This window comes from Oncorhynchus masou, chromosome 32, assembly GCF_036934945.1.
Source record: "Oncorhynchus masou masou isolate Uvic2021 chromosome 32, UVic_Omas_1.1, whole genome shotgun sequence".
Lineage (NCBI taxonomy): Eukaryota > Metazoa > Chordata > Actinopteri > Salmoniformes > Salmonidae > Oncorhynchus > Oncorhynchus masou.
Genome location: NC_088243.1, coordinates 68,787,385 through 68,931,563, shown reverse-complemented (window position 1 = coordinate 68,931,563; position 144,179 = coordinate 68,787,385). Strand labels below are relative to the sequence as shown.

Here is a 144,179-nt window from a genome sequence, read left to right as displayed (position 1 = left end):
ATATGTTCCGGGTAGCCTCAGACAATAACAATTGACGTATTCGCTGACTCGGTGAGCGAGTTTATAAGGAAGAGTATAGGATATGTTGTAACCACTGTGACAATTAAAACTTTCCCGAACCAGGAAACCGTGGATTGATGCCAGCATGCGCGCAAAACTGAATGCACGTACCACCGCATTTAATCATGGCAAGGCGACTGGAAACATGGCCGAATACAAACAGTGTAGTTATTCTCTCCGTAAGGCAAACAAGCAAAGCGTCAGTATAGAGTCAAAGTGGAGTCGCAATACAAAGGCTCAAACATGAGACGAATGTGGTAGGGTCTACAAACAATCCCGGATTACAAAAAGAAAACCAGCCCCGTCGCGGACATCGACGTCTTGCTTCTTTGTGCTCTTTGAGGACAATACAGTGCCACTGACGCGGCCCGCTACCAAAGACTGTGGGCTTTCCTTCTCCATGGCTGACGTGAGTAAAACATTTAAACGTGTTAACGCTCGCAAGGCTGCCTGCCCATGCAGCATCCCTAGCCGCGTCCCCGGAACATGCGCAGACCAGCTGGCTGGTGTGATTATGGACATAATTAATCAATCCCTATCCCAGACTGCTGTCCCCACATGCTTCAAGACGCTTCAACCATTGTTCCTGTTCCCAAGAAAGCTAATGTAACTAAATGACTATCGTCCTGTAGCACTCACTGTCATCATGAAGTGCTTTGAGAGACGAGTCAATGATCATATCACATTCACCGTACCTGTCACCCTAAACCCACTTCAATTTGCTTACCACTGATGCAATCGCATCACACTGCACACTGCCCAATCCCATCAGCTCAACATTCAACACCATAGTACCCTCCAAACTCATCATTAAGCTTGAGACCTTGGGACTCGACCCCGCCCTGTGCAACTGGGTCCTGGACTTCCTGACTGGCCGCCCCCAAGTGGTGAAGGTAGGATTCAACACTGGGGCCCCACAAGGGTGCGTTCTCAGCCCCCTCCTGTACTCCCTGTTCACCCACAACTGCGTGGCCATGCACGCATCCAATTCAATCATTAAGTTTGCAGACTACAGTACAGTGGTAGGCTTGATTACCAACAACGATGAGACAGCCTACAGGGAGGAGGTGAGGGCCCTCGGAGTGTGGTGTCAGGAAAATAACCTCTCATTCAATGTCAGCAAAACAAAAGAGATGATTGTGGACTTCTGGAAACAGCAATGGGAGCACCCCACTATCCACATCGACAGGACAGCAGTGGAGAAGGTGGAAAGTTTTCACCACACAGACAGTGTGGTGAAGAAGGTGCAACAGCGCCTCTTCAACCTCAGGATGCTGAAAAAATGTGGCTTGTCACTGAAAACCTTCACTAACCTTTACAGGTGCACAATTGAGAGAATCCTGTTGGGCTGTTTCACCGCTTGGCACGGCAACTACACCACCCACAACCGCAAGACTGTCCAGAGGGTGGTGTGGTCTGCACAACACATCACCAGCGGCAAACTACCTGCTCTCCAGGACACCTACAACACCCGGTGTCACAGGAAGGCAAAAAAATATCATCAAGGACAATAAACACCCAAGCCGTTGCCTGTTCACCCCGCTTCTATTCTGAAGGGGAGGTCAGTACAGGTGCATCAAAGGTGGGACAGAGAGATTGAAAAACAGCGTCTATCTCAAGGCCATGAGATTGTTAAACAGCCACCACTAACACAGAGAGGTGACTGCCTACCTACAGATTTGATATCATTGGCCACTTTAATAAATGGAACACTAGTCACTTTAATAATGCCACTTTAATAATGTTTACATATCTCACATTACTCATCTCATATGTATATACTGTATACTGTATCCTTCACTATCTATTCTTTACTATCTATTGCATCTTAGCCGTTCTGTCACTGCTCATCCATATATTTTATACTTATATATTATTATCCCATTCCTTTACTAGATTGTGTGTATTAGGTTTTGTTGTGGAATTCATTAGATAATAGGTTTTGTTGTGGAACTGTTAGATATTACCTGTTAGACACTGTCGGATCTAGAAGCATAAGCATTTCGCTACACTCGCAATGGCATCTGCTAACCATGTGTATGTGACCAATAAAATGTGATTTTAATTTGAATGCAATATGGCCACCGGTTCCACATATTGTGGAACCTTGCTTTGAATCTGAATGTCTGTTTGTTGCGCTCATTCGTATTCTAGATGTTTCTCTCGCTGGGCTATGAGAGCAGTCTGATACCTTGCTTCAAACCAATAGCATTGAAGGATGAAGGAAAGTTATATGGCCTTGGTCTAGGATAGACAGGATTACCATGCATTGTTGACCACCAATGTAACCCAATGGTAGTTCTGTGCTCACCCCTGACTAGTTTCATACATTTGTTCACTCTGAACTATGCCTCTTAATTTAGAGCTGTACAATCAAACATTCTTCCCGCAGGGCATCCCGTCAAAATGTGTTCACCTCACTGCAGATCAACCCCTAGAACTTAAAATAAACACTATATCAACTGCATCAAGTACCCAGTCTATTTTCAAGAGTACGTTCCTAGTCCTGCATCTTCAGCCAATAGACACAGCAACGGTCTAGCACAACAGCCTGGTCCCAGATCTGTTTGTGCTGCCTCCTATGGTCATTGTCACGCCATTGTCACAACACAAACAGATTTGAACCAGGCTAATGGCACAATAGGCCAAGGATTAGAGCCACCCTGGCCATCTGAGATGGACACCGGGAAGGCGGATCCATCCGTTACCCAGCTAATCAAATCTCCCTGGCGGAGACCTTCAGCTAAACAGAGCACGTTCAATCTGGGTCGATTGCTGCCATTAGCAACCATTGTCAGATATAAGTGTAAACAATTTTCTGCCTTTCCCTTCTCCCTCTTCTCGTCTTTCTCAGAGTGCGGTGGGAAGCTGGAGAAAGATATCACCGGTGACACCTCGGGCAACTTCCAAAAGCTTCTAATAATGCTTCTGCAGGTAAACGAAGAGAGAAGGAGGGATAAGATAGATACAGTATTCCCTTTCTGATAATGGGAGTGCTTTGGTGATGTCCTTATAAAGTCATGGGTGGTTCACGAAAGGTGAGGATGGAGTGAGAAGGAATGAGGAGGGAAGGGTACGTACAGTAAGAATATCATTGTCCTCTGGGTCTTGGTAACTTAACCCACCAGGTTGCCAGGTTGAGAGGGACTCAGCAAAGATTAGGTCATGAAGGGTAGACATCACTCTACTCCCATGATGCACTAACCTTTTCCCCTCTGTTCTTTTTCTTCCCCTTTGCTCCTCTGTTCTTTTGTGTAGAGGAGTAATGATGAAGGGGTGGATGACAACAGGATTGAGAAAGACGCAATGGTAACAGAACCCAATGAGTGGGTGGATGATCGCTAAGTGCTACGCTATAGGGCATAAGACATAATTACATTTTGTCTTCAGTGCTCAAATGTTAACATGCTCAGGATATGGCTCCAAACCATTACCATACAGTAGGCCTAAAGGACAAAGCAAGCTTCAAGTGTATCATAGTGCTCGCTGATAAATGATTGATATTAAAAATGGATTTAGTACATTTTCTTCCTGGAATGGAAAATCCCATGGACTTAAAAGCTAAAAAAATGTTGTTTGTTTTTTCTTTTCTTACTTGGATCAACATTGTAGGCAACAGTACATTTAATGATTATACACATGCATATATAATACAGTTCCACTGAAGGGTCCCTTGCCTTTGACATCCACTTCATTGAGCATGGCCTTATCATATTCAGTGAAACCAGTGACTAAACTAAAATATTTGCATTTCTTCATAGATCATTGATAAAGCTATGTTATACTGCAACTAGTGAAGGTTGTGTTAAACAGTTGATAGTATAAGACATTCTGAACACCAAAGACAGGATTTGAGGCAAACACCCGCATACCACAATTGTAATAACATTGCTCAGTGTGCTATAATAAACTGTTATCAGTGGGGTACTCGTGTGTGTTTCAGGAACTGATTGCTGCTGGCAAGGGGAAGGTTGGCACAGACGAAGAGAAATTCATCAACATCCTGGGCAATAGGAGCCATGAACACCTTCGACTAGGTGTGTGTGTGCCATTTCGTTCAATCATTAAAACAGAATTGCTTTCTGCACTTTTATTATAACATCAAATTACATCAAATTCTCATATGTATCTTGTTTTTCATTGCAAGTGTTTGACGCCTACAAGAAGGTGTCTGGCAATGATATTGAGGACAGCATTGAGGGCGCGACTACTGGAAACCTGGAGAACTTAATGCTGGCAGTTGGTAAGACTCTACAATGATGACAAGTAACAACAGTAAAGAAAAAAAATAGAAAAAAAATATACAAAACTAAAATGTAACACAATTAAAGAATGACATTTCTGTATTGCATTTTGACAAGTCAGACTTAAACCACCTATCAGTCAATACATCTTGTACATATTCCATAAATGCTTTAAATTGAAACATGAATTAATCATTTGGGAATGTCATATTTCCTTTCCATAGTGAAGTGTGCTAAGAGTGTCCCAGCCTACTTTGCAGAGTCCCTCTACAGGTCTATGAGGGTATGGTCTTTGTGATGTCATCTATCATCCCATGGAGGATTTACCAGAAAGTTTCAATTACCAACGCATGTCTCCAAAAAGGCTTTAAGAGGTTAGATTTAGGTATTTGTAATTGTGATGTCTATTGTTTCTTTGTTAGCGTGCTGGCACTGATGACCAGACTCTGATGAGAATCATGGTGTCCAGGGGTGAGACAGACATGCTGGACATCAGAGCCTGCTTTAAGAAGATGTATGGGGCCTCTCTTTACACCACCATCCAGGTACAGTGGGCTAGTCTCTTCTCTATCCAGTCTGGTACAATAGGCTAGTCTCCCTTTTAACTATTCGGGCACAATGGTCTAGTCTCTCCCCTAACTGGTTGCATATAGATTAGTTTTCAGGTACAGTGGACTAGTCTCTCCTCTAACCAGGTACAGTGCACTAGTCTCATCTTCAACCCTAACAACTAACCCTAATAATCTACTTCTATACTCAGCTACCACCTATCAAATGACACTAGAGAGTAGTGGAGGCTTCTGAGGGGACTACGCTCATAATAATTGCTGAAGTGGAGTCAATGGAGTGGGATCAACCACATTAAAGACATGGTGTCCATGTGAGCCGTCCTCCCCTCAGCAGCCTCCACTGATAGAGAGTCATTAGATAGATTTGTGTCGCAGCCAATACACTGGGAAATCACCTGAGTGACAAGTCTATTATTCCAGCTGCCTCAATATTCCAATATTCCTCAATTATTCCAGCTGCTCCCTACATATTCTAGCAAGTGGGCCATTGTGACAAGCTGTTACTCTCCTGAGTCTCCTACTACGTTTTTAGCTCATCGGTATCTGGATAGGAAGAATAAAATACCTGGTTTCAGCCCTGTTAACATGGGAGATGACGATTCCGCACTATAGGCAGAATGATGAGGGCGTACTAGAGACTGGTGTAGTGCCAAATGGATAGGACCAGTACAAACATGCAACCTCCTGTCATGCATCCTTATTTCTAACCCCGCCATCTACAGCATACATCATCCATTACTAACACTGTATTATTCATGACTCAGCATAACATGCTGTCTGACTTGGTAGTAATGAGCAGCCTTCCTCTCTGACTTGGTAGTAATGAGCTGCCTTCCTCTCTGACTTGGTAGTAATGAGCAGCCTTCCTCTCTGACTTGGTAGTAATGAGCAGCCTTCCTCTCTGACTTGGTAGTAATGAGCAGCCTTCCTCTCTGACTTGGTAGTAATGAGCTGCCTTCCTCTCTGACTTGGTAGTAATGAGCAGCCTTCCTCTCTGACTTGGTAGTAATGAGCAGCCTTCCTCTCTGACTTGGTAGTAATGAGCAGCCTTCCTCTCTGACTTGGTAGTAATGAGCAGCCTTCCTCTCTGACTTGGTAGTAATGAGCAGCCTTCCTCTCTGACTTGGTAGTAATGAGCAGCCTTCCTCTCTGACTTGCGTCAGGTTGACAATGTGCGGTGTGGCGATCCATTTGTACAACTGATGTAGATATTTGTTTACACCGCCATTGTGAAGACACTGCGCAATGGTTTTGTAAACCTTTTTTTTTGCAGACGAACTCTCTGTTGTATCACACAAATATCTGTCAGATGTGTTGTACATCAGCTGTACAACCTGAGTAATACAAGACCTATGTAATCCATAGTCTGAGTATCTGCTTGGTAGTGCTGACAACACCTTTAATGCCAGTTTGTGTTTATTGGTTTCCTTCTTCCCAGGAGGACACCACAGGGGACTACGGAAAGGCCCTGCTCTATCTTTGTGGAGGAAATGACTGAGGACTTTTTGATGATGTGGTACTGTATGATGATGCGTGATGGTGCCACAATGAGCTACACCTGATACTCTGTCCGTCAATTATAGTTAATTAACGTTAGATTTGATCTTCTGTTCGACGATTGGCTTAAGTTACCACTTCATTGTACTGGCTATGTATCTTGATTGTCCACATTCAACAGATACTGAACTCAACACTGTGTGCCCTCTTTTCTCCCATATTGTTCAGATATTCCTTTATTTGACTCTTATGGTCATGTGAAGCAAACTATGTTTTGTTTTGGTAAACATGTCTAATTTCAAAGAATAATGTGAGTAATATTGCTATATCCATTTGTTTTTGTTATTTTCTTTGTTACCTAAATCAACACGCTATCTTATTCTATCTTGATTAATGCCTTTATGTGTCTGTGAGTTCGAAGTATAAAGTTGCTGTTCAATTATTAAAAGGTTCATGTCTACTATTATGTTTCACTCATTAATAACATATGAAGTTGTGAATTGCAATAGGAGTGGGCTGATAAAGGTATCAGTCACCTCTAAGATGAGTAGATCTACATGACATAGTAACTCATGTCATATCTAATAGGACAAGTTTAGTCTGTAGTTTACAGGTCATCCAATCGAATGGCCGTGGAGTCTTTAGTGATGTTGATATTCTAACACTAGATGGGAGAAACAGCCAAAACAAGCAGGGAGTTCATATCTAGTGGACTTCCCTATTGACACCACAGTAGTTGTAGCATGTACTGTTGTTAGGTTGTAACATGTAGTGTAGTTATGTTGTAACATGTACTATAGTTAGGTTGTAACATCTACTGAAGTTAGGTTGTAACATGTACTGTAGGTAGGTTGTAACATTTAGGTCTGTTGTAAAATGTACAGTACTTATATTGTAACATGTAGTTAGGTTGTAACATCTATTGTAGTTATGTTGTTGTAACATGTACTGTAGTTAGTTTGTAACATGCAGTTAGGTTGTAACATCTATTGTAGTTATGTTGTTGTAACATGTACTGTAGTTAGGTTGTAACATGTACTGTAGTTAGTTTGTAACATGCAGTTAGGTTGTAACATCTATTGTAGTTATGTTGTTGTACCATGTACTGTAGTTAGGTTGTAACATGTACTGTAGTCAGGTTGTAACATGTACTGTAGTTAGGTTGTAACATGTACTGTAGTCAGGTTGTAACATGTAGGTCTGTTGTAAAGTGTACTGTACTTATATTATAAACATGTAGTTAGGTTGTAACATGTACTGAGGTTGTAACATACTATAGTTAGGTTGTAACATGTACTGAGGTTGTAACGTATACTGTAGTTAGGTTGTAACATGAAGTTAGGTTGTAATGTATACTATAGTTAGGTTGTAACATGTACTGAGGTTGTAACGTATACTGTAGTTAGGTTGTAACATGAAGTTAGGTTGTAATGTATACTGTAGTTAGGTTGTAATGTATACTGTAGTTAGGTTGTAATGTATACTGTAGTTAGGTTGTAACATGAAGTTAGGTTGTAATGTATACTGTAGTTAGGTTGTAATGTATACTGTAGTTAGGTTGTAATGTATACTGTAGTTAGGTTGTAACATGTACTGAGGTTGTAATGTATACTGTAGTTAGGTTGTAATGTATACTGTAGTTAGGTTGTAACATGAAGTTAGGTTGTAATGTATACTGTAGTTAGGTTGTAATGTATACTGTAGTTAGGTTGTAACATGTACTGAGGTTGTAATGTATACTGTAGTTAGGTTGTAATGTATACTGTGGTTAGGTTGTAATGTATACTGTAGTTAGGTTGTAACATGTACTGAGGTTGTAATGTATACTGTAGTTAGGTTGTAATGTATACTGTAGTTAGGTTGTAACATGTACTGAGGTTGTAATGTATACTGTAGTTAGGTTGTAACATGAAGTTGGGTTGTAATGTATACTGTAGTTTGGTTGTAATGTATACTGTAGTTTGGTTGTAATGTATACTGTGGTGAGGTTGTAATGTATACTGTAGTTAGGTTGTAATGTATACTGTAGTTTGGTTGTAATGTATACTGTGGTTAGGTTGTAATGTATACTGTAGTTAGGTTGTAACATGTACTGAGGTTGTAATGTATACTGTAGTTAGGTTGTAACATGAAGTTAGGTTGTAATGTATACTGTAGTTAGGTTGTAATGTATACTGTAGTTTGGTTGTAATGTATACTGTGGTTAGGTTGTAATGTATACTGTAGTTAGGTTGTAACATGTACTGAGGTTGTAATGTATACTGTAGTTAGGTTGTAACATGAAGTTAGGTTGTAATGTATACTGTAGTTAGGTTGTAATGTATACTGTAGTTAGGTTGTAATGTATACTGTAGTTAGGTTGTAACATGTACTGAGGTTGTAATGTATACTGTAGTTAGGTTGTAACATGAAGTTAGGTTGTAATGTATACTGTAGTTAGGTTGTAACATGAAGTTGGGTTGTAATGTATACTGTAGTTAGGTTGTAACATGAAGTTAGGTTGTAATGTATACTGTAGTTAGGTTGTAACATGAAGTTGGGTTGTAATGTATACTGTAGTTAGGTTGTAACATGAAGTTAGGTTGTAATGTATACTGTAGTTAGGTTGTAATGTATACTGTAGTTAGGTTGTAACATGTACTGAGGTTGTAATGTATACTGTAGTTAGGTTGTAACATGAAGTTAGGTTGTAATGTATACTGTAGTTAGGTTGTAACATGAAGTTGGGTTGTAATGTATACTGTAGTTAGGTTGTAACATGAAGTTAGGTTGTAATGTATACTGTAGTTAGGTTGTAACATGAAGTTGGGTTGTAATGTATACTGTAGTTAGGTTGTAACATGAAGTTAGGTTGTAATGTATACTGTAGTTAGGTTGTAATGTATACTGTAGTTAGGTTGTAACATGTACTGAGGTTGTAATGTATACTGTAGTTAGGTTGTAACATGAAGTTAGGTTGTAATGTATACTGTAGTTAGGTTGTAACATGAAGTTAGGTTGTAATGTATACTGTAGTTAGGTTGTAACATGTACGGTAGTTAGGTTGTAACATGTACTGTAGTTAGGTTGTAACATGTTGTTAGGTTGTAACATGTCGTTACATTGTAGCATGTATTGTAGTTAGGTTGAAATATGTAGTAAGCTTGTAACATGTAGTTACATTGTAGCATGTACTGTAGTTAGTACCATGTAGTTACGTTGTAGCATTACTGTAGTTAGGTTGTAACATGTAGTTCTGGTTGTAACATGTACTGAGGTTGTAACATATACTGTAGTTAGGTTTTAAAATGTAGTTACATCGTAACATGTACTGTAGTTACATTGTAACATGCACTGTAGTTACATTGTAACATGTAATTTTGTTATGTTGTAACATTTAGTTAGATTGTAACATGTACTGGGGCTGTAACATGTAGTTAGGTTGCAACACATACTGTAGTTAGGTTGCAACACATACTGTAGTTAGGTTGCAATGCATACTATAGTTAGGTTGTAACATCTAATTGTTAGTTGTAACATGTAATGTAGTTAGGTTGCAACACATACTGTAGTTAGGTTGCAACACATACTATAGTTCGGTTGTAACATCTAATTGTTAGGTTGTAATGTAATGTAGTTAGGTTGCAACACATACTGTAGTTAGGTTGCAACATATACTATAGTTAGGTTGCAACATGTGGTGTGGTATTTGTATTTATTAAGGGTCCAATTTGCCAGCTCCTCTTCCTGGGGTCCAGCAACATTAAGGCAGTTATATACAATTTAAAATATTACATGCCATTATATTTCATGACACTTTTCACAACACATTAAGTGTGTGCTCTCAGGCCACTACTCTACTATGACATTTACAATACAAAATCTGCGTGTGTGTGTGTGTTTATTTTCATGGTCCCTGCTGTTCCATAAGGTGTATTTGTATCTGTTTTTAAATCTGATTCTATTGCTTGCATCAGTTACCTGATGTGGAGTAGAGTTCCATGTGGCCTTGCATAGTCTGTTCTTGACTTGGGGATTGTGAAGAGACCTGAATCCCCACATCGTAGTTCCTCTCCATGGTGTTGAGGCGATGGGAGAAGGTGGTGCAGGGATGCAGCTTAATATCCAGGGCAGAACATTGGGACAGGACAGCCCCCACTCCGACATCCAAAGCATCAGCCTCCACCACGAACTGACGGGAAGGGTCAGGATGAACCAGGATAGGAGCAGTGGTGAAGCTGTGTTTAAGGTCCTGGAACGCCCAGTCAGCGGCAGAGGACCACGTGAACGGCACCTTGGTAGAGGTGAGTGCAGACAGGGGGAGGCCAGGGTGCTGTAACCCAGGATAAAGTGGTGATAAAAGTTGGCGAACCCCAGGAAGCGTTGCAGCTGTACCTTGGATGTAGGCTGAGGCCAATCCACCACCGCTCTCACCTTCTCTGGATCCATCTGGACACTCCCAGTAAAAATGATGTAGCCCAGAAAGGGAATGGTGGTACGATGGAACTTGCACTTTTCCGCTTAACAAACACCTGGTTCTCCAGAAGGCGCTGTTGGATGTGGATCACGTGTTCTTTGGGGGAGCGGGAGAAGACGAGGATGTCATCAAGGTAGACGAAGACGAACCGGTTCAGCATGTCGCGGAGAACATCATTCACCAATGCCTGGAACAGGGTTGGGGCGTTGGTGAGGACAAAGGCCATGACCAGATATTCGTAGTGGCTGATGGCCGTGTTGAAGGTGGTCTTCCACTTGTCTGCCTCTTGTATACGCACCAGGTTGTAGGCGTTCAGTAGATCTAGCTTGGAGAAAACAGTGGCCCCTTGAAGCAGCTCGAAGGCCGAGGAAATGAGTGGTAGCAGGTAACGGTTCTTCACAGTAATGTCATTGAGTCCTCGGTAGTCAATGCATGGGCGCAGGGTCATGTCCTTTATCATGTCCTTTATGTCCTATGTCCTTGTTCTATGCACTTTTAACGGACCTCTGAGACTATCACAGTGCAGGTGCATTTATACGGAGACTTGATTACACACAGGTGGATTGTATTTATCATCATTAGTCATTTAGGTCAACATTGGATCATTCAGAGATCCTCACTGAACTTCTGGAGAGAGTTTGCTGCACTGAAAGTAAAGGGGCTGAATAATTTTGCACGCCCAATTTTTCAGTTTTTGATTTGTTAAAAAAGTTTGAAATATCCAATAAATGTCGTTCCACTTCATGATTGTGTCCCACTTGTTGTTGATTCTTCACAAAAAAATACAGTTTTATATCTTTATGTTTGAAGCCTGAAATGTGGCAAAAGGTCGCAAAGTTCAAGGGGGCCGAATACTTTCACAAGGCACTGTACATGTTACAATCTGACTACATGTTACAACCTAACTACAGTACATGCTACAGCCTAACTAGATGCTACAACCTAACTACATGCTTCAACGTAACTACGTTAGAGTGTAGCTACATGCTACAACCTAACTACAGTACATGCTACAACCTAACTGCATGTTAGAACCTAACTACACATTACAACCTAACTGCACATTACAGTCTAACTGCACATTACAGCCTAAATGCACGTTACAACCTAACTGCACGTTACAACCTAACTGCACGTTACAGCCTAACTGCACGTTACAGCCTAAATGCACGTTACATCCTAACTGCACGTTACATCCTAACTGCACGTTACATCCTAACTGCACGTTACAGCCTAACTGCACAACGCTATCGGTCCGCGTCATTTCCGGTCACAATTTGCAGACCTGTTTTCGAGTTGCTGTGCTGTGCGTTTTGTTGCCAACCTATTTTGCTACCTGACAACTTTACGGTTTTTACTTTTTAATTACTGTTATATATATACATATATATATATATTTTCTTTTTTTCTTCCCCCCCCCCAACTTTTTCACTCCGGACGCTTTATCTGGACACAATTCACAATTCGTCAGGACCTCCAACAGCCGAAGCTAAGTAGTAACATTAACATGATGCCTTCTAATTGCAGCCGCTGTACTCGCCTTACAGCGAGGATAGCTGTGCTACAAGCCCGGCTTCAGACGCAATCGTTAGGCAAGGGTAATTTCAGTGTAGGAAAGGATGAAACAGCGTCTGTGCCACCAGTAAGTACAGATAGTAGTATAAATCCCCTGGCACAGTCCCCGCAGCCGGACAACTTTCTCACAGTTTCTGGAAGGAAATGCTGTAGGAACGCTCAACCGGTGTCACTCATTCAGCCGACAGAAACTTTCAACCGGTTTTCCCCATTAAGCAGCGAGTCGGAGTCAGAGGCCGAGCCTTCTCTGGTCTCTACTCCTCCTGTTACGGGGTCTGAGACGCCGAAGCTTCCCACCATTAGCTCTGACAAATTGAAAACTCTAGTCATTGGCGACTCCATTACCCGCAGTATTAGACTTAAAACGAATCATCCAGCGATCATACACTGTTCACCGGGGGGCAGGGCTACCGACGTTAAGGCTAATCTGAAAATGGTGCTGGCTAAAGCTAAAACTGGCGAGTATAGAGATATTGTTATCCACGTCGGCACCAACGATGTTAGGATGAAACAGTCAGAGATCACCAAGCGCAACATAGCTTCTGCGTGTAAATCAGTTAGAAAGATGTGTCGGCATCGAGTAATTGTCTCTGGCCCCCTCCCAGTTAGAGGGAGTGATGAGCTCTACAGCAGAGTCTCACAACTCAATCGCTGGTTGAAAACTGTTTTTTGCCCCTCCCAAAAGTTAGAATTTGTAGATAATTGGCCCTCTTTCTGGGACTCACCCACAAACAGGACCAAGCCTGACCTGCTGAGGAGTGACGGACTCCATCCAAGCTGGAGGGGTGCTCTCATCTTATCTACCAACATAGACAGGGCTCTAGCTCCTCTAGCTCTACAATGAAATAGGGTGCAGGCCAGGCAGCAGGCTGTTAGCCAGCCTGCCAGCATAGTGGAGTCTGCCACTAGCACAGTCAGTGTAGTCAGCTCAGCTATCACCATTAAGACCGTGTCTGTGCCTCGACCTAGGTTGGGCAAAACTAAACATGGTGGTGTTCGCCTTAGCAATCTCACTAGGATAAAGACCACCTTCATTCCTGTCATTATTGAAAGAGATCATGATACCTCACATCTCAAAATAGGGCTACTTAATGTTAGATCCCTTACTTCAAAGGCAATTATAGTCAATGAACTAATCACTGATCATAATCTTGATGTGATTGGCCTGACTGAAACATGGCTTAAGCCTGATGAATTTACTGTGTTAAATGAGGCCTCACCTCCTGGCTACACAAGTGACCATATCCCCCGCGCATCCCGCAAAGGCGGAGGTGTTGCTAACATTTACGATAGCAAATTTCAATTTACAAAAAAAAAATTCACATGGTAAAGTCCACAGACCCATTCCAAAAGGCTTTCGGAGCCATCATCGACTCAGTGGGTTTTGTCCAACATGTCTCTGGACCCACTCACTGTCACAGTCATACGCTGGACCTAGTTTTGTCCCATGGAATAAATGTTGTGGATCTTAATGTTTTTCCTCATAATCCTGGACTATCGGACCACCATTTTATTACGTTTGCAATTGCAACAAATAATCTGCTCAGACCCCAACGATGGAACATCAAAAGTCGTGCTATAAATTCACAGACAACACAAAGATTCCTTGATGTCCTTCCAGATTCCCTCTGTCTACCCAATGACACCAGAGGACAAAAATCAGTTAACCACCTAACTGAGGAACTCAATTTAACCTTGCGCAATACCCTAGATGCAGTTGCACCCCTAAAAACTAAAAACATTTATCATAAGAAACTAGCTCCCAGGTACACAGAAAATACCCGAGCTCTGAAGCAAGCTTCCAGAAAATTGGAACGGAAATGGCGCCACACCAAACTGGAAGTCTTCCGTCTAGCTTGGAAAGACAGTACCGTGCAGTACCGAAGAGCCCTTACTGCTGCTCGATCATCCTATTTTTCTAACTTAATTGAGAAAAATAAGAACAATGCGAAATTCCTTTTTGATAGTGTCGCAAAGCTAACTAAAAAGCAGCATTCCCCAAGAAAGGATGACTTTCACTTTAGCAGTGATAAATTCATGAACTTCTTTGAGGAAAAAATTATGATTATTAGAAAGCAAATTACAGACTCCTCTTTAAATCTGCGTATTCCTTCAAAGCTCAGTTGTCCTGAGTCTGCACAACTCTGCCTGGACCTAGGATCAAGAGAGACGCTCAAGTGTTTTAGTACTATATCTCTTGACACAATGATGAAAATAATCATGGCCTCTAAACCTTCAAGCTGCATACTGGACCTTATTCCAACTAAACTACTGAAAGAGCTGCTTCCTGTGCTTGGCCCTCCTATGTTGAACATAATAAACGGCTCTCTATCCACCGGATGTGTACCAAACTCACTAAAAGTGGCAGTAATAAAGCCTCTCTTGAAAAAGCCAAACCTTGACCCAGAAAATATAAAAAACTATCGGCCTATATCGAATCTTATCGATATATCGGCCTATATCGAATTAAAATTTAAAATATATATAATTTTTAATCTGACAGCTCCAGCCGCGAACTCAGGCTCTGTGTGTAGTTAACCAACCCTCTCTGCCCAGTCAATGCCATTTTACCTGTTGTTGTTTTAGCTCATTAGCTGTTGTTGTCTCACCCGTTGTTGTCTTAGTTGGCTCTCCAAATCAACACCTGTGATTACTTTATGCCTCTCTCTCACATGTCAATATGCCTTGTATACTGCTGTTTAGGTTAGTTATCATTGTTTTAGTTTACTGCGGAGCCCCTAGTTCCACTCATTATACCTCTACCTCACACATGCGGTGACCTCCCCCATTATAACCAGCTTATCCAGAGATGCAACCTCTCTTATCGTCACTCAGTGCCTGGGCTTACCTCCGGTGTACCCGCACCGCCCAATACCCCTGTCTGCACATTATGCCCTGAATCTATTCTACCACGCCCAGAAATCTGCTCCTTTTATTCTTTGTCCACAACGCTCCAGGCAACCAATTTTGATAGCCTTTAGCCGTACCCTCATCTAACTCCTCCTCTGTTCCTCGGGTGATGTGGAGGTAAACCCAGGCCCTGCGTGTCCCCAGGCACCCTCATTTGTTGACTTCTGTGATCGAAAAAGCCTTGGTTTCATGCATGTCAACATCAGAAGCCTCCTCCCTAAGTTTGTTTTACTGCTTTAGCTTTAGCGCACTCCGCCAACCCTGATGTCCTTGCCGTGTCTGAATCCTGGCTTAGGAAGGCCACCAACAATTCTGAGATTTCCATACCCAGCTACATCATTTTCCGTCAAGATAGAACTGCCAAAGGGGGAGGAGTTGCAATCTACTGCAGAGATAGCCTGCAAAGTTCTGTCATACTTTCCAGGTCTATACCCAAACAGTTTGAACTTCTAATTTTAAAAATTAACCTCTCCAGAAATAAGTCTCTCACTGTTGCCGCCTGCTATCGACCCCCCTCCGCTCCCAGCTGTGCCCTGGACATCATTTGTGAATTGATCGCCCCCCCATCTAGCTTCAGAGTTCGTTCCGTTAGGTGACCTAAACTTGGATATGCTTAACACCCCGAAGTCCTACAATCTAAGCTAGATGCCCTCAATCTCACACAAATTATCAAGGAACCCACCAGGTACAACCCTAAATCCGTAAACATGGGCACAATTATAGACATTATCCTGACCAACTTGCCCTCCAAATACACTTCCCCTGTTTTCAATCTCAGTGATCACTGCCTCACTGCCTGTATCCGCTATGGGTCCGCGGTCAAACGACCACCCCTTATCACTGTCAAGCGCTCCCTAAAACACTTCTGCGAGCAGGCCTTTCTAATCGACCTGGCCCAGGTATCCTGGAAGGATATTGACCTCATCCTGTCAGTCGGGGATGCCTAGTCATTCTTTAAAAGTAATTTCCTCACCATCTTAGATAAGCATGCCCCGTTCAAAAAATGCAGAACGAAGAACAGATATAGCCCTTGGTACACTCCAGACCTGACTGCACTTGACCAGCACAAAAAACATCCTGTGGCGGACTGCAATAGCATCGAACAGTCGCGGTGATATGCAACTGTTCAGAGAAGTCAGGAACAAATACACGCAGTCAGTCAGGAAAGCAAAGGCTAGCTTTATCAAGCAGAAATTTGCATCCTGTAGCTCTAACTCCAAAAAGTTTTGGGAAACTGTAGTCCAAGTCCATGGAGAACAAGAACACCTCCTCCCAGCTGCCCACTGCACTGAGGCTTGGTATCAAGGTCACCAATGATAAATCCATGATAATCGAAAATTTCAATAAACATTTCTCAACGGCTGGCCATGCCTTCCTCCTGGCTACTCCAACCCCGGCCAACAGCTCCACCCCAAGCCTCCCCAGCTTCTCCTTCACCCAAATCCAGACAGCAGATGTTCTGAAAGAGCTGCAAAACCTGGACCCGTACATATCAGCTGGGCTAGACAATCTGTACCCTCTCTTTCTAAAACTATCTGCCGCCATTGTTGCAACCCCTATTACCAGCCTGTTCAACCTCTCTTTCGTATCATCCGAGATCCCTAAAGATTGGAAAGCTGCAGCGGTCATCCTCCTCTTCAAGGGGGTGTCACCCTAGACCCAAACTGTTACAGACCTATATCCATCCTGCCCTGCCTATCTAAAGTCCAAGTTAATAAACAGAACAATGACCATTTCGAATGCTGTGCAATCCGGCTTCTGAGCCGGTCACGGGTGCACCTCAGCCACGCTCAAGGTACTAAACAATATCATAACCGCCATCGATAAAAGACAGTACTGTGCAGCCATCTTCATCGACCTGGCCAAGGCTTTCGACTCTGTCAATCACCGTATTCTTATCAGCGGATTCAATAATAACCTCACACTCAACGTCAACAAAATTAAGGAGATGATTGTGGACTTCAGGAAACAGCAGAGGGAACACCCCCCTATCCACATAGATGGAACAGTAGTGGAGAGGGTAGTAAGTTTTAAGTTCCTCGGCATACACATCACAGACAAACTAAATTGGTCCACTCACACAGACAGCATCGTGAAGAAGGCGCAGCAGCAACTTCTACAGATGCACAATCGAGAGCATCCTGGAGGGCTGTATCACCGCCTGGTATGGCAACTGCTCTGCCCACAACCGTAAGGCTCTCCAGAGGGTAGTGAGGTCTGCACAACGTATCACCGGGGGCAAACTACCTGCCCTCCAGGACACCTACACCACCCGATGTTACAGGAAGGCCATAAAGATCATCAAGGTCAACACCCACCCGAGCCACTGCCTGTTCACCCCGCTATCATCCAGAAGGCGAGGTCAGTACAGGTGCATCAAAGCTGGGACCGAGAGACTGAAAAACAGCTTCTATCTCAAGGCCATCAGACTGTTAAACAGCAACCACTAACATTGAGTGGCTGCTGCCAACACACTGACTCAACTCCAGCCACTTCAATAATGGGAATTGATGGGAAAGGATGTAAAATATATCACTAGCCACTTTAAACAATGCTACCTAATATAATGTTTACATACCCTACATTATTCATCTCATATGTATACGTATATACTGTACTCTATATCATCTACTGCATCCTTATGTAATACATGTATCACTAGCCACTTTAACTATGCCACTTTGTTTACATACTCATCTCATATGTATATACTGTACTCGATACCATCTACTGTATCTTGCCTATGCTGCTCTGCACCATCACTCATTCATATCTTTATGTACATATTCTTTATCCCCTTACACTGTGTATAAGATATTAGTTTTGGAATTGTTAGTTAGATTACTTGTTGGTTATTACTGCATTGTCGGAACTGAAAGCACAAGCATTTCGCTACACTCGCATTAACATCTGCTAACCATGTGTATGTGACAAATAAAATTTGATTTGATTTGAATTGCCTTGGTTTTTCTAATGACTGCCTCGCCTGGTTTACCAACTACTTTGCAGACAGAGTTCAGCGTGTCAAATTGGAGGGCATGTTGTCCGGACCTCTGGCAGTCTCTATGGGGGTACCACAGGTGTCACGTTCTGATGTTCTGTTTGTTTTAGTATGGTCAGGGCGTGAGTTGGGTGGGTTGTCTATGTTAGTTTTTCTATGATTTTCTATTTCTGTGTTTGGCTTGGTATGGTTCTCAATCAGAGGCAGCTGTCAATCGTTGTCCCTGATTGAGAACCATATTTAGATGTTTTCAATTGTGTTTTGTGGGTGGTTGTTTTCAGTCTTTGTGTGTTTGCACCAGACAGAACTGTTTCGGTTGTTTCTTTGTTGATTTTGTTATTCAGTGTTCAGTTTTGAGTATTATTAAAAACCATGAACACTTAGAACGCTGCACCTTGGTCCTCACCTTCTTCCACCGACGACAGCCGTTACAACAGGGTTCAATTCTCGGGCCGACTCTTTTCTCTGTATATATATCAATGATATCGCTCTTGCTGCGGGCGATTCCCTGATCCACCTCTACGCAGACGACACCATTCTGTATACTTCTAGCCCTTCCTTGGACACTGTGCTAACTAACCTCCAATCGAGCTTCAATGCCATACAACACTCCTTCTGTGGCCTCCAACTGCTCTTAAACGCTAGTAAAACCAAATCCATGCTTTTCAACCGTTCGCTGCCCACACCCGCCCACCAGACTAGCATCACCACCCTGGACGGTTCCGACCTAGAATATGTGGACAACTATAAATACCTAGGTGCCTGGCTAGACTGTAAACTCTCCTTCCAGACTCATATTAAACATCTCCAATCAAAAATCAAATCTAGAATCGGCTTTCTATTTCGCAACAAAGCCTCCTTCACTTACGCCGCCAAACTTACCCTAGTAAAACTGACTATCCTACCGATCCTCGACTTCATCGATGTCATCTACAAAATAGCTTCCAACACTCTACTCAGCAAACTGGATGCAGTCTATCACAGTGCCATCCGTTTTGTTACCAAATCACCTTATACCACCCACCACTGTGACCTGTATGCTCTAGTCGGCTGGCCCTCGCTACATATTTGTCGCCAGACCCACTGGCTCTAGGTCATCTATAAGTCTATGCTAGGTAAAGCTCTGCCTTATCTCAGTTCACTGCTCACGATAACAACACCCACCCGTAGCAAACGTTCCAGCAGGTATATCTCACTGATCATCACCAAAGCCAACACCTCATTTGGCCACCTTTCCTTCCAGTTCTCTGCTGCCAGTGACTGGAACGAATTGCAAAAATCTCTGAAGTTGGAGACTTTTATTTCCCTCGCCAACTTTAAACATCTATCTGAGCATCTAACGGATCGCTGCAGCTGTACATAGCCCATCTGTAAATAGCCCACCCAATCTATCTACCTCAGCCCCATACTGTTTTTATTTATTTACTTTTCTGCTCTTTTGCACACCAGTATCTCTACTTGCACATCATCATCTTCTCATTTATCACTCCAGTGTTAATCTGCTAAATTGTAACTATTCACTCCTATGGCCTATTTATTGCCTTACTTCCTCATGCCTTTTGCACACACTGTATATAGACTTTCTTTTTTCAACTGTGTCATTGATTGGTTTGTGTTATTGGCTTGTTTATTGTTTATTCCATGTGTAACTCTGTGTTGTCTGTGTCACACTGCTTTGCTTTATCTTCGCCAGGTCGTAGTTGCAAATGAGAACTTGTTCTCAACTAGCCAACCTGGTTAAATAAAGGTGAAATAAAAAATAAATAAAAATAAATAAATAAACAAAAGGTTGTAGAATTTACTGTAGTTAGGTTGTTGCATGTACTATAGTTAGGTTGTAACATGTAGATAGGTTGTAACATGTGCTTAGGTTGTAAGATGTACTATAGTTAGGTTGTAAGATATACTGTGGTTAGGTTGCACTGTGTAGTTAGGTTGTAACCTTTACTGTAGTTATGCTGTAACCTACTGCAGTTAGGTCCTTTATCATCAGCGTCGTCCATGTTATGGTTTGGCCGGGGTAAGCCGTCATTGTAAATAAGAATTTGTTCTGGCCTCCTGAGTGGTGCAGTGGTCTAAGGCACTGCATTGCAGTGCTAGCTGTGCCACTAGAGATTCTGGGTTCAAGTCCAGGCTCTGTCGCACCCGGCCTTGACCGGGAGACACATGGGCGGCGCACAATTGGCACAGAGCCGTCCGGGTTAGGGGAGGGTTGACCGGCAGGGATGTCCTTGTCCCATCGCGCACTAGAGACTCCTGTGGTGGGCCGGGTGCAGTGCACGCTGAAACGTTCGCCAGGTGTACGGTGTTTCCTCTGACACATTGGTGCGGCCAGCTTCCGGGTTAAGTGGGCATTGTGTCAAGAAGCAGTGTGGCTTGGTTGGGTTGTGTTTCGGAGGACGAACGGCTCTCATCCTCTCTCTCGAGTCCGTACGGAAGTTGCAGTGTTGACACAAGACTGTAACTACCAATTGGATATCATGAAATTGGGGAGAAAAACTGACTTGTCTAGTTAAAATAAAAGAAATAGAAATACATTAAAAAAATGGCTAATAACAAAACTACTAATTGTACTAATACAGATACACATCACAGGTAGCAAAAATATTCTCAGTTTCCTAGTGTTTGGTTGTCTATAGCCTGGGGGTAAATGCATTGTGGTGAATAAAGAAACATTACCAGGCTACTAGATACCTATACCATGTCAAATTACTTTAGTGTTTTACAGGTTGCTAGACACTTTCATAGTATGACACCAGCACACTCAATCATTCACTTATTCCTGCAAGGTTCAAGATGTGAACATTCATTCATGTTTTGGCAGGGTTTTGCTGCAAGGCTCCCAAAAATGGGTCTGATACAGTCGTTTCTTGTCATGGGTTGAGCAAGTGGGAGAGGGAGGCCAGCGACATCTGCAGTATTATATATAGCTCTGTATGTACGAATACGGCTCTGTCAACAAATTAGCACTATCTATAACCATATACCAAATGCCATTTGAGATCGGGTGATAGTTGTCCCCTTTCCTGACACCATTATTACGTAGGAGAGACTAGGGTCAGTGGTCCTAGCAGTGGCTCGGGGAAGGGGACTTGGGTAACGGATCAGGAGTCCAACTGGAGAAAGGTCCAACTTGAGAAAGGTCCAACTGGAGAAAGGTTGGCCTGACTTTGAGAAGTCTACTGTCTGGATTATGACCACTGTGGAATTCATAGGTTTAGCACAGTGGTGGTCAATCCTAGTCCTGGAGGACCGCCTTGTGTACAGGCTTTTGTTTCAGCCCTGCACTAATACATCGGATTAGAAAAATAATAAGTATTCCATTTAGACCATCCTTGAGCTAGCATTTTGTAGTTTGCCATTTGAATTGTATTATGAATAATTGATAGGCCTATGTCATTATTGAAATGATCAATTTAGGATTGCATGATTAGTTTACGTTTCATTATCTGTTTACTTGTTCAACTGATTCAATCATTCAAGACGTCACCACATGCCTAATGCCCTTCAACAGATACCCTCTCTAATCCACATTGTATTGTACTACCCTACTCTGGTATGAACACATTGCATTGTACACCTTACACACCAACAATGAATTGTTTGTAGGCTGTAATAATTCCTGGTAGTCATGAGTACAGCGGCCCCAGCCCTAAACCTATTTATTAACTAACCAACCTCCTGGCTGGCAAATGCACGCACACAGACCATATTCCAAATCTCCTGCTTAGGGTGTGTTCTTTATATTTGGGGTTGTTTGAGGCCTCATTTTTCAGCCAATCAGGGACCAGGGGGAATCAGGCCACCTCGGTCCAAACCAATTATGTATATAATCCCACACAGGAACAATACAATATGCTCCGGCACACCAACAAGCACAGCAGGAAGTGGACATGTCCTGGGTTGGTGGGCAGCACGTGAGATTTGGCAGGCGGTGGGTAATGTTCCCAAATTTCAAGATGTGGGACCGACACTAAAAGGGAGGGAAGGAAAGTGTTTCTTAATCTCATTCTGGTAAATTGTGTTATGTGGAAGTATTTAAATGTTTCCATAGTAGTTCAGCGTGAAATAAACAATATAGAAATATATCATTCTGTGAATATATGCCAATGCCGTTTGGGTATAGGACTAATCTCCTTTATTTTAAAGAGAACGAGTAGTCCTGCACAAACACTTGTTGAATGAAGAGGCTGTGAAATGATTTGTTGAGCAATGGCAGCATGCATTGACAGTGAATAATGTCACCTTTTCATGTTATCAGTTATGAGAGAAATGTGAATACACTGTGATACACCATACAGCCAGGAATGTGAACCCACCTGTAGAGATTTCTCTATATGCATGAATCTCTAATCTGTGCTTTAGAACAGCCTGTCAAGACATTGTTTTGATGACTAACTACATGTACTGTACAATGTACAGAATCAAAGCACTGCATGACTGAGGCAGCAGACACTGTAAATAAACAGCTGTGCCAGGATAAAAGAGTTGGGTGGGACAGTCATAGTACCGCATCCATATGTATATTTTTTTTATATAGCCTATGGCTCTGGTGGTTAGAGCAGGCATGTGAGGTTCTTACGGTAGATCAAAGGCATGAGGAAGGATTCATGTGTAGCACTATAGATCTGAGGAGAGGAGAAAGGGATGTTAATGTTAGGTGAAGCCATGGATGAAGTAAATGTCTACTTAACTTGCGTACTGTGAAACAGGTGGGATATGGACTCTATGGAAGGCATGGCATTGCGGTCACATCATGTCTCACAACATTCTGTTCCTCAGAAAACATTGTTCACTGGCTGCTATTGAGTTTCTAGATGCATTATGGTGCCCTGTGAGGCATAACAATGACAAAATGTAACGTTGACTCCCGGTAAATGAACCGGCTTGGGACTCTGAGAGATCACAGGGAAGGATTTATATCCAAATCTATTCAATTTCATCTGTATCCATAGTGAGGGATTATCCTCACGGATCTGCCTTACAGTTAGGTGTGCCAGCTGTGTTTCAACTACTGAGGGAATGTGCTTCCTGTGTTGTGTCATTCATCAAATCGAATTCACTGGAACATCCTCCTCAGTCTTTCTTTCTATAAAGCATTGACAGGTCAAACAAACTTTACAAGACCAGACAACATTCAAAGGCACTTGGGTGCACTGGTGATATTCTACCACGTTACTGTGGCATACATATATCTTTTTTAATCTGATTTCCGCTATGTCACGGTGACTTTTTTTCTGCAATCCTGAAAAGGAAACTATGTCTCATCGTAAAACAACGTTATTTGTTTGGTTAATCACTAACCTAAAGGCTTTATTTTTTTATTTCACCTTTATTTAACCAGGTAGGCTAGTTGAGAACAAGTTCTCGTTTGCAACTGCGACCTGGCCAAGATAAAGCATAGCAATTTGACACATACAACAACACAGAGTTACACATGGAATAAACAAAACATACAGTCAATAATACAGTAGAACAAAAGAAAACAAAAAGTCTATATGCAGTGAGTGCAAATGAGGTAAGGTGGTTTCAAAGCAAAGACTAACATTGATTTAATTGACTATCAAGATGGATGAATCATATTGCAAATAGCACGGTGATAAAGAAATCACACTTGAGGAATCTCCTTTAAAGAGATGGGATCTTAAGCACTTACAAATTCATAACATATCATCCGAATTGCAGGAAAACAAAATTTTTGGGCAGGACGTAACATATCATACAAAATGGATGACGTTGTACAATTGTGTAACATTTTCAGGGACCTGTTTTGGCTCATACATTCAAAACTACCGGCTGAAATGATCCAAAACCTTTAAGGTATATTTATCATTTTTCCATCCTCTGAGCAGCTGATGAGAGCCTGCTGTTTGAAATCATGTGGCACACACCTTCTGCTTTTCAACAAAATTGGTATTTATCTGGTGACAAATGGTACGTAACTGTGTTTATTTTGATTAATCATTAATAAATATAGTAATTACTTAATTATTACGTAAATACCCTTTTATGATTTAATATCTGGATAAATACCAGATTATAAGTAAAACAATAAATAACAGAGTTGTGTCCTACTCTTCTTTTTTGCATATCTGATTCCAATCAAATATTTTTCCTACAGTCTGAACAGCCAAAAAGCACATGGAATCGTATATTCTCCAATCAGATTCAAACCACATTTATAGGTGGTTTGAAATCAGATACCAATCCGATTCCTGGCCATGCGACTTGTATTTGAATGGACTAATCGGATTTATTTGCCCTTAAGTGTTCTGTAGACTGCTATTTGGCATATCTTGTTGCATGCTAGCTGCTCTATTGACAGTTTGACAAGAACATGTGGCAACTAAATAGCTTGTTTACAAACAAAGTACTGAGTTTCTCATGCTATCAAACTAAACAGCTACCTTGCTTGTTGACTGCTGAGGCTAGCCAAAAAGTACTTGTTTTGAAAGTTGGATCATCTTATCCTTATCCTTATCCATGTACAACCCCAAATCCGTAAACACGGGCACCCTCATAGATATCATCCTAACCAACCTGCCCTCCAAATACACCTCTGCTGTTTTCAACCAAGATCTCAGTGATCACTGCCTCATTGCCTGCATCCGCTATGGGTCCGCGGTCAAACGACCACCCCTCATCACTGTCAAACGCTCCCTGAAACACTTCAGCGAGCAGGCCTTTCTAATCGATCTGGCCCTGGTATCCTGGAAGGATATTGACCTCCTCCTGTCAGTAGAGGATGCCTGGTCATTCTTTAAAAATGCCTTCCTCACCATCTTAAATTAAGCATGCCCTTTCAAAAAATGTTGAACCAGGAACAGATATAGCCCTTGGTTCTCTCCAGACCTGACTGCCCTCGACCAGCACAAAAACATCCTGTGGCGTTCTGCATTAGCATCGAATCGCCCCTGTGATATGCAACTTTTCAGGGAAGTTAGGAACCAATATACGCAGGCAGTTAGGAAAGCTAAGGCTAGCTTTTTCAAGCAGAAATTTGCATCCTGTAGCACATACTGAAAAAGGTTCTGGGACACTGTAAAGTCCATGGAGAATAAGAGCACCTCCTCCCGGCTGCCCACTGCACTGTGGCTAGGAAACACTGTCACCAGCGATAAATCCATTAGAATTGAGAATTTCAATAAGCATTTTTCCACGGCTGGCCATGCTTTCCACCTGGCTACCCCTACCCCGGTCAACAGCCCTGCACTCCCCACAGCAACTCGCCCAAGCCTCCCCATTTCTCCTTCACCCAAATCCAGAAAGCTGATGTTCTGAAAGAGCTGCAAAATCAAAACACTACAAATCAGCCGGGCTAGACAATCTGGACCCTCTCTTTCTAAAATGATCTGCTGAAATTGTTCCAAGCCATATCACTAGCCTGCTCAACATCTCTTTCATATCGTCTGATATTCCCAAAGATTGGAAAGCTGCCAAAGGGGGAGACATTCTAGACCCAAACTGCTACAGACCTATATCTATCCTACCCTGCCTTTCTAAGGTCTTCGAAAGCCAAGTTAACAAACAGATTACCGACCATTTAGAATCCCACCGTACCTTCTCCGCTATGCAATCTGGTTGCAAATGAGAACTTGTTCTCAACTAGCCTTGTACTCAACTATCCTACCTGGTTAAATAAATGTGAAATTAAATTAAATAAAAAAATGTAAATAAATAAAAATCCTCCAAAGCAACTGGGAAACTTCCATGGCAGCCATTGTTGTCACCTTACAGTAGCTTGCTACACAACCACTTCTGAGTGAAAGGAAGCACTACCCCCAATCGTCCTACAGTACACCACCGTGCACACACTTGTCATTACTATGACAACTAGCTTAGCCTTGTTAGCAAATGGCTGATGTCTGAACACACACATCTGATTTGGCCACTTGTAACTTGCTAGTTGGACAGTCAGTATTCCAAAAGGGATTTGAAAAACAAAACTGCAGTTTGAACAAAGCTTTACTCCTACTATCCTAATCCTCTTCAGATTGTATTGTATAATCACAAAAACAAATGCCCCCAACAAATACCCCCATATTTTATTCCATTTGACATTTTGTCATATGATCCCATGCTATAAATAATTATTCCAAGAAACCCATTTGAACCAAATCTAGAATTGTTGTAAAAATGTGACCGATTTTCACTCAACGGAACACATTTTCCCAGTGACAGAATTAAACATTCAGTTTTGATAGTTCATTTAGCACGTTTGATCATGATGCTAGTTACTCTGTCAAAAGAGTCAACAGAGACTTTCCACCCGCTGACCTGATGCACGTTGAGTATTAGCTATGTGTTGTGATTGACTTCTGTTTATTGCTCCTTTGGGTGCTACACAGTAATATCGCCTTGAATGACTGATATGTTGCTAGATAAATAAAGGCTTGGCATGTTCCTATCTACATGTACCATTTACCATGTGTCCTTCCAACATTTTTGATACGTTTTGGGTGGGTCAAACATGAATGATCTATTTTAGTAAAGGGTGGCTGGGTACTCCTTCATGAAATGACATAATTCACATCCAAAGTATATTATTTGAATGCAGGAATCGGTTATTTCCTGAAGAACATAAGCTTTTTTATAGATTTGTGAAGTACAGTTCAAGCTCAGGTCAGCCTGATAAACAATAAACAACGAAATAAGATTATTCCGTTAATAGCTAGTAGCCGGTAAATAGCTAATTATAGGTGTGGCCTATGGCCTACATGGCTTGGCCAGTTAACATAGTGCCATGGTAAGTACACCAACACCCCTTCCCCATTGATCCAGGTATGACCATCTTAAAACAATTCCATATGTTAGCTTAGTAGGAACCCCCCCCCCCCCCCAAAGACTTTGACTTTTAGAGGTTTAAAGCAAAATCGAGCTATGGAACCAGAACTGCGTTATTATTAAACTATCTGGTGTGCCTACTACTTGAGGATGGCCACAATGTCAGCAGTGACTGAGAACATGTACTGTAAGGGCATTGTAGAGCTTTCAGACTAAGAGACAACTTACAGTTTAATTTAAAGTAAAAAAATTGATCAGGCACATCACTTGATAGATCTTGGTGTCAAGTATAATATTCCTCAGCCTTGGCAACAGTTACCCATGTGGCAATACCATGCCCTAAAGCACTGCAAGTAATGCAGCAAGTAGCCTTGTAGTTTTAGAATTTTGTTAGGCTTTTTGATGGGTCTCAATGGCCCTCTTACTCAGATCTTATACGAGAGACTACCTTCTATGGGTTTCTAGTCCTACTATCAGTCTTTTACTATCTGGCTTTTTATTTTATTACCCATGGTTTGTCTTTTGACAAATGAGTCTGGACACATGGACACCATTTCACCAACTATTTTGGGGATCAATTCAACACAACTTTCTCTGCACCCCTGTATAATTCTACATTTGTTGGCTCATTTCCATGTATACTAAATAGTGTACCTACCATTCCTCTCCCATCTAATGAGCCCAACATGCTGCGAGAGGAAATGTGGACAAATATCCGAATCTCCTATAGTTTACTCATGCCTCCGGTCCCAGACATGCCCATTAAAAGTTTGTTGAAGATTGCCAAAGGTTTTACAATATAAAAAGGCACAATCTGTAAGATGTTGTGCTGATCATTTAAACAAGGTATGTTTATCATGTTGATCTCACAGACCTTGCATCCATAGCTCCTTCTAAGAATTTGAGAGTGGTTATATTTCCCCCGTTTCCGTTTCTCTGCTTACCAAACAAAGTGACTGGGTAAGGCTGCTGAAATTGCAGATTGGGCCTTTAACAAATTACAGAAATCTGGAGGGCTAATTTGAACCACATCCTAAGGTACACATGTATTATATACTCATGTCTAGATGAAGCACTATACTAGATTCACTTTTGTACCTTCTCTGTTTTTCCAGGGAGCATGACGAGGGATTGTCAAGTGCTGGTTGTGGGTCATGTAGGTGCTTGTCTGAGTGTGTGGTGCAGTGTGGGAGTATCTGTAGTGACAGAAAAGTCTTAGAGATAATGACTCCTAAAGAGAGAAAGGGTCTCTGCTTCACCTCTGTTTTTTTTCTGACCACATTTTTTGGGGTTTTGTTATTTTTTGTAGGGTGGGAGGGGTTGCAGATACATTATACATTTCAAATAAGTTCAGAAAACCTCTACCCATAGGCTGACACTCAAAAAACAGATAAAACCCTCCCCTAACAACCCTTCCCCATGGGCCCAAAAGCAAAGAAAGTAAAAAAGATTCAAATACAGTATGGATGGATAGATAGATGCTGTATGCACACATTTGTTCACATCCCTATTAGTGAGCATTTCTCCTTTGCCAAGATAATCCATCCACCTGACAGGTGGCATATCAAGAAGCGGATTAAACAGCAGGTGCACCATTTGCTGGGGACAAAAGGCCACTCTAAAATGTGCAGTTTTGTCACAACACAATGCCACAGATGTTCCAAGTTTTGAAGGAGTGTGATATTGGCACGCTGACTGCATGAATATCCACCAGAGCTGTTGCCAGAGAATGTAATGTTCATTTATCTACCATAAGCCGTCTCCAATGTCGTTTTAGAGAATTTGACAGTGCGTCCATCCGGCTCTACATCCGCAGACTATGTGTAACGACGCCAGCCCAGGACCTCCACATCCAGATTCTTCACTTGCGGGATTGTTTGAGACCATGCACCCGGGCAGCTGATGAAACTGAGGAGTATTTCTGTCTGTAATAAAATGTATTTATTTCACCTTTATTTAACCAGGTAGGCTAGATGAGAACTTGTTCTCAACTAGCCTACCTGGTTAAATAAAGGTGAAATAAACTGCGACCTGGCCAAGATAAAGTATAGCAATTTGACACATACAACAACACAGTTACACATGGAATAAACAAAACATAGTCAATAATACAGCAGAACAAAATAAAACAAAAAGTCTGTGTACAGTGAGTGCAAATGAGGTAAGATAAGGGAGTTAAGGCAATAAATAGGCCATGGTGGCGAAGTAATTACAATATAGTAACTTAAACACTGGAATGGTAGATGTGCAGAAGATGAATGTGCAAGTAGAGATACTGGGGTGCAAAGGAGCAAGAAAAATAAATAAATAAAGTATGGGGATGAGGTAGGTAGATAGATTGGCTGTTTACAGATGGGTTATGTACAGGTGCAGTGATCTGTGAGCTGCTCTGACAGCTGGTGCTTAAAGCTAGTGAGGGAGATATGAGTCTCCAGCTTCAGGGGATTTTTGCAGTTCGTTCCAGTCATTGGAAGCAGAGAACTGGAAGGAAAGACGACCAAAGGAGGACTTGGCTTTGGGGGTGACCAGTGAGATATACCTGCTGGAGTGCATGCTACGAGTGGGTGCTGCTATGGTGACCAGTGAGCTGAGATAAGGCGGGGCTTTACCTAGCAGAGACTTGTAGATAACCTGTAGCCAGTGGGTTTGGCAACGAGTATGAAGTGAGGGCCAACCAACGAGAGCGTACAGGTCACAATGGTGGGTAGTGTATGGGGCTTTGGTGACAAAATGGATGTCACTGTGATAGACTGCATCCAGTTTGTTGAGTAGAGTGTTGGAGGCTATTTTATTGATGACATCACCGAAGTTGAGGATTGGTAGGATGGTCAGTTTTACGAGGGTCTGTTTGGCAGCATGAGTGAAGGATGCTTTGTTGCGATATAGGAAGCCGATTCTAGATTTCACTTTGGATTGGAGATGCTTAATGTGAGTCTGGAAGGAGAGTTTACAGTCTAACCAGATAATAAAAGCTCTTTTATGGGGAAAAACTTCCAAGTGGCCTATGCCCTCCCAGGCCAACGCATGGCTGCGCTCCTGCCCAGTCATGTGAGATGCATTAGTGTCACATCCTGATCTGTTTCACCTGTCTTTGTGATTGTCTCCACCCCCCCCCCTCCAGGTGTCATCCATCTTCCCCATTATCCCCTGTGTATTTATACTGTGTTCTCTGTCTGTCTGTTGCCAGTTTGTCTTGTTTGTTTGAGTCAACTAGCTTTTTGTGTCTCAGCTCCTGCTTTTTCTAGTCTCTCTTTTCCTGCCCTCCCGGATTTGACCCTTGCCTGTCCTGACTCTGCGCCCATCTGCCTGACCACTCTGCCTGACCACTCTGCCTGAGCCTGCCTGCCTGCCGACCTGTACCTCTGCCTCCCTCTGGATTACCGACCTCTTCCTGCCTTGACCTGTCTACTGCTTGCCTCTGTTGGAACATGAAACCATTGTTTATTCAACGTGGTCTGCATCTGGGTCTTCCCTTCATACCTGATACATTAGAGCCTAATGAATTTATTTTAATTTTATTTAAATTGACTAATTTCCTTATTTGAAATGCATTTTGTGTGTGTGTGTGTGTGTGTGTGTGTGTGTGTGTGTGTGTGTGTGTGTGTGTGTGTGTGTGTGTGTGTGTGTGTGTGTGTGTGTGTGTGTGTGTGTGTGTGTGTGTGTGTGTGTACACACGTTTGTATATATGTGTTGGGCTTTAGCCGAACTTTGCGACCTTTTGCCATATTTCAGGCTTCAAACATAAAGATATAAAACTGTATTTTTTTGTGAAGAATCAACAACAAGTGGGACACAATCATGAAGTGGAACGACATTTATTGGATATTTCAAACTTTTTTAACAAATCAAAAACGGAAAAATTGGGCGTGCAAAATTATTCAGCCCCCTTAAGTTAATACGCCACCTTTTGCTGCGATTACAGCTGTAAGTCGCTTGGGGTATGTCTCTATCAGTTTTGCACATCGAGAGACTGACATTTTTTCCCATTCCTCCTTGCAAAACAGCTCGAGCTCAGTGAGGTTGGATGGAGAGCATTTGTGATCAGCAGTTTTCAGTTCTTTCCACAGATTCTCGATTGGATTCAGGTCTGGACTTTGACTTGGCCATTCTAATACCTGGATGTGTTTATTTTTGAACCATTCCATTGTAGATGTAGATTTTGCTTTATGTTTTGGATCATTGTCTTGTTGGAAGACAAATCTCCGTCCCAGTCTCAGGTCTTTTGCAGACTCCATCAGGTTTTCTGCCAGAATGTTCCTGTATCTTCCCATCAATTTTAACCATCTTCCCTGTCCCTGCTGAAGAAAAGCAGGCCCAAACCATGATGCTGCCACCACCATGTTTGACAGTGGGGATGGTGTGTTCAGGGTGATGAGGTGTGTTGCTTTTACGCCAAACATAACGTTTTGCATTGTTGCCAAAAAGTTCAATTTTGGTTTCATCTGACCAGAGCACCTTCTTCCACATGTTTGGTGTGTCTCCCAGGTGGCTTGTGGCAAACTTTAAACAACACTTTTTATGGATGTCTTTAAGAAATGGCTTTCTTCTTGCCACTCTTCCATAAAGGCCAGATTTGTGCAATATACGACTGATTGTTGTCCTATGGACAGAGTCTCCCACCTCAGCTGTAGATCTCTGCAGTTCATCCAGAGTGATCATGGGCCTCTTGGCTGTATCTCTGATCAGTCTTCTCCTTGTATGAGCTGAAAGTTTAGAGGGACGGCCAGGTCTTGGTAGATTTGCAGTGGTCTGATACTCCTTCCATTTCAATATTATCGCTTGCACAGTGCTCCTTGGGATGTTTAAAGCTTGGGAAATCTTTTTGTATCCAAATCCAGCTTTAAACTTCTTCACAACAGTATCTCGGACCTGCCTGGTGTGTTCCTTGTTCTTCATGATGCTCTCTGTGCTTTTAACGGACCTCTGAGACTATCACAGTGCAGGTGCATTTATACGGAGACTTGATTACACACAGGTGGATTGTATTTATCATCATTAGTCATTTAGGTCAACATTGGATCATTCAGAGATCCTCACTGAACTTCTGGAGAGAGTTTGCTGCACTGAAAGTAAAGGGGCTGAATAATTTTGCACGCCCAATTTTTCAGTTTTTGATTTGTTAAAAAAGTTTGAAATATCCAATAAATGTCGTTCCACTTCATGATTGTGTCCCACTTGTTGTTGATTCTTCACAAAATAATACAGTTTTATATCTTTATGTTTGAAGCCTGAAATGTGGCAAAAGGTCGCAAAGTTCAAGGGGGCCGAATACTTTCGCAAGGCACTGTATATTCATGCACTTCAAAAATAATTTTGTAACTTTGCCCAAGAAGTATTTAACTGCAGGGCACTCCCATCATGTGGAGGAATATGCCTACCTGATTTAGGGGACACAGTGAACAGTTGGGAGTTGGGGCTAATCACATCGTAAAACGTTTCTTTTGTGTTAAATACAGTCTGTGAACAAACTTCAAATGTATAAATTGATGGTTTGGATTACGGAATGCCAAGGTCATATTTTTCCAAATGCTTTTCCAGTTAAAAGGTTGTTCCAATTCAATTAGATATGTGGACCATACATTAATGGCTAGTTCAGAATCTGAGCTTTCCAAAAGTTGTTTATATATTATAGAGATCAGTGCTTTTGGGAGCCCAGATAATGTATTTATTATTTATAAATCCCATCATTACATAGTTTAGTTTCCCAAGGGACTTCATAGGCCAGCATAGCTGACCTAAGTTGTGCATAAATAAAAATAGATTTGTCTGGTCATTTGTATGTCTTTCAAATCTTGGAATGTTCTTGAACCATTACTGTCCATGATATCAGCAATTGTACGAATTCCACATTTGAACCATTGGGCGATTTGCAAAATACCCCCCTCCAGATCACACGGCATTATTGTGAAATATTGGAGTATGGGCATTCCATTTTGGTTCCCAGTTACATTGTTTTTTAATTCTACAAGTTGTGTGAGCATCAATAGGACCAACGCTTAGCAGTGCTGAAGAGATACAATATATCAGTGAAGATCCCCTCTTCCAGGGCAATAGGAGACACCATATTTCTCTATATACTCAGCCAGAGTGTGGACAAAAATCATGTATGAACCAATTTAGGATGGGACAAAATGCTAGTGCCTGGAAATACAATTTAATGTTTGCTACTGGTAGTCCTACGTCTTTCCCCCATTTTCAAGTTTGTTCATTTTCATTTTGAAACAGCACTATGGATTTTATCCCAATAGCCAGAAGGGGGAGACAAGGGAAGCTTTGAACTACAGAAATTCAGCCGTGGCAATATTCATTTTGACATTAGATATTCGGCCGGTTAAAGTAACTGGGATATTAGTCCAACTACCGAGGTCGAATTTAATTGATTTGAGCGTTCTGTTAAAGTTTCTGGCAATGGTTTTATCTAAGGGAGGGAATATCTATTCACAAACATTTCAAAATGGGAATATATTGGGATTAGATAAGTAGAGATGGAGTCCTCCTTCAGGGTCTTGAGAGGCAATAGGGCAGATTTGGTTAGAATAATTTATTTTTTAACTTCAGACAGAGATGAATTTGTCTACAATCTTCAGGACAGGTCAGTACTACTAAGATACTGACCGGTTGCATCCTCTACAACCAATGTGATCATCTTGAAGAACAATCTGGCCTTAAATGGCCATGTACTCTTATAATCTCCACCAGACACAGCCAGAAAAGGACTGGTCACCCCTCAGTGCCTGGTTCCGTCTAGGTTTCTTGTTATGTTCCTGCCTTTCTAAGGACTTTTTCCGAGCTACCTTGCCTTTACATCTGCATTGCTTGATGTTTGGGGTTTTATGCTGAATTTCTGTATAGCACTTTGTGACATCTGCTGATGTAAAAAGGAGTTTTATAAATATATTTGATTGATTTGGAGGGTTTGAGATACCATACCTTATCCAGACAATGTACCGTGAGCGTATAACAAGATAACGTGATTTGTTGAATTGAGAGTTATTGATGGAATTTCTTTCGATTGTTGAATTGCCTGGGCCAGGGGCTCCATAGACAATAGAAATAGCAGAGGTGTGATTGGATCACCTTGCCTGCTACTTCTAGTTATTCTGAACAGATCAGAGCAGGTATTGCCTGTATTCCTGTTGTATCCCCAGCAGGAATACCAAACTAAAGAAAAGAGTCACTGACCAACAACCAAAACGAAACAGGTGGGGTTTTAGAAGGGGTTCTGAAAGACACTCATGGGGGTGTCAACTGAAAGTTTACTAGCAACAACTGGAACCTAAAAGACACCCACCATGAGCGCTCACAAAATTTTCCCAAGAAGAGGCAAACAAAAGAAAAACCAACACCAAACTTAAAGACAGGAAGCAAACAAAAAGGGTGGAGAAATACAAAAATCAGGAAAATCGGATAAAGGATTGTTTGTCTAGAACACAAAATAGGGAGCGCCAACTAAAGGTGTAAAACCTCCGCATCTGTCAAGAGCACTGGGCCAGCCACTCTTAAATAGCACCTGGGCCAGCACAGGTGAAACACCTTCCCACTAAGGAGACGGCAACAAGCACAGGTGTAACACATACTGACTTACGGAGCTGACACCCATCGGTGCGCCCTACGTGCTAACGAGCTATACATCCAACCTCAAAACATAAATGGAAAAACCAAAGCCTGTAACAACTATGGCTGAAGGACTGGCATTTAGTACTTTAATCATATTAATTCAATTGTAGCCAAGTCCCATATGTTCCAAAACTGACCATAGATATGATCATTCAAGTCTATCAAAAGCTTTTTCTGCGTTCTTTATAGAAACAAGAGAATCTTTGGTTAATTCATTTTGGTTCTCATAGTAATTCATCTGATTCAGACTCAATAGTTGCAATATCTGCTAATTGATCATCACTCCGAAGCTTGTTAGCCAGTAGACAACTGGGTTGATTAACATTGAAGTAATTGTTGAGTCTAACTCGATGGATTGCAAATTCTGCTGTCTGTCATATCAATAAATTTAGTTGTGTCTTGACTTTGAAAAGAGTAGTCGCTACCTTGTCTGAAAAAAGTGTTTGTTGAGAACACTGTTGTCAACAACTTTTCCAATTCTAATATCTTCTTTCATTTTGACAAACATTTCCAAACAGTTCAGTTAATTAGTAAAACCTTCAATACATTTATTTAAAATGTACCGCCCACATAATTTTGTGTTTTTGTCAAGCAAGTATTTTCTTGTTTGGTAACCTCAATATTTCAAAGGCCATTTTGACAAGCTGGGTCAGACTGATGATGGCTGTCAATGTCGTAATAATACAGGTGACACACAGCTGTGCCCTCTACTTCTAGCCCCATATCAAAACATTGGTAATAATGCCATTACTGTTTGGGTCACTATGTGGGTGGAGACCCGGCTTCAAATTCTATTTGAAATCATGTTAATACTTTGAGTGTTTGTTTTAGTCTGCCTGGAGTGCTTGGTGGGTGGGGTTTGCATTTTTGGGACTTTTCTATTGGTTCCATTGAAACTGGCAAGCTCAATTGAGCACAGCTAAAGTTTTTTAAATGATTTAGTATAGTATTTGAACTCAGGTCACTGTGGGGGATGTCTCGTCAACAGTTTTTTATGTGGCAGTGACCATTTGACCTCCAACCCATAGATCAGTCAAAAAGAACAGCTGGCCAGTAGCAAGAAGCCAGTCAAAGGAAAATGACATATTACATGTGGCATGTTTGTAACCGGCTTTGTCAATAGACCTAACTAATTAACTTAATGGTCCCAAGTTATATCACTGCACTCTATACTCCTCTGTAAAATGGTCATCTCTGTATACCTGTCGCACAACCCACTGGTTGATGCTTATTTATAAAGCACTCTTAGGCCTCACTCCCCCCCTTATCTGAGATACCTACTGCAGCCCTCATCCTCCACATACAACACTCGTTCTGCCAGTCACATTCTGTTAAAGGTCCCCAAAGCACACACATGCCTGGGCCGCTCCTCTTTCCAGTTCGCTGTAGCTAGCGAATGGAACGAGCTTCATCTCTTCATTCAAAGACTCAATCATGGACACTCTTACTGACAGTTGTAGCTGCACGTGATGTATTGTTGTCTCTACCTTCTTGCCCTTTGTGCTCTTGTCTGTGCCCAATAATGTTTGTAACATGTTTTGTGCTGCTACCAGGTTGGGCTGCAACCGTATTGTGTTGCTCTTTGTAAATAAGAATTTGCTCTTAACTGACTGCCTAGTTAAATAAAGGTTAAATAAAGTAAAATATATGCATATGGGTTTATGAAAATACTAGGAATCCGAGAACCTTGTAGTATAATGACAATAAAAATACCAAGAAGGATGACTAATGAAAAGTTATTGGACCAAGACGACAGAACCATTGAAGAGTAAATTATATCGTCAATGAATAGGGTTGGGGTTCATTCCATTCAAATTCCTCTCAGTTCAAAGAATGATTGAAATCCAATTAATGGAGAGAAAAAAATTATTCAAAGTATCTCCCCTTGATTGTCTGACAGCTATACCATTATAGTTATAGCAAAAATATCCATTAACTATCAAGCACAGTTATGTAATTTCATAGACCTCATGATTGTGTGTTGTTGTAGTGTTCTACATGAAAGACGTAGCTAAGTGTCATGGACTAGTATTTAGAACATGTAAATTGTATTTCACCTTGGAAAAAGGCCATGGAAATCCAGTAGTCAGTGAATGAATGTAGGATAAATCTTCTAAAGGAGCACTCTAACTGACTTGGTATAATTATAGAGTAATTACCCAACATGCTCAAACTCCCTATCTTTGGGCAAATGCAGTGGAGTATGCACAGCAGGGGGGTGTGTATGTGCTTGCGCGCATGAGCATGCGTGCATAAGTGAGTGCATAAGTGAGTGCATTGCAGGGTGGTACGGAATAATACTCTGTCTGCCAAGAAGTAGTAAATTATATAATAAGCGTTAGTCATTCGAAAATAATGAGGATTGAGTAATGCAATACACCATTGAAAATAATAATGACCGAACTCCTGTTCACCCTCCTAGAAAGAATATGCTTCAGAAATGCTTCAACTACAAGTGCATATAAAATGAAGAGAAGAGTTGAGTACATTGTATACAAAATATTTATTAATAAGTAGGCTACTGTAGCTTTACAATGAATACAACACCAAGCAAAAAACGCTTCAAAGGGAAAAGTGGTATGGATGGTATGAGTGCGGTTACATGCACACAATAATGTGATTATTGTGGTTAGTCATATTAATATAATGGTTCGATTAAACCGTTTACGTGCTTTGCAAGAAGAACGAATTCCCTAATAATCATGTTCACATGGACACATCTGAAATAGGGCTACTTGACGGCACTGATAAATGCAGCAAATCGTCAATCAAAATAAACGTTCTACCACAGCGAATATTTTATTTTTGGGAATAATATTTGATTCTGAATGCGAACGCATAAAGTTTGTATGTGAAAACTACTTCTAAGATGCATACATTCAGTTGTTCCAAACACACTCCGCTCACACTCAAAAGGGAGGCTCGATCGGCTGGTGCTCGCACATTCACAGATCAAATACACCGCTGGAACACCGAGCAAAGGTGTATACATGTCCTAATAATTCGAAAGATTGCTCAGAAAACAATGTGTTTTAATTGGCGTATGTTGACTTAGATTTTGACTTTACGGCGACTAAAACAAACAGGGTAAGGGGGTTGAGTGACTATTGTAAAGTCCGCCTACTGCCATAATCAGTTTCATATCAAATTATTAGTGTGCATGTAAATGTACTCAACAATCTGTCTTTAAACTAGGTTCTCCTCACAATCCATCAAAATACATTCATATTCGCGATTAGAAGTAGCAACAAGTGTTAATTAGTTTGTTTATGACAACCAATTGGGAGAGTGGGAATGTAAACGCATTTATTTTACGTTCAACAATCATCATTCTGGACCATGGAGAAAAAGAAAGTACACAAACTCGACCACGAACCCGCGCAATATTCTTCCGCCAGTCTCTTCTTATCAACCGTGCAAGATTTGGCACCCGATGGGGAGACACAAGGAGAATAATGTGTCTGAATGGTAGTCCTCGGAACAACAACATCTCTGGGTGTATTGTTAAGTTTGAAATGGGCTTCCTTGGGAGCTTTTCTGCACATTCCTGCTTTAATCAAAACAGTGGAGTCCAAGCATAATTTCTTCTGTTTCTTTAGAGCGCGCGCAATCTGTTTCCAGTAGGCTTTGGCGTTGGACTCGTACCCAGGGCAAGTGGCTGGTTTGGCCACATATTTGCAGTCGAAACTTGTTTCCCCTTTTTTGCAGTTCACGCCAAGCACAAAGGCATCATCACCTGTCGCAACCCAAGTGCACTGCGTCTTGTCTTTGGTGGAGAATTTGCCCTTGAAAACACCCTTTCCTCTGGGGCTGCTGTCTTTATTCGCTGGAGACGGGACGGAGGGCTTTGGTTGCTCTCTGTCAATTGGTTCCCCTTTTTCTTTCTCCTTCGTCCCGCTTTTTTTGGATCCTTGACATTTAGCAACCATAAGCTCATGAGATATGCAGGAAATAACCAGCAAGACGGCTAAATTGGTAAGGAGCGCCATGTCCCGCTAAAATATCTGCAGAAATGGGCATAGTTATTAGTACAGTAGGCCTCCAATCCAAATAATTGGTACTGTAGCCTGTTACAACATGGCAGCAGAGAAGATTTATGGAGGATAATGGCAGATAATATTTAACACAACATAAGTGGTTATTTTAGTCAGCTCACCTGTGGATTTGGGAAGATGGAAATTATTCAATTTCGTTATGACACCTGGGGAACGTGCATGTGGCATTTATAGAGCACAGACACACCCACCACCCCCTTATTCCCTCACGCCACACACATGGAACATGGGCATACACACACACACACACACACACACACACACACACACACACACACACACACACACACACACACACACACACACACACACACACACACACACACACACACACACACACACACACACACACACACACACACACACACACACACACACACACACGTTTGTTTTATAATTGATTCCCATTCAAAATCCTATTTTCCCCTACCATAACGGTAACCCCAAATCCCTAACTCTAATAGCAACCCTATCCCTAATTGTAAACCTAACCCCTTAACCAAAAATAGTAATTTTACTTGTTCTGTCTGGTTTGCTTAATATAAGGAATTTTGAATTATTTATACTTTTATATTTTAACAATTAAATACACTTTAAAACTTAAGTATATTTAAAACCAAATACTTTTAGAATTTTACTGAAGTAGTATTTTACTGGGTGACTTTCACTTTTACTTGAGTCATTTTCTATTAAGGTATCTTTACTTTTACTCAAGTTTTTCCACCGCTGGTAAATTCACCCATGAACTGTTCCAGTAAAAGTAGAGTGAGCAACGAATTGAAAAAAATATATATTTAAAGAAGTTGATACAACAGCGCCACTTACTGGGGGAAAAACAGACACAGCACCTCTAAAAGGGTTGTATTTATGACAAAGAAAAACACTGTAGTCAAAAACGTTTTGCCTGCTGGTATTTAAAAAATAGTGAGAGAAAGGCTTTGAACCTAAAACAAGGCATTAAGAAACACAGACACACTAAAAATAATTAAGAACACACATTTATTTATTACATACACATGTCGACATTCATTCATTGATTGTGACCTTTCAGTCCAATGAACCAGTGGTAGAGCTGAATATGCCAGTCTAAATGTGAATGACACAACCTTATGCATTTCAATACATGGTTTATGGTGATACAAACATATACATAAACAAACATACAAAAAAGGCAAAACCAATGGCGTATCTGCCTTAGGAGAGACCATTATAGGGTATCATAGGTTTGTCTGACACAAAAACCAAACTGTAAAAAAACTGTCACCAACAGTAAAAACTGTCACCAAAATGAGTACCATGTGAAAGACGATGGATTTAATGATCTGTCCATACCCGATCCACACATTCAGATATGGATGCTTTTAGTTGTCATTGTGACCCTTGGAATTATGTTTTTGGTATTGGTCTCGATGGAACTTAATATTAAGTAACTGGTGTCACAGCTTTTTTTGTTTGTTTACAAAATGTTTTGGTCAAAGTGTTACCTGAAATTAACATTTTTAGTTGGCACACACTTAGCTCCAAAAATTAATCAATTTAAGATTGTGTAGCTCAAATTGTCTCATATATTAATTCAACTAGAAATTATTATTTGAGTATCTTAACTAAAAAAGGCGGTGGAACTAATTGCAACAACTTAGATATTTGACACACATTATTACATTGTGCATGTATACAGTAATTCATATTCAACATGTGGGATTTGAACAACCTCTTGGTTCACAGCATGCCAGTCTTCCTGCTATGCCACCATGCCTGTCAATGACTGTTTCACCTGTATTGGAACACTTTGCACTTCAGTAAGTAAATATCAGATCTTTTAAAAGTACATTAGAGAACAAATATTTTATTTATCATAGTGATTAAGGAGTAACTTGCTCCCGAGTGGCGCAGCGGTCTTAGGCACTGCATCTCAGTGCTAGAGGCGTCACTACAGACACCCTGGTTTGAATTCAGGCTGTATCACAACCAGCCGTGATTGGGAGCCCAATAGGGCGTCGCACAATTGGCCCAGCGTCGTCCAGGTTTGGCCGGTGTCTGTTGCCATTGTAAATAAGAATTTGTTCTTAATTGACTTGCCGAGTTAAATAAAGGTTAAATAAATGAAAACTTTAAAACAGAGTAACATGCCCCACCAACATCAGACAACTATACAGAAAAACATCAAATTGCTGAAATAACTAAGTTAAATCAATGATAAGAGAAGAGTCAGATGAACTGATAATGGACACCGACATGGTGGTATAGCAGGAAGGTAGGAATGCCATGAACCAAGAGGTTGTGAGTGCAAAGCCCAGGAGATGATATGTTGAATAATAATGACTGTATAAATGAACAATGTAATGATGTATGTCAACGTGCATCAGATATGTAAGTTGAAAAAATTGTATGTTAAAACCACTGTGCGTAACCAGTTGCACACCTTTATTAGTTAAGATTCACAAATCATTTATAGTTGAATGAACATATGAGACAAGTTTTCTAGAGTTGGAGCTAAGTTTGAACCAACTTTTTTTTTGTTTCTCGAGGTAACACTTGGACTGAAAAGTTCAGTAAACTAAAAAAGACTGTGTAACTAGTTACTTAATAATAATTTGTTGAAACAAGTAGATTTTTGTATTACAGTGCAGAAATCATGGTGAAATGGCAGGCTGGAAAGTTGTTTGATTGACAGCAGTGTCAGAATGATCATTTCCGCGAAGAGGGTGTTAGAACTCTCTTCTACCATTTATCAAAGTCCTTTTCTGGAAAACCACTCTGAGCACCTCTTTAGACAGACTTTTGAAGTAATCTTCAAAAGACATCTAAATTTTGGAAAGAGGGAGCAAAAAGTAAATATAGTGAATAGGTTGATGTTTTCTACACTCAATAAAATACTCAACATACTTTTTACAGACCTGAGTTAATTTCAGGTATTTTATCGACAGACATACTTTTTCATACAAATGATCATCATGATAATATACAATGCTATGACTACAATTAAGAAAATATCAAAAGCCAACTTTTTAAACTCACCTTCATTATTAGTTCTGAAACCAATCAATGACATAGGAACAGATTCCTTGGAGTGACCGCCAACAATACTCTTGTGCCAGCTGTTTGGCATTGCTCTTGACAGTGGGCTTGGTTGGTTTCAGAGTGGTTGGTTTGGGGGTCAGAAGCTTTTTTAGAACAGCTGTCTTGTTCACTGCTGGCTTGACTGGTTTTGAGCCTGCTGGTTTTGAGCTTGCTGGTTTTGAAGCTGCTGGTTTTGCTGCTGCTGGTTTTGCGGCTGCTGGTTTTGCCTGCTCAGGTCTGGATTGCAGTGACTTTGTAGGTGCTGGTCTTGCTTCTGTTTGGGCTTTTTCAGGTTTTGTAGGTGCTGGTCTTGCTTCTGGTTCTGCTGGCTCTGGCCTGGCTTTCTCTGGTTTAGTTTTCTCCGGCCTTGCCTGCTCTGGTCTTGCTGATTTAGCTTCAGGCTTGGTTGGGGCTGGCTTAGCCTGCTTGGTGAATGGTACCTTGGGGGTCTCTGGTTTTGCCTGGTTTGGCTCTTGGGCTTTCTCTGGCTTTTCAGGGATTGCTGCTGGTGCGGCCTCTGGCGTGGAGGAAGCAGAGAACACCATCTGTGCGTCTTCGGGTGCCCTCTTGCACATTTGAGGCTTGATAGCTTTGGGTGCCTGGCAGGCGTTTTGTAGTTTCCTCAGGTCCCACATGATCTGGGTGAAATAGTGGTGAGGGTTGTTGTTGTAGGGACGGCACATCTGGGGCTTACCCGTGTACTCGCACCAGTATGTTCTCTCGGCACCCTGGCACAGTATCCTCAGCCTGGTGACATTTCCCTGGCCGGTGACACTCATGGTGCAGAAGTCCTTTGCCTTGTTGTTGAACTGGATGGGGTCCTCCCAGACACTCTTCCTGTTCTCTGCAGCAGCAGTAGCAGCACCACCATTGCCTGCCCTCGTGTTGCCATTCTCATTCTGTCCCTCCACTGCCCAGAGACAGCAGGCGAGGAGCAGCAGTGCACCGGCCCGAGTCCACATGGTTATACCAGATGCTTGAGTGTGAGAGAGGGAGTGAGATTGGGACTGTAGAAGCTGAGGGTCCCTCTTGCTATTTATGGGCTTTGCACACAAAGAGGGCATTCAGGTGAAAAAAAGTCTGGGCTACAAGAGCCCTCCTGAAGAGGGGAGGAGAGTAGTGCCCCCCTCTGCAATGTGACTATAATTTATGCTTGTCTAGCCACTGTCAATGAAAGCCAGGGCCACATGCAAAACCAATTGGGATGAAGCAAAATAGGCCGGGACCATTGATGCCCACACGTTTAACCAGGTTTTATATAATCGCCCATACTACAAATGTTTAATTGAGAAATATGTCAAGCACGACTTTGTGGACTTTATCGTTTGAGAACAATTCCCCAGACTGCCATTAATTTTGAGGCGCACTGATGCCAACATAATATTTATCTAATCGTCCACCACGCCACTTTAATCATTCACCACACCAATTTTTCCCCCTCAGTTTGAGATACTGTTCAACTCAATACCACAACGTGTCTTAAAATGCTATCCTGCAAGGACATGTTGAATTGTTCAAGGTTCATTGCTGTTTTAAAGGTAGTTGAGGTTTACAACCATACAGCACAGCCTATAATTTCCTTCCAAATATAAACACAATAAAATCTGAAACTGGAGACTGGGGAGAAACTTGAGGGAAAAAAATCCAAGAAGTTCCAAACAAATATGCATGTGGGTGGCGGTAGGTCAATCTAGCGTGTCACACAGGAAGTAATTACTGTGCCAGTTAAGAAAGAACAAGAATAACCCATAATAAGAGTTGCTGACTCGAGACAACGGTATGTATGTAACATGGCTGTTCAGCGAGTGTGTGTATCTGTGACATAGCAAGAGGGTAGCAGCACATGTCTCTTGCAGCTTTATTTTCCTAACGGGGAAGAAAGGGCTCCTTGTGAGTGACGCGGAATCTGTAATGTAAACATCCGGTGCAGGTTCGCTTCACTTTGTGGAATCAAAGGAAGGGCCAGGCATTTATCCATCCCACTCTCTCCCTCTGCATGTGAATAGCTACAGCTGGGGTGGCAGGTAGCCTCGTGGTTAGAGTGTTGGACTAATAACCGGAAGGTTGCAAGATTGAATCCCTGAGCTGACAAGGTAAAAATCTGTCGTTCTGCCCCTGAACAAGGCAGTTAACCCACTGTTCCTAGGCTGTTATTGAAAATAAGAATTTGTTCTTAACTGACTTGCCTAGTTAAAATCAAATAAATTAAAATATGCTTTGCAGAGAGTGGAAAGAATTGCAAAGGTGGTGAACCAAAATCACCGCAGACAGCCTGAGGAATGATGAACTACAGTTAGGGTTGCAAAGGGAGGGTACTGGGAGCTGTTGAAGTTGACCAGTAAACCACCAGAATTTTGGTATCTTTCAAAGATTTTATGTAATCTATCACAATACATCTAGTGGCCCTTTTGGGTACTTCAGATTATAACAGGTGTCTGTCATTATCTCTGGCACTGTGTGGCTTTATCACATCTAAAATATATGAAATAAGATGATTTAAAAAAATGTATCACGACAAAGCTGTGAAACATTATCCTAAATATAAACCATAAACGAAGGGAATACCATTGTTGTTTAATATGAGGGTTTCAGCATTAAATATCCTTTACTTAATTTTTTACACTTTTATTTATTTTACTATTTCAATATGTATTTGTAGTCAATGTTTTGTTGTCAAACTGGTGGCAGTTGTGAAGAAAAGTGGCTACTGTAGTTGAAAGAGTTGCAGAGTTAATTGAAAATTTTGCCATTGTTGATTAGATGCCTTTTCATTTATTAGGCTATTTTCTTCTGCTATGCTTTATCTTGGCCAGGTCGCAGTTGCAAATGAGAACTTGTTCTCAACTAGCCTACCTGGTTAAATAAAGGTGAAATAAATAAATACAATTAAATAAAAGGCTATTTTCTTTTGAACAATATGGTCTCTCTACTAGAAACTCATGGACAATATAGACACAGATATAAAAATTGAATACTATATATAATTTTAAAAAGTTATTCAAGTATAAATTACCATTGTTACCATAGATTTTCTGTTAATAACAAAATTTAGAAGATTCCAGTAACTTTCGTAAATTACCAGTAGCTTTGCAACCCTAGTTATGGTTAATAATCAAAATACAATTCCCTAAGATTTTAAATAGAATCAGCTTGAATGTATCCAATGACTCCCTCTAAAGTATAAACGCATTAGCCAATCTTCTTTAACCAGTTGCACATTTAGGGTGAGGGAGAAGTGGTCATGTGGTATGTGCGGACTAGAAAATGTATATCTGATCTCCACAGATGTACAGTAGGTGTAGGTGCCAAATGACTGTGAAAAACGTCAAGTCCTCCTAGCCCATTGAAAAATATGATAATCTCCTTTTCAAAATAGCGGGTACGTAATGGAGTATGCCATGTTCTATATCCGACAGTGGAAATATAAGACTGGTCTTTTTTGGTGCCAGCCCTGTCTCATGTCAAATGTTCCTGATCATATGAAGATAACGCTTTACACAAGACAAAGGACATGGTGTCCAAAATAGGAGACCCCTTGCCCTTAAACACTTCCCGTAACCTGTGTTTTTTCAATTCGAGAATGTTTGGTTTCTCCAGCAGTCACTTGGTGAGACACATTAAAAAAAAGTGTACAAGAATGAAATTGAATGTTTTATTCACAATTTATACACTTTCAGATCTTCATCATGGGCACTCATTTCCAATGGGCACCAGCAGTGCCAACATTACCGTTTATTGCACCCACTATCTAACCAGATGGTGCATACAAAATGTCTGTCTTAAGCACTCAGTAAAATAGTGTGTGATGTAATTAGCATACACAGGTAAGCAGTCTGCAGGCATGTACTTAAGTAATAGTTATTGGGAAGTGAAGCTTCTGTCCGAGACGCAATGGGCAAGATCAGTTATGCAAACCATTAAGAAGTCCTCACTCCTCTCATCAACAAACCTCTACTGGCTTAATGCCATTTGATTGACAGCACATGGTAGTTAAGTAGGCTAATGACCTCCATCTTTACGAAGCAGACAGTGGTGGAGAAGGAACATAACCTGTAAACAAGTGAGAACAGATGGGTGATATTATCGGGGTTGCATGTACAGCACGCTAATGTTTTTCAGCATAATCCATCCGGGTGTCATCATTCACTTTAAGCAATACATCTCTTATATACAAACAACTCTTCAATACATTTACCCTTCTGTAGTTCCATAGGTACCAATAGCTATTGTGGGATAAAAAATTATAATATTGAAACAATATGCTATGCATAACTGTTAAACAACTAAAGACCTGAGACCTACAGTAAGAATAGAATTTGGCTTCAAATAGCAGTTCTCCACTTTAAGGTTTGACCACTACAATAGCCTAAAAATATCTTGATTAACATGCCGTGTTAGTTTACTCAACATGATACTTTGCATTATTGTTAATAAATTAACTAACTAAGGAATGTTATAGTCTCCTGACATTTCTGTTCAGGTTCATGTGATATTCCACCTGTTATCCACTGATATGAGATATTTCCTCATATCTTACAAATATGGTGGTCATCAGTCAAAGTTCTATGGTTAAACAGGTCTAACAGTCATCTGTCAGTATGCCTCAGCAAGGTTAACAACCTCTGTCTGTCTTCTAATGTTGCAAACATACAAAAGTCATGCTATTTTGTAATTGTCCTTATATTATTCAAGCACAAACATATAGGCCTACGATCCACGACCTTCAAGTCTTTTTCCACACCGAGGTTGTTTCAAACATCTCTCCCAATCAGTTAGTAAAACATCATTCAACTATGACAAGAAATGGAAATGTTCCTGTAACAGCTCTACATGACCTTCAAAATACCTTTTCAGTTGCTTTTTACAAAACACAGAAGAAGTACAAAAGGTTTGAGAGTACACAGCCCTCTGAATTGTTGTTGTGTCTGCAGTTTGAACTCAGCCTCGGCTCAGACTAATGTAAACACAGGCACAACAGACATCTGTGTGTGGTGAAGGATGAAGGTCAACCAACACTGTCTCAGATGTACACCTTCCTTATTGTTCCCCAGGGAAAATCAAAGGAAGAGTTGATGACAACACCTTGTGTAGTGTCTGACGGGGTCCTATTGGACACTGGATATCCAGAAGAGGTTGTGACTGGGCAGGAGGATGTTGTCAGTAAATAGATCCATGGAGATAGAGGAAGAGAGGGCCAGGTGAACACATACAGAAGACATCAGCTTCTTGTTAGGGGCTTCTTCTGCCAGTAAGGACATATTTTCGGAGCTTTGTCTTGTTCAAGGGGTGGGAAGTGAATGGGGTCCTAAAAATAGATTAAATATAATTCAACACTGAGTAATAATGCACTGATGTAAAATTATTTACACGGATAGCCAATAACGTGGTATGTTTCTACATGGATAGCCAATAACGTGGTATGTTTCTACATGGATACCCAATAACGTGGTATATTTATACACGGGTAGCCAATAACATGGTATATTTATACATTGATAGCCAATAACGTGGTATGTTTCTACACGGATAGCCTATAACGTGGTATATTTATACACGGATAGCCAATAACATGGTATATTTATACACGGATAGCCAATAACGTGGTATGTTTATACATGGATAGCCAATAACGTGGTATGTTTCTACATGGATAGCCAATAACGTGGTATGTTTCTACATGGATAGCCAATAACATGGTATATTTATACATGAATAGCCAATAACATGGTATATTTATACATGGAGAGCCAATAACGTGGTATGTTTCTACATGGATAGCCAATAACATGGTATATTTATACATGAATAGCCAATAACATGGTATATTTATACATGGAGAGCCAATAACGTGGTATATTGCTATGCTAAAAGTGATCGTAGAAAAGACGAACAGTATATAAATCATATAGTGGAAACGTACAATCTAGTGTTTCAGTTCCAGTTTCCGATGGCCCTGTAGAAGAGAAGATACTGTATCAGAAAATATTTACATTTATATGCATCAGATTTAATTGGATAATTCAGAAGCTTATTGATTTTGCCATTGCGAGACTCGAGGGAGAAATGAAAGCAATTTTGAAATGAGAGAAGTGAGACTTTAGTCTTAAACTGTATAAGTCAATAGGAATAGCAAACACACACAGCGGGTCTGGTCTACAGTAAGTTTACAAGAGGTTAGACACAAATACCATCAAACCATATGCGGTTTAAGGTTTATAAGTGATTCCAAAAACAGCAATCCTCACCGTGAAGACTTTCTGCAAAGTCAGTGAAGCAGACATAAAAGAGCTAAAACAAGCTGTGAAGAGGGGGTAGCATAAGAAAAATAAAGAAAATTATAGTGTCAAGCAAAGGATGAGACAAGAGAGAAGAGATTGTGGAAGCTCTGGAAGTTTTTCAGAGTGGCAATGCTATGCAGACAACCAGCAGGTTATGGCATGAAGAGAGAACAAGGCAGGGAGGATAATGCTGAGGAGGTGGATGGAGAGACGTCGTCCCAGTGATCAGTGGTTCTCAGTACCTTTCTGGAGCCGGTCAAAAAGCCTGGCCTTCTCTCACCAGTCGATATGCCTAGGGGGAGCTGAGGCCCTTGGGAACCTAGTCATAGTGTCATAGGCAGGGATGCTAGAGGCACAGGGGTACAGAGGTGGGGGACAACATCAATGGCAGGAACAGGGAACATTCGAGGGTCGACCATTTTGTAAGACCCTGCCTCTCGCTTCCAGGTCCTTCACTTGACGACAGCAACGGGGCAGGCATTTCCCAAGACACAGAAAGCAGAACCACTCCATTGACACGTGCTGAGGGCTTGAGGCCAACCAGGGATGGCATGATGCATGCAGTCACCATACACAGGCTGCATGTGCACTGAACTGGAGGAATAATAACCACTCTATCCAAAATTATTTTCTATTGACTTTGAGACAAGCCAACCATGGTGAATTGCTGATTAATGGGTCAGTTGTAATAAGACAAGACAACCATGGTGAATTGGTGATTATTGAGTTGGTTGTAATAAGACAAGCCAACCATGGTGAACTGCTGATTATTGGGTTGGTTGTAATATGACAAACTCTAGGTGGCAGGTTGGTTATTGTTCTTTTCCCTTTTCAGTCATTCTGTGGAGATGCTCTCTGTGTCTGGACACTGTTATAGTTAAACATGTTGGCTGTCCAGAGATGTCTTTTGTACATTTCAATGAAAACCATGCCGTTAGAGGTTGTTAGAAGAAGTTAGTCACATGAGCAGTTGTCTCAGTACCACACCAAAGCAGACATGCTTGCCTCTCTTTTAGCCTCTCTTTGAGCAAAAGGATCACGTGTACATTCACAGAAGTTTGCCCAATTCTAAAGAAGACAAGATATGCAGGGAATTTTATGTCACTTGATCAAGTGCACAGAGCATGCAGTGGGTAAGTTAGTAATGCTCCAAAGGTCATGCCGAACCCAAAACACACAAGCCGTAAACAGTGGCCTAGCTACCTTGCTCACAACCTCCCAATGCTGGAGCCGCAACAAAGCAGAGTCCAGCTGACCTCCAGATGAGTCTGAGGGGCTAGCCAAACCCCTAGGGCATGCAGTGTCCCATCCACCTTATTTAACCATCTCACTGAGTGACTGACTGCCCCCAGGCCAACATGCCGCCCCTGCCCCATCCCTCCCTGAAACATGCCATGCAAATTGATTATTTCCGTAGGCCTGCTTTATATTTAGTTTACCTTGTCATTACAGGGTTTTGGATACCTTGTAAACACTCATTATGATAACCATTATTACCAATTTCCATACTGAAACAAAACATTGCATAAACATGAGGTAAGAGACATGGCATGCTATCAACCCTCGGCAATAAAAGGCTTTTCTCGAAATAGGAATAGGATTCTAGACGTAAACAAATGTTTCCATATAGAAAGTTGTGAACGTACAAACCACAGCATTTTATCTTACATCTTAACTTACAAAAACAGAGGTGGAATTTTGCTTTTGTAAGATAATGGTTGTAAGAGCCCTTAATGATCAACAAGGGTAATTGCTTCAAGATAGCACACAAAGGAAATCCAAAATGATCCACCAAGAGATGCATTTCATAGCTAAAAATGTAAAACCAGCACCATGAGATCTATGTACAAAATCCACAGAAAAGCACAGATGTACCAATGAGATATACTGGAAGGAGAAAGGAGAGGTAAAATGGGTAAAATGAATCTTACGTTTTCATGGGAATTGTCTCAATGCTACAAAGATACAAAAAAGCAAAAATGTTAATAAAATGCACTAGAAGGTTTTGGGCACAATAGTACTGATCAGGTGACATCGATACACGTCATTGACCAAGACACTTGGTGACTTGTCTATGGCATTAATTCACTACTGTAAGTGCCTGGGCGAGGCGAGGGCGACTGAAGGATGCATAAAACAACATGAATAGCATTCCACAACTCTTAATACGCTGTTTGTTTTCTTACAGTGCAAAGTGCTTGACAGAGAGAAATTAAATGAAAAATAAGGATGAAGAATATGGAAATAGTAGGAATGGTTATCACAAAGTAAAATGCCAAGTTCCAGAAACAGATGAACTGCAAGGGAAAAGAGATCGAGACAAAGAGAGAGAATGAAGCAGTAGAAAGAGTTAGGTTACTGTAACTTGCTCCTATTAATACTACTTACTACTATGTACTACTAAGTTACTACTATGTACTACTACTGTAAAGCTATAGAAATAAGAGGGGGAAAAGATAGTAAACAAGAAAGAAAGGAATAGCTAGCACCACAGCACAGAAGCAATTCTATAACCTCGTATTTAACTTGTCGGTTATGGGACTGAATCAAATTGTGTTAATTACCACTTTGTAATCCTGACTCCTCCCCATTTCAGTCTCTATAATGCGTATAATAAGGGTCTAAAAAGTCAATGTTTGCCCTAGATTCTTTTCGAGGCGGGGCGCAAAGGCCTCGAATCAACTGTATGGCCTCTTTAACCAAATAGGCAGGGGGAAAGTGCTAGGTGTTGTGGGCTATTGGCAGGGAAGAAGGCTGTAATAAGGATCCCCATACATCAAACTAATCACTGGTTGCACTACAAATTAACAGCAGGGAACTTCCAAACCTCAGCTATAGTTGAATTAAGAAGATGATCCAATGGTTCTTTCCAGATAGGACAAACTGTTTGTGATAGCATAATATTAAAAGTGGAGTAGAGATACTCACTCATCGTAAACATCCTCTGTGTCCATTCTACGGTAAAACTTTGCCAGTTTTACTGACAGGATGATGCTAGGAAGGAGGAACAGGGCACAGCAGCCTAGGCCAAACCAGAATGTGTTCTGAGAAACAGAGAAAACAGAGATAATGCCGTGTCAGTGGATCCGATATCCAGGCATAAAGCAGCCCTGTGTTCATGTTCTCTTTAGATTTACCACCACCAAAACGTTGAGTAAATGATCAAGACATATGGTATACTGGTTTATGAAATAAAGTATAGCAATGGTTGGGTAGAACAAAATGTTAAACACATGAATCATTTATTATTTCATTACTGGGTAACCTTTCAACACTGGAGCTTTAGGTATGAAGTATAGCATCATACACTGTCTACACTTCTCAGCCCTGTAGATTCATAAAAGACTTTCCATCATTTTGGACATCAATGTCTGCAGTGTGTATCTGTGTGTGTCTGTGCATGTTTGTGTAGAGGGGGCAGTTTAGCCAGCTCTAAATGAGAAAACCACTGAGTCATAAAGTCATCATAGCTATGACATAACAGTGCGTAACAGCCTCATAGTCTGTTTTAGAGAATGAACACTCATGATACATTTGGCTCCCCTCCAATCCCACTGATAGTCAAAGCGTCACAGCTTTGCTCTGTTTCCAAGTTAGATAACCAGCTCCATTCCTCCATCCTTACCAGATACACTGTACTGTTGTCCATTCTCTACTCTATAGACTCAGTGTGGAAGCTATTGTGGTGTGTAGCTATTGTGGAATTACTAGAAGCACTAACTCTTTCCTGTGTTCCTGTACCTTTGTTCTGGGACACTAGTAAAATTACCCATTGAGCTTTAACAAGCGCTTTGGTCGGTGCTGAGTGTCCAGAAACATCCTGTTCCCAGTCCAAGTCAATTAGCTGGCGCTGGAACCTATGGAGTCCCTAAGTGGCTATTTGTTCCACTTCATTAGGGGAGGCAGAGATGCTTCCTGCCATTGGGAGTGTGTTAGTAACAAGGCCCCATGCCGACAGGACAGATGTCGGGATTATGTAAGGCTGGTTTTGTTTCCTTCTCCTCTCTTTCTCTGGCTTTGTCTCTCGCTCCCCATCTCTGCAGCACTCTGTAGTGTGCCCCACTGCGCGCTGCCAAGTAGCTCTCACTGATCATGTGCTGGATTTCGGGGCCTGTATGTTCTAAATCAGGCGAGGTTGGGGGTAATGGTGTGTAGGTGTGATTTGAAGGGGTGAGGTGTGTAGCTGTGTGTGATTGGAGGGGGGTGACTAGCCAAAGTATTGTAGCCATCTTTTTCCTTAAAGTAGCCATCTTTTGCCTTGATGACAGCTTTGCACACTCTTGGCATTCTCTCAACCAGCTTCATGAGGTAATCACCTGGAATGCATTTAAATTAACAGGTGTGCCTTCTTAAAATGTAATTTGTGGAATTTCTTTCCTTAATGCGTTTGTGCCAATCAGTTGTGTTGTGACTAGGTAGGGGTGGTATACAGAAGATAGAGCTATTTGGTAAAAGACCAATCCATTGTGACTACTTTGAAGAATCTAAAGTCCATTTTGATTTAACACTTTTTTGGTTACTACATGATTCCACATGTGTTATTTCAGTTTTGATGCCTTCACTACTATTCTACAAAAAACAGTATTCCGGTATAGTAACATGTGATCCTTCTCCAGAGACCCCCCCCCCCCCCATACAAACCGCCCAATTAACGTTTCAGGCATGTTTTCAAAGGACCCCTTATATTGCTATTTTAGTTACCAACGAGTCGACCAAGAAGCTGCAGGCTATGATCTCCACTGTGTCCACAATGTTGCTGAAGGGTTTGCAGGCGGCTACCTCCATGGTCAGCTGGGTAAACCATGCAGACAAAGGGCATCTGTTACAGTTATACTATTGGCGAACAATTATGAAAGATGTCGGTTGGAATTTCTGGAAAATGAATGGATGTTATAGCTTTACACATGGACGATTGATGACTAAGTTGATTGCAAATAAGTCAGCAGAGCTGTTACTTTTGGCACAATTCAATAAAGTTGTGAAAAGCAGTCTTTTCAAACAGTACAACAGTAATTTACCAGCACTCAGTACTGCTTTATCTAATTTCCTCCTTACGCTACAGAGTTCAAGTCTCAACAGGGGAAAACAAGGTTCAAGGCTCACAGGGGAAAACAAGGTTCAAGGGTCACAGGGGAAAACAAGGTTCAAGGGGAAACAAGGTTTAAGGGTCACAGGGGATACTAGGTTTAAGGCTCACAGGGGAAACAAGGTTCAAGGCCCAGAGGGGAAAAAACAAGGTTCAAAGCTCACAGAGGAAATTCCAAAGTTGGTTTCCATTTGTGTTCTTTCTATTTTTAGACCCCAAAGTCTTAACATTCTCAGGGAATGAGCAGTTGATAAGCTGTATGTCAACATAGTTAGGGAGCTAACACTAGTTTATCTTCTACGTCATAATTCTAATATAAGAACTGTAATAGGCATTCAAAAACTGTTGGGACACAAATACTTACGGAGGTCCTGACCCACTCTATGTATTGCCTGAAGTAACCAACAATGGTTTGCTTGTACTTTTCTGTTTCCTAATAGAGAAAGGGATAATATGTTACCTACTGTGTTTTAACCTAGCACTGAAATGTAAACAATGACTGGGAAGCCATCTTAGTCACCTGGATGGCGACATGTGTTGCATTCTGGGAGATGAGATACTGGGCCGCTTCGATGGTCTTCAGCACATCAGTGATTTTGTTCTGGACAGGACACAGCATTAGAATGCTCAAGATGCTTTCATAACAGTCTATGGAGCTGTTACGTAGTCTTTATTCAGTATTTATGGATGCATTACGAATGCTTGATGTTGATTGAGACAGTGTGAACTGTTAGGGTAGATGGTTTGTAGGAGGCCCACTTACCGGCAGATCTGAGGCAGTCCTTTCGAGTAGTCTGATGCTCTGATTCAGCGTACTCTTTTAAGGGGAAATGCACAACACAAGTTAACACCCCAGAGATACAAGGTCAGGGATTAGAGACAGTAATAACTCCTAAAACACACAACAGGAGACAAGACAGGCACAAGCATCACCATGATGCTTGAAGACATGGTTCTAGTTTTATCAAACAATGGGAAAGAAGAGTGGCATGGTTCCCACTGGGAGGAAAATGCTTCATATGAAACTACAACAACAGCATTGACAATGGCTATTTCATGTGGATTTTGGTCATGAGGAATGTGTTACAGTACTAGACCAAAAGTATGTGGACACCTGCTCGTCGATCATCTCATTCCAAAATCATGGGTATTCATGTGGAGTTGCTGCTATAAATGCCTCCACTCTTCTGGGAAGGCTTTCCAATAGATGTTGGAACATCTCTGGGGGGGGACTTGCTTCCATTCAGCCACAAGAGCATTAGTGAGGTGGGGCACTGATGTTGGGCGATTAGGTCTGGCTCGCAGTCAGCGTTCCAATTCATCCCAAAGGTGTTAGATGTTGTTGAGGTCAGGACTCTGAGCAGGCCAGTCAAGTTCTTCCATACCTATCTCGATAAACCATTCCTGTATAGACCTTCGCCAAACCGTTGCCACAAAGTTGGAAGCACAGAATCGTCTAGAATGTAATTGTATGCTGTAGCATTAAGATTTCCCTTCACTGGAACTAAGGGGCCTAGCCCAAACCATATAAACAGCTCCAGAACATTATTCCTCCCCCACCAAACTTGACAGTTGGCACTATGTATTCGGGCAGGTAGTGTCATCCTGGCATCCGCCAAACCCGGATTCGTCCGTCGGACTGCCAGATGGTGAAGCGTGTTTCATCACTCCAGAGAAGGCTTTTCCACTGCTCCAATGACGGCGAGCTTTACACCCCTTCAGCTGATGTTTGGTATTGCGCATGGTGATCTTAGTCTTGTGTGGCTGCTCGACCATGGAAAGCCATTTCATGAAGCTCCCGACAAACAGTTGTTGTGCTGATGTTGCTTCCAGAGGCAGTTTGAAACTCGGTAGTGAGTGTTCCAACCAAGGACAGGCTATTTTTACGCGCTACGCGCTTCAGCTCTCGGCGGTCCTGTTCTGTGAGCTTGTGTGGCCTACCACTTCGTGGCTGAGCCATTGTTGCTCCTAGACATTTCCACGTCACAATAACAGCACTTACAGTTGACTGGGGCAGCTTTAGCAGGGCAGAAATTTGAGGAACTGACTTGTCGGAAGGGGTGTCCACATACTTTTTTCCATATATTGTATGTAGAAACCACAAATAAAATGTTTCAATACTATTTGAACAAGTGTAGACAAGTGATAACCTATATGTGGAAAACATGACAAAGGATTAAATTCATGCTGGTATACGTACATGGCAATTATTCAGCACATGCACCAGATTTGAAGTATAATTGCAGGATTAACAAATTACACACAGACTAATCTACAAATCCTAAAGACTGATTTATTTTTACATAGCCTGTAAAGGACCTAATCTTGCACTTTCTACAATCATGTCATTCGGGTCTGAATCAGCGTGGTGTACTAACAAATCTCATTCATGAATCTCTACCATGGTCTGAAAGAGAATGGAAGTTTATGGTAATGGTCAGGGCATGCCAGGGAAGCCCCTTGGATTCGAGGTACAATGAACATGTATAACTAATTGTGGGCACCAATACTGTAATTTGATATGATATCGATATTGTTTGATATCGATATTAGCAAGGCATAGGCTTTCATTTATTTGAAAATAAAAAGTCAATATGAGCTTTAAATGATGGGAGAATGGAGCAGAGCCTTCGACAGTACAGACGGACAAAGATACATTTTGGAGACACATGCTTACCCTCGCTCTAACATATTTCTTGGCAGCCATTAATTGAAGTAGGAAGAGTTAAAAGAGAAATATAGAAAGAAAAGATAAGACAGATCTCAAACTCATTTCTACGTGATATGAATGCAGTACAAGGAATGACTTAGAATAGTTATGGATATTATGGTATTTTGGGAGAAACATATGTGCGCTACTGTGATCATGTGTATATATACTGTATGTACAGTCGTGACCAAAAGTTTTGAGAATGACACAAATATTAATTTTCACAAAGTCTGCTGCCTCAGTTTATATGATGGCAATTTGAATATACTCCATAATGTTATGAAGAGTGATCAGATGAATTGCAATGAATTGCAAAGTCCCTCTTTGCCATGCAAATGAACTGAATCCCCCAAAAACATTTCCACTGCATTTCAGCCCTGCCACAAAAGGACCAGCTGACATCATGTCAGTGATTCTATCATTAACAGATGTGTGTTAATGAGATCACTCTGTTATGCTGATTGAGTTCAAATAACAGACTGGAAGCTTCAAAAGGAGGGTGGTGCTTGGAATCATTGTTCATCCTCTGTCAAACATGGTTACCTGCAAGGAAACACGTGCCGCCATCATTGCTTTGCACAAAAAGGGCTTCACAGGCAAGGATATTGCTGCCAGTAAGATTGCACCTAAATCAACCATTTATCGGATCATCAATAACTTCAAGGAGAGCAGTTCAATTGTTGTGAAGAAGGCTTCAAGGCGCCCAAGAAAGTCCAGCAAGCGCCAGGACCGTCTCCTAAAGTTGATTCAGCTGTGGGATCGGGGCACCACCAGTACAGAGCTTGCTGAGGAATGACAGCAGGCAAGTGTGAGTGCATCTGCACGCACAGTGAGGCGAAGACTTTTGCAGGATGGCCTGGTGTCAAGAAGGACAGCAAAGAAGCCACTTCTCTCCAGGAAAAACAACAGGGACAGACTGATATTCTGCAAAAGGTACAGGGATTTGACTGCTGAGGACTGGGGTAAAGTCATTTTTTCTGATGAATCCCCTTTCCGATGTTTTGGGGCATCCCGAACAAATCTTGTCCAGAGAAGACAAGGTGAGCGCTACCATCAGTCCTGTGTCATGCCAACAGTAAAGTATCCTGAGATCATTCATGTGTGGGGTTTCTTCTCAGCCAAGGGAGTGGGCTCACTGACAATTTTGCCTAAGAACACAGCCATGAATAAAGAATGGTACCAACACATCCTCCGATAGCAACTTCTCCCAACCATCCAGGAACAGTTTGGTGACAAACAATGCCTTTTCCAGCATGATGGAGCACCTTGCCATAAGGCAAAAGTGATAACTAAGTGGCTCGGGGAACAAAACATAGATATTTTGTGTCCATCGCCAGGAAACTCCCCAGACTTTAATCCCATTGAGAACTTGTGGTCAATCCTTAAGAGGCGGGTGGACAAACAAAACCCCACAAATTCTGACAAACTCCAAGCATTGATTATGCAACAATGAGCTGCCATCAGTCAGGATGTGGCCCAGAAGTTAATTGACAGCATGCCAGGGCGGATTGCAGAGGTCTTGAAAAAGAAGGGTCAACACTGAAAAAATTGACTCATGTAATTTTCAATGAAAGCCTTTGACACATATGAAATGCTTGTAATTATACTTCAGTATTCCATAGTAACATCTGACAAAAATATCTAAAGACACTGAAGCAGCAAACTTTGTGAAAATTTATATTTTTGTCATTCTCAAAACTTTTGGCCACGACTGTACACTACCGGTCAAAAGTTTAAGAACACCTACTCATTCAAGGGGTTTTCTTTATTTTTACGACAATCATGTAGAAACCAAAAAAGTGTTAAATCAAAATATATTCAAATAGTCACCCTTTGCCTTGATGGCAGCTTTGCACACTCTTGGCCATTCTCTCAACCAGCTTCATGACGAATGCTTTTCCAACAGTCTTGATGTCACGATCGTCGTAATCACATTCGGACCAAGGCACAGCGTGAAATCGGTTCGACATATTTTATTTGAAGTGAACCGCACAAAAAAACAATTAAGAGCAAACAATACTATGGAGCTATGGAGTGCTCACAGGCAACTACACATAAACAAGATCCCACAAAACACAGTGGGGAAATGGCTGCCTAAATATGATCCCCAATCAGAGACAACAATAAACAGCTGCCTCTGATTGGGAACCATACCAGGCCAACATAGAAATAAAACAACCTAGATTATCCACCACACCCCGACCTTACCAAAATAGAGAATAAAAAGGTTCTCCTTCTTGGTCAAATAAGCCCTTACACAGCCTGGAGGTGTGTTGGGTCATTGTCCTTTCAAAAAACAAATGATACCCCACTAAGCCCAAACCAGATGGGATGGCATATCGTTGCAGAATGCTGTGCTAGCCATGCTGGTTAAATGTGCCTTGAATTCTAAATAAATTACAGACAGTGTAAGCATCCCCACATCACATCTCCTCCTCCATGTTTGACGGTGGGAAATACACATGCGGAAACCATCCGTTCACCTACTTTTCGTCTCACAAAGAAAGACATGGGGCTCGAACCAAAAATCTCCAATTTGGACTCCAGACCAAAGGACAAATTTTTACCAGTCTCATATCCATTGCTCGTGTTTCTTGGCCCAAGCAAGTCTCTTCTTATTATTGGTGTCCTTTAGTAATGGTGTCTTTGCAGCAAATCAACCATGAAGGCCTGATTTTACACAGTCTCTTCTGAACAGTTGATGTTGAGATCTGTTACTTCTGAACTCTGTGAAGCATTGATTTGGGCTGCAATTTCTGAGGCTGGAAATTCTAATGAACTTATTCTCTGCAGCAGAGGTAACTCTGGGTCTTCCATTCCTGTGGCGGTCCTCACGAGAGCCAGTTTCACCATAGCACTTGATGTTTTTGCGATTGCACTTGAAGAAACTTTCAAATATCTTGAAATGTTAAATATTGACTGTGTCAGGCATATGTGTATAGGTGGCAGGGAAGTCAGGCGCAGGAGAGTCAAACGGAGTGTAAAATGGAGTCTTTTAATAAAGTCCAAGTAACATGCTCCATAACACTAAATAGACAAATGAATAATAAATAAATATGGGTACGAAGACCCGTCGCGCACCTATACAAAAACACTACACTGACGATAAATCATCTGACAAAGACATGAGGGGAAACAGAGGGTTAAATACACAACAGGTAATGAATGGAATTGAAAACAGGTGTGTGGGAAAACAAGACAAAACCAATGGAAAATGAAAAATGGATCAATGATGGCTAGAAGACCGGTGACGTCGAACGCCGAGCACCGCCCGAACACGGAGAGGCAACGACTTAGGCAGAAGTCGTGACAGACTGACCTTCATGTCTTAATGTAATGATGTACTGTTGTTTCTCTTTGCTTATTTGAGCTGTTCTTGACATAATATGGACTTGGTCACTAAATAGGGCTATCTTCTGTATACTCCCCCTACCTAGTCACAACACAACTGATTGGCTCAAATGCATTAAGAAGAAAATAAATTCCACAAATTAACTTTCAACAAGGCACACCTGTTAATTGAAACGCATTACAGGTGACTACCTTATGAAGCTGGTTGAGAGAATGCCAAGAGTGTGCAAAGCTGTCGTCAAGGCAAAGGATGGATATTTCAAGAAACTCAAATATAAAATATATTTTGATTTGTTGAACACGTTTTTGGTTACTACATGATTCCACGTGTTATTTCATAGTTTTGAAAAACCCTTGAATGAGTTGGTGTTCTACAACTTTTAACCGGTAGTGTATGTATATACAGTATGTCTTTTAGGGAGCCAAATATAGGTGTGAGGTATAGCTAAAGATATGATTGATTTGTCCTGGTGAATGTATACATATGGATAGTGCCTTCGGAAAGTATTGAGACGCTATGACTTTTTCAAAATGTTGTTAAGTTACAGCCTTGTTCTAAAATGTATTAAATAAAAAGCTACAAACAATACCCTATATAATGACAAAGTGAAAATAGGTTTTTAAAAATGTTTGCAAATGTATTAAAAATGTAAAACAGAAATAGCTTATTTACTTAAGTATTCAGACCCTTTGCTATGAGAGTCGAAATTGAGCTCAGGTGCATTTCCATTGATCATCCTTGAGTTGTTTCTACAACTTAATTGGAGTCCACCTGTGGTAAATTACATTGATTAGACATGATTTGGAAAGACACACACTTGTCTATATAAGGTTCCACAGTTGACAGTACCATGTGAGAGAAAAAAAACCAAGGCATGAGGTCGAAGGAATTGTCAGTAGAGCGCTGAGACAGTATTGTGTCAAGGCACAGATCTGGGAAGGGTACCAAAAAATGTCTGCAGCATTGAAGGTCTCCAAGAACACTGTGGCCTCCATCATTCTTAATTGGAAAAAGTTTGGAACCACCAAGACTCTTTGTTGAGCTGTCCGCCCTGCCAAACTGAGAGCAATCGAGGGAGAAGGGCCTTGGTCAGGGAGGTGACCAAGAACCCAATGGTCACTCTGACAGGGCACTTGAGTTCCGCTGTGGAGATGGGAGAACCTTCCAGAAGGACAACCATCTTTACAGCACTCCATCAAGCAGGCATTTATGGTAGAATGGCCAGACGGAAGCCACTCCTCTGTAAAAGGCACATGACCACCCACTTGGAGTTTGCCAAAAGGCCCCTAAAGGACTCTCAGACCATGAGAAATAAGATTCTCTCGTCTGATGAAACCAAGATTGAACTCTTTGGCCTGAATGCCAAGGGTCACATCCGGAGGAAACCTGGCATCTACGGTGAAGCATGATGGTTTCAACATCATGCTGTGGGGATGTTTTTCAGAGGCAGGGACTGGGAGACTAGTCAGGATCCAGGGAAAGATGAAAGGAGCAAAGTACAGAGAGATCCTTGATGAAAACCTGCTCCAGAGCACTCAGGACCTCAGACTGGGAGTGAAGGTTCACCTTTCAACAGGACAACGACACTAAGCACACAGTCAAGACAAAGCAGGACTGGCTTCAGGACAAGTCTCTGAATGTCCTTGTGTGGCCCAGCCAGAGCCCAACTTGAACCCGACCGAACATCTCTGGGAAAGACCTGAAAATAGCTGTGCAGCGACACTCCCCATCCAACTTGACAGAGTTTGAGAGGATCTACAGAGAATGGGAGAAACTCCCTAAATATAGGTGTGCCAAGCTTGTAGCGTCATACTGAGTACTGAGTAAAGGGTCTGAATAGTTATGTAAATTTGATATTAAAGTTTGTGCAAACATTTCTAAAAACCTGTTATTGCTTTGTCATTATGTGGCATTGTGTTTAGATTGATGGGATTTATTTTATTTTTTAAAGCCATTTTAGAATAAGGCTGTAACGTAACAAAATGTGGAAAAAATCAAGAGGTCTGAATATTTTCCGAATGCACTGTATGTCAGATATGCTGCACTTGGTTTGGTTTGCAAGGCACAATGCAACCAATGGAGTTAACCTACAGGAGGGTATCTCTCCAGGAACGTGGTTGCAGTTAGAACCTACAGGAGAGTATCTCTCCAGGAATAATGTTGGAGAGCCCTGGTCTAGCTCTATATTCTATAGGCTTTGAGTGAGAGATGAAAGCTTGCATCGACGTCTGGCAATGACGTGCTCCTCTCGCATGTAAAGTTCAGAGAACACACACACACACACACACACACACACACACACACACACACATTCTCTTATGAGGTCAGCTGAAGAGCCCTTTTAGGTTCTAGATATAGCACCTTTTCTTCTAAGAGGTTAGCGCATGGCCGTGGCCATTTCTGCCAGTCGGGTGAAGCTGAGCACTGATGGGCCCAGGCATGGATGTTAACCTAAAAAAGAATGATTGAAGATAGTTGATTACCATGGCCTGCTCCATAGGGATGACCAGCTGACTGTGGATCTGACGGAGACTGTTGGCGTGGCCCTTCAGAGAGGTCTGGAGGGGCCCTTTGGGCTAAGGACACACACATAGACAGAGGTTCAGACACACATACAAAGAGGTAATAATCATGATTAACTTGGGGGGTGCTAATATTTGTCCTGTTACACACTTGTGGGTGTTCCTTGTACAAGTGTGTCACATAAATGTGTTTATAGCATATCCAAACTGCCCCTGAGACACCTGCAGGGAGTGGGGTCACTACCAGGGTCACCATTGTCCAGAGTCCCTAGACATACATTCATGTACAGAATGTATACATTTACAAATATTTAGAGCAATGTGCAATCTGTGTAAAACTCTATAGTACACAGGCCTACACACAGCAAACCACTTAGTATAAGAGACTGCCTTAATCAATGAATGTAATGCAGCATAAAAACTACATATTGAACCCATAGAATTACATGTAGAATCAAGTCATTGAAATTATCTATATACGGGTGAACCATTCTTCAGTGTCCACCGTGTGTGTGTTCCCAATGCCAACAGAACACGGGGCACCAGGACAGATAGGCACCAGATGAATACTAGGGGGGCACAGGGAGGGGCACATATCACCCCACAGAAGACCACTTTAAACTGGCTCCACTGCCTCTGAGCCCATGGCAAGTGGTGGAGGACCCAGAGTTGGCCCAACATTTTGGGCCATGAATGGGGAGCTTGTGTGAGCTTCCAACCCTTAAAGGCAAGGCAGAACATTAAAAAGTGATTTCAGAGACTGCTTAAGTGTGTGTGTGTGTGTGTGCGTGCGTGTCGATAGCAAACCGCCGCAAGGCTATGCAGTTGATAAAGACACGCGGAGCTTCCAAAGTTTTATATCTGAACTCCCATTCCATTGTCTCCCTGTTTTGGTGTAAATAAAGCTTCAATCTACTAGTACACTGAGAAAACATTGTGTGGTTGGTTGGAGCAGTGTTGTTTTTTCAGTATGAGGTTTTTATTGGATGGTTGGTCATATGTTGTTCTCACCATAAGGTCCGTCTGTGCCTCAAGCTCATTGGCGTACGACAGTAAGTCCACCAGAGTCACCCCTTTGTTGACCTGCAAATAAACAGAAATAGGATTATAATGTATTATGACGGTCTTTTCATCTTATAATAACAGTTGTGCAACTGTGCACATAGAGACATAACAACAGTAACCTTTATAAGCCTTATAATATCACACTATAAAGGCTCATAGAGGCTTACAACAAGTCATAAAACATTATAGTTGTCGGTTTTAAGTAAAGAGTTATACAAGCTGCAATAAGAGGCCATAAGACGATCATGTTCCGTAGAAAACTTCATGTTCTCCCCCATTCAACAGATTCTGATAGAGAAGACGTACAGTTGAAGTCGGAAGTTTACATACACTTAGGTTGGAGTCATTCAAACTCGTTTTTCAACCAATCCACAAATTTCTTGTTAACAAACTATAGTTTTGGCAAGTCGGTTAGGACATCTACTTTGTGCATGACACAAGTAATTTTTCCAACAATTGTTTACAGACAGATTATTTTACTTATAATTCACTGTATTTCAATTCCAGGCTAATTGACATCATTTGAGTCAATTGGAGGTGTACCTGTGGATGTATTTCAAGGACTACCTTCAAACTCAGTGCCTCTTTGCTTGACATCATGGGAAAATCAAAAGAAATCAACAAAGACCTTAGGAAAAAAAATTGTAGACCTCCACAAGTCTGGTTCATCCTTGGGAGCAATTTCCAAATGCCTGAAGATACCACGTTCATCTGTACAAACAATAGTATGCAAGTATAAACACCATGGGATCACTCAGCCGTCATACTACTCAGGATGTCCTTGGGTGTCCTTGGGTCTGATTACACAAAAATAGAACTGTTTGTCCATAATGACCATTGTTATTTTTGGAGGAAAAAGGGGGAAGCACGGGGGTGGCAGCATCATGTTGTGAGGGTGCTTTGTTGCAGGAGGGACTGGTGCACTTCACAAAATAGATGGCTTCATGAGGATGGAAAATTATGTGGATTATATTGAAGCAATTATCTCAAGACATCAGTCAGGAAGTTGGGTCCTCCATATGGACAATGACCCCAAGCATACTTCCAAAGTTGTGACTAAATGGCTTAAGGACAACAAAGTCAAGGTATTGGAGTGGCCATCCCAAAGCCCTGGCCTCAAACTTATAGAAATTTGAGGCAGAACTGAAAAAGCATATGCGAGCAAGAAGGGCTACAAACCTGACTTGGTTACACCAGCTCTGTCAGAAGGAATGGGCCAAAATTCACCCAACTTATTGTGTGAAGCTTATGGAAGGCTACCCAAAACATTTGAGCCAAAGTCAAACAATTTAAAGGCAATGCTACCAAATACTAATTAATGTGATGAAAGAAATCTTCCTTATTGACTGACCTTTTCATTTTAAAGTAATGATGGACTGTCGTTTCTCTTTGCTTATTTGAGATGTTCTTGCCATAATATGGTCTTGGGCTTTTACCAAATAGGGCTATCTTCTGTATACCCCCTACCTTGTCACAAGACAACTGATCGGCTCAAACGCATCATTTCCACAAATTAACTTTTAACAAGGCACACCTGTTTAATTTAAATACATTCTAAGTGACTACCTATTGAAGCGGGTTGAGAGAATGCAAATCTGTTATCAAGGCAAAAGGTGGCTATTTGAAGAATCTCAAATATAACATATATTTTGATTTGTTTAACACTTTTCTTGTTACTATATGATTCCATATGTGTTATTTCACATATTATTCTAAAATAATAATAAAATAGTAAAAATAAAGAAAAACCCTTGAATGAGTAGATGTTCCAAAACTTTTGACCGGTAGTGTATACCCTAGAAAAACCCTTGGAAGACTTCATGAAGACCCTCAGGAAGACCCCTGGAAGACCCCGGAAAGACCTCGGTAGGACCCCGGAAATAAATCAGGAAAACCCCAGGAAGTACTCAGGAAGACTCCAGCTAAATCCTGGTTAGCCATAACAGAAGCAAATCCTAAATCCATCGTGGTATCTCATCTTTGAAATTATAACTATCTTTAGTGATGTGTCATACAAGTATACTAGTGTGTCTTTTGTAGGTATATCTGACGGATCACCACCTCAAGCTGAACCTCGGCAAGACGGAGCTGCTCTTCCTCCCGGGGAAGGACTGCCCGTTCCATGATCTCGCCATCACGGTTGACAACTCCATTGTGTCCTCCTCCCAGAGCGCTAAGAACCTTGGCGTGATCCTGGACAACACCCTGTCGTTCTCAACTAACATCAAGGCGGTGGCCCGTTCCTGTAGGTTCATGCTCTACAACATCCGCAGAGTACGACCCTGCCTCACACAGGAAGCGGCGCAGGTCCTAATCCAGGCACTTGTCATCTCCCGTCTGGATTACTGCAACTCGCTGTTGGCTGGGCTCCCTGCCTGTGCCATTAAACCCCTACAACTCATCCAGAACGCCGCAGCCCGTCTGGTGTTCAACCTTCCCAAGTTCTCTCACGTCACCCCGCTCCTCCGCTCTCTCCACTGGCTTCCAGTTGAAGCTCGCATCCGCTACAAGACCATGGTGCTTGCCTACGGAGCTGTGAGGGGAACGGCACCGCAGTACCTCCAGGCTCTGATCAGGCCCTACACCCAAACAAGGGCACTGCGTTCATCCACCTCTGGCCTGCTCGCCTCCCTACCACTGAGGAAGTACAGTTCCCGCTCAGCCCAGTCAAAACTGTTCGCTGCTCTGGCCCCCCAATGGTGGAACAAACTCCCTCACGACGCCAGGACAGCGGAGTCAATCACCACCTTCCGGAGACACCTGAAACCCCACCTCTTCAAGGAATACCTAGGATAAAGTAATCCTTCTCACCCCCCCCCCCCCTTAAATGATTTAGATGCACTATTGTAAAGTGGCTGTTCCACTGGATGTCAGAAGGTGAATTCACCAATTTGTAAGTCGCTCTGGATAAGAGCGTCTGCTAAATGACTTAAATGTAAATGATGTAAATGTTAAAGTCTACAGTGGCTTGAGATGAAGGAGAGGAAGCCAAAGTAGGCTATTAAGACGAAAGAGAGAAGAGGAGACAAGGACACTTTGGACTATTGAGATAAGGAGAGGAGGACACTTTAAACTATTGAGATAAGGAGAGGAGGACACTTTAAACTATTGAGATAAGGAGAGGAGTGGAGTAGAGGAAGTCACTTTAAACTATAGAAATGAATGATGGGTGACCAAGGGGGAAAGTATTTTTAGATTGAGATTTCCCGTCAATGCCAGTACTCTACCTCCGCAAGATACGCTGCATAGTTGATCTCTGCGATGCCAGTCTCAGAGAAGTCAATGAGGCTCTGTTTCCCCTCAGACTCCAGCAGGACGATACCTCTCAGGTCAATCTTCACACTGTCAAACATCTTCGCCACTTCCTTGGTGTACTGGAAACACGGAGAATTGTCAGCTACATCTATAAAGATAAGCAATAGCTATGAATGTGCTATATATTGGTAACAAATGTGGGTTTATGAAGCCCGTATGTCAATTTGACACATTCAAACATCCTCACCACCACCTTGTTGTACTGGAAACAAAAAGGGAGCCGAGTTACATTTCATATGTAATGGATGGGTTACGAATGTGTTATGAATTCCTTATGTAGGTACCCTTCAAGTTACAGGTGCAAATCTGTTTGTTTACACCACGCAAATCTGTTTGTTTACACCAATCTTCATTGCACATGGTTGTTACAATAACAAAAATGTGTGTTTGCATTTGTGCAAATGGTTTGTTTACCAACACTATTTTAGTAGCCTCTACTTTAGTAGCCTCGACCTCAGTGTTGAGGTCTGGTACCGCGAGAGTCCAGAACATAGAAATAGAATTCTATGGGCAAGACTATTTTAGAGAGCCTAGAACAAAATGGTGATCAAAACAAAGTTGTTTACTTGGTCATTCAGCAGTAAACAGATGGGTTTGTTACTTATTTCCTTAGTGGTGGTGTGGGGTGGAGCGGTACCATAGACCAGGGACAGGGTAGGCCCCTCTTAATTCAAAGAGGGTCTTCCTGCTTCCTAGGTAACCCCATTCATTGATACAAAGTACAGATTAAGATGGCCTGTTTTCTTTCCATTATGTCTTCTACACACTCATATAATAGAACAGCTTGAGCTAAAACACAACAAATCCTCACTAGCTAAGAGCCACATTGAAAAACAATAGATAAACTGTAGAACAAAATAAATAACACATGTCAATAACATAATGTCACGGTTTTCATAAGGTGAAGGAGAGTCGGACCAAACTGCAGCGTGTCTATTGCGATCCATGTTTAATAAAACAAACGTAACACGAATCAAAACAAAACACTACAAAACAAATAAACGAAATGAAAACCGAAACAGCCTAAACTGGTGTCAACTAACACAGCACAAGTACATCAAGACACTAAGGACAATCACCCACGACAAACTCAAAGAATATGGCTGCCTAAATATGGTTCCCAATCAGAGACAAGGATAAGCACCTGCCTCTGATTGAGAACCACTCCAGACGGCCATAGACTTTGCTAGATAACCCCACTAGCTACAATCCTAAATACATACACACCAAAACCCCAAGACAAAACACACCACAATACAAAAACTCCATGCCACACCCTGGTCTGACCCAATACATGAAGAAAAACACAAAATACTTAGACCAGGGCGTGACACATAAACCTTTTTGTATTTAGTCTATATAAAAAAACTCCTAATTTGTGTAACCTAGCTAAATTTATGCTAGCCAGCTCTATCCATCCCTAACCCTAACCTAGCCTAACTTATGCTAGCCAGCTCTATCCATCCCTAACCCTAACCAGCCTAACTTATGCTAGCCAGCTCTATCCATCCCTAACCCTAACCAGCCTAACTTATGCTAGCCAGCTCTATTCATCCCTAACCCTAACCTAATTTATGCTAGCCAGCTCTATCCATCCCTAACCCTAACCTAGCCTAATTTATGCTAGTCAGCTATATCATTCCCTAACCTAACCTAATTTATGCTAGCCAGCTATATCCTTCCCTAACCTAGCCTAACTTATGCTAGCCAGCTCTATCCATCCCTAACCCTAACCTAGCCTAATTTATGCTAGCCAGCTCTATCCATCCTTATTTACTATTCAATAAAAGAGGCGCGCTAATCTTGTCAGGAGGCTGGCTAATGCTGGCCTGCTTTTTGTTTTGGCAAGAACACCTTTTGTTAGCTAATGCTCATGAATCTGAGTTTGGAAATGCAGTGTTAGCTAAACACTTTATTTAGCTTGACCGGTGTGAAGTATAGGCATAGTTGACACTTTTGGGACTATTCCACTGGTTACATTGTTTTAGGCAAGTAAAATCAAACCCATCTCAATTACTTGTAAAAAATGGTCTGATTCGGTGTGAGTGTGATTACAGTAACTAAAGCGTATTATATCCATGTGCAGGTATGCAGAACACAGTAAGTATCCTACAGTGAGTGAGTGCACACCGCACAATGCTTGTGAATACTGACCAGGCTGGAGTTTAGCAAGGTTGTGACATTGAAGACTTTATCCAGGCGCATGGCAGAGTAGAGACTTCTGTTATTTTTGCAATTACTGAGAGAGAGAGAAATGTCAATATTATCACTTCCATTCCATTCAATTCCTTGGTTAGTTAGCTCTCTCTGCTGCCACCCAGTGAATAAAGTTGTAACTCTATTCAGCTCTGTATCGCTGCCTTCCGGTCATTTTCTCAAATCACTTTTAGAAAGCTTATCCAACACAAAGTATTAAGTCAGCATGCATGACTCATATTTCCCATGTAGGTCCATTGTTTGTAGTTACATAACTGAACACATTCAATGGTCACGTGGGAGAGTGAAGTAAGGGTAAAGGAATGGTCATGTCTGTACACACTATGTCATGGCTAACTCCCTGACTAGGCAGTGGCTGAGGTGACAAGTCTCTATAAGGAATCATAACGTGATAGTCTTAGAACAAAGCTTTGCTGCCTGTTCTAATCGAGAGATGATGAAAGTTGATGAAATCTGAGGCATAAAAGATCACTAAGCAATTAACGTATCCCTCTCCCTAGTTTCAATCCTTTACATCATGTATTGTAAGCAATGTCGGATGGAATGTGAGGAGGTAGAATATTGACACAGACATTAGCCTCTTGTTATGTTCATACAAATATTTACACATGTTAAGTTTGCTGAAAATAAACGCAGTTTACAGTGAGAGGACGTTTCTTTTTTTGCTGAGTTTATATAGACGAGCCAGTCTATGTAAAACATAGGCCATCATTAAAATACACAGAAATGAATCCCCAGTAGTAAGTGCTACCTCCATACAGTATTACCTGTAGAAATTCTCCACTGTCAGATCCAGGTCTGAGTCGTTATACATATACCCTGGGATGAAGTTCCTCCACTCAGGGTTCACCAGGTGAGGAGTGTCCAAAACCTTGGACACAAATGACCAGTAAGACCATTATACAGTTCTAGACCACGATTATACAGTAAGATCATCATATAGTTCTAGACCATGATTATACAGTAAGACCATCATATAGTTCTAGACCATGATTGTACAGTAAGACCATCATATAGTTATAGACCATGATTATACAGTAAGACCATCATATAGTTCGAGACCATGATTATACAGTAAGACCATCATACAGTTCTAGACCATGAGTATACAGTAAGACCATCACACAGTTCTAGACCATGATTATACAGTAAGACCATCCTACAGTTCTAGACCATGATTATAGAGAAGGACCACATACAATACCTAAACATTGTCACCTTAAGAGTTATCACATCATAACTTGCCTTGAAGAGCTCCTTGGTGTGGAAGGGTTCACAGACCAGCTTCTCCACGTTGCCTCCGACCAGGAAGGTGGCGGTCACCACTCCCATCAGTATCCAAGAAAAGAGGAAGCTGAAACCCACACCGCTGTGGAGACACACATAGATAGAGCATTCAATCAATCAATCTACACACTCACACTCTTATTGATCTATATACTGCAGAAAGTGTAGGCAGACAGACAGAATAGATAGATAGATAGACAGACATAGTAGATAGATAGACAGAGACACAACCAGACAAACAGATACCCAGCCAGCCAGCCAGAGAGACAGCCGGCCAGTTGGCCAGAAATACTTACGCCATGAGAAGGGTGCCGCCGGTGTTGGAGACACAGCCCCGTGTGGTGGGGGAGGCGTGCTTTTCATATCCCATGGTGCCACACAGTATGGCCAGGAAGTTGAAAGCCAGGATGAGAACCACCATGCAGCAGAGGCCAGTACAGCAAATCCACCTGTAGAGGAACCCTGTAGTCAGTACACCAGTACACCATAACAAGTAACAACCAACCACTACGTTAGGATAAGATGCCATAACAAGCAACAACCAACCATTACGTCAGGATAAGATGCCATAACAAGTAACAACCAACCACTACATTAGGATAAGGTGCCATAACAAGTAACAACAAATCACTACATTAAGATAAGGTGCTGTAACAAGTAGCAACCAACCAGGAGTTCTTCCGGCGCCGACAGAGATGGCCGTCTCGCTTCGCGTTCCTAGGAAACTATGCAGTACGTGTTATTTATTACATTGGTTACCCCCAGGTTATCTTAGGTTTTATTACATATAGTCGGGAGGAACTACTGGATATAAGAGCAACGTCAACTCACCATCATTACGACCAGGAATACGAATTTCCCGAAGCGGATCCTGTGTTTTGCCCACCACTCGGGACAATGGATCGGATCTCAGTCAGCGAACCAATACAACGACACCGAAAAAGGGGCAGACGAAGCGGTCTTCTGGTCAGGCTCCGGAGACGGGCATATCGCGCACCGTTCCCGAGCATACTACTCGCCAATGTCCAGTCTCTTGACAACAAGGTTGATGAAATCCGAGCAAGGGTAGCATTCCAGAGAGACATCAGAGACTGTAACGTTCTTTGCTTCACGGAAACATGGCTCACTCGAGACACGCTATCGGAGTCGGTACAGCCAGCTGGTTTTTTCACGCATCGCGCCGACAGAAACAAACATCTTTCTGGTAAGAAGAGGGGCGGGGGGGTATGCCTTATGATTAACGAGACGTGATGTGATCATAACAACATACAGGAACTCAAGTCCTTCTGTTCACCTGACGTAGAATTCCTCACAATCAAATGTCGACCGCATTATCTACCAAGGGAATTCTCTTAGATTCTAATCACAGCCGCATATATTCCCCCCCAAGCAGACACATCGATGGCCCTGAACAAACTTTATTTGACTCTATGTAAACTGGAAACCACATATCCCGAGGCTGCATAAATTGTAGCTGGGGACTTTAACAAGGCTAATCTGAAAACAAGACTCCCTAAATTCTATCAGCATATCGATTGTGCTACCAGGGCTGGTAAAACCCTGGTTCATTGTTATTCTAACTTCCGCGACACATATAAGGCCCTCCCCCACCCTCCTTTCGGAAAAGCTGACCACGACTCCATTTTGTTGCTCCCTGCCTATAGACAGAGACTAAAAAAGGAAGCTCCCGCTCTCAGGTCTGTTCAACGCTGGTCCGACCAATCTGATTCCACGCTTCATGATTGCATCGATCACGTGGATTGGGATATGTTCCGCATTGCGTCAAACAACAACATTGACGAATGTGCTGATTCGGTGAGTGAGTTCATTAGCAAGAGCATAGGCGATGTCGTACGCACAGCAACTATTAAAACATTCCCCAACCAGAAACCGTGGATTGATGGCAGCATTCGTGCGAAACTAAAAGCGCGAACTACTGCTTTTAACCAGGGCAAGGTGACCGGAAACATGACCGAATACAAACAGTGTAGCTATTCCCCTGCAAGGCAATCAAACAAGCTAAGCGTCAGTATAGAGACAAAGTAGAGTTGCAATTCAACGGCTCAGACACAAGAGGTATGTGGAAGGGTCTACAGTCAATCAAGGATTACAAAAAGAAAACCAGCCCCGTCGCGGACCAGGATGTCTTGCTCCCAGACAGACTAAACAACCTGCTTGCTTTGAGGACAATACAGTGCCACTGACACGGCCCGCTACCAAAACCTGCGAACTTTTCTTCACTGAAGCCGACGTGAGTAAAACATTTAAAAGTGTTAACCCTCGCAGGGCTGCTGGCCCAGACGGTATCCCCAGCCGTCCGACTGTACTCTATACCACCTACTTCATCTTGCCATCTTTATGTAATACATGTATCACTAGCCACTTTAAACAATGCCACTTAATATAATGTTTACATTCCCTACATTACTCATCTCATATGTACAGTATATACTGTACTCGATACCATCTACTGCATCTTGCCTATGCCGTTCTGAACCATCACTCATTCACATATCCTTATGTACATATTCTTCATCCCTTTACACTTGTGTGTATAAGGTAGCTGTTGTGAAATTGTTAGGTTAGATTACTCGTTGGTCATTACTAGAGGTCGACCGATTAATCGGAATGGCCGATTAATTAGGGCCGATTTCAAGTTTTCATAACAATAGGAAATCGGTATTTTGGGGTGCCGATTTAAAAAAATATATATATTTTTTATATCTTTATTTAACTAGGCAAGTCAGTTAAGAACACATTCTTATTTTCAATGACGGCCTTGGGTTAACTGCCTTGTCCAGGGGCAGAATGACAGATTTTCACCTTGTCAGCTCAGGGGATCCAAACTTGCAACCTTACAGTTAACTAGTCCAAAGCAATCACGACCTGCCTCTCTCTCGTTGAACTCCACAAGGAGTTACGCGAATGCAGTAAACCAAGGTAAGTTGCTAGCTAGCATTAAACTTATCTTATAAAAAACAATCAATCATAATCACAAGTTAACTACACATGGTTGATGATATTACTAGATATTATCTAGCGTGTCCTGAGTTGCATATAATCTGACTGAGCATACAAGCATACAAGTATCTGACTGAGCGGTGGTAGGCAGAAGCAGGCGTGTAAACATTAATTCAAACAGCACTTTTGTGCATTTTGCCAGCAGCTCTTCATTGTGCATCAAGCATTGCGCTGTTTATGACTTCAAGCCTATCAACTCCCGAGATGAGGCTGGTGCAACCGAAGTGAAATGGCTAGCTAGTTAGCTCGCGCTAATAGCGTTTCAAACGTCACTCGCTCTGAGCCTTCTAGTAGTTGTTCCCCTTGCTCTGCATGGGTAACGTTGCTTCGATGGTGGCTGTTGTTGATGTGTTCCTGGTTCGAGCCCAGGGAGGAGCGAGGAGAGGGACGGAAGCTATACTGTTACACTGGCTATACTAAAGTGCCTATGAGAACATCCAATAGTCAAAGGTTAATGAAATACAAATGGTATAGAGGGAAATAGTCCTATAATTCCTATAAAAACTACAACCTAAAACTTCTTACCTGGGAATATTGAAGACTCATGTTAAAAGGAACCACCAGCTTTCATAGGTTCTCATGTTCTGAGCAAGGAACTGAAATGTTAGCTTTCTTACATAGCACATATTGCAATTTTACTTTCTTCTCCAACATTTTTGCATTATTTAAACCGAATTGAACATGTTTCATTATTTACTTGAGGCTGAATTGATTTTATTGATGTATTATATTAAGTTAAAATAAGTGTTCATTCAGTATTGCTGTAATTGTCATTATTAAAAATATATAATTGTTTTCATCGGCCGATTAATCGGTATCAGTGTTTTTGGTCCTCCAATAATCGGTATCAGCGTTGAAAAATCATAATCGGTCGACCTCCAGTTATTAAGGCATTGTCGGAACTAGAAGCACAAGCACTTCGTAACACTCGCATTAACATCTGCTAACCATGTGTATGTGACAAATAAAATTGGATTTGATAACAAGTAACAACCAACCACTACATTTGGATAAGACGCCATAACAAATAACAACCAACCATTACATTAGGATAAGATGCCATAACAACTAACAAAGAACACTACATTAGGATAAGATGCCATAACAACTAACAACCAACACTACATTTGGATAAGACGCCATAACAACCAACCACTACATTAGGATAAGATGCCATAACAACTAACAAAGAACACTACATTAGGATAAGATGCCATAACAACTAACAACCAACACTACATTTGGATAAGACGCCATAACAACCAACCACTACATTAGGATAAGATTCCGTAACAAGTAACAACCAACCACTAAATTATGATAAGATTCCGTAACAAGTAACAACCAACCATTACATTAGGATAAGATTCCGTAACAAGTAACAACCAACGATTACATTAGGGTAAGATGGCGAAACAAGTAACAACCAACCACTACATTAGGATAAAATGCCATAACAAGTAACAACTAACCATTACATTAGGGTAAGATTCCGTAACAAGTAACAACCAACCATTACATTAGGGTAAGATTCCCTAACAAGTAACAACCAACCACTACATTATGATAAGATTCCGTAACAAGTAACAACCAACCATTACATTAGGGTAAGATGGCGAAACAAGTAACAACCAACCACTACATTAGGATAAAATGCCATAACAAGTAACAACCAACCATTACATTAGGATAAGATGCCATGACAAGTAACAACCAACCACTACATTAGGATAAGGTATACTGTATACTGTACACTTCTGGCCCCTCTTTGCACACTGTGTTAACTAACCTCCAGACGAGCTTCAATGCCATACAACTCTCCTTCCGTGGTCTACAACTGCTCTTAAACGCAGGTAAAACTAAATGCATGCTATTACACCGATCCCTGCCCGCACCTGCTCGCCCATCCAGCATCACTACTCTGGACGGAATACATGGACAACTACAAATACCTGGGTGTCTGGTTAGACTGTAAACTCGCCTTCCAGACTCACATTAAGCATCTCCAATCCAAAATGAAATCTAGAATTGGCTTCCTATATCGCAACAAAGCATTCTTCACTCATGCTGCCAAACATACCCTCGTAAAACTGACCATCCTACCGATCCTCGACTTCGGTGATGTCATCTATAAAATAGCCTCCAACACTTTACTCAACAAACTGGATGCAGTCTATCACAGTGCCATCCGTTTTGTCACCAAAGCCCCATACACTACACTCCATTGCAAACTGTGCTCTCTCGTTGGTTGGCCCTCACTTCATACTCGTCGCCAAACCCACTGGCTACAGGTTATCTACAAGTCTCTGCTAGGTAAAGCCCCGCCTTATCTCAGCTCACTGGTCACCATAGCAGCACCCACTCGTAGCACGCGCTCCAGCAGGTATATCTCACTGATCACCCCCAAAGCCAATTCCTCCTTTGGTCGTCTTTCCTTACCGTTCTCTGCTGCCAATGACTGGAACAAACTGCAAACATCTCTGAAGCTGGAGACTCATATCTCCCTCACTAGCTTTAAGCACCAGCTGTCAGAGCAGCTCACAGATCACTGCACCTGTACATAGCCCATCTGTAAACAGCCCCTCTATCTACCTCGCTCATCCCCACACAGTATTTATTTATTTATCTTGCTCCTTTGCACCCCAGTATCTCTACTTATACATTAATCTTCTGCACATCTACCATTCCAGTGTGTAATTGCTATATTGTAATTACTTCACCATCATGGCCTATTTATCTTACCTCATTTGCACTCACTGTGCATAGACTTTTTGTTTTCTTTTGTTCTGCTGTATTATTGACTGTATGTTTTGTTTATTCCATGTGTAACTCTGTGTTGTTGTAAGTGTCGAACTGCTACGCTTTATCTTGGTCAGGTCGCAGTTGCAAATGAGGACTTGTTCTCAACTAGTCTACCTGGTTAAATAAAGGTGAAAAAATAAAAATAGATAAAAAGGTGCCATGACAAGTAACAACCAACCACTACATTAGGCTAAAACGCCATAATGATGGAGACTACAGCAGGTCTGGCTCAGGGCTCAATCAAATGTACTGTGTAATAATCACAGCTGGAGGGCAATACAGGGGGCCATGTATGCAGGGTCAGGTCCAGGGTACACCTAAAGGCTTACTGACTGAATATACTCTTTATTATTTATTACATTATGTCACAGTGACCTGTGCTGATGAAATAACTCCAGATGATATTCAGAAACAACAGATTGTACTCTTTACGTCAATCTACCACAGACCAGGCAGGTGAAGACATTTATTTATTCTCAACCCTGAGCACATCATGGGCCCTGGTCAAAAGTAGTACACAATAGGGTGCCATTTAATACACACAGTTTGTGAATAGGGCCCCAGTTCCTGATTGTACCTGTAGAAGTCTATCTGATCAATCTCAGGGTAAGAGTCTTCTATCTTGGACTGTGTGTGAATGATGAAGTTGGTGAAGTTGGCCAGAGAGCTGTGTACAGGGAACACCTTGGAGAAGCTGCTGATGTTGGTGCTGATGACGTCCAATATGCCCCGGGCTCCTGGGAGGGAGAAAGTGGATATATTCAAGGGCATTAGTGAAATAATGGAGTAATACAACGTTCTATTTTGGGGTACAACAGTTCAGGTGTAGGTCAATATTTGGAATATGGCCATTGATCTTATTTGGGCGTATAAGACATTACCTTCAATGAGTATTCATACCATATTGAACATGACTGACTTGGCAATGCAAAGTTGAACACTCAAAATTATATAACCCTTCATTTAGTGTCTTTTGAAACTTTTTGGGGAGCATTAATTGAGGTTAAAGAGATGCCACTCACCCTCGACTACGTTCCTCAACTGGTCACTCACCATGCCTGGAGTGTCATTGAATGAGGAGAAGCCCTGTTTGGAGAAGGAAATACAAAGGCAACATTGATGACACAGTATCACAAATATTAAAGATTTCCTTACAAATTATACTGTATTTAAAGTTTATACAACATTTCTAGACTCACCTTTTGAATGATATCGCTGAGGTCTGTTTTCAGCACCTGATTCACCCTTTCCAGCTGATTGTTCACATCAGGTAACTGCAACACATCACATACAACATATACTTATATTGTGCTATATAAATCTAATTATTACAGTATGACTATTATTATCATCTTTAATGAAGTGTGACAGCATACCCGGGTGAAGTTTGCGCTGACGTGGAGCTGTGCCAGGGAGCTGTGGATGGAGCGGCAGAGCTGGGTGGTGGTGGCATCCGAATCCTCGCCGCTGCAACCCGGATCATTGAGGGTTCTGTTCAGGCTAGAGCGCACCAGGCTCAGGTTGAAGTGGAGCTTCCCTGTCGCCTCCTGGAGAACCTCCAGAGACACACTCACGTTCTCCAGGGCCTCCTTGGTCTCCCGCATGGCTGGGGATGGGGACGGGGTAGGATGGACAGGTGGTGAGTATTTGGTATTTTATTAGGATCCCCATTAGCTGTTGTGAAAGAAGCAGCTACTCTTCCTGGGGTCCACACAGCTCAAGGACAGAACTACATACATTTACAGTGTGTGTGAGAGTGCACATAGTAGAGACACACATGTATGCACACGGTAGATTCACAAAAACACTCAATGTATGCACACACAATCACGCACACACAAACCAAATACACACACATGCAAATCCATACCCTGGCATTGATTACACACAAAATAACACACACATATTCACACGGGGGAAGCATTTAGAATTGAACAGGTGAACAATAGTTGCAGGTTCAATCCACTGTTGGAGCAAGGTTGGAGGCCATATACTTAATATATCCATATCGATTCATAATTAAGATGGCACACAAGGTAGGTTTGGACAGTTCCAAATAGAGGCAGGTACTGTATTGTACACACACAGGGATGTCTAGCGATTTAGCCTGGTCCCAGAACTGTTTTTGCTGCCTTGCCATCTCCTATAGTCATTGTCACACCAATGGCACAAACAAATCTTGGACCAGGCTCCATACAATTGGCTCAAGAGCCAGGAAAACCACAAGAGGACCAATCACAAGAGTGACACGAGGGTGAAGTCTCAAGGTCAAGGGGTCACCGGTCAAGGTTAATTTACTGTTACCTTTAATGGCCCTCTGAACTTTGACTTTATGACAACAAGTAAAAAGGAAAGAGAAGGATGTCTACTTCAGCCATTAAAGTACACCTTGTTAGAAAGCTAATTAACAAGATATTTCTGTAAGAACTACAATGTTACTGTACTATATACAGTATATTCTTAAAAGATCCTTATAACTTGTGTCCAATTTGAGGACAGTATTGTCAGTGTGGAAGAGAGTAAAAACAATTAAAGCGTCTGCCTGAAAGAGGAAATGACATCATAAGTACTGGACTTACCTCCAGCCATACGGAGCACCCCGTCCAGTGCAGGATGCACCTCTGTGCCCAATTCCACATGAATATTCCCTCCAAGCAGAGGACCCACATCTGAGGATGGGGACATTGCATTATTATGTATCAGGGTTGGGGTCAATTACATTTCAATTCAGTTAATTCAGGAAGTAACAGACGTTCAAATTCCAATTCCTCTCATAGAAAAGCAATAGAGAAAAATGTGAATTTCAGTTGACTTCCTCAATTAACTGAATTGAACTGAAATTGACTCCAACTCTGTTGTGTATCTAGGGGACCTGATATGGCCATAGATTCATAGTTTTCTGCAACAGACAATAGACTGAACAGAGACAATATGGACTTACTATCTAGGTCAGAAATGACTGTGTACTTGGCAGTGGCGTATTGTGCTATTAGGTAATCAATTTGCTGTGAAAAGAAGAGCAGAATAAAGTTACAGAAATGCAGGACTCTTTTTTTAGTCAGAGATTGTGTTACTCTGTCAGCCTCTCTCTATCTCTCTCTCGCACGCACGCACGCACGCACGCACGCACGCACGCACGCACACACACACACACACACACACACACACACACACACACACACACACACACACACACACACACACACACACACACACACAGACGTTTAATCTATCCATCTCTTACATTCTCTACTGAGCCTTGTGTGCACACCTACAGTTAACTGTCATTGAAGCTGCCGTAAAAAGGCTGTACCGTTGGCGTCTCATTGGCAAAGGTCTGCAGGTCCTTCAGGTTGCTGTTAACCAGTCTTTTCATGCCTTCCAGCTGGGAGCTCAGGTTCTGGTTAGCTGCATACGCACACAGTACTCCAGCCCTGCAGACAGACAACAAACACAACCACACAGAACATTAAAAGAGTTATAGGCTATAGACACACTAAGCTAAGAGTGTTTTAAATATTCTAATCCAGATATTTTAAGCTTTATGGCTACATTTATACAAATCAAATTGTATTGGTCACATACACATATTTAGCAGATGTTATTGCGGGTGTAGCGAAATGCTTGAGGCAGACCAATTCTGATATTTTTCCACTAATTGGTCTTTGGAACAGTCAGATCAGCTCTATTCCAATAATTGGGCAAAATATCAGAATTGGGCTGCCTGTGTAAACACATCCTTGTGATTTTATTGAAAGAGAATTCATGTCAAGCTTTCATTCACCTCTTCTGTCAGTTGTGAATACTACACAGACCTCTAATCAGTTTACAAATAATCATTGGCGTTCAGTTGTTGTTGGGTGGCAGGGTAGCCTAGTGGTTAGAGCATTGGACTAGTAACCGAAAAGTTGCAAATCCCCGAGCTGACAAGGTACAAAATCTGTCGTTCTGCCCCTGAACAGGCAGTTAACCCACTGTTCCTAGGCTGTCATTGAAAATAAGAATTTGTTCTTAACTGACTTGCCTAGTAAAATAAAGGTAAAATAATAATACTTTGAACTAGTCCATTTAACCAGCCAATGACTGTAAATGGAGTTTTATGCTGAATGGACGAAACGACCCAATGTGTGGCATTCCACTCAAGACCCAACCAGCTTCAGAAACACTGTGACCACCACCAGTATAGTAAAACTATGCACTGTGAGTGCTGCTTTTTCTTGTCCTGTCATCTCATCTATTGCCTTAATTGCTTGCAATATTTGTATGTGTTTCATTGTGTTGTTTGGATTTCAATGTCCATCTCTCCTTGGCCACATAGCCAACTATTATGCTTTAGAAGTCTGGTTCGCCAAACCAATCATTGTTTACCATAGAAACCATTAATTACATTGTAAAACCCACAACATTCTAGAAACAGAATCAACATTCCCCCCCACAAACACCTTAACCTTCTGAGAAGACAGGTAGTATTAAGACACTCAATGCATCTGTATGACAATGGCTACTAGTCTGACTCCAACTATCAGTCTGACAAGGGTCTGATCCTGACTTGGGCTACGACTCAGGCTTTGAGTCTGACTGACTTGGATTCAGATGACCAGTTAGAACAGTCCAGAGAGGTGAAGTCCCAATGGTCAGGACCGATGCCCTAAGGGTTGAGGAGGACCAGGCAGTGGCTACGACCCCTGTGGAACTAAAGAGCATGGTGGGCGAGCACCAGGGCTGGAGCACTCAGAGCTCCAGCCCTGAGAACACCAGAGGGTCTGCCTATGTCCTCCTTGCCCCTCAGGTGGTTCTATCATGGGTCACCTGATTGAGAAGCAGGGAGGCAGAACCAGAAGGACTCACTCAGCCAGATCCCTGAGTGATGTTGAGCATCAAATTCCAAGTTTATCAAGAAAATATCATCCCATACAATATTTGTGAAGACATATGGTGTCTTTTAGTGAGTCTGGAGGTTAGAGAGGTTTGGATGTGAAGTGTCTAGAGTCTCACATAAGAGAGGACCAGATGGTTCCACCCTCCAAGAGAAAGGGAGGACCATGGGTCACCTGTAAGAGGACCAGGGTGTCCAGCTCTTCTAGTAGCCCAAGCTGTTCCAACCAGAGGAACCATCCTGGAAGAAACGAAAGAGTTAGTCTATTTAAAAAAATCTCTTTTCAATCTTGTGTTGTTTTTTAAATCTTGTGTTTTACATTTTTGTGTCCTAGGGTGACTGGAAAGGCTCTTAAAATCAAATGTATTGTTATGATTATTAGGTCCATTGAGGTCAGTGACAGTGCCATCATCCCAAGGCTCAACTGTAAGAGGACATGGGAATCAGACCTTTGCCCAGGAAGTTCTGAGTCCGAGGGAACCAATCGGAAGAAACAGAGGGTCTGAATAGGGCACTAACTTAACGGATGTCCACCAGCCTCAACTGAACTTTCAAGTCAAAGGTCATGTCAGAGGTCAATATCAGTAATCTGAGGGCCCATACCAAACTTCTCAACCTCCTGATGGGGAAGAGGTACTGTTGCTCCTTCTTCACGAACGGTCGCGCGTGTGGACCATTTTAAGTACATGTAAGATTAGGACACTCTCATCCCGCTCCACTGCAGCACCATCGACTTGTTCCGAAATGGACCTGAGGACTAGATCCATTCTGTATAGACCTGGTCAGATCCATACCCGGTTCGATCTGAGTGAGGGAAGCATCAGATTTTCTTTATTAACCAGAGCTGATAAAGTGCAAGAGGGAGAGAGAGGTTCAGGTGCCACTCTAGGAGGCAGGGGAGGGGCCGTAGCCTACTGGGAGTAGTGACATGGGGAGCAGGGAGGGAGAGACGAGGGACAGCAACCAACCAAGCTGACTTGCGCTGTAGTAGACTAATAGCTGCCATAGCTAGATTATTTATCATCAAATATGATTACGTAGTACCTGTCTTGACTGCAGCAAACCAGGAGACGCTAGCTATGATAGCTAACATTAGCTAGCTAGGCTAATTGAGGCTCCAGTTCATTCTCATCCAACATTTATAAATAACAACAACTCCATCCAGAATATTAAGCAGCAGCCTACCTGTTGACTCTTGTTCGCTGTAGCCTATCCTTCTCCTTTAACTTTTAATTCAGTCAGTTTAATTTCATCTTCCATTGATTAGATATCTCCTAACCGTTGCCACACAAGGAGGCTCTATGACTGAAGGGGATTACTAATAACACAGTACAGCAGAAATGTCCAGTATTTGCAACACCCTTTTGATTCCATTTGTCACTAATGAACTCTACCTCAACTCTGCCTATTTCTACAGCTGGAGAGGACTGTAGTTGCTTTTGCTAGAAGCCAGCCTCGTCGTTTGATGGGGAGACCATGATTGGTTAGGATTTACCTGTTCTGGCCTGTTCAAACTCTGTTTGTGTGTGAGATATTATCTATCCTAACTGCAATTGGTAATAGAACAGTGACTGTGTGTGTATGTGTACACAGAAACATGTATGGAGCCAGCACATAGAGACTTGCAAGATGATGTGATAAAGTCCAGACTGACAGACGGGCTTGATACTGATGTCTCTAAATGGAGGGAGACCTGGCACTCAGCATTAACATTTTACTAGACACAACTTTTACTTGTATTGTATTTTTTAATTATTGAATTGAATGGTATCAGTCAATATGTGGGTGAAAAACCCTGTCTATTCTGCAACAGGATCAGGGAACTCCGGTTGTATACGGGACACCACTCAGGAAGGTATGACAACTCTGACATGATTGCCAATGTAGCCCCATTACGACCAGACAAAATGCAGATAGGCACAGTATCTGTATCAGCTGGGAATGACAATGGAAGGTGAACATTGTTATATTAGCAGAACACTGCTTCTATGGTATTATGTAAAAGGTTATGTAAAAAAAAGGTACATGGATCTGTTACTACGTTTGAAATATATCAAAATGCTTAGTTTATAATATCTACATAAATTCAGCAATTGCATTCTTTTCATATTCCTCTGCAGGCTACTGACCTATTCAAAGCTTCCTCTGGCATCTCACCAAACATCTGCCTGTACTTATTGAACTCAACCCGCAGGAGGTTTGCTTGTTGTGATTGAGTTTGGGGAAACCACTGCAGGCAAGGTTCTGGTGGGTGTGTCTTGGTGGTGGCAAGGACACACCCAAGAAAACGCCCACCACACCTCCAAGCCAACTCACGTTTGGCTTCTGTCATGGCCACCAGCATTTCTTGAGGAGCAAGCCAAAAAATTAGGCCAAATCAGTGGGGTGCAGTTCCCCTTTAATGGAAGCCTTGTATGATAGCATATAGCATGAATGCCAGCAGGTGGCAGTACAAGTGTTCCACAAGCATCATAGGAATAGCGTATAGGGCCTTCAACTGAATACAGTCTAACTGACCAACAGAGCCTGCTTATGTTCCCCCTTTCTCTGGGAAAGTGAACTAACTTAATATGAAAAATGACGACTGAAATGGTTGAATGTGATATGCTGTGGCTCACAACGTGTATATCATATATACAGTGCCTTGCGAAAGTATTCGGCCCCCTTGAACTTTGCGACCTTTTGCCACATTTCAGGCTTCAAACATAAAGATATAAAACTGTATTTTTTTGTGAAGAATCAACAACAAGTGGGACACAATCATAAAGTGGAACGACATTTATTGGATATTTCAAACTTTTTTAACAAATCAAAACTGAATAATTGGGCGTGCAAAATTATTCAGCCCCCTTAAGTTAATACTTTGTAGCGCCACCTTTTGCTGCGATTACAGCTGTAAGTTGCTTGGGGTATGTCTATCAGTTTTGCACATCGAGAGACTGAAATTTTTTCCCATTCCTCCTTGCAAAACATGCGGATGCACGGGGAATCAAAATGGCTACCAATTGACAAAAGCCTCTTGTGCAACTCTCTCTCGTTCCTTCCCTCATTCTCTCACTGTAATTTCCCCTCTCACGTTATTTTCTCTCTCTTTCCGTCTGTCTCCCAAATTCATTCTAACTCTCTCGCTCTCTTTCTCTCTCCAGCTCTCTGTCAGCATTGTCCAACAAGGTCAGCGGAATCTCTACCGATGAACAAAGGGGCTTTGAAGATGGCAGCAAGTGAATACCCAACTCCTTGTGAGTGAGTGTGGAAGAGAATGGACCCTGATCTAGTGCCTAGATTATAATCTGAAACTGTAGCTCTCACCAGAGCAGGGAAACTGACAATAGACTACAGAGTGTGCTACCCCATTCAACGAGTAAACAAAACAAATATTTCAGTCGGAATGAGAAAAACGGAAACTCATCTTGAGATATTTAGCTATATGCTAACTAAAAATATGCTGTGTGAAATGAATGCCTACAAGAGGAACAAAGTCAATGAGACATGAAAATATGACCACAGGAAACAAGTTATGATAACTGTGAAAACAAACAGTGTTAGCCTATAGAAATTAATATAGGCCAGTACTCTGAGCAGTGTATCATTACACGGTCTAGTGGCTCCATGGCTTTGCATGGCCTAACAATGGCCTGTATTCAGCTGTGTTGTGCTAGGACAGGACAGTGCTTTCTCAGTCCTCTCTTTATCTCTCTACAGTCTCTAGAGACCCCATTCCCTATTCTCTGTGAATGACAGGGGTGGTCAAAACTCAGGATATGAAGCCCTATCCTCCAGCTAATTGAGCCAAACAAGATACTGACGAATAGCTGATCAACTAAATCAGGTGTATTGGAGCAAGGCTGGAGCAAAAGCCTGCATACCCAGATAGTTCTCCGGGAGTAGGGTTGGCCATTGTTACTCTACATGTAGCACTTCTTAACAGGAACTGACCCATAGTCTCACAAACTGGTCTACAAGATGTGGCACAGAGTAAGATGCACCACGGAGTATTATGCACCACAGAGTAAGACGTAGCACGGCGTAAGATGCAGCACGGAGTAAGATGTAGCACGGAGTAAGATGCAGCACGGAGTAAGATGTAGCACGGAGTAAGAAGCAGCACGGAGTAAGAAGCAGCACGGAGTAAGATGCATCACGGAATAAGATGCAGCACGGAGTAGGATGTAGCACGGAGTAAGATGTAACACGGAGTAAGATGCAGCACGGAGTAAGATGCAGCACGGAATAAGATGCAGCACGGAGTAAGATGTAGCACGGAGTAAGATGTAGCACGGAGTAAGATGTAGCACGGAGTAAGATGTAGGACGGAGAAAGATGTAGCACGGAGTAAAATGTAGCACGGAGTAAGATGTAGCACAGAGAAAGAAGCAGCACGGAGTAAGATGCAGCACGGAGAAAGATGCAGCACGGAGTAAGATGTAGCACGTAGTAAGATGCAGCACATAGTAAGATGCAGCACGGAGTAAGATGTAGCACGGAGTAAGATGCAGCACGGAGAAAGATGTAGCACGGAGTAAGATGTAGCACGGAGTAAGATGCAGCACGGAGTAGGATGTAGCACGGAGTAAGATGTAGCACGGAGTAAGATGTAGGACGTAGTACGTAGTAAGATGCAGCACGTAGTAAAATGCAGCACGGAGTAAGATGTAGCACGGAGTAAGATGCAGCACGGAGAAAGATGTAGCACGGAGTAAAATGTAGCACGGAGTAAGATGCAGCACGGAGAAAGTTGTAGCACAGAGTAAGATGTAGCCTTTTCATATTGTGCTCAGAGGTTAGAGTACCCACTAATTATAGGCCTTAAAATAACAACTGTGTAACGCAATACAAGTTAGATTGAAATCAATAGGTCTTGGTTTTGTTGCGGATGTGATGTCTGGTATTTTGAAGCCGGATCACATGTATAATAAATAGCCAATAATGTATTCTTCTTCTTTAATGTCACATTTACTGATATGACCTTTAGTCGAAAGGGTCAAACAAACAGCAAAACAGTGTAGCACCATGCTTTGTGTGAATACTGAACAATTCCATGAGTGTTTGGTCTAAAATGATGTGTAATATGAATGGATACTACTGGTTTAGAGACACACAGCCTGCCCTACATACCATAGAACTGGGCTGAGCACTTAGGCTAAGGAAAGGAAGTGACTGCTATCATCTTTCAAAATTATTTAATCTTTAATATCATTATCCATTTTGTTTTCATTAAAATACACTTTACTGTATGAAGGACCTGTATAAAGTGGTGCTATACTTCATGAGCTAGTAAACTATCTACTAGGCAAGAGGTTTTATGATTAATGGAGATTAATAAAATTACATTGTGAATGGCACTGTATGTCATTATTATCACTACAGACAACTATATATAAAGGCAACAAGCACACACACACTACAAATTATATCAGGGGCCGGCAACAGGCGGCCCGCGGACTATAACAGTCCCGCAAGTGACTTTTCTGGGCCCCCAATGTTTTTAGCAACAAAATAAACAAATTTTGATCACCAGGAATTCAGTTAAAAATGTGTTCATTCAGGAAATCTGTTCCCAAGTATTTCCACAAATGAAAAAAAGAGATATGTGATCATGTCTCAATGTAATCAAGGTGTGAAATTATGGTTATTTTCAAATACATTCTCTTTTTGGGCTTAGTTGTGGTCAATTTGTAGTGTACACACACCCGTACATGTTACGGCTCTCGGCGAAAGAAGTGGACCAAAGCACAGCGTGGAAAGTGGTCACGATTTACTTTTATTTTTTTAAACACTCAAACAAAATAACCAAAGTGAAAACAAAAGCGCACAGTTCTGTCAGGTACAGACACTAAACAGAAAACAAGATCCCACAAAACCCAATCAGGGACAGATAGACAGCTGCCTCTGATTGGGAACCACACACACACACGGCCAAAAACAAAGAAATAGAAAACATAGACTTTCCCACCCGAGTCCCACCCTGACCTAACCAAACATAGAGAATAATGAAGATGCGTGACAGAACATTCGCTACGACATAAATCGGTCCGTAGCTGTATCTAGTTGCCTACCCCTGAATTATATCAACTATTATCATTTACAAAACATTTATTCTTTACTTTTGAGCACATTACTTTGGAATTCCATTTTCGAAAATAACAAAAGGTCACACACAAAACATGAGCGCAGCTCAGCAACATCTCCTATAAAGAATGAATCAGCTAGTGAATACATAATTCAGTGTTATGGTAGCTAAAAAGCTTTCACACTGCAACATGCAATTTAGCCTCCTAGTGTCGAGTCATGTAAGGACACATTGTCAATTCAGAGCACCTAACATAAAGTAAAGTACACAGTAACATAGGTGTGTGTGTGTGTGTGTGTGTGTGTGTGCAGTGCACCTACAGGAGGCATCACATTCCTTACCCTACATGGACCCTGGGTAGTCATACTGTATAATGGAAGACAATGGGTGTTTCAGGCCTTGATATATAGTCTTAGACTGCAAGACTGACACCAATGTTAGCATCCATGACTCCATACCAAGTATCCTTGGTGGTTGGTTGCTCAAGGTTGTATAAGAGTTGTATCAACTCCTGTCCTAATTACGAATCCACTATTGCATAATGCATTACTTACCAGACTTGTCATAAGCACCTATGGTTCCCTAATACTGTCTTACTATCATAGTGAAAAGGGGCTTTAGTGTGGACATGGGATGACCAGACTATTTACTTAGTCCTTATTAGGTTATTATCCCCAGCTTAACAAAGCTAATTTTGTGCAGACATACAATAGCAGCTGCTGGTTTAGCTTGGTCATCTGTCTTCTCTATCGGTAAGTCTAATGGACAGCACACAAGCAAAAGTAAAGTAAAGACTTCTTGAAACAATGGTGTTAACACTGCCGACACCACATGTTCCAATAGGGTTAACACTACCAATACCACATGTTACAATGGGGCTACTTAACACAACTGAAACCACACTACCAATACCACATGTTACAATGGGGCTTCTTAACGCCTCGTTATTTTTTTTATTTCACCTTTATTTAACCAGGTAGGCCAGTTGAGAAAAAGTTCTCATTTACAACTGCGACCTGGCAAAGATAGAGCAACGCAGTGCGACACAAACAACACAGTTACACATGGGATAAACAAATGTACAGTCAATAACACAATAGAAAAGTCTATACAGTGTGTGCAAATGTAGTAAGATTAGGGAGGTAAGGAAATAAATAGGCCACAGTGGCGAATTTAATTACAATTTAGCAATTAAACACTGAAGTGATAGATGTGCAGAAGATGAATGTGCAAGTAGAGATACTGGGGTGCAAAGGAGCAAATAATAAATAACAATATGGGGATGAGGTAGTTGGGTGGGCTATTTACAGATGGGCTATGTACGTACAGGTGCAATTATCGGTAAGCTGCTCTGACAGCTGATGTGAAAGCTGTGTGAAAGTTCAATAGTTCAAAAGCTAGTGATGTTATAATAATCATTATCATACCATAATACACTATAATTTAATAGCAGTAACAATATCTCTCCTCAGTCTCCTGTGATGACCTGTCTGGGGCTTATCATTTTGGGCCCTGATATTATTAGCTTGGGTTTTGAAGACAATTTGCATTAAGATGTAAATATTAGGTCCAATGTTTATTTTTAGGCTTTACTGGATCTGAAGTTACTTTAAATATGGTTCTTATTTTGTTAAATGAATTCAGGGACGTCTCCACTCCATACAACGGTCTCATTGTGTAAATGTTGTTTCAATAGTCTGAGCACTTTCCCAGGTTCATTTCAGGTCTGTAGAGCAGAGTCCCAAAAGATGGTGGGTCACAGCCAACTCTTAAGCGGTCGCAGTTCAAGATAAGCCTGATATCAGGCAGATACATTCTGTGCTCCAATATTTGTCTGATCTCAGTTTAGTTGTTGATTGGGATAAGGCTAGAATGAGCCTCTCTAACTCCTGTCCTGCAGAGCTGCTGGGCGACTACAGGCTTTTGTTCCCGTCCAGTGGTAACACATCGGTATTCCAACACATACAGTGGTCCTGTTCAACCCTTTATGTGACCACAGTGTTAGCCTTATTAGCTTGGGCTTTAATGACAATCTGCGCTAAGATGTAAGTTGGGCCCTCTCCTGTCTGTCTGTCTGTCTCCTGTCGGTCTTGTCTGACTGTGTGCCTGCTTGCCTGTCTGTACTGCCTGTCCCGTCTGTCTGTATCTTGTTAAAGCAGGTGCTTGGCTTTTAGCGCTACAGTACAGTGGTGCCACTCTTTCATATCACTCCATGACAACAAGGCCTAACGGCAGGAGTTTAGTGCCTTGGCAACGGCTTCTGGGGAGCTCTGTTGCCGAGGGGCGGTGTAGTAGAATCTCCATGTTGGCTGAGAGAGGTGGCTGTGGAGGAATATGACCATCTGACAAAAAAGCAGGGAGAGGTAGTGTGTGTCACAGCCATACTGTTCTCTGTACATATTATGTGAACAATCCATATGTTATATTTCATAAGTGAAACTCTATCAGATATGTGAATGGGCGCACATAATGATTCAAATATGTGTGTGCTTGAGCGCATCTATGTGTGAGTGTGCGTGTCTGTCTGCCTGCGTCTGTGTGTTCAGCTCACCATGGCGTGTGATACCACACTGACAGTGTTCTGTGCACCCGGAGAAAGCAGGGCAGTGATGAGAAGTTGTTTCCACATATTAATTGGGTCACTTCGTCAATGATTCATCATCAGTACACACAAGGGAGAACGAGACACCCCATACTGTACAAATCAGATAACATCAGTCTATGTTAATACTTCTAGACAGGGAGAGATGGATACTTGGGTCAAATACAAGATCAAATACTAGAGGCTGCACTTTTGGGACTATTCTATTGTTCCCATAGTACGGAGGAAAAGGTCTATTAATAGATTAGTGGATCGCATCATTGGTCCATTATGAGACAGGGTATCTCTCTTACTGCAGTATGGATAATAATCATCTACACCTGTTGCTTTCTGAACAATAGATTCATTTAAAATGTAAGGCAAAAGGCTTGCTGTTGTGTTCTACACAGTAGCCTATGAACTGTCATGTGGCATGACTTCCAACGACATAACAAAACTCATTTGAAAGTTGTGGAGGTTGGAACTGATATTGGAAACGACATAATTCAAACATTTACAAAGTTATTAAGAATGTATGGTGAAGGCTTGACGGTGCTGCTCTATTTCAAGCCTGAGATAAATATGGAATGAATAGGACAGTACACAGAGGACAGTACACAGAGGACAATACACAGATGACAATACATAGATGATAATACACAGAGGACAGTACAGAGAGGATAATACACAGAGGACAGTACAGAGAGGATAATACACAGATGATAATACATAGATGATAATACACAGAGGACAGTACAGAGAGGATAATACACAGAGGACAGTACAGAGATGATAATACACAGATGATAATACATAGATGATAATACACAGAGGACAGTACAGAGAGGATAATACACAGAGGACAGTACACAGAGAACAAGCTTTCTTATCCTCTTCATCCTCTAGCATCTTTCCCTCAAATGCAGTCAGTGCACCTGTCTGTCTGGTCAGATGTGTGACTTTAGACGAGACCTTGAACTCACTGTCCCTTCAAATATTTTATATCTAAACCAGTCGAACCTCATAATAGTGACACAACTAAATCAAAAACATACACTACATGACCAAAAATCATGGGTATTCAAATGGAGTTGGTCCCACCTTTACTGCTATAACAGCCTCCACTCTTCTGGGAAGGCTTTCCACTAGATGTTGGAACATTGCTGCAGGGACTTGGTTCTATTCAGCAAAAATATTATTAGTGAGGTCAGGCACTGATTTTGGGTGATTAGGACTGGCTCGCAGTCGGCGTTCCAATTCATCCCAAAGGTGTTTGATGGAAGTTCTTCCACACTAATCTCGACAAACCATTTCTGTATGGACCTCGCTTTTTTCACGGGGGCATTGTCATTTGTCATGCTGAAACAGGAAAGGGCCTTCCCCAAACTTTTCCCACAAAGTTGGAAGCACAGAATCGTCTAGAATGTTATTGTATGCTGTAAGATTTCCCTTCACTGGAACTAAGGGGCCTAGCCCAAACCATGAAAAACAGCCTCAGACCATTTGTCTTCCTCCACCAAAATTTAGTTCGCACTATGCATCCGTTCTCCTGGTATCCGAGCCAGATGGTGAAGCGTGACTCATCACTCCAGAAAACGTGTTTCTACTTCTCCAGAGTCCAATGGCGGCGAGGTTTACACCACTCCAGCCGACACTTGGCATTGCACATGGTGATTGTAGGCTTGTATGCGGCTGCTCGGCCGTGGAAACCCATTTCATGAAGCTCCCGACGAACAGTTGAAATCAAATCAAATTTTATTTGTCACATGCGCCGAATACAACAGTCCTTAACCAAGAATGCAGTTTTAAGGAAAAAGTGTTAAGAAAGTATTTACTAAAATAAACAGAAGTATATATATATATATTTTAAATTAAATAAATAAATAAAAATAAAGGAGCAACAATAAAATAACAGTAGCTGACGTTGCTTCCAGAGGCAGTTTGGAACTCGGTAGTGAGTATTGCCGAGGACAGACGATTTTTTACGCACTACACTCGGCGGTCCCGTTCCGTGAGCTTCTGTGGCCTACCACTTGGCGGCTGAGCCGTTGTTGCTCCTAGACGTTTCCACAATAACAGCACTTACAGTTGACTGGGGCAGCTCTATCAGGGCAGACATTTTACAAACTAACTTGTCGGAAAGGTTGCATCCTATGACGATGCCATGTTGAAAGTCACTGAGCTCTTCAGTAAGGCCATTCTACTGCCAATGTTTGTCTATGGAGATTGCATGACTTTGTGCTCGATTTTATACACCTGTCAGCAACGGGTGAGGCTGAAATATCCCTTATATACTCATTTGAAGGGGTGTCCACATAGGTTTGTATATAGAGTGTACCTTACAAACCAAAATGTGATGCTACACCTAAGTTTCGAAGACATCTTTGGCATACCAACCTATAATCCATACCAGAAAGCTTTATAGGCCTACACCTTAAAAATACACTTTCACATTCAATCAAACAGAAATAGTGTAATACACCAGCCATGTCAATTTTATGTCTCACCCTCTCTCTTCCTCTCTAATAATGTGCCTGCAAGCCTTACATATTCAAATTAGAACGTTTCTGGGATACCACCCCCTGTCCTCGCTGTAAAACGTCTCATCCTCGCCCCATAGCTATCAGCGATTGCGCTCTTTTGGTAATACCCTGTGTGTGTGTGTTTGTGTGAGTACTATGTGTATGCGCTGTACGCGTGCATGTGCCCTATGGGTAACACACTCCCTGTCCCTCAGCTCGAGAGGTGGTCTCCTCACCCCTGTGCCCAGTGTAATTGCTTCATTAGAATCGTTGTGGCGTCTTCGCCTGGTGGCCGGGGAGATTTAATAAGAGCTCTGGGTTGTTTCTCTCTCTCAGACATTTGTCTCCGTAGAGCTAGGATTCCCCTCTGGAATTTGTAATAATGCAGCACTCTCCAATAAAGCCGTAAAGACAGGAACATCAAACAAAGAACAGAAGCTTGGTGAATCCTCTCTCCTCCACTGTAGAGCCAAAGGCACAGATACGGTCTATATTGTGTCTGTATATGGCTATTTCTACTGCCTAGCCAATAATGTGCTGTAAGTATATTTGACCATTTGTTTCTCACAATCACCACTGGATATCTAAAGTGATGCAAGTCAGTAGGTGATGCATTGTGTTCGGAAAAGATGCTGAAGGAGAACACTGAAGCAGGAACAGTATTAATTGTGTCAAAAGACTCTTGAATAGAGACACTAAAAAAACGCATATTATGTAAAGTATTAATACCCCTTGACATATTCCCCATTTTGTTCTGTTACAGCCTGCATTCAAAATGTATGGAATATACCTCACCCAACTACACACAATACCCCATAACGACAAAGTGAAAACATGTTTTTAGAAATTTTTCCAAATTTATTGAAAATTAAATACAGAAATATATCCACACCCTTGAGTCAACACATTAGAATCAACTTTGGCAGCTATTACAGCTGTGAGTCTTTCTGGGTAAGTATTTAAGAGCTTTGCACACCTGGGCCCAGACTCACAAAACCTTCTTAAGAATAAATGTATTCTTAACTACCATTTTCACCTTAACTATAGACTTAAGAAGAAAGTTAAGCAAAGTTGTTATTACTCAAAAAGGTTATTGAACATTTTGTGTCATTTCTTATGTTTCTCCTTAAGCAAAAAGTTATAATGAAATTAGATTCTTGAAAATAATTCTTAATTCCAAGATAGATAAACTATTGTCTTAAAGAGAAAAAGTTCATGAAATAAATTGACCATGTTTAATTCACTCACAAACTTCATCTGAAAGTTTCAGTATTGATTATTTTAAACCCAAGAACATGTTTTAGAACATTGAAATATGCTAACACGATTGCCATTGCTAGTTAAACGGTTGCCTAGCAACAAACCTCTTAAGAAGATTTGTAAGAAGATATTTGAGAAGTTCGTAAGAAAATCATTAAATCTTAAGATATTGTTGAGGAATTGCACTTACGAACTATCTTATGAACTTCTTTTTTTTCTTAAGAAGCTTGTTACGTTTTTGCGTAAGAAGTGTTTTGTGAATCTGGGCCCTGGATTGTACAATATTTGCACATGATTATTTTTACAATTCTTCATGCTCTGTTAAGTTGGTTGATGATCATTGTTGGACAGCCAAGTCTTGCCATAGCTTTTCAAGACGATTTAAGTCAAAATCGTAACTAGGCCACTCAGGAACATTCAATGTCATCTTGGTAAGCAACGCCAGTGCAGCCTTGTGTTTTAGATTATTGTCATACTGAAAGGTGAATTTGTCTCCCTGTGTCTTTTGGAAAGCAGACTAAACCAGATTTTCCACTAGGATTTTGCCTGTGCTTAGCTCTATATCCTAAAAAACTACCTAGTCCTTGCAGATGACAAGCATACCCATAACATGATGCAGCCACCACCATGCTTGAAAATGTGAAGAGTGGTACATTTTTCACATGTATTCAGGACATAAAGTTTTACTTCAGTGCCTTTTGGCAAACCGGATGCATGTTTTGTAATATATTTTTTTCTGTACTGGCTTCCTTCTCATGCAAAGTGTAATTAATAACTTCATCATGGTCAAAGGGATATTAAGCACTATTATTGCACACAGTGAGTCCATTCAACTTTCTATGACTTGTTAAGCACATTTTTTATCCTGAACTTATAGAATTTCAAATAACAAAGGTGTTACTTATTGACTCAAGACATTACAGTCTTTCATTTTTTAATTAATTTATAAAAATGTCTAAATTCAGAATTCCACAAAATCTCAATTTAATAAATTTTAAATTCAGACTGTAGCACAACAAACTGTGGAAAAAGTACAGGGGTGTGAATACTTTCTGAAGGCACTGTGTCTATGAAAAATGTTCATTCCACATTGTTTATAAATTATCATAAAAAACGTAGTAGTTGGCCTTTTGAAGAAGATTTCCAGGGGCGTCTCTTGATATAATCTGTGATTAATGAGTGGTTGTATTGTGTTACATTTATAGTAGGAGGACTGAGGTAGCCAAGGCGGGCTCAAATCTTCTAGTGTAGCCTTCATATTTACCCAGTGTTTTCCCTAGATTATAATCAGGACGGAGCACAAAGACACCCTAAAATGACATCCAAGGCCTGTTTGAACAACATTTTCAATTGAAAACCATTTAGGTCCAATGCTTTTAGGCAGAAGGGGACCAGAACTAAGTGAACCCTTCCTGCAGATTTAGTTGACTTCCACCACTGAGTATGGTGACATGCAAACATTAAAAAGATTCTTGTGAATAGTCAAAGATTAATATAATAGCTCTAATTAAATGTTTACATGATTTGCAAAAATAATAATTTCCCTAATAATCTTGTTTACATTGACACATCTGAAACCAGGCTACCTGATGATTGGACACAGATACACGCAGAAAAACTTTTTACCACATGTTATTTTTGGAAAGCCTATTTGATTCTGAGTTCGGACATATAAAATTTGTATGTGAAAACAATTTCTAAGATACATACTTTCCAAACTCACTTCACTCGCGCTAAAGATGGAGGCTTGTGCTGCTGGTGAGGGTAGATGCAGATCAAATACACAGCTGAAACTCTGATTGAGCTGTTTACATGTAGAAAGATTGGTAAAAAAAAACAGGTGTTTTAAACGGTGTATGCTTACTTCGATTATGACCTTACGCTGATTAAAATAAGCGAGTTAGGTGTTTTTGTGACTATTGCAATACCCGGCCAACTTCCATTATCAGTTTAATATCAAATTATTAGTGTGCATGTAAACGTACCAAGTGATACATGAAAGTAAGATATTAATGGATGTGGACTCACGTGATGATGAGTGAGGTGGCGAAGAGCAGTGTGGTGAGCAGGCCCCGCTGGCAGTCAGCGTTCTTCCGCTGGCGCTGGTGCATCTCGCCGCCACAGTTTTCGCAGCAGCGGCACAGGCAGAAGAAGAGGCCAACCAGGGGCAGTAGGACAATGAAGAGCAGGCCGAGCACGGCACACACCATGAAGCCTGTCTCATAGTAGATGGCCTGGAGAGAAGAGGAGTAGATGGGAGGAGGGAGACGGTGAAGAAGAGAGAGGGAGTGAGGAGAGGTGGAGAAGTAGAGAGGGAGGAGTAGACGATTCCAGAATGATGATGAGAGCCCACAGTTGGCATTGACACTTTCCTTAAATGTAATTTATACAGTACATAGTAGGCTACTCCATGGCCATGTTTGATAGCTTTTGCAATTTGGCCATTTTCCCCCCCACCTTTATTTAACCAGGTAGGCCAGTTGAGAACAAGTTCTCATTTACAACTGCGACCTGGCATTGAAGGCTGTGGAGATATTATCCTCAAAATCAAATCAAAAACAAGTGTATACAAATGAAAGCAAGGTTCGAAATGACTATGTTTTAGTCAAATATTATATCTGTTTTGGAATCTTGTGGTCAATTTGCAGTATAAAAATGATTTGTAATTATGTTCTGGCCCCCTGACATTCAGCCCCAGAAAAAAATTGGTTGAATCTATACTACCGTTTAAAAGTTTGGGTCACCTTTTCCTTGTCACAATTTCCTTGTTTTTGAAAGAAAAACACTTTTTTTTGGTCCAAAATAAAATAAAATAGATCAGAAATACAGTGTAGACATTGTTAATGCTGTAAATGACTATTGTAGCTATTGTTTTTATGGAATATATACATAGGCGTACAGGGGCCCATTATCAGCAACCATCACTCCTGTGTTCCAATGGCACGTTCACGTTGTGTTAGCTAATCCAAGTTAATCATTTTAAAAGTACCCCCAAAACACCAGTCTCAATGTCAACAGTGAAGAGGCGACTCCGGGATGCTGGCCTTTTAGGCAGAGCAGCAAAGAAAAAAACATATCTCAGACTGGCCAAAAAAAGAAAAGAACAGACACTGGACAGAGGAACTCTGCCTTGAGTCGCCTCTTCACTGTTGACGATGAGACTGGTGTTTTGCGGGTACTATTTAATGAAGCTGCCAGTTAAGGACTTGTGAGGCGTCTGCTCTCAAACTAGACACTCCAATGAACTTGTCCTCTTGCCCAGTTGTGCACCGGGGCCTCCCACTCCTATTTCTATTCAGGTTAGAGACAGTTTGCGCTGTTCTGTGAAGGGAATAGTACACAGCGTTGTACGAGATCTTCAGTTTCTTGGCAATATCTCGCATGGAATAGCCTTCATTTCTCAGAACAAGAATAGACTGACGAGTTTCAGAAGAAATATCTTTGTTTCTGGCCAATATGAGCCTGTAATTGAACCCACAAATGCTGATGCTCCAGATACTCAACTAGTCTAATGAAGGCCAGTTGTCACGTTCTGACCTTTATTTCCTTTGTTTTGTATTTATTTAGTATGGTCAGGGCGTGAGTTGGGTGGGCAGTCTATGTTTGATTTTCTATGATTTGGGATTTCTATGTTTCGGCCTAGTATGGTTCTCAATCAGAGGCAGGTGTCATTAGTTGTCTCTGATTGAGAATCATACTTAGGTAGCAAACGTGGGAGTGGAGCCTAAGGGAGAGGTGCGTGTCGTAAGCACTAGATCTCCCGTGCTTACCCACAGCCCGGTTCAACCTGTGCCTGCACTCTGGAGGGCCCGGGCTAGAGTAGTTGTCCAGCCTGGGGAAGTGGTGCCAAGGTTGCGCACCTGAGCTCCAGTGCTCCCCCACAGCCCGGTCCTTCAGGTGCCTCCTCCTAACACCAAGCCTCCTGAAGGTCTCCCCAGCCTGGTGGTTCCTGTGGCAGCCCCACGCACCAGGCTTTCTCTCTGTCTCCTCCCTGCAGGTGGTCCCGCCTGTCCGGCGCCGCTGCCGGAGTCTCCCGCCTGTCCGGCGCCGCTGCCGGAGTCTCCCGCCTGTCCGGCGCCACTGCCGGAGCCTCCCGCCTGTCCGACGCCGCTGCCGGAGCCTCACGCCTGTCCTGACCTTTATTTCCTTTGTTTTGTATTTATTTAGTATGGTCAGGGCGTGAGTTGAGTGGGCAGTCTGTTTGATTTTCTATGATTTGGGATTTCTATGTTTTGGCCTAGTATGGTTCTCAATCAGAGGCAGGTGTCATTAGTTGTCTCTGATTGAGAATCATACTTAGGTAGTTTGGGTTGCACTGTTTGTTTGTGGGTGATTGTCTATGTTGATGGCTTGTTTCAGCGCAGCTCGCATTTAGCTTCACGGTTGTTATTTTGTTTACTGTTTTTTGTATAGTGCTTCGGTGTTCAGTTCTTTCTTTAATTAAAACATTCAACATGAACACATATCACGCCGCATTTTGGTCCTCCGATCCTTCTCGCCTCTCCTCTTCAGATGAAGAGGAGGACGACCGTGACACCAGTTTTACTTATTTATTTAAACAGAACAACAGTTTTCAGCTGTGCTAACATAATTGCAAAAGGGTTTTCTATTAGCCTTTTAAAATTATAAACTTTGATTAGCTAAACAAATGTGCCATTGGAACACAGGTGGTTGCTGATAATGGGCCTATTTAGATATTCCATAAAATAATCTGCCGTTTCCAGCTACAATAGTCATTTACAACATGAACTATGTCTACACTGTATTTCTGATCAATTTGATGTTATTTTAAATTGACAAAACAATTGATTTTCTTTCAAAAACAAGGACATTTCTAAGTGACCCCAAACTTTTGAACGGTAGTGTATATAGTTGATGATCCCTGCCATTAACAATGTCAAATCAATAGAAACATACATTGCATGACATTTTGCATCAACAATTGCTTTAAATGTGGGAACATCAACACAAAGGACATGCATGCAATCAACAACAAAAAAATAAGACAAATGTTTAATTCAACAGGTGCAATTACTTTAACGAATGAGACTAATTCTAGTGAAGGGCAAAGAAAGATTTAGTGCTTCTAATGTTGCTTCAGAAAGCTATACTCTTAGAAAAAAGGGTTTTAGTTTGATTTGATTTATTAGGATCCCCATTAGCCAGTGTTACTGTGGTCCGACACATAACGAAAAATACATTACAGAGAAAAAAACGTACTTTACAATTTACTAAAGGGTTCTTCGGCTGTCCCCATAGGAGAACCCTTTTTGGTTCCCAGGTAGAACCCTATTTGGTTTCAGGTAGAACCCTTTCAGGTTCCATGTAGAACCCTCTGCAGAAACGGTTCTACATGAAACCAGAAATAGTTATTCAAAGGGTTCTCCTATGGGGACAGCCAAAGAACTGTTTAAGGTTCCAGATAGCCCCTTTTTTCTAACAGTTTAAGCTACAGTGGGGGTAGCTAGGTGAGATGGAGTAGAGGTCATGACCATAGAGGATTAAGTACATGGGCCAAACTTTAGAGGACTCAATAGGCTGAACTTTAGAGTGCTCAATGGACCAAACTTTAGAGCACTCAATGGACCTAACGTTGGAGCATTCAATGGACCAAACTTGAGAGCACTCAATGGACCTAACGTTGGAGCATTCAATGGACCAAACTTGAGAGCACTCAATGGACCTAACGTTGGAGCATTCAATGGACCAAACTTGAGAGCACTCAATGGACCAAACTTGAGAGCACTCAATGGACCAAAGTTGAGAGTACCCAATGGACCAAACTTTCAAGCACTCAATGGACCAAACTTGAGAGCACTCAATGGACCTAACGTTAGCGCACTCAATGGACCAAACTTGAGAGCACCCAATGAACAAAACTTTCAAACACTCAATGGACCAAACTTTAGAGCACTTAAGTTATCATGTCAGTTATCATGAACACTGTCTCCCACCTCCCCTTATTATAGAAGGTCCCTGTCCCGCTTATCTCCTCCTATCTCAACTGAACTAAGCGAGTGTATTAAAAATTTAGACATTTTATAGGAATCAGTAATTCCCGCTCTGTATTTAACTTGTCACAATGACATTATGCTGCTTCATAATATGAAAAGGGTGAAAGGGGCAGCTATCAAAACGTCTGAATGACTCCTCTCATGGCTGTCCCTACCGATTCACAGTAATCTTAATCTTCATAACCCAGCGACCCTCCTGCACTGGAGATGTGCTGCCTTGCCATTTAGCACCCTCCAGGACCCTCTTGAAAAAGAGATTTCCAATCTCAAAGAGCCCTTCCTGGTTAAATAAGTTCAATCAAAAATGTAAAAAACCTCAGACTCAAATCTATTCTGAACTGAGCTTTTTTTCCACCTCTTCTCCTTCTCTCTTCTGCTCGTTTTGAAAACTTTGGGCAAAATTTCTAAATCTCTGGCTGCTCAGTTAATCCAACTTCTAAAGCCACTCTTTGGCTGAGTAAGGCTCACTGGGTGTCAGTCAGGTAGTTCCTGGAGGCTATGGATAAAGAGAAATCCTGTCTTAACTAAAGCCCCCTCGCCCTGGCTTCATTCTCTCCACATTATCAGAGGTGGTAAATCTCAGAGCCGGAGGGAATGTGTGACTTTTACTATAAGGAACAAAGCATCCATCCATGTCTGACCGGCTCTTTGATGGTTTGGCCTTTTCTTTTGCCTTTACACGGTTCTGTTTGTCTTTGTTAAGAGTTCTGCACATCCACCACAATTGCTGTTAAATAGATTTTTCCATCAAAAGCTGTTTGAACTGGGTGGCAACTTGCAAGTGCACTTTGTGTATGATGGGATGGTATTGGTAGCAGCAAACTATCATCTCTGTCCAATCCTTACCACCAGGCATATAATCCCTTTACATGGTTAAAACATCCTTCTAAAGTCTGTCCTTGCCCGCCCTATTTCACTCCAGTAGCACTCACTTCACGAGGTCAGGGCATGCCCAGTCCAGCATGCATTTGTAGTCTACTTGTGTGCTACTATAGCCCCTTGCTTTAGCTACTGTCATGGAGTTCACAAAATATTTCCATAAAGAAACTGATAGAACACACAGGTGCTTAAACAAGGTGACTTACAAAGATAAGGACCAAGAGCAAGAGTGGTAGTGTGTTGAAGTAGTGTCCACATCTAAAGAATCATTGTGAAATCTGAAAAAACACTTATCCCAAAAGCATGATTGTGTACTTACTACGTGCACATGCTAAAAGTAAGGAACGAGGTGGGTAGAAAACGAAGTGTGTCATTGTAGCAAAGTATTTATGCAAAAAAATCAGATTTCTTAAACATTTTGTTCATGTTTGTTTTATTATCTATACAATAGGCCATCATTAATTTTGGCCCAATAGGCCTGGCATATTCCCACGTTCAAGGACCTTTCTGTTTTGAATGGGTTATTTTGCCTAAAAACCTTCAGGCCAACCTAAAGAAAATGTTTAAAAACAACTCTGCATCTCTGCCCAGCCTGGCAAGAGTGACCTTATTCTAAAATGGATTAAACAGTTTTCCCCCCCCTCATCAATCAACACACAATAGCCCATAATGACAAAGCAAAAACAGTTTACAAATAAAACACTTTAATATCACAGTTACATAAGTATTCAGACCCTTTACTCAGGACTTTGTTGAAGCACTTTTGGCAGCGATTATAGCCTCAAGTCTTCTTGGGTATGACGCTACAAGTTTGCACACTTGTATTTAGGGAGACTCTCCCATTCTTCTCTGCAGATCCTCTCAAGCCCTGTCAGGTTGGATGGGGAGCTTCGCTAAACAGCTATTTTCAAGTCTCTCCAGAGATGTTTGATTGGGTTCAAGTCTGGGCTCTGGCTGGGCCACTCAAGGACATTCACAGACTTCTCCCAAAGCCACTCCTGCATTGTCTTGGCTGTGTGCTTAGGGTCGTTGTCTTGTTGGAAGGTGTGCCTTCGCCCCAGTCTGAGGTCCTGAGTGCTCTGGAGCAGGTTTTCATCAAGGATCTCTCTGTACTTTGCTCTGTTCATCTTTCCCTCAAGCCTGACTAGTCTCCCAGTCCCTGCCGCTGAAAAATACCTCCACAGCATAATGCTGCCACCACCATGCTTCACCATAGGGATACTGCCAGGTTTCCTCCAGACGTGACGCTTTCCATTCAGGCCAAATAGTTCAATCTTGGTTTCATCTGACCAGAGAATCTTGTTTCTCATGGGCTCAGAGTACTTCAAGTGCCTTCAGGAAAGCTCCAAGCGGGCTATTAGGTGCCTTTTACTGAGGAGTGGCTTCCATAAGGCCACCCTCTGGAAGGTTCTCCCATCTCCACAGAGGAACTCTGGAGCTCTGTCAGAGTGACCATCGGGTTCTTGGTCACCTCCCTGACCAAGGCCCTTCTCCCACGATTGCTCAGTTTGGCCAGGCGGCCGGCTCTAGGAAGAGTCTTGGTGGTTCCAAACCTCTTCCAGAAGCCACTGTGGTTTTGGGGACCTTCAACGCTGCAGAAATGTTTTGGTACCCTTCCCCAGATCTGTGCCTCGACACAATCCTGTCTCGGAGCTCTACCAACAATTCCTTCGACCTCATGGCTTGGTTTTTGCTCTAACATGCACTGTCAACTGTGGGACCTTATATAGACAGGTGTGTGCCTTTCCAAATCATGTCCAATCAATTTAATTTGCCACAGGTGCACTCCAATCAAGTTTAAGAAACATTTCAAGGATGAGATAAACCTGAGTTAAATTTTTCGAGTCTCATAGCAAAGGGTCTGAATACGTATGTAAATAAGGTATTTCTGTTTTTTATTTTTAATACATCTTCAAAATTTTCTAAAAATATATTTTTGCTTTGTTATTATGGGTTAGTAATAATTTAATCAATTTTAGAATAAGGGTGTAAAGGGGAAGGGGTCTGACTACTTTCCGAATGCACTATATGAAAATCATGTGTGACACAATCTCTCCAGTCATATGGGAATGTGATATATGAGGTTCTTTATGGACTATGACTGTACTGAATATATCAGTGTCTTGGGATTTAACTGGAGTTCTGGCCTCAGCAGCACAGCTAGGGCTCAAGTGAGGCTCAGCATGGCAATGGTTTGACTGGCTGGCTGGGAGAGAAGAGAAAAATCCCACTGCAGAGGACTCAGCCTGACTGAATGGTTGCCATGGAAATCCCTGGTCCTAAACACATTTGACCCTTTAAGAAATTGCTCATACACAGATACGAACTGTGCCTATCATTGTATGACTGGTATGATCACATCAGAGGAGGCTGGTGCAAGGAACTATAGGAGGACCGGCTCATTGAAAAGGCTGGAATGGAATCATTGGAATGATACCAAACACATCAAACACATGGAATCAATGAAAATGTATTCCATTCCCGCCATTACATTGAGACCGTCCTCCTATAGCTCCCCCCACCAGCCTCCTCTGGATCATTGAATACATTACAGTAAACGCCCATATAAACCCATTGGTTATATCCTGACTGTCATAGAACTTTGAAGCGAATTCCAATTACGACCTTTTATCTTAAGTAGTTTCTAGGACCCTCACCCCAGTGGACAACATTTGTCATGGGAATAGACAGTCAACTTATGAAGTCTGGTTTTCTGGTTGAAGAGATGTCAGATAACCATATTAGAAGCAGATAAAGAGGTAGTTGTTATAGTTGCTAAAAAGACATGTAAACAAAATGTCCTTTTGCCATGAGTGTACAACCTCACATTGTCATTGCAACATCTGATCTCATTGCAACGAGTTTTGCCCGCTGGGTCACTTCAATAAATGTGATGGCAGAATGAGCTAAAGATATGCTAGATGGGTGAGGGGTAGTTGGGGAAGGACTGGGACCATACAGGTGGATGAAGGTATAGGAGGCTAGATAGTGTGCAAACTTTACCTGGAGCGTCAGCACAATGTTCTCTGGCTGAGGATTGCCCAGTCAGATGAAGAAGGCATGCAGAAGACAAAGGCAACGCAGAGTCAAAGAAATAATATGGATGAAGCAGAAAATCAAACTTAAAATTCACATGCATATTCAGACAGTTGCACATACAGACAAAGAGCATCTATAGGCTCTAATGTATAGTACATTCCATCTTTGATGTCATTTTAATGTTTTGACCTGCAATTGACTGGAGGCTTCAAAACAGTTAAATAAATGCTGTCTGGAATAAATAAATGCTGTCTGGAAACATTCAAACACTTTTCTTCTGAAGATTCAGGAGAAGCCTCGATCTTCAAAGAAAAAATTAGTTGTTAATTAAAGGTGTTTATTAGACAAAAACACGACTGATTTCTCCCTGTTTGCTGTCGTACACATTGCCAGAGGCAATAACTGTTCTTCCAGCGTACTAACACATAAGAAGGTCTCGCCTTGGATTACAAAAGCAATTAACACATTGCTTTAGAATAGATAGGGAAGTTCACAACATCTCAAATATGAGTAATTTCCGTATCATAAATAACTGCGTGACACTAGTGAGAAAGTAAAATCATAGAAATCTATGAACAAGCACAGATAAACATAAAGTGTGTACACAAACAGACTCACCTTCTGATACTCCGACTGAATTGCTCCAAATTTATCCTTGGCGACTTTGACGATGAGATCTGAAACGACATGGAGGAAACAGACACAGTGTGAGGTCCGCTTGTCGCAGTTCATTGGCTGTCAGTTTGTTACGCAACATCATGTTCCCCCATAAGTACAGTACAGAAACATTAACAACACCACCCCCCGAGGACCACCTTTCAGCTCTAAACTGCACAGTAGTAAATGACTTACAGTACTGTGATGCTATAGTACACAGAGAACAAGCTACACAATATGAAGGCTAATAATTTGTTATTTACAGTATATCATATCCACGGGGGTTCAGCCAGAGATACATGATAGTGTTCTATTTAATTGTGTGTGTCCAGAAAAGCTACCCACTGATCTAGAAACCGGCTATTGCATCTCTAGTAGTGGTGGATGATACCGTATAGTATAAATGTAGAACTCTAGACATCTACTGGGCAGTAATATTTGATATGTGTATATACAGTATACTATATACTGTATACACATCACATGCAACTCGTAATAAGACTAAGCCATTAGCCTACTCAAATGGTTATCTGACTCCATAAAGATAGATTGGACTATGATTGAGTTACAGTAATAGGCAATGAAGAAATGTCTGGGAATGGAATTCTAAATACAAGTGTATTTAATTACTTTGTAAAATGAACGGATTCACATACAAGGCATGAAGCTTAAGTTACAAAGCATTAACAAGAATTGCAAGGCATTATTCTAAGCATGGTCAGAGACAAAGAGAGAGAGAAAAACACCATGGCTTGTGCCATGGCCCATAGCTCATGGGAGAAGGAGAGAAACAGGGTAGGTATTTCACCACAGCAAATCAAATCAAATCCAAGTGTATTTGTCACGTGCGCCGAATACAACAGGTGTAGTAGACCTTACAGTGAAATGCTTACTTACAGGCTCTAACCAATGGTGCGGAAAAAAAGGTATGCGTGTGTGTGTAGGTAAGTAAAGAAATAAAACAACAGTAAAAAGACATTTGAAAAAAGAGTAGCAAGCCTCTATACAGACACCTGATAGTCAGGCCATTTAGGTAGTATGTACATGAATGTATAGTTAACGTGACTATGCATATAAGATAAACAGAGAGTAGCAGCTGCGTAAAAGAGGGGTTGGGAGGGGGCACAAAATGCAAATAGTCCGGGTAACAATTTGGTTAGATGTTCAGGAGTCTTATGGCTTGGGGGTAAAAACTGTTGAGAAGCCTTTTTGTCTTAGACTTGGCACACCGGTACCGCTTGCCATGTGGTAATAGAGAGAACAGTCTATGACTGGGGTGGCTGGGGTCTTTGACCATTTTTAGGGCCTTCCTCTGACATCGCCTGGTCAGGAACATAAGCGAAAGAACAATGAATATTTTCTAAACATCTCAGTTGTTGACCAATACTACTACTGTAAAGTTAAACTCCAATCAGATGTCAGACCTACAGTGGGGCAAAAAAGTATTTAGTCAGCCACTAATTGTGCAAGTTCTCCGACTTAAAAAGATGAGAGAGGCCTGTAATTTTCATCATAGGTACACTTCAACTAGGACAGACAAAATGAGGGAAAAAAATTCAGAAAATCACATTGTAGGATTTTTAATGAACAAGCAGCCTGGAATGAAAAAAAAGAGACAAGGGGCTTGCTCTTGCTACAATGCAGTTTTTTCACAGGCAAGAATAGCCAAAAATGTTAATAAAGACACCCTAAGGAGGGAGGTAATTGTTGACAGGCACTTTTGTAGTGAAGATGGACCATCTATTACTCAAAAGATGGACTGTGATTGAAGAGAGGAGGTTGCCTCAGGCTTCTCTTTCACCCAATTATTCTTGCTTTTATGAAGATCATTGCGGCTAACTAACACATGTTCCATGGAAAACCAACTTCAGACAACTATCTTTGTCTTGACATTAAATTGTGTTGAAAGGAGGACGTGCTTGCATATGGATGGGACGTACATGCCAGTCCTCACCAGAAATTATTTTGACATATAATACAAATAGCAGAAATTGCTCACACCTTTCACCCACTGGTTCCCCCAGGGTTGAACATTCATCAAAGAAAGACCACTGGTTTCACTTTTCTGACAGTTCAATTTGACCTAGAATCAACCACTGTCAATATCCCCTCACATTCTGAGAAAGAGGGTTACCAGGATAGTGGGTTTTCGCATCAGAAGATTACTTACAGCTACCCTCTGTGAAATCACATTAGCTAGCAACAAACAGTATGGGACTAGGCTACATATCAGGGAAGAGGGGCTAGCCTGCATGGCAAGCAGCAGCTTAAAAGTAGCAAGCCTTGCCATCCTCCTCCGGAACATGGCAAACAGCCATAAACCCACCGTAGGCTCTGGGTTAGCATTCATAATATAATTCCATGGGAAGGTTTCAAAAGAAATCCTTGAAACATTTCAAGTGAACTCTATAGACAATGCAATAGCGCACCTGATTTGACACAAACTGTTATAATCTGTTATAACAGTTAGGCCTAGCGCCTGTCAGTACAAATTACCACTGCCATTATCTGACACATGGATTTCTACTTGGCTAGTAGATATGGTTTGACTGAAAATCGGAGTCAAGTGTTACTATTATCTCTGTGTTTCACTGAACCTAATGCTGTGGGAAGAAGAGGAGGTATGCAATTAAAAACGGTGACAAAGTGACCAATATTACTATTATAATGTTCACTCAATTAATTCCAAGTAACATGTATAAACCCATGTCAGCTGCTGTGCTGCTAGCTGACTTGCTAATGGTATTAGATCGAGGGGACTCTTTAACACTAATGGAGAGGAACTGGCCTGCCACCTTTACCTCACTGACGGTGTTGAAAAGCGTATGAGACACACATGACCATCAACAAAGTAATAGTTCCTCATGTATTTCCTGTTCCGCCTTGTGCAATGGAAAATCGTCAGTTATTGGAGGGCCATGTCTGAGAGCCTCTCGTCTTCATTTTGACCTAACAACATTGTACTGGTCTGCTCTGTATACTGACAGAGTTTTATTTTAGGATGTAAACGCTTGTGTATGAACCAAAAACAATAGGTGTTTTTAGGTCAGTCAAAGATGGCCGGTGGGTGCAGGAGACTTCACCTTGAAGCTTGAAAGCCTCATGGCAAAGACAGTACAGCAGGGTTTGTCAACTATGTTTTGCCTCCTGCCAAATGTTTTCTGAGCTAATAGTTGGTGGGCCAGAGCATAATTACTATATAGTATTAGCACAATACATTGTCCTACACTACAAATTTAACAACATTTTTAACAAATCTGATTAGTACATAACAAATTCAGTGACAATAACATAATCATTTCAATCTGATTACACTTAAAATCACCATGTCTCTATTCAATTATTATTTTTGCCTATTTCTTTGTGCATTGATTGGTGGGGAAAAACAGGTTCACGTAGCCTACAGTAGGCTACACTACTTTTTCTGACATCAACATTCATTCAACACAATTAGCTTGATAGCAAGAGAAAATCTCGCTCTCAAAAAGTATTTTAAAAAGGTGGATAATGAAAATCAAAGTTTCAGGGAAGAATGTACAAAGAGATATGCGTTCATCTTACCATCTTTTTCCAATGCCAAGCCAGTATGTCTTATTTGCATTGAAAATGTCGCTATGTCATTATGAATCTAAGCATGGAACTTTCAAAGTGGCCTTCCCACCCCAGATTCCAGATGCAGAAATATTTTTGTTAACTGCAAGCTACACACAGCTTTTTTGGCTGACATATTATGTCACTTAAATGGGTTAAATTTCCAGTTACAAGGAAGATGGAAAACGGTCGTGGACATGGTGGAAAAATGTAAGGCCTTTCCTAGGAAGCTTGAGTTGTTCGATTTGGACTTGACATCTGGAAGGCTTCTGCACTTCAGCACACTGAACAAACGACAGGCCACAGCACGGGAGATTTCATCAAGCAGCTGAGGGACAACTTCTCCACCAGATTTGAAGACCACAGAATGACCAAGGATATCATTGTGTTTGTACGTGATCCTCTCACAGGCTGCCCAGGTGGATACTTCTCCTTCCTTGCTAAGAAAACGATACCATTGCTGGATGAGGCTGCAATTCAAACTAAGCTGGCTGAAGACAAATCAGGGATGCGCACAGGAGTGCCGAGTCCTTGTTTGTATTTTGGGTGGCATGCTCAGAGGAATACAGCCCATAAAGAAACTTGGATTTTATGTGCTAACAATGTTAGGATTGACTTACACCTGTGAGTCCTCATTTCCTCCAAGAACGCAATATAGACTCACGACAGTAACCGGCTTTCACATAAATCAATGGAGGATTGCCTGCGCATCAAAATCACAACTCTCTCACGCGACAGCCACAAGATCGTGTCCGAGGGGGGGATGCAACTTTTCTCATTGAGTAAGCAACGTAGTGTCCTATATGACTGTATTTAGTAAATACTAACATTATTGTGAGTGCTTATCCAGGGATATTTAGGTCTCAAGCTGACAGTTTGTTCTGTCGTTACAGGAGCATTCTATTCCGATACAGACATTCAGACACAGAGATCACATTTTTTTCTTTAAATGTATTGTTTTATGTAGGTTTCTACATTTTTGGCCAGTTGCAATTGTAAGTAGGCCTGAATAAATAAATAAAAATCCCACTTCTATTAGGCCATATATTTTTTTGATTGTGAAAGATGCTGTTTAGCATTATACCCTAACCCAGCCAGTTGTTATTTTATATATGCCTAGCCTCAGACGAAATAAACTCCATTTAAGCTCTCTTGTTGTTTGTAAAGTCAAATTAAAATGAAGATTATTGATGAAATGAATTACTCGACTTGTGTAGGTTCAACTCCTATTGATTGCGCTGTGGTTGCAGCTTTACGTTTCAGCGCCACAGAATGGTCTGCTGCAGGCTTTATTAGTTGACTGTGTCCTGCATTCTCTCTCATGAATGAAGTTAATTAAAATGTAACTTTTGCATTATGTAGGTAGTGTAACTTCCTTCTTGGGACATTGCATTTGGGAGTTTTTGTATCTCGGGTCTGATAATATTTCATTATTATGTTATTTTTTTAAATGAAAAAAATATTCATAATTAATTTGAGGGCCCACATATATTTCATTATTATGTTATTTTTTTAAATGAAAAAAATATTCATAATTAATTTGAGGGCCCACATAATATTGTTGGCGGAACAGATTTGGCCCACGGGCCGCAGTGCAGTATGAAGATAGGCAGAAACTGTTTCTCCAATAGAAGTACCGATCACGGTTGAGGGTGATGTCATGGAGACGTTGGCTAGCTAAACTCAAGCGCGGATACACGTCATCGGGTCTAAAGGCAGTCTCTCGTGGACTGCGTATGTGCATGCCGTCAAATCAAATGCACACCTTCACTATAACGTAGTTATTGGCAAAAATGTAAACGTGTCAGATTGTCACTTTCACGAGGTTGGAGTAATAACAGGTTCAATTACTTAAGACATTGGCTAGAATCTAGGTTGTGCCATTTGATTTTGTGAAAATTAATAACTAAGGAATACATTTTTCACTTCTCTCATTGACTTCTCAAAACCCAGCCTGGTGTCCTCAGTCTGCTTCGCAAGCCTTCCCGGAAGTCTCGTGTTGTTGCGCCTCTGGGTTTTGAAACTCTGTGCTCCCGGCATGGGTAACACAATCTGCAGCTGGTGTTGACAGTAGTAGTGACACGGCCTCAAACTGACCACGCAGAAGTAATACAGTCTGCCTTGACCTCCCATTGAACCCAAAAAGAGCTATACAGTTACTAAACACAAAAATGTAAACTCACAAAACATACTGTAGTAGCAGAACTGTTTGAAAAGCTTACATCTACATTGGAATTGTTATGTTTGGTTAAATATCCCAAAGCAACATTGTTTTTATCTCCGGTAAACAGTGATTAGGCATAATAAGGTTTTATTTTATTCATGCTTATAATAAACCAAAGAGAAAATTATAGTTGAAATATAGGACATGTTCAGCATATGTGTCAGTTTTCCAAAGTTAGATAACACGCTACTTAAACACTATAATGTCATGAAGCATTACAATAGGCATGCATAGATACACTGATGAGGATGCAGTAGCTTGTGAACAGTATAAGCATACTCTTGTGGGCTTGTCAGCAAGCTAGTTTACTGACCTAAAATGCTGATCATGTTTCAGTATCTGTTCTCATCAGTTGTGCCTGACTTATTGTGACAACTATTATAAAAACTGAAAAGTAGATGAAACGCAGATGTCATAATATCGGGGTAAAGGATTGGCAGGAGGGTAAGAGATCCAATGTGTGTTGGGGTTAGGAGGACATAGTGATGCTAGGGCTATAGAAACAGGGAAGGAGGATATAGTGATACTAGGGCTATAGAAACAGGGAAGGAGGATATAATGATACTAGGGCTAAAGAAACAGGTCAGGAGGACATAGTGATACTAGGGTTATAGAAACAGGTCAGGAGGTCATAGTGATACTAGGGTTGTAGAAACAGGTCAGGAGGATATAGTGATGCTAGGGCTATAGAAACAGGGAAGGAGGATATAGTGATGCTAGGGCTATAGAAACAGGGAAGGAGGATATAGTGATGCTAGGTCTATAGAAACAGGGAAGGAGGATATAGTGATCCTAGGGCTATAGAAACAGGTCAGGAGGATATAGCGATGCTAGGGCTATAGAAACAGGTCAGGAGGACATAGTGATGCTAGGTCTATAGAAACAGGGAAGGAGGATATAGTGATGCTAGGGCAATAGAAACAGGTCAGGGAGATATAGTGATACCAGGGCTATAGAAACAGGTCAGGAGGATATAGTGATGCTAGGGCAATAGAAACAGGTCAGGGAGATATAGTGATACCAGGGCTATAGAAACAGGTCAGGAGGATATAGTGATACTAGGGCTATAGAAACAGGTCAGGGAGATATAGTGATACTAGGGCTATAGAAACAGGTCAGGAGGATATAGTGATACTAGGGCTATAGAAACAGGTCAGGGAGATATAGTGATACCAGGGCTATAGAAACAGGTCAGGAGGATATAGTGATGCTAGGGCTATAGAAACAGGTCAGGAGGATATAGTGATGCTAGGGCTATAGAAACAGGTCTGGGTGATATGGTGATGCTAGGGCTATAGAAACAGGTCTGGGTGATATAGTGATGCTAGGGCTATAGAAACAGGTCTGGGTGATATAGCGATGCTAGGGCAATAGAAACAGGTCTGGGTGATATAGTGATGCTAGGGCTATAGAAACAGGTCTGGGTGATATGGTGATGCTAGGGCTATAGAAACAGGTCTGGGTGATATAGTGATGCTAGGGCTATAGAAACAGGTCTGGGTGATATAGTGATGCTAGGGCTATAGAAACAGGTCTGGGTGATATAGTGATGCTAGGGCTATAGAAGCAGGTCTGGGTGATATAGTGATGCTAGGGCAATAGAAACAGGTCAGGAGGATGTTCCAAACCCAGCTGACCAGGATTGAATAGTGTGGCTGAATTCCCATTCCTCAAGTGGATGTAAACAGTCCCTTAGGCCCAGCGGTAAACAAGAGAGCTGTGTCTCTCACTGACTTAATAGGAAGAAGAGCCAAGGAGGCTAGGGTTCTATTACACAATAAGATAGGTAGGACTCAATGTCAGTAGGGGTATATTGGAAGGCATATATTAAATCAGTGATGGGAAAACACAGCAATGCAGGTCTCTTCTGAGAGCAATATGATACATACAGTGCCTTCGGAAAGTATTCAGAAACCTTGACTTTATTCAAATTTTCTTACGTTACAGCATTATTCTAAAATAGATTAAATAAATAAAAAATCTCAGCAATTTACACACAATACATTGAAAAACATTTACATTAGTATTCAGACCCTTTGCTGTGAGACTTGAAAATGAGCTCCGGTGCATGCTGTTTCCATTGATCATCCTTGAGATGTTTCTACAACTTGACTGGAGTCCACCTGGGGTAAATTCAATTGATAGGACATGATTTGGAAAAGGCACACACTGTCTATATAAGGTCCCACAGTTGACAGTGCATGTCGGAGCAAAAACCAAGCCATCTGGGAAGGCACAGATCTGGGAAGGGTACCAAAAAATGTCTGCAGCATTGAAGGTCCCCAAGAACACAGTGGCCTCCATCATTCTTAAATGGAAGAAGTTTGGAACCACCAAGACTCTTCGTCGAGCTGGCCGCCCGGCCAAAATGAGCAATCGGGGGAGAAGGACCTTAGTCAGGGAGGTGATCAAGAACCCAATGGTCACTCTGAAAGAGCTCTAGAGTTCCTCTGTGGAGATGGGAGAACCTTCCAGAAGGACAACCATCCTGGCAGCACTCCACCAATCAGGTCTTTATTGTAGAGCGGCCAGACGGAAGCCACTCCACAGTAAAAGGCACATGACAGCCCGCTTGGAGTTTCCAAAAGGCACCTAAAGAAACAAGATTCTCTGGTCAGATGAAACCAAGATTGAACTCTATGGCCTGAATGCCAAGCGTCACATCTGGAGGAAACCTGGCACCATCCCTACAGTGAAGCATGGTGGTGACAGCACCATATTGTGAAGATGTTTTTCAGCGGCAGGGACTGGGATACTAGTCAGGATCGAGGCAAAGATGAGCGGTGCAAAGTACTGAGAAATCCATGATGATAACATGCTCCAGAGCGCTCAGGACCTCAGTCTGGGGCGAAGGTTCACGTTCCAACAGGACAACGACCCTAAGCACACAGCCAAGACAATGCAGGAGTGGCTTTGGGAGAAGTCTCTGAATGTCCTTGAGTGGCCCAGCCAGAGCCCAGACTGGAACCCGATTAAACATCTCTGGAGAGACCTGAAAATAGCTGTGCAGCGACGCTCCGCATCCAACCCGACAGAGAGGAATGGCAGAAACTCCCCAAATACATGTGTGCCAAGCTTGTAGCCTAATACCAAAAAAGATTTGAGGCTGTAATCGCTGCCAAAGGTGCTTCAACAAAATAAAGGTCTGTAATTAGAGGTCGACTAAATATGATTTTTCAACACCGATACTGATACCGATTATTGGAGGACCAAAAAATCCCGATACCGATTAATCGGACAATTTTTATATATATTTGTAATAATGACAATTACAACAATACTGAATTAACACTTTTATTTTAACTTCATATAATACATCAAAAAAATCAATTTAGTCTCAAATAAATAACGAAACAATTTGGTTTAAATAACCAGAAACGTTTAAGTTCCTTGCTCAGAACATGAGAACATATGAAAGCTGGTGGTTCCTTTTAACATGAGTCTTCAATATTAGTTTTAGGTTGTAGTTATTATAGAAATTATAGGACTATTTCTCTCTATACCATTTGAATTTCATTAACCTTTGACTATTGGATGTTCTTATAGGCACTATAGTATTGCCAGCCTAATCTCGGGAGTTGATAGGCTTGAAGTCATAAACAGCGCAATGCTTGGAGCACAGCGAAGAGCTGCTGCCAAATGCAGGAAAGTACTGTTTGAATGAATGCTTACGAGCCTGCTGCTGCCTACCACCATTTAGTCAGACTGCTCTATCAAATATCAAATCATAGACTTAATTATAATATAATAACAGACAGAAATACGAGCCATAGGTAATTAATATGGTCAAATCCGGAAACTATCATTTCGAAAAGAAAAAGTTAATTCTTTCAGTGAAATACGGAACCGTTCCGTATTTTATCTAATGGGTGTATTGCTGTTACATTGTACAACCTTCAATGGTATGTCATAATTATGTACAATTCTGGCAAATTAATTACGGTCTTTTGTTAGGAAGAAATGGTCTTCACACAGTTCGCAACGAGCCAGGCAGCCCAAACCGCTACATTATACCCTGACACTTCTTTCACAGAACGCAAGAGAAGTGACACCATTTCCCTAGTTAAAAGAAATTCATGTTAGCAGGCAATATTAACTAAATATACAGGTTTAAAAATATACACTTGATTTTAAGAAAGACATTGATGTTTATGGTTAGGTACACACTGGTGCAATGACAGTGCTTTTTTCGCGAATGCGCTTGTTAAATCATCACCCATTTGGCAAAGTAGGCTGTGATTCACTGATAAATAAACAGGCACCGCATCGATTATATGCAACGCAGGACAAGCTAGATAAACTAGTAATATTATCAATCATGTGTAGCTAACTACTAATTATGTTATGATTGATTGTTTTTTATAAGATAAGTTTAATGCTCGCGAGCAACTTACCTTGGCTCCTTGCTGCACTCGCGTAACATGTAGTCAGCCTGCCATGCAGTCTCCTCGTGGAGTGCAATGTAATCGGCCATAATCGGTGTCCAAAAATGCTGATTACAGATTGTTATGAAAACTTGAAATCGGCCCAAATTAATCGGTCAACCTCTAGTCTGAATACTTACAGTTGAAGTCGGAAGTTTACATACACTTAAGTTGGAGTCATTAAAACTTGTTTTTCAACCACTCCACACATTTCCTGTTAACAAACTACAGTTTTGGCAAGTCGGTTAGGACATCTACTGTGTGCATGACACAAGTCATTTTTCCAACAATTGTTTACAGACAGATTATTTCACTTATAATTCACTGTATCACAATTCCAGTGGGTCAGAAGTTTACATAGACTAAGTTGAATGTGCCTTTAAACAGCTTGAGAAATTCTAGAAAATGATGTCATGGCATTAGAATCTTCTGATAGGCTAATTGACATCCTTTGAGTCAATTGGATGTGTACCTGTGGATGTATTTCAAGGCCTACCTTCAAACTCAGTGCCTCTTTGCTTGACATCATGGGAAAATCGAAAGAAATCAGCCAAGACCTCCACAAGTCTGGTTCATCAGGAAGGAGACGCGTTCTGTCTCCTAGAGATCAAAGTAATTTGCTGCGAAAAGTGCAAATCAATCCCAGAACAACAGCAAAGGACCTTGTGAAGATTCTGGAGGAAACAGGTCCAAAAGTATCTATATCCACAGTAAAAAGAGTCCTATATCGGCATAACCCAAAAGGCCGCTCAGTAAGGAAGAAGCCACTGCTCCAAAACCGCCATAAAAAAGCCAGACTGCGATTTGCAACTGCACATGGGGACAAAGATCGTACTTTTTGGAGAAATGTGGATATATTGAAGCATGTTTTTTTTTTATTGTTAATACATTGGCAGAATTTTCTAAAAAACAGTTTTTTGCTTTGTCATCTATTGTGTGTAGAATGATGAGGGGAAAAACTTTTTTTTTTAGAATAAGGCTGTAACATTACAAAATGTGGAAAAAGTCAAGGGATCTGAATACTTTCCGAAAGCACTGTAACTCTGCACGATTAATCAAATTGCGATATTGACATGTGCAATATCCACATCTTAAGATGCTGCCATTTTGTCCTTTATTTGACACGCCGTTAATACAACAAAAACTAGACTACGGCACCTCCTCGAATGAGATGCGCTAGACCCCATTCATTCACTCTTCACATGCCCAGAGGATGCTGACCAATCACAAGCGGGCTCTCATTCTCTGCATGGCATACACATGCTGGCCAATCACAAGCATCCCGCTTAGAGCGATTCACAATTCATCCCGCAGAAACATAGAAATCGGAGTCTATCACTTATCACATAGCCAAAGACATGGTTTAACATCTACTCCTGCTCCCCCTCTACGGCACTTGATGTCGCCGGTCTACTAACCACCGGTCCTCGGAACCCCTCATTACGCACACCTGGCAACCCTCATTACACCCCATCATGAGGCACACCTGGACTCATCACTACCCTGATTACTTCCCCTTTATCTAGCACTCCTTTGTTATCAGCCAGCAGGCAATATTGTTTATGTTTCCATGTTTGTATCGTTCCATGTTCTTCGTCATTAAACTCACTAACTGCACTTGCGTCCTGATTCCCTGCGTCTACGCTACAGAATATTTCTTCACAAAATGGAAGCAGCAGCCAACCAAGACATCTCCCAGATAGTCGACGAACAGGGAGACCTACTTCGCCAAAACTACGATCAGCTGGCGCAACTGGGAACGGCGATGGATGAGGTCCTCCACGTTCAACGTCTTGATCTTCCCCAAGGGGCGTCACCTCCCATGAGTGGAGGATCCTCTACCATGGGTTGATCCTGAGAGTCAGCATCCCAGCCCATTCAGCAGTCTGCCCAGGTCAGTGAGACCCGTTTGTCACTCCCAGAGAAATATGACGGGACTCCATCCAAATGCCGTGACTTCCTCCTCCAGTGCTCCCTCTATTTTGCTCAACAAACGGGAACCCCCACCCCCGAGAGGTCCAAGGTTATCACGGTTATTTCCCTGTTGACCAGGCGAGCATTGGAATGGGCTACAGCCATCTGGGAGAGAGGAGAGGATGAGCTGGGTTCATATGGGAGGTTCATGGCTCTGTTCAGAGGAGTCTTCATCCACTGGAGGGCAGAGAGGGGGTGAGCGCCTACTCCAACTACGGCAGGAGGACCAGACCACTGCGGAGTACGCCCTCACCTTACGTACATTGACAGCATCCAGCAAATGAAATGAGCCAGCGCTCCGCACCTTATTCAGAAGAGGATTGCGTGAGGAGGTCCATATGGACCTGGCATGCCAAGACAACACCCACTCATTGGACGGACTCATCACGATGGCCATCCATCTGGATAACTTCCTTCGGGAGTGTCGGGACTCCCATCGCCTCTCTCCCTCCTTTGTTGACCAATCTGAGTCAGAGCCTGGATCCATGGAGGTAAGGGCCACACGCCTCCCCGCGGCTGAGCGACACTGTTGGAGACAGCTGGGGCTCTGTCCCTACTGTGGCCAGGAGGCACACCAGCTTCAACGATGTCCGCTATGTTCTAACCCGAGAGAACACACACATCACAGCACCACTCACCATCACCGTGGGACCCCTGCACCAAGAAAGCCTCCCCTTCCTGATCATCCAGGCACCCGTACACAGTCGTCCTCGGCCTTCTGTGGCTCCAACGCCACCACCCCACCATATCCTGGCCGAGGATGGCGATTACGACCTGTGTGCCCGGAAGATCTGCTTTCCCTTACCTTGTGGTTCCATGTCCGTTGAGAGTCCTGTGGTTGCCTTCCAGGCCGACATTTCAGAGGTTTACCAGGATCGCTGGGAGGTTTTCTCCAAGACTCACACCGCCTATCTCCCTCCTCATCGCCCCTGGGACTGTTTCATTGACCTGCTAACAGACTTTGCGCCTCCACATCTACCCCATGACGGTGTTCAAGGCATTCGTTAATGAGGTGTTTCGGGGCATGCTTGGGTGCCAGGAGGTTGTGTATATCGACGACATCCTGATCTACTCAGCCACCTTGGAGGAGCACATCGCCCACAATGTGGGTAGTCATGGGACGCCTCCCGGATAACCATCTGAACGTCAAAGTGGAGAAGTGCTAGTTCCACCAGGTCACCGTCTCCTTCTTGGAATCAGCCCACAGGGATTGGTTATGGAGAAAGGTAAGCTAGATGCGGACAGGTCATGGCCAGTCCCAACCACCATAAAGCGACTACAGCGGTTTTTGGGGTTTGACAACTTTTACCGCCGCTTCATCAGGAACTTCAGCTCCATCACCTCTCCTTTTACTTCTCTCCTCAAAGGTGGTTCCTGTAAGTTGGCGTGGAATCCTGCAGCTTATGAGGCTTTCCGCCTGCTGAAGGGGTGTTTCAACTCTGCCCCGTTGCTGAAACACCCAGACCCTACACTTCCCTTCGTGATGGAGGTGGACGCCTCAGAAGTGGGCATGGGAGCCCCTCTTGTCACAACATCAAGGTAATCCACAAAAACTGTATCCATGTGCATACTACTCCCGCTCCCCCTCTCCGGTGCTTGCCTTTACCGGTCTACTAACCACCGGTTCTGGCAACTCAACATTATGCAAACCTGCGCCCTATCATGAGTCAGACCTGGACTCCATCACTACCCTGATTACTTCCCCTTTATCTTGCACTCCTTTGTTATCACCCACCAGGCAATATTGTTTATGTTTCCATGTTAGACGCTTTCCTTGTTCTGTATCGTTCCATGTTCTTCGTCATTAAACTCACTAACTATACTTGCTTCCTGACTCACTGTGTCGGTTACACATGGTTCTTATTTACGCAGTCAGCAAGGACGGCTTCAAGAAGATAATAAACAAGCTGGACAGGAGATATAAGATTCCATCTCGCACATATTTCTCCCAAGTTGCCATCCCAACACTCTATAACAAAATTAAGGAAGAATTTGAAACATGTCACGGTGAATAACAGGACCAGACTCCAATATTTTGGACACAGGCTTCCCCTTGCAATCGGTAGGCTACGTGTTAAGTGTTTTTAAGGAACTTTGACTTAAAATGTAACTTCTAATAGTGACTGAGCCTACTTCTACGTACATAATTACACAACTTCAGCTTCCTATTCCATCTGCAGCCTATGACTGAAGAACTCATAATGGTAAAATAGGAAATAGGAACACATTAGTGCTGCACTTATGGCACACTATATTTTGATGACCATGTTAAAAAGGTGTGTTTGAAGGTGCTGCTCTCGCTCACAATCCAACAAAGCTTCGGAGACAGCAAGATGGCGGACTAAACACAGCTATGTAGACCACCTCAAGATAAAAACGTAATATTTAATATCGGTAAATTAGACTAAATATTAGCACGACACAATCTGGTGGGTAATAATCTTCAATCTGGATAACAACACAAAACAAATCATAAGACTAGAGAAATTTATTGTCAAATATTACAAAAACAAGCAATGCCCAAACATGACGGGAGAGTAAGACAGGGGAACCTATTTCAAAACGAAAACATGACTCTTCTACAGACACAGACAATTTAATATTTTCACCACTGATCTGGTAAAGGTCGAAACCGATTTGTTAAAATCAATAAATGACAAACTGGGTATACTTGAACTAGTCAGTAATGATATAAAAGAGTTGAAGACAAGCCTCGGGATGAGTGACGAAACAGCTGCGACATTAGAGAAAGACACAAACAAGCTAAAAGGGACAGTCAATAAGATTGAAACTGAAGTTAATGAACTTAAAAAGGAGAACATTGTTCTGAGAGTAGCCTTACATGACATACAGACTAGATTCATGAGAGAGAATCTGCTACTTACAGGTATCCAAGAGAAAGAACAAGTTGTTCCTGAATCTGTAGTTAGAGAGTTCCTCCTTGCAGCGCTTCAGATCCCACCCGAAGCTAACAGCAAAATCCAACTCAAACGTGTAGACCGCTTCGGACAGAGAGGGCAGAGATATGAACGCCCAATTGTTGCCAAATTTGCTTTCTTTAAAGATAAAATAATGGTTAAAAGCCTGGGTATAGGACTTGCTGGCACGGAAATAGGCATGAATGATGAGTTCCCGAAGGAAATTGCAGAACGGCGTAAGGTTCTGTATTCAATTTTCAAGGAAACAGATTGAAATGGAAACGCGTAGCTCTCATGGTTGATTAAACTGTATATTGATAACCAGGTGTTCAGAGACACAAAGAGACTCCATGGCTATTTTCAAAATGACAAAGTTCTCATAGAGGCAAATAAGGAAACACACAATTCTAGCCCTGTTATGGATTGTAATAATACAACAACAAAAAATATAGCTTTTCTATTTGTCTTCAAATGTAACTAATTGGAACACAAAAGCACTAATTCAACATGGTGGAGGTAAAAACATAGTAAACAGAAGGCACAGTATGTGTGGATGGATGGTGTGGTGTGTTTTTTGGTATTTGGTAAAGTGTGGCGTTGAGAGAGAAAGGAAATGGTTGTATATCCCAGAACCAATGTATTTCTGTGAGCAGGTGTGAGAGAGCTTTCAATGTTGTGCGGATGAGGGTTATACATTTTATAATGAATTATACATCTTATTTATTTATTTGTTGTCCAATCATGGTGGAACAGCGTTTTAAAATAAATTATACATCTCATTTATTTATTGTCCTATCATGGGGAACTACATTTCTCAAATAAATTATACATCTAATATATTTATTTATGGTCCTATATTGATGGAACGGTCCACAACCCTGTACGCTAGACACCCACCTGAACGACCCAGATACTAAGGAGAAGTCCCTATCTGTTTTATAGGCCTGCTGTAAGCGGCCTGTATACAGCCAAAATGCGGTCAGAGACCTTCTAGAGCTGCACCGCCGCCTCAAGATTCTGAGCCTGCCTGACAGGGTTGGTCCTGCAAAGCCACAGCCCCCTGATGGGAGAGCATAATATACAAGGAAATGTTCAAAGCTGCTAATGAGAACCTTGACAACCTTGTACCGAGCGGGTGGAGATTCCGGTAGTGTGCCCCCACCCAGGCAGTGGTAGTGCTGGCAACACTAGCTGCAGTAACCCATGGGGAGGGGGTCAAACTCGGACTTTCAGAGAGGGGGCATATTATTGTGGCCCTGGTGGCACAAAATCAAAGGTCTGACTGCACGGAGATGCTTGGGAATATGATCACTACGAGGGACCATGTTGTGGGTGTTTCAGGGGAAGGGGGTACATCTGACCTCCATCATCTAGGACGTGACAATGGTTAATCAAATCTCCCCATTTCTTCCCACTTATTTGCGCAGTTTTGCAGGCCTTCTCATACAGCTGCAACTGTATATGCATTCGTAAATCAAGACCTTCCTTGAGTTGGGCTCTGGGATGGGGCAACTGTTGAGAATCTGAGTCTATGGTTGTTGTGGGGGAAAGGGGTTGAGTGTGTGTTGTGTGTGTATCCCACAACTGTTGCGAGGGAGTAAAAGATGTGTGGGACAATATAGGATGATTCACAATAATTGTTTGGTAATATAATAATTGCTTGCCATAATGTAATTTTGGCAATGGCGTGACTGGTGAGAGGTAAAATTACTTTGCATAAATTGACAACATTACTACAAATAATAGCTATTTATGGAAAATAAGAAACAGGACTTTTAAGAGGGGTCGGGGGTGGTCTGCCGGGCATTGGGATGACAACCCAACTTGGGATGAGGAATGCTTTTAGCGGGTGGAATAGTGGGGACCAATTGGAGGTTTACTTAGTAGCAATGCAAATATCATGGTACAGCTATATAGACACTCAATCATGTTACTTTTTAATGGTACGTTTACAAACATATATTTTGATAAATAGAATTGAAACTTGTGTCTCATTATGATAAGTGGTGAAGTAAGTATAGCCAGTTATAATTGTAATGGCTTAGCAGATAATAAGAAAAGACGATCAGTATTTCACTGGCTAAAAGAGAAGGAATATAAATATATATTGTTTACAGGAAGCTCATTCAACAATTTTAGATTAAGTTTTGTGGAAAAAGGACGGAGGGGGTGAAATATATTTCTCCCATGGGCAAAGAAAATTCAAACGGGGGTGATGATATTAATTAAAGGTCATTTTGATCCAAATGTGCAAATTGTCCAAATAGATCATCAAGGTCGATGGATTATTTAAAATATGTTATTGGACAATAAACAGATAAGGCTTATTAACCAAAATGCTCCAAATAATGATGATCCAAGCTTCTTTGAAATGAAAAGGGCCTATTTATATAACGAATATGAGTTCAGAGGGCAGAAATTATTAAATAGTAAAGCATTAGACCTCTCACTAAAGGCATCAGTCACACAAAAGTTATACTTAAATCTGAAATTGTTCTCTAGTAAATTAGTAAGAATGTCTCACCCCATGTTCAATAATGGCATTTTGCCCTGTTTTCAGATTATAACTGATCACTTTCGGTTATTTGAAAAATCTCCAAAATATCGTTAATTTTTAAACAAGCCATAGAAAGTTGGTTGCAATTTCAGTTTAATCCACCTGAAAAGACAGAACAAATAATACAACAAATATTGTGGTTAAACTGTAATATACTAATTGATCAAAATAAAAAAACATATTTTTTGATACATTTTTTAAAAATGTATCATTTTTTATCCGCAATATTAAAGCTGATCCACACCTTAAAAAAATACCCAAAAAATGTAGGCGTGATAATAATATCTATTATCATATGTAGCCTGTAGTATATCACAATTCACAATTGCAATATCTGGCCAAAATATCGCAATTAAATATTTTGTCCAAATCGTGAAACTCTACGGAGGAGATATTTGGACAAGCTGTTGTGAGGTTGAGATGGATAGGATCCCCTATGGGCATCGACCTCTCCATTTTCAGAGGTGAAGGAAAACGTTTTATGGAGGCATAGATCAGAAACACTTTATACAAAGGAAAACATGCCAGTGAATCCCTCACCTGATGACTAACGTTCAACTCGAGGACTAGCAAATGCCTGTGCCTTAGCTAAGTGGTATTCCAGACGTTTAGGAGAGGCTTATGGATGTGTGGGCCCAATATGTGAATGAGTGAGTGAGTGAGTGAGTGAGTGAGTGAGTGAGTGAGTGAGTGAGTGAGTGATGAGCAGCTCTGGAGGGATGAAAGAATAGAGTGAGAGAGAGAGATAAAGGGGATGTAATTGTGGAAGGGATCCAAGCCCGGGCCCAATGAATAGAGACATCTAATCCTCCTCCATCAATGGTAGCACAGCGGCTCACATTTACCTCTGATTATGTTTCCCACCCACGCCACGTCTCTCTGTCTTCGTTAACTCTATCTGCGCTAAGCGTGTGGAAGCCAGCTACCATCTCACCGCCTCCGAGCCTGAGTAAGTGAGAGACAGATTTGACCGCAGCAAATCCCATTCTCAGATGATATTAGCCTTGGAGATAAAGAAGAAAACTTTGATAAATATTTCATTGGGAGATTTCCCAGAGGTAGCCCCTTAAAATGCACAGCCAAGAATATCCTAAGAATCAAGTCTAATACTTTCTTTGTTCTGCTTAGGATCAGTGTGCAGCATCAACTGGTTGAAATAAGATAGGATCAAACAAATAAAGAGCTCCTATAGCACTGCACTATGGCACTGTGTCTCAGTGCAAGAGGCGTCACTACAGTCCCTGGTTCGAATACAGGCTGTATCACATCGGGCCGTGATTGGGAGTCCCATAGGGCGGCGCACAATTGGCCCAGCATTGTCCGGGTTTGGCTGAGGTAGGCCATCATTGTAAAAAATAATTTGTTCTTAACTGACTTGCCTAGTTAAATAAAGGTTAAATGTAATATATATATATATATATATATATATATATATATACAGTTGAAGTCTAAAGTTTACATACACTTAGGTTGGAGTCATTAAAACTCATTTTTTCAACAACTCCACAAATTTCTTGTGAACAAACTATAGTTTTGGCAAGTCGGTTAGCACATCTACTTTGTGCACGACACAAGTAATTTCCCCAACAATTGTTTACAGACAGATTATTTCACATATAATTAACTGTATCACAATTCCAGTGGGTCAGAAGTTTACATACCCTGAGTTGACTGTGCCTTTAAACAGCTTGGAAAATTCCAGAAAATGATGTCATGGCTGTAGATGTTTCTGATAGGCTAATTGACATAATTTGAGTCAATTGGAGGTGTACCTGTGGATGTATTTCAAGGCCTACCTTCAAACTAAGTGCCTCTTTGCTCGACATCATGGGAAAATCAAAAGAAACCAGCCAAGACCTCAGAAATAAAATTGTAGACCTCCACAAGTCTGGTTCATCCTTGGGAGCAATTTCAAATGCCTGAAGGTACCATGTTAATCTGTACAAACAATAGTGCGCAAGTATAAACACCATGGGACCACGCAGCCGTCATACCGCTCAGGAAGGAGATGCGTTCTGTCTCCTAGAGATCAACGAAATTTGGTGCGAAAAGTGTAAATCAATCCCAGAACAACATCAAATCACCTTGTGAAGATGCTGGAGGAAACAGGTACAAAGTATCTATATCCACAGTAAAACAAGTCCTAAATCGACATAACCTGAAAGGAAGAAGCCACTACTTCAAAACCACCATAAAAAAGCCAGACTACGGTTTGCAACTGCACATGGGGACAAAGATCGTACGTTTTGGAGAAATGTTCTCTGGTCTAATGAAACAAAAATAGAACTGTTTGGCCATAATGACCATCGTTATGTTTGGAGGAAAAAGGGGGAGGCTTTCAAGCCGAAGAACACCATCCCAACCGTGAAGCACAGGGTTGGCAGCATCATGTTGTGGGGGTGCTTTGCTGCAGGAGGGACTGGTGCACTTCACAAAATAGATGGCAACATGAGGAAACAAACTTATGTGGATATATTGAAGCAACATCTCAAAATATCAGTCAGGAAGTTAAAGCTTGGTCACAAATGGGTCTTCCAAATGGACAATGACCCCAAGCATACTTCCAAAGTTGTGACAAAACGGCTTCAGGACAACAAAGTCAAGGTATTGGAGTGGCCATCACAAAGCCCTGACCTCAATCCCATAGAAAATGTGTGGGCAGAACTGAAAAAGCATGTGCGAGCAAGGAGGCCTACAAACCTGACTCAGTTACACCAACTCTGTACACTTCTGACCCACTGGGAATGTGATGAAAGAAATAAGAAATTCTCTACTATTATTCTGACATTTCTCATTCTTAAAATAAAGTGGTGATCCTGACTGACCTAAGACGGGGAATTTTTACTAGGATTAAATGTCAGCAATTGTGAAAAACTGAGTTTAAATGTATTTGGCTAAGTTGTATGTAAACTTCCGACTTCAAATTAAACAGGGTATGCTGCCTGCAACAGACCCTGCAAGAATGTAGTAGCCAGTGGGCATCCTCAGGGGCTGGCTGAGTTGCCTGGGCTAATTCAAGTTCAAGTCTGTTCCCTTTCCTAAAAGGAAAAGACGTATGAGTGGGATTATGATACACTGTCCATCATTGCCAGACTTCACCAAATGGCGTCTCCACAGAGCTACAAAGTTTCAGTGGCATCACATAAGAACTTATCTTATACTGTACTGCACCACTAGACCACCCTTTAAGGCCTACAGGGTCTATGAAGCCTTTATTAGGCCTAGGTTTACCTTAAAACGTGTTGGTTGTTCAAAGTGGTACTGTCTAATTGATGCCAATAGAGAATGACTACACCATCTAAACTATGATCACATCTCTCCAACCACCCCCAATGTGAAGCTAATCCTCAGCCTCAGCCCCCTGGGTGTCCATGTAAAACAGAGCGATTAGCGCAGCGCTTTAATTTATTTGAGTGAACGTCGAAGCCCACGCACTGGGGCAGACAATACAACATGTACCCAAATCAGCAGCGCATGAATCATCTCGAAAGATAATCTGAAGGGAGCCTGGGTTGGTGATACACACAGAATGACGTAAACACACATTTAAAATCAGTCTTTCTCATTTGAATGTACTGTAATAACCACGGGGAGTGTTCTGGCACAAAATGGATACTGAATATCACCCAACTGTGTAGATAAGATGAGTGAACCGTGTACTGATGCGCTGTGGGATCTTGGGATGCAAGGCACCACATAGACATACAGTATTATATTCATCATTATGACGACTGCTGTAGGATCTTGTGTGACACTGTCTCTGAAATACCTGCACTCAAGGGAAATTAGAATGGCCAATTTCACAAAAATACATATACATTTATGTGTTAAAAATGTACTCCCACTCCACAAGGGGCTTTATTTTGAGGGCATTTCCCTACAATGAATTTATAATGATGAGAATGGCAAAAACAAAAATGAAACATATTCTGTGGTAGTTTTTGTAGTGCAAATGTTTATATGTAAGTGATTCCTATTCAACCGAGTATTAGTGCTGCAGAATGAAAACAAATTCAAGACAAATATGCCAGACCCCTGTGTTGGCCACTGACATAAGGGGAATATCCAAAACCTGCTATTCTCTAGCTGGTCCACCGTTGGACATAAGCATTAAACTTATTTTTCAGAATCAGATGAGCATCATTGAGGAGGCAGGAAACACACACAGATGGGAAAAATGTACTTTGCTTCATCAATGTCTCAGAGAAGCGTAAAGAGGGATAGTATGTGTGTGTGAGAAAGGGAAAGAGAGAGAGAGAGAGGGATATATTGTGTGTTTGTCAGAGAGAGAGAGAAAAGAAAAATAAAGAAAGAGCACATATGAGACAGGGAGAGAGTCAGTCTGTCAAGTCAAGTCCCATCACTCGTATTTATCCATGAAGGCACTGTAACTGATGGTACCTTGGGTTACAATAAAAAAAACAAATCAACGGCCAACAAAAGCCAGCCGCACCGACAATTGTCTAATATTACTCCAGCTTAAACCTTCTTACCCCGTATAGGTGGGGCATCCATATAACAGGCTTACCGGTGGAATGGTATACTGCATATCTGTGATATAGGCCTACATTTCCAAGGCACTCTTCAATTCGCTCAACTCCTCCCTGCTTGTATGGTAGAGTAGAACGCAATGTGATTTTCTGGGACAGAGATGGCTTTAACAAACGTCTGCGTTCTCCCAAACAAGGCTATTTGTGAGCAAGCAGAGCCTAGTTCAGTGAAGTAAGCACAACCCAAGGTGTGGAGTGCAATAGAGATTGCACTCCACACTGCCCTTTCCCACCTGGACAAAAGGAACACCTACGTGAGAATGATGTTCCTTGACTACAGTTCAGCGTTTAACACCATAGAGCCCTACAAACTCATCAATAAACTAAGGACGGGATTGGGGATTAAACACCTCCTTCTGCAAATGGATCCTGGACTTTCTGACGGGCATCCCCCAGGCTGTGAGGGTAGGCAACAACACATCCGCCACGCTGACCCTTAATACGGGCCCTCCTGTACTCCCTGTTCACCCACGACTGCTTGGCCGCACGCAACTCCAACACCATCATTACGTTTGCAGACGACACGACGGTGGAAGGCCTGATCACCAACGACAATGAGACAGCCTACAGGGAGGAGGTCAGAGACCTGCCAGGTCAACAACCTCTCCCTCAGCGTCAGCAAGACAAAGGAGCTGATCGTGGACTACAGGAAACGGAGGGCTGAGCATGCCCCCATCCACAGGGATGTAGTGGAGCAGGTTGAGAGTTTCAAGTACCTCGGTGTCCACATCACTAAGGAATTATTATGGTCGACACCAACAACACAGTTGTGAAGAGGGCACGACAACGCCTATTCCCCCTCAGAAGGCGGAAAAGATTACACATGGGCCCTCAGATCCGCAAAAGGTTCAACAGCTGCACCACTGAGAGCATCTTGACTGGCTGCATCAACGCTTGGTATGGCAACTGCTTGGCATCCGACCGCAAGGCGCTACAGAGGGTAATGTGTACGGTCCAGTAGATGACTGGGGCCAAGCTCCCTGCCGTCCAGGACCTCTATACCAGGCAATGTCAGAGGAATGCCCTAAAAATTGTCAAAGACCCAGCCACCCATGTCATAGACTGTTCTCTCTGCTACCGCACGGCAAGCGGTCTGGAACCAACATGACCCTGAACAGCTTCTACCCCCAAGACTGCTAAATAGATAACCAATATCTACCCGGACTAACTATCTACCCGGACTTGCTCTGTCAGGAGGAATGAGCCAAAATTCACCCAATTTATTGTGGGAAGCTTGTGGAAGGCTACCCAAAACATTTGACCCCAGTTAAGCAATTTAAAGGCAATGCTACCAAATACTAATTGAGTGTATGTAAACTTCTGACCCACAGGCAATGTGATGAAAGAAATAAAAGCTTAAATAAATCATTCTCTCTATAAAAGCTGTCATCAAGGCAAAGGGAGACTACTGTGAAGACTCTCAACACACAGTATTACTCAGGTAATCAAATACACAAACAAACACGTACAATATGTATGGTACAGTATGCATGTTACAGTATGGTACAATGTGTTACAGTATGTATGGTACAGTATGTACAGTATGTACAGTATGTATGGTACAGTATGCATGTTACAGTATGGTACAATGTGTTACAGAATGTATGGTACAGTATTTGTTACAGTATGTACAGTATGGTACAGTATGCATACAGTGTGGTATAGTATGTATGGTACAGTATGTGTTACAGTATGTACAGTATGTACAGTATGTATGTTACAGTATGCATGTTACAGTACGTATGGTACAGTATGCATGTTACAGTATGTACAGTGTGGTATAGTATGTATGGTACAGTATGTGCTACAGTATGTACAGTATGGTACAGTATGTATGTTACAGTATGCATGTTACAGTACGTATGGTACAGTATGCATGTTACAGTATGTACAGTGTGGTATAGTATGTATGGTACAGTATGTGCTACAGTATGTACAGTATGGTACAGTATGTGCTACAGTATGTACAGTATGGTACAGTACGTATGTTACAGTATGCATGTTACAGTACGTACAGTGTGGTATAGTATGTATGGTACAGTATGTGCTACAGTATGTACAGTATGGTACAGTACGTATGTTACAGTATGCATTGTACAGTATACATAAACACATCATAATAATGACCGTGTGCAGTTTGAAAGAACATTGGAGAGACTACACACAGAAATAGGACACATGTACGAGTTGAGAAAAACGCACAGTGACAGACAGACAGGCAAGATTGAAGTCAGGCACATCCTGTTTTCACCATGCAGACGCATTCTTGCATACAATAACTGAAGTATTTTCTCTCTCCTTCCCTCCCTCCCCCTCTCCTCCTTTGTCCCTTTTCCCCCAAGCTTGCTGAAGGAAACAGTAAACCAAGCTGGGTCTTTTGCATTTCTTTCTCTTAGGGACACGTTTCATCCACATAGCTCATCAAATGGCATCTTGTTGGGGCTTTGGTGATCAAGGAAATGTTTTCCTTCATATTTTCTCCACTCCATTGATTTGAGTGTTCCCCCCAGAGGCAGTGTCATAGACAACATTTTCATAAACTCCTTCTTTATATCCTTATTAAGAATAATCATTATGATCAACTGTGGTGGGCGGAAGGAAGGGTAACAGGGCACAGAGAACAGTCTATAGTTTTTTTTGTGTGGGGATATGACCTCCTGCTTGGTTTGCTACATGATTCACTCAAAGCACTTAAGTAAAACCAAAAGGAAATCTGGGATTGTAAGATTGCCATGTAATTGGAATTGTTCTTTCAACTACAGCATTGTTATGGCATTATAACATAATTCTGTAATATGCAACTAAAAGGCAGAGCAATCGAGTTAAAGCACAGAGATGTGTTTTTACACATGGAAATGTGGAACGCTTTCATTTAATGGATCCAGACATAAGATGTGATACAGAACTGGATGAAAGACCATCAAATTTGTCAAACTAACATGAAAGCTCTTCGTTACACTACACGACCACACATGGTTCTGTCGGGATTGGATCCACAGTACAGTACAGTCAAAGGGTTAGGCCTGGGCCTACTGCAAGATTGGGAACATCACACATTCCAAGTTTAGCCTAGTTTTTAGGATTTCCATTAGGGCTGGGCGATATTGCCTAAAAATGTCGAAATCTGTCGAAATAAGCTTTGTTGTACAATTAAAGGTCAAGCACACTGCATTTCAAACAGTCAGCAATAATCTAATGATTTCAGGGTTTAATTATACACTGCTCAAAAAGCTAAAGGGAACACTAAAATAACACATCCTAGATCTGAATGAATGAAATATTCTTATTAATAAGCCTTCCACAACCATAAGACCCACTAATAATTTAATGATTTGATCAAAACCTGCTTTTTTTTGCATTAGAGTTAACTGATCTGGCTTTCAAGCCTGTCTATTAAAATGACATTTTTGTTACAAATTTAACCTGAACCATGCATAATGCACATTCACTAATAATGACTAACTTCTTCTAGCAGGCATTATAGAAAATTAACACGTCTCATAAACAATCTGTCAACACAATCCCACGTGCTAGTGAATATCCAGCTAATCTTTAGAGGATCTATTTGCTAGCTGACAGTTGAATTGTTATGAACACACCATTTTGTCTATCTCTAACCGTTTGAATAGCATGCTAGCCTGTCCACTTTGTTCAGGTGTTGAAATCAAGTGGCCTACCTTATTTCTCTGAATGAGTTGCCAGTTCTTATATAATTGTGTTTCATGCTCATTGCACATTTATAAACACAGACTAGACAGCTAGTATAACAGTCTTTGGATAAAATGCTGCTAGCAATATGTGCTACCGCAATGCTTCGCACCACAAACTGAGCAATAATTTTTCAGAAGCTAACACCAGTGTCATGGCGACAATGACAGACAGTCAACTCTAACTACAGAGGGTGGGGGCCTATTGATCAGAGGAGGCAAGCTAAATCTACCCCACTCTGCCAATAAGACAGACAGAGCTGTGTCATCATGTGTTGCTTGCTGTCAGGAGCACAGGTCTTAAACATACGGCCCAGGGGCAATTTTCTGTCTGCCATCTGATTTAAAGTGTACCTTACTTGTGGTCCCATCAATAGGCTAACCTTCCAGATTATTTGACATTTCATGTCAGGAAAAAAATTATAAAAATGCAGAGAAATACTGCACTCAGTGTCCGTGTGAAAAACTCCTTGATGGGCTAAGGATAGTTAGGCTGGGCCCTTAACCAATCAGCATTAAGATTGGTTTTCGAAAGACATATCCCTGACATCAACCAATCCCTGTCCTCAAGAGCTAAATGACATGCTCTTAACCTCGCCCCTGCATTGTGACATGCTCTTAACCTTGCCCCTGCACTGTGACATGCTCTTAACCTTGCCCCTGCACTGTGACATGCTCTTAACCTCGCCCCTGCACAGTGACATGCTCTTAACCTCGCCCCTGCATTGTGACATGCTCTTAACATTGTCTCTGCATTGTGACATGCTCTTAACCTTGTCCCTGCATTGTGACATGCTCTTAACCTTGTCCCTGCATTGTGACATGCTCTTAACCTCGCCCCTGCACTGTGACATGCTCTTAACCTCGCCCCTGCACTGTGACATGCTCATAACCTCGCCCCTGCATTGTGACATGCTCTTAACATTGTCTCTGCATTGTGACATGCTCTTAACCTTGTCCCTGCATTGTGACATGCTCTTAACCTTGTCCCTGCATTGTGACATGCTCTTAACCTCGCCCCTGCACTGTGACATGCTCTTAACCTCGCCCCTGCACTGTGACATGCTCATAACCTCGCACCTGCATTGTGACATGCTCTTAACCTCGCCCCTGCACTGTGACATGCTCTTAACCTTGTCCCTGCATTGTGACATGCTCTTAACCTTGCCCCTGCACTGTGACATGCTCTTAACCTTGTCCCTGCATTGTGACATGCTCTTAACCTTGTCCCTGCATTGTGACATGCTCTTAACCTTGTCCCTGCATTGTGACATGCTCTTAACCTTGTCCCTGCATTGTGACATGCTCTTAGCCTTGTCCCTGCATTGTGACATGCTCTTAACCTTGCCCCTGCACTGTGACATGCTCTTAACCTTGTCCCTGCATTGTGACATGCTCTTAACCTTGTCCCTGCATTGTGACATGCTCTTAACTGTTGAAACTCTAGGGGCGCAATTTCATTTTTGGATGAAAAACGTTCCCGTTTTAAACAAGATGTTTTGTCACAAAAAGATGCTCGACTATGCATATAATTGATAGCTTTCGAAAGAAAACACTCTGACGTGTCCAGAACTGCAAAGATATTTTCTGTGCGTGCCCTAGAACGTGAGCTTCAGGCAAAACCAAGATGAGACGGCATCCAGGAAATGAGCAGGATTTTTGAGGCTCTGTTTTCCATTGTCTCCTTATATGGCTGTGAATGCGAGAGGAGTAAGTCTGCCCTTTCTGTCGTTTCCCCAAGGTGTCTGCAGCATTGTGACGTATTTGTAGGCATATCATTGGAAGATTGACCATAAGAGACCACATTTACCAGGTGTCCGCCCGGTGTCCTGCGCCGAAATTGGTGCGCAAAAGTCAGCTGCAAGTATTTTTCCATGGAATTTATAGAAGAATGCAGGCTTCCACGAACGATATATCAATGAAGAGATATGTGAAAAAACACCTTGAGGATTGATTCCAAACAACGTTTGCCATGTTTCGGTCGATATTATGGAGTTAATTCGGAAAAAGTTTGACGTTGTAGGTGACTGAATTTTCGGTTCGTTTCGGTAGCCAAATGTGATGTACAAAACGGAGCGATTTCTCCTACACACAGACGCTTTCAGGAAAAACTGCGCATTTGGTATGTAACTGAGAGTCTCCTCATTGAAAACATCCGAAGCTCTTCAAAGGTAAATTATTTTATTTATTTGGTTATCTGGTTTATGTGAAAATGTTGCGTGCTAAATGCTACTCAAAATGCTAAGCTAGCTTAGCATACTCTTACACAAATTAGTCAATTGATATGGTTCAAAAACATATTTTGAAAATCTGAGATGACAGTGTTGTTAAGAAAAGGCTAAGCTTGAGAGCAGGCGCATTATTTTCATTTTATTTGCGATTTTCAGAAATCGTTAACGTTGCGTTATGCTAATGAGCCTGAGGCTTTAGTCACGATCCCGGATCCGGGATGGGGAGATTCAAGAGGAACCTTGTCCCTGCATTGTGACATGCTCTTAACCTTGCCCCTGCACTGTGACATGCTCTTAACCTTGTCCCTGCACTGTGACATGAACTTAACCTCACCCCTGCATTGTGAAACAGTCCGTCTGTGATCAATTTAACTTTGCTCTCTCTCAAATGTAGTAAGGCTAAAAGCATACTCTAAAACAGCATGAATGGCACTGAAGCTGATGCCACGCAGAGTGGGTAGTCCGGGTAGTCATCTCTGGCTTTGACAGGCTGACCCTTAATGTAGCACATCTGCAATTACAACTCACCATGTCCCCAGTGCCAGCTCCCAGTAGGCACGGTTGCGCCCGCCCATGAAGCAGAACTAAACGACGTAGAGGATACATGGCATGCCATCCATTCACCAGAAGAGCGGCATGCTCGCCTGCTCAGCTTCCAAGGCCTGATCCATATGACGTGCCCGAGCAAGACATAGCCCCAACAGTCTCTTCATGATGTATCAGCTCTCTCTATTTCTCTCTCCAACACGCTATCTATTTCATTCTTTGTCACTCTTCTTCTTTTGCTGCTTGGCTTCATCTTTACATTTTTCTTCCTCTTTTATCTCTATGCACAGTTAGGTCCATAAATATTGGGACGTTGACCAAGTTATTATTATTTTAGCTGTATATCACAGCATATTGAAATTAAATCATGAATATGAGCTCAAAGTGCAGACTTTCAGCTTTGAGGGTATTTACATCTAAATCATAAGAAAGGGGTAGGAATTACAACCTGTTTTATATGTGGTCCCCCCCTGAACAGTTGGCCAGGTGTGTGTTATTCCCTCATTCATTAATTTACAAATAAGCAGATAAAAGGTTTAGAGTTGATTTCAATTGGAAACCTGGAAAAACTCAACGGAGAAAACGGAATTTGGGGGGGAAAAACTAACAAATCAGGCAAAAATAATGAACCCACCCGAAAGATATTTTATTAATAATTTAGGCTATGTCAAATCTGAACGATATAATACTTAAGAATGATATAGCCCTTGTATTATTGAACCTTTAAATGTGTTTTTCAAGATAATGTGGGCTATTTACTTAATTTGGTCTGTTTTTATCAAATACATAATTTGAAGAACAAACATCATTGTGGCAATTCATATCTTGCAGTAAAACTGCAAATAAGACTAATATCAAGAGAAGATGGTTTAAATGTTCTCTTAGTCTGTTCACATAGGCCTAGATGATATCCAAAACAACTAACAATACACTGATTTCATACATTTTCTGTCATTTCAATTGGAAAGTCATGTCTTTCTACACAATACCGCAACACATTTTTCCAATCTGGGAGGTAAATGCAATAAAGTATTCAATAATTTTGCTATGTATTCCAGATTAAATCAAGGCATTAGAAGGTACCAGAGGCCGCCAAAAGATAGCTCCTTCAGTAAAACATTTTGAATCCTCCAGGGGCACCTGGCTGGGTACTTTTTCTATTTAGCTGGCTACTCTATGAGAAAACCACTGCTATGTTTATTTTCCTGTCTGGTTCTTTGACTGTTTTATTATGTGGATTCCCTGCCTTTTTACTGTGTTTTTTATGTGTGGTTCTCTCTCGGTCTTTCCATCACACTCCATTTCTAAACTCTTTGGCAGATTGAATTTATGCAGATTGAAGCGCTGGTGTCATTATAGCATTACCTGAAAGCCTCAAAGTCCCAGGCCATCTTAATGCCATATCTCTTATCATCTGTTCCATTCTCATGTTGCTATTATGCCAACCTGGCATTTGGTATGGCAAGATTCAATTAATGAGATACAGCTTGCCTCTTGGATCAGAATTTCAGGAAATACCTTTTTTTATGTACTTTAACCAATTTGTGCCACTCCTGTTGAAGAGCATCCCCCTACATGCAGATTTTCTGGCAAATTGAATGGTCATTCACTTTACAGAGAAAAAGGTTTTACGTAACACATATTGTGGGGGCAATTAGGAGTCTTTCAGCACTGGGCACTCTCCGAGTTCAGCTCTTTGTCTTGCAGCTTGGACCAAATCCCATCCAAGGCTGTGTGAAAGAAAGTAGCTCCACTAAAAATAAGCATTTCATTCAGTACTAGCATTTTGGCTGCCTTCCCCTTGGGAGAATCGAGTACCTGCAGGGGTTCCGTCTTATATTCTTTAATACCACACTGATGTGGAACACTATGCAAAGCTTTTTTTCTGGATGGTTCAAATACAACCGTCACAAGGGGAGGGACATGAGCCTGTACCTCAGACTTAATCTTGGATTCTCCAGCGTTGGCTTAAAGTCGAGGAGAAATTCATGTGTCAGCCTAGTTAGTTAAAAACTGCATGGAAGAGAAGTGTTCTGCCTTCAAACTGCTTTGAAAAGTTGAGAACCGTGCCAATGAATTGTGTCTGCAAAAAGGAGTGGATTTTGATTCCAGTGATATTTCTGAAAGTGAGGAGGTGGTTTACTCAACCTCCATCTGATCTTTGAGTGTCATTGCATTTGAATGGGAGGAGTTGATTTCAGGCAATATTGTAAATCATGCATATCAGATGTTGGCAGACTGGGCTTCTGAATATATGCTATATTTTTGCTGGCCTCAAGACATACTTAAGAAGCCTGACAGAATAGGCATAATGCTTATAGGATAACCTACAACACAAACCAGTCCCTTGGTAGCTATTTATTTAACTAGGCAAGTCAGTTAAGAACAAATTCTTATTTTCAATGACGGCCTAGGAACACTGCCTTGTTCAGAGGCAGAACGACAGATTTTTACCTTGTCAGCGCAGGGATTTGATCTTGCAACTTTTCAGTTGCTAGTCCAATGCTCTAACCACTAGGCTACCTGCCACCCCATGGTGGCACTAAAGGAAAGAGCGATGGTGGGGGTTTTGGCATTTGTGACCCGATTCAGAAAACTAGGCATATGTCGCAAGTCACGACTTCACAGGAGAGCAGTTTGAACATTAAAAAATGTTATCAAAATCCATTTTTGTCCAGAAATGACTTCTTGAACATGTGAACTTTCATGTGCCTTAATAACAAACATGCATTCCATCTGTAAATACGAATAAAATTGTTAAATTATAAGCCTTGTTGGTTAAGCCACATAAAAAAGACAGCAACCTTCCCACTAGCCATGATTGGCTGAGACGGGTGGGCTGGACATGCCGAGAGATGAGTTTGGATTGGTCTACCATATAGAAGGCTTTTGTCTATTTGAGCTGGTCAGTCTGTGTTGGTAATCAAGGTGAACGCGGCTTTTTTTTATGTAGCTGCATAAGTGTTCTCTCCGCTCTCTGGAGGATCAAGTTTTGAAATCAGTGGAATTAGAGTATGATAGCTAAAGAGATGGGAAAACACCTGTTTCTGGATTACGTCTTCAAACTAAGGGCATTTGTGGCATGGATCCGTGACAGGGAGACGCGTCCACCATGCATGATGATGTATACGGGCAAAATAGTCTAGCTAGTTACATTTTCAGATATTTCACGTTTCTAATTTTGACAGAATGTGGTTTAATTTCAAGCTAAAGTGTACTGTCAGCTGGCTGGCTCCCTAGCTAACGCTAGGTGGCGTGACGTGATGTGTGTGAACTTACATGTTGTTTACCTAGCTAGGTTAATTGTTTACCTAGGTAGCTAGCTACATGTCTTAAGCTTAAGTGTACAACACCTGTTGAATATGGCCGGTGTCAGTAAACATCGGCAAAAAAGCATAATGAAATTGCTGCCAGCAGAGCTGGTTAGGCTGTTTACATGTTATCCAGAGGTAAACAAATCATCGGCCAGAGCGTCAAGTGTGCGCTCTGAACGCAAGGAGATGGGTGGGGCTAAAGCTTAAGAGAGTGTGAATGAAGCTGAATGGGTGTAGACAGACAGGAGCTCTCTCACCGAAACACTAAAATGTAATTTTCTCAAAAGTGACTTTTCAAGTTTATAAACTTTCAAAGCAGATTTGCTTTCCCATTGTTCCTCAAATACAGTGCATGATATACAATTTTGTTGCTCTGAGTCTCTACTTTTATCCAATGTAAAAAAACAGAAATTCTAATTTTGCTACATAAGTCTGAATCCAGGTGGTGAGTCACATTTGCTTTGTACAGTAGGAAGAAAATAACTCCTGCTTGGCTATTAGTGATGGTCGGCGACTCCATGTCCTCATTTCAATCAATTTATGTCCGATACTCCATTACAAATAAATGCCCTCTCTGCTGTACACACATCAAGCAAGAAGCTTATAAAAACAAAATGAACACGAACAGCTCAAAAGAAGTAGACTCAATGTAATGGGTCACCATTTATAATAGCTGTCCCAGTTGTGTCCCATCCAGAGCACCTTTAGTATTGAGTCGACTTTAAATACAGTGTGGGAAGACAAGCCAAAGTAGTCACAAATCAACTTATTTAGGCCTAAGTCATCCGAAAGGAAAGTAATAACTCCAAGCACCTGTCCCAGCCTTTGATGGTGTGTGAATGACTAGTTTCCTCACACTATCCGATTCTATGATTATCTATCATTATCTTCCTGAAGTTATTTAGTCAATTGGTTTGGCAGTATATCAGGACCACAGTGAAAACTATTGTGTTATTTTGATATCAACGATGTAGTCATACCTGCTCCTACACAATGAAGTGGCAATAGCTAGACTGAAACACTAACTGCACATAATGATAGGCTCTGAATGACAGACAATGTCAGAATAATGGAGATCTATTTGTGCTCATATTACATAATATGCACAGTTTGAGCCCAATGGACAGAATGTCCACATTAGTCACTTAATACTCTTTGTCAGCCTGTTTCAAGACGTGGCCTTATAGACTACTTCAGATGGCATAAAAGATAAAAGTACATTAAGTCTATAAACAAAGCATCATGTAAATCATAAAACATATACATGAAATGACTCAATAGGGTGCAGGAGAATACATAGGCCTACTAAGCTATGTGACAGAGTGGCACGTTGCCACAGGCATTCAGCTGGCATTATGTTAGGCTATGCCCATGGCTGTCTTGGAGCATTACCACACCACGGGCACCACAGTCACCAAAGTGACATGACTGTTTGTGACAGGCATAGATACACACCAGACAAACAGCTCCATACATCCAGCCCACTCACATCTTGACTTCCTGTTACAGTAACAGTAAGCAGAGCTATAGATACAGATATTCCTACATGTAATGGGGTGATATGCAAGTGACAGATGTTTTGAATGCAACCCACTCACAAAGGAGCGTTATCTGAATGTGAAGAGCAACAGACTGACATGGACAGGATGTAGCATAGTAGGACTTTGATGTACAGTACTCAGGAAGGAGGCTATAATCGCCATTTCATACCCACAATGCAATGCAACTGGGAAAAGGGGGCATGTTGTTTTCAGTCAGTAAATAAAGAGAACATAGTGACGGACAAAGACGCATGCTCCAGCTCCATATGGATGGATGAGTCATAAGCTCATATTTGTAGCTTCCTGCATAGGCTACGTCTCACTCAACAGTGTCTTGTACATACTGTTAGTACACTTAGTAAACAGTACGTACTGTAGCAGGGCCATTCAGACACAACCATGATGTCCTGAGAGGATCCGGCAGAGCCAAGGGAGGGGATCTTTGTGAGGAGAAAACCACAGATGATGCCCATTTACAACGCCATCTGTGACCAATCTCTGCCCCGCTAAATTCCCCATCATCCCACAGCTGCCGTTAACATTCACAAAAGCATAACTGCCATTTCAGACACAGTGCACTGCAGAAGCATGACGTACTGTTTGTAGTGTAGCGTATCATGTGTGAATTAGGATTAGGCCCTGCTATCACCTAGGCCTATACCAAGAGAGCTAAAGAGGATATTAGTGTTTAAACCCATTATCTGTTATGGTTTAAATACCAGGCTCCTCTTCCCTAGTATGCCGCAAGGCCAGGGGCTACTGATATGTAACACTTTCTCCTTCCATGGGTTAAACCAAAAATCCATCATGTCAACGGAAACAATGTATTCTATAGAGACACTCAATACTGTGATTGAAAGGCTTCTCTCAGCGGAGCACCTCCAGCACAGTGGAAATATGGTTTGCTAAAACCGCTAAAATGCAGTAATTGCCTCCAAACTCTGTCTCAGTTCACACTTCATATGCAGGGCAAAAAGAAGGAATTCAAAAATACATTGGCTACCATGCCTGGCAGTGTGTGTGTTTCCCTGGCAACTGTTCCCTAGCCTTAACTAATGCCTGTTTCTCGCTGAAGCGCTGTGTCCATGGAGTCAATATTACACCTGTCATAGCTACTTCGGGGAGAGGGTATTGCAAGCAGACGTGGCGAATTGAGCCGTTGATGAGAAAACGTTCTATTTGTCACAGAGCACTTTTCAACTGGAATTTGCATGGCTGTAGTTATTATAATCCCTCTAGCCTCACACCAACAGATTCGGGGTGACAGCAGGAACTGCATAAAAAAAATCTAGTCTCAAGTGTAGGGTGACTTATGTTACATAACAGTACTATTACCATAAGTCAAATGGTTTGAAATGACAGCAAATGGATGAACAACATAAATTAGTCATTTGCTTTACTGGTTCTATTGCTGTGTGACTATGTGTGGGTGATGTGCATGTGTTTGGCCATGTGTTAGATAGCCTAGCGCTTGGTTGCATGAGTGGGTGGGAATGATAGACAACTTGACAACTGTTGCTATATTGCTAATAACAGCTCTTACAGGTTGGCGGGCAGTAAAGAAAAGCTGTCATTAACAACTGAATGATAACATCATGCAGTTTAGCAGTGTGATGTAGGCAATTCCATAAATCCTAACAAAATGATGGATGTTTTGGAAATCCGACCTTATCGTCTCTTGCAGTTGTCACAGCACCAGTTGGTGATGGAAAAAAAATACTTCGTTTTTTTTATTGTCACATACTGTACACCGGATAAGTGCAGTGAAAGGTTTTGTTTTACAGGGTCAGCCACAGCAGTACGGCACCCCTGGAGCAAATTAGGGCTAAGTGCCTTGCTCAAGGGCACAGTTTTTCACCTTGTCGGCTCGGGTATTCGAACCAGAAACCTTTCAGTTACTGGCCCAACACTCTAGCCGCTAGACTACCTGCCGTACTGTGTAACTATCATACTCTGATTTGTTTCACCTGTCTTTGTGCTCGTCTCCACCCCACTCCAGGTGTTGCCCATATTCCCCATTATCCCCTGTGTATTTATACATGTGTTCTCTGTTGGTCTGTTGCCAGTTTGTTTTGTTCGGGAAACTTACCAGTGTTTTGTTCCCCTGCTCCTGCCTGTTTCTTGCTCCTGTTTTCTTGTCCTTCCCGGTTTTGACCTTTCTGCCTTCCCTGAATCTGCCTGCTGTTCTGTACCTTACTGGATTATTGACCCCTGCCTGGCCTGACCTTGAGACTGCCTGCTGTTTTGGACCCCTTGCACCCTCTCTGGATTATTGACCCCTGCCTGCCTTTGACCTGTCGTTTACCTGCCCGTTTTAGATATAAATGTTTGTTTCTTCGACACTGTCTGCATCTGGGTCTTACCTAAAAATGTGATAGTAACCAAGAGAAGACTGTCACAGACATTAGGGTTACTCTAATGTGCTAGGGAGGAGGACACCCCCTAACCCCTTGCCAGTGCAAGAAAGGTTTCCCTTACCATTACTAAGACTTGGTGGGCTCCGTTACCAGTAGTTTCTGTTGGCTCCCACCTGAACTATTTGGCCTTCAAATGGGATATATATGGAAGTTTACAGTTTACAGGGAAGCATAGGGGCTGGTACACTGTGTAGCCCTGAAAGTCCCACAGGGTTTTTCCATAACAGCCTGTCCCCTCTAATCAAAATAGGCCTGACAGATTGCTGGATTATCATGCTAAATCTCCATGCGTGCATTATATTGTCCCAATTAAATTGATGAACACGTGTCTATACAGTCGAGGCAATTCGGTTTCCCAGAATTCAAAAAAAGTTAAACATAAGATGAATTTGAAAAAATGATGGAACCCCCTATAGTAATATGTCTGGATGTCTAAAATATATTTAGCTTATTGGTCACGCACACAGTCTAATTCATGGTCATATTATTAATTTGGGTGTTCAATTTAACATTCATAGAACCTTTTTAATGCACTGTCCAGAAGAAGCCAGATTTTACATTGCAAACCTCATTATCTCTAACATGGGATTTCAACTTTCCTTAAAGATTTCTAGGTATTACTGCACTGTTGGAGCTAGAAACAAGAATTTCACTGCACCTGCAAATCTGTGTAAACGACTAATACACTCATTTGAGATGTGTAATAGAACCCAAAAGTTCAATTACATCCCATGAACAAACTGAACATCTATTCTATTGAGTAAGTGAGTTTGAGCTAATTCAATTAATGACTGACAATCCTGTAAACTAAAAGCACAGCAACATATGGCATTCCAGATTATGGGATTACCTAATTAAATCTGTGATACAGGGAGCCACTCCTAACCTCCAGATTTACCAATTGATTATGAACACAGATATGGGGTAGTCTTGTCTACTAACCCCTCTATTCAAGTGACCACCCAATACTCACTTCAAAGACATCTTATTTGAGTATATGGAAAGTTAGTCCTAATGCATTCAAATTTAATTGGACAAATGGACCACCTCCCAACCTATTTTATGGCGTTTTCTGGTGCATTGGGTGCTCAAACTATTTAATGACCAGTGACCACATGATGCACACAGTCAGCAAGAGGTCAGTAACACTTTAATTATGTTGACACAGGCTCTGGGCAGTACACTATAGACAATATACTGCCTTCAAGTAGACTGTCTGTTGTGGACACATACTGTACATGCATGAATGAATTTAAGGCACAAGATAAATATTATGCAAATAAAGACCGTTTTCAGGATTTGATGGGCATGTTTTGCATACACCAGTGACATATTCACAGCAGCCAAATACATCAAGTGTTTCGTGGCATGATTTGAAAATCTCATACAGAATAGCTTATTTTGCCATTGCCAAACATTACAAACGACACATGACAGTGTTGACGCTAAATGAGGAAACGCTATTACGAAATCTTTAGGGACAGCTCAATGGGCATCAAAACATTGCACTATCGATGCCTTACCTTCAGGGAAAGGGTTGGGCTGCACGACGTATAGAAAAGCGTGCACCATGTGGAACAGTATCCCTATTACTCCAGGTTCGTAATAGGCGAGGTTTTTGTAAACTCCCTGGGGCACATAGCCAAAATCCAACTTTCCCGACGGTGGTTGATTTCGGGGCTCCGGCTCCGTTGCTTCTTGCTGGAGTTCACTGGATGTTAATAGTCCCCAAAAGAGGAGAAGGAGCCCGGTTTTCCACATCGTGTCAAGACACTCTAACCTTAATGTACGGGGTTAAAAAATATCAAAAGGGAGAGATAGTCTACAATGGAGATGGTACAGAAATTTCGCTAACGTTCGGTCCGTATCTCTAGAGGTGGAAATAAAATGGGAAGGGGTGAGCAGTGGGACTGCAGGTTAAGTCATTATGTCCGGGGAAGATTTCGTGTATATCATCGTTTCCACCGTCAGTTGTTCCTCATACCGCTCGGATCGAACCGCTCCGTTCCCCTCCGAAATGAGACCAACTGACAAGTTGGCTCGCGCATCTGTGCGGGAGAGCTGCTGGAACGGTTGGCTGCCTGCTGCTATCTGGGATCCTTTGGACGTCCTTACCCAAACCATACCCCTAACCTAACCCTAACCATTGCCTTAACCATTTTAAATGTCAACTTCAATCAGTTAAGGGACGTCCCAAGGATGCCATATAGCACATATAGCGTGTAAGCGCGCGCATTCGGTCTACTGACTGTGGGAGCCCCGGGAAACAGTTGGTCCAATGGGAAGCGCTCCGCCTGTCGGGGGAAGGAGGACTGGAAGATTCTCGTTGAAAAGATGGAACATGACCTTTCATTTGTTTTGAGATGTAGCCTAGTATGATGTAGGCTCTCTTTAATACCTTTAGCTGGTTACCCTAATACTCTTAAAGAATACTTTTTTTAGAACAGTTTAATTGCACCAAATGAATGCATAATCTCCAACAACCATGGAACATGTATTAAGATTTAAAAAATATGAAGACTATTTTTTGACTGTATAGCCTACCAATGATGTAGCCTACCCATGGACCAATGTCCTAACCTACACCCAAAGTGTCCACTTTCAGATAAACAAATGCCAAACTGTCTTGAACCCCCCCCCCACCCCCACCCACCACCAGTCTTTAAGACCTCTCTGCCCCCACATCACAGGTGTTCAATGACCTCCCAAACTCTGCCCCTGCCCCCACCTCCCCACCCCTAGAGGGTAGCCACAAGATACTTTGACACCACAGCCCACAGATCTAGAAGCACTGTGATTGGTGGAGCAGAACCCAGGTAGGCTCACACCCAGCGTCCCCATGCACAATGTGGTCCTTGTTGATGTCCCAGAACGCGGCAGGGCCCCTCTGGATAGGCTCCATGTGGGCAGGGCTTTGATCAGGGCTACAGGACTCCATACTTCAGTGCATTCACAACACTCATTAGATCCGCACTGAGAGAAGCAAACCAGATCAGGTGAATGAAAAAAGCCTTTGAATAGGGCTATGTGTTCTATTTCAAATGTGGTCCCCGAGTAGGCAAATACAGGGGGTCAATGTTGTGTAACTACAGTAAATGTTTTTTCTTCACATCAGGTAAATGTGGAGATGTTGTCAGTGCTCTGCTGCAAATGATATGTAGATTAACTAAATTTAGAAAATGCCCAAAATGCCATGTTCATAAAGTGGGATTGGTTATGTACATTAGCCGGTATTCAAGTTGTTTGAGGGAATTCCTGCCAGAAGACTCCCACTGGTCCACTGGAATGAGAAACAGTGCAGTCTTTGGCAGATAAATGTACACTCATGCTTTCATGTAGTTTATACAATATTCTACACTGAACAAAAATATAAAAGCAACATGCAACAATTTCAAAGATTTTGCTGAGTTAGTTCATATAAGGAAATCAATCAATTTAAATAAGGTAATTAAGCCCCAATCTATGGATTGATTTCCCATGACTGGAATAAAGTTAAGCATCTGCTGGTCAGATTCCTTAAAAACAAGCTAGGGGCCGAGATCATAAAACCAGTCAGTATCTGGTGTGACCACCATTTGCCTCATGTAGCGCGACACATCTCCTTTGCATAGAGTTGATCAGGCTGTTTATTGTGGCCTGTGGAATGTTGTCCCACTCCTTTTCGATGGCTCTGCAAAGTTGCTGGATATTGGCGTGAACTGGAATATGCTGTCATACTCGTCGATCCAGAGCATCCCAAATGTGCTCAATGGGTGATCTATCTGGTGAGCATACAGGTCATGGAATTTTATTCAGCTTCCAGGAACTGTGTACAGATCCTTGCAACATGGGGCCGTGCATTATCATGCTGAAACATGAGGGGATGGTGGTGGGTGAATGGCACAATAGGCCTCAGGATCTCATCACAAGATCTCTGTGCATTCAAATCAGCCAATCAGTTGTGTTGTGACAAGGTAGGGGTGGTATAAGATGGTCCTATTTGTTAGAAGACCAAGTCCATATTATGGCAAGAACAGCTTAAATAAGCAAAGAGAAACGACAGTCCATCACTACGTTAAGACATGAAGGTCAGTCAATACGGAACAATTCAATAACTTTTAAAGTTTCTTCAAGTGCAGTAGAAAAAACCATCAAGCACTATGATGAAACTGGCTCTCACGAGGACCGCCACAGGAAAGGAAGATCCAGAGTTACTGCTGCTGTAGAGGATAAGTTCATTAGCGTTACCAGCCTCAGAAAATGCAGCCCAAATAAATGCTTCAGAGTTCAAGTAGCAAACACATCTCAACATCAACTGGTCAGAGGAGACAGAGTGAATCAGGCCTTCATGGTCGAATTGCTGCAAAGAAACCACTACTAAGGAACACCTATAAAAAGAAGAGACTTGCTTGGGCCAAGAAACACAAGCAATCACCCAATTGAGATGGTTTGGGATGAGTTGGACCAGAGTGAATGAAAAGCAGCCAACAAGTGCTCAGCATATGTGGGAACTCCTTTAAGACTGTTGGAAAATCATTCCTCATGATGCTGGTTGAGAGAATGCCAAGAGTGTGCAAAGCTGTCATCAAGACAAAGGGGGGGTTACTTTGAAGAATCTCAAATATAAAATATTTTTATTTTTTGGTTACTACATGATTCCATGTGTTACTTCATAGTTTTGATGTCTTCACGATTATTCTACAATGTAGAATAGTAAAAATAAAATGAAAAACCCTTGAATGAGTAGGTGTGTCCAAAAGTTTGACTGGTACTGTATATACTGTATTAATTCACCACCACTAATATGTTTCCAGCAAATGTTGCC

At 41.8% G+C, this 144,179-nt stretch overlaps 4 protein-coding genes across 8 annotated transcripts in view; 1 reads left to right on the top strand and 3 right to left on the bottom strand.

The window, feature by feature from the left end:
• LOC135527253 (annexin A5-like) overlaps positions 1–6,371 on the top strand; it is a 17,192-nt gene extending 10,821 nt beyond the window's left edge. Inside the window, exons 6-12 of the mRNA XM_064955852.1 lie at positions 2,915–2,994; positions 3,319–3,369; positions 4,004–4,097; positions 4,208–4,303; positions 4,529–4,587; positions 4,727–4,849; positions 6,312–6,371. Coding sequence (XP_064811924.1) covers positions 2,915–2,994; positions 3,319–3,369; positions 4,004–4,097; positions 4,208–4,303; positions 4,529–4,587; positions 4,727–4,849; positions 6,312–6,371 — 563 coding nt within the window. The remainder of the gene's footprint in view (positions 1–2,914; positions 2,995–3,318; positions 3,370–4,003; positions 4,098–4,207; positions 4,304–4,528; positions 4,588–4,726; positions 4,850–6,311) is intronic.
• Positions 6,372–37,197: 30,826 nt separating this feature from the next.
• Positions 37,198–38,919, bottom strand: LOC135527085 (fibroblast growth factor-binding protein 1-like). Its single transcript, XM_064955735.1, has 2 exons — positions 38,870–38,919; positions 37,198–38,717 (listed from the first exon to the last, which is right to left on the bottom strand). The coding sequence occupies exon 2, from the start codon at positions 38,700–38,702 to the stop codon at positions 38,031–38,033; it is 672 nt and encodes a 223-aa protein (XP_064811807.1). The 5' UTR covers positions 38,703–38,717; positions 38,870–38,919; the 3' UTR covers positions 37,198–38,030.
• An 831-nt stretch (positions 38,920–39,750) lies between these two features.
• Positions 39,751–42,916, bottom strand: LOC135526516 (protein piccolo-like). The gene is made up of 2 exons (XM_064954961.1): positions 41,787–42,916; positions 39,751–41,572 (listed from the first exon to the last, which is right to left on the bottom strand). The coding sequence occupies exon 1, from the start codon at positions 42,890–42,892 to the stop codon at positions 41,795–41,797; it is 1,098 nt and encodes a 365-aa protein (XP_064811033.1). The 5' UTR covers positions 42,893–42,916; the 3' UTR covers positions 39,751–41,572; positions 41,787–41,794.
• A 2,550-nt stretch (positions 42,917–45,466) lies between these two features.
• Positions 45,467–141,585, bottom strand: LOC135526515 (prominin-1-A-like). Of its 5 annotated transcripts, XM_064954955.1 has the most exons (28): positions 140,899–141,585; positions 103,343–103,401; positions 102,689–102,715; positions 94,821–95,026; positions 78,797–78,917; positions 78,425–78,488; positions 78,063–78,152; positions 76,860–77,089; positions 76,683–76,757; positions 76,506–76,569; positions 76,061–76,220; positions 69,957–70,109; positions 69,619–69,742; positions 69,141–69,244; positions 68,311–68,395; positions 66,069–66,215; positions 62,788–62,859; positions 61,738–61,830; positions 53,956–54,009; positions 53,713–53,793; positions 53,557–53,625; positions 52,808–52,897; positions 51,035–51,150; positions 50,038–50,061; positions 49,546–49,614; positions 48,349–48,452; positions 47,749–47,781; positions 45,467–47,133 (listed from the first exon to the last, which is right to left on the bottom strand). In XM_064954955.1, the coding sequence occupies exons 1-26, from the start codon at positions 141,134–141,136 to the stop codon at positions 48,383–48,385; spliced, it is 2,685 nt and encodes an 894-aa protein (XP_064811027.1). In that variant the 5' UTR covers positions 141,137–141,585; the 3' UTR covers positions 45,467–47,133; positions 47,749–47,781; positions 48,349–48,382. The 5 variants fall into 5 exon arrangements, with proteins under 5 accessions (XP_064811027.1, XP_064811028.1, XP_064811029.1 ...); XM_064954956.1 differs by lacking the exon at positions 102,689–102,715; XM_064954957.1 differs by lacking the exon at positions 49,546–49,614 and having other exon boundaries at positions 140,899–141,583.
• Positions 141,586–144,179: the final 2,594 nt, after the last annotated feature.

Coding starts and splice junctions, on each gene's coding strand:
- LOC135526516 (XM_064954961.1), bottom strand. CDS start 42,892: ATGCCCTCTTTGTGTGCAAAGCCCATAAATAGCAAGAGGGACCCTCAG.
- LOC135526515 (XM_064954955.1), bottom strand. CDS start 141,136: ATGTGGAAAACCGGGCTCCTTCTCCTCTTTTGGGGACTATTAACATCC. Junction 78,153..78,424: donor AGTCATTTCTGACCTAGATA/GTAAGTCCATAT, acceptor CCCCATCCTCAG/ATGTGGGTCCTCTGCTTGGA. Junction 49,615..50,037: donor GAGACAATTCCCATGAAAAC/GTAAGATTCATT, acceptor GTTTTGTTTCAG/TATGGAAATTGGTAATAATG.
- LOC135527085 (XM_064955735.1), bottom strand. CDS start 38,702: ATGGCGCTCCTTACCAATTTAGCCGTCTTGCTGGTTATTTCCTGCATA.